The 137,229-nt window shown below is 44.7% G+C and overlaps 15 protein-coding genes and 5 long non-coding RNA genes across 37 annotated transcripts in view; 13 read left to right on the forward strand and 7 right to left on the reverse strand.

Annotated features, from left to right (window-relative positions):
- Positions 1 to 635: 635 nt before the first annotated feature.
- LOC103976903 (probable E3 ubiquitin-protein ligase XBOS32) lies at positions 636 to 8,004 on the reverse strand. Of its 2 annotated transcripts, XM_065142667.1 has the most exons (11): positions 7,666 to 8,004; positions 7,215 to 7,360; positions 7,056 to 7,115; positions 6,785 to 6,856; positions 6,500 to 6,675; positions 6,263 to 6,423; positions 4,134 to 4,192; positions 4,007 to 4,053; positions 3,051 to 3,191; positions 2,877 to 2,968; positions 636 to 1,383 (listed from the first exon to the last, which is right to left on the reverse strand). In XM_065142667.1, exons 1-11 carry the CDS (start codon positions 7,679 to 7,681, stop codon positions 896 to 898), a joined length of 1,458 nt encoding a protein of 485 aa, XP_064998739.1. In that variant the 5' UTR covers positions 7,682 to 8,004; the 3' UTR covers positions 636 to 895. The 2 variants fall into 2 exon arrangements, with proteins under 2 accessions (XP_064998739.1, XP_009390527.2); XM_009392252.3 differs by having other exon boundaries at positions 7,215 to 8,004.
- Positions 8,005 to 14,573: 6,569 nt separating this feature from the next.
- LOC103977339 (RING-H2 finger protein ATL13-like) lies at positions 14,574 to 16,483 on the forward strand. Of its 3 annotated transcripts, none has more exons than XM_065141292.1 (2): positions 14,574 to 14,821; positions 15,081 to 16,478. In XM_065141292.1, exon 2 carries the CDS (start codon positions 15,145 to 15,147, stop codon positions 16,228 to 16,230), a length of 1,086 nt encoding a protein of 361 aa, XP_064997364.1. In that variant the 5' UTR covers positions 14,574 to 14,821; positions 15,081 to 15,144; the 3' UTR covers positions 16,231 to 16,478. The 3 variants fall into 3 exon arrangements, with proteins under 3 accessions (XP_064997364.1, XP_064997363.1, XP_018678992.2); XM_065141291.1 differs by having other exon boundaries at positions 14,575 to 14,821; positions 15,026 to 16,477; XM_018823447.2 differs by lacking the exon at positions 14,574 to 14,821 and having other exon boundaries at positions 14,832 to 16,483.
- A 1,446-nt stretch (positions 16,484 to 17,929) lies between these two features.
- Positions 17,930 to 23,359, forward strand: LOC103976902 (eukaryotic translation initiation factor 3 subunit C). Of its 2 annotated transcripts, none has more exons than XM_009392247.3 (4): positions 17,930 to 18,044; positions 18,355 to 18,420; positions 18,504 to 20,339; positions 22,192 to 23,359. In XM_009392247.3, the coding sequence occupies exons 2-4, from the start codon at positions 18,397 to 18,399 to the stop codon at positions 23,146 to 23,148; spliced, it is 2,817 nt and encodes a 938-aa protein (XP_009390522.2). In that variant the 5' UTR covers positions 17,930 to 18,044; positions 18,355 to 18,396; the 3' UTR covers positions 23,149 to 23,359. The 2 variants fall into 2 exon arrangements, with proteins under 2 accessions (XP_009390522.2, XP_009390525.2); XM_009392250.3 differs by having other exon boundaries at positions 17,939 to 18,044; positions 18,333 to 18,420.
- A 256-nt stretch (positions 23,360 to 23,615) lies between these two features.
- On the reverse strand, positions 23,616 to 28,775 carry LOC135581918 (probable alpha,alpha-trehalose-phosphate synthase [UDP-forming] 9). Of its 4 annotated transcripts, none has more exons than XR_010494719.1 (4): positions 26,598 to 28,774; positions 25,680 to 25,953; positions 24,693 to 25,262; positions 23,616 to 24,579 (listed from the first exon to the last, which is right to left on the reverse strand). XR_010494719.1 is itself a non-coding variant. In XM_065141229.1 (4 exons), the coding sequence occupies exons 1-3, from the start codon at positions 28,562 to 28,564 to the stop codon at positions 24,942 to 24,944; spliced, it is 2,562 nt and encodes an 853-aa protein (XP_064997301.1). In that variant the 5' UTR covers positions 28,565 to 28,775; the 3' UTR covers positions 23,616 to 24,519; positions 24,911 to 24,941. The 4 variants fall into 4 exon arrangements, 2 of the variants coding, with proteins under 2 accessions (XP_064997301.1, XP_064997300.1); XR_010494718.1 differs by having other exon boundaries at positions 24,676 to 25,262; XM_065141229.1 differs by having other exon boundaries at positions 23,616 to 24,519; positions 24,911 to 25,262; positions 26,598 to 28,775.
- A 6,739-nt stretch (positions 28,776 to 35,514) lies between these two features.
- On the forward strand, positions 35,515 to 39,291 carry LOC103976900 (uncharacterized). The gene is made up of 7 exons (XM_009392244.3): positions 35,515 to 35,883; positions 36,518 to 36,580; positions 36,747 to 36,883; positions 37,506 to 37,543; positions 37,652 to 37,700; positions 38,076 to 38,240; positions 38,983 to 39,291. The coding sequence occupies exons 1-7, from the start codon at positions 35,549 to 35,551 to the stop codon at positions 39,177 to 39,179; spliced, it is 984 nt and encodes a 327-aa protein (XP_009390519.2). The 5' UTR covers positions 35,515 to 35,548; the 3' UTR covers positions 39,180 to 39,291.
- Positions 39,292 to 40,163: 872 nt separating this feature from the next.
- On the forward strand, positions 40,164 to 47,633 carry LOC103976899 (cyclic nucleotide-gated ion channel 17). The gene is made up of 7 exons (XM_009392242.3): positions 40,164 to 40,490; positions 40,929 to 41,436; positions 42,151 to 42,354; positions 42,495 to 42,805; positions 43,508 to 43,619; positions 45,165 to 45,401; positions 46,599 to 47,633. Exons 1-7 carry the CDS (start codon positions 40,432 to 40,434, stop codon positions 47,310 to 47,312), a joined length of 2,145 nt encoding a protein of 714 aa, XP_009390517.2. The 5' UTR covers positions 40,164 to 40,431; the 3' UTR covers positions 47,313 to 47,633.
- A 2,778-nt stretch (positions 47,634 to 50,411) lies between these two features.
- Positions 50,412 to 53,907, forward strand: LOC135632963 (protein SMAX1-like). The gene is made up of 3 exons (XM_065141890.1): positions 50,412 to 51,767; positions 51,852 to 52,125; positions 52,208 to 53,907. The coding sequence occupies exons 1-3, from the start codon at positions 50,557 to 50,559 to the stop codon at positions 53,771 to 53,773; spliced, it is 3,051 nt and encodes a 1,016-aa protein (XP_064997962.1). The 5' UTR covers positions 50,412 to 50,556; the 3' UTR covers positions 53,774 to 53,907.
- Positions 53,908 to 56,837: 2,930 nt separating this feature from the next.
- LOC108952301 (uncharacterized) lies at positions 56,838 to 65,944 on the forward strand. Of its 4 annotated transcripts, XR_010494944.1 has the most exons (5): positions 56,838 to 56,976; positions 58,540 to 58,646; positions 63,923 to 64,370; positions 64,574 to 64,656; positions 65,146 to 65,681. It is a non-coding gene; the product is annotated as an uncharacterized LOC108952301 (long non-coding RNA). The 4 variants fall into 4 exon arrangements; XR_010494942.1 differs by having other exon boundaries at positions 63,923 to 64,656; positions 65,626 to 65,944; XR_010494943.1 differs by having other exon boundaries at positions 63,923 to 64,656; positions 65,109 to 65,681.
- Positions 58,027 to 64,184, reverse strand: LOC103977338 (glutamate receptor 2.7-like). The gene is made up of 5 exons (XM_018823149.2): positions 64,052 to 64,184; positions 60,781 to 62,111; positions 59,876 to 60,188; positions 59,205 to 59,611; positions 58,027 to 58,614 (listed from the first exon to the last, which is right to left on the reverse strand). Exons 1-5 carry the CDS (start codon positions 64,173 to 64,175, stop codon positions 58,078 to 58,080), a joined length of 2,712 nt encoding a protein of 903 aa, XP_018678694.2. The 5' UTR covers positions 64,176 to 64,184; the 3' UTR covers positions 58,027 to 58,077.
- A 965-nt stretch (positions 65,945 to 66,909) lies between the features above and the next one.
- On the forward strand, positions 66,910 to 69,799 carry LOC135632815 (uncharacterized). 2 transcript variants are annotated; one of them, XR_010494796.1, is made up of 4 exons: positions 66,910 to 67,127; positions 67,333 to 67,470; positions 68,714 to 68,793; positions 68,883 to 69,799. It is a non-coding gene; the product is annotated as an uncharacterized LOC135632815 (long non-coding RNA). The 2 variants fall into 2 exon arrangements; XR_010494795.1 differs by having other exon boundaries at positions 68,714 to 69,799.
- Positions 69,800 to 70,060: 261 nt separating this feature from the next.
- On the reverse strand, positions 70,061 to 74,357 carry LOC135632814 (glutamate receptor 2.7-like). The gene is made up of 5 exons (XM_065141605.1): positions 73,904 to 74,357; positions 72,203 to 73,509; positions 71,805 to 72,117; positions 71,307 to 71,713; positions 70,061 to 71,233 (listed from the first exon to the last, which is right to left on the reverse strand). Exons 1-5 carry the CDS (start codon positions 74,211 to 74,213, stop codon positions 70,832 to 70,834), a joined length of 2,739 nt encoding a protein of 912 aa, XP_064997677.1. The 5' UTR covers positions 74,214 to 74,357; the 3' UTR covers positions 70,061 to 70,831.
- A 16,835-nt stretch (positions 74,358 to 91,192) lies between these two features.
- On the reverse strand, positions 91,193 to 95,402 carry LOC135632813 (glutamate receptor 2.7-like). The gene is made up of 5 exons (XM_065141604.1): positions 94,877 to 95,402; positions 93,175 to 94,481; positions 92,774 to 93,086; positions 92,276 to 92,682; positions 91,193 to 92,202 (listed from the first exon to the last, which is right to left on the reverse strand). Exons 1-5 carry the CDS (start codon positions 95,166 to 95,168, stop codon positions 91,663 to 91,665), a joined length of 2,859 nt encoding a protein of 952 aa, XP_064997676.1. The 5' UTR covers positions 95,169 to 95,402; the 3' UTR covers positions 91,193 to 91,662.
- A 5,204-nt stretch (positions 95,403 to 100,606) lies between these two features.
- LOC103976897 (protein GLUTAMINE DUMPER 3-like) lies at positions 100,607 to 101,255 on the forward strand. The gene has a single exon (XM_009392240.3). It carries the CDS (start codon positions 100,643 to 100,645, stop codon positions 101,120 to 101,122), a length of 480 nt encoding a protein of 159 aa, XP_009390515.2. The 5' UTR covers positions 100,607 to 100,642; the 3' UTR covers positions 101,123 to 101,255.
- An 830-nt stretch (positions 101,256 to 102,085) lies between these two features.
- Positions 102,086 to 118,618, forward strand: LOC135634347 (uncharacterized). 2 transcript variants are annotated; one of them, XR_010495306.1, is made up of 5 exons: positions 102,086 to 102,243; positions 102,346 to 102,490; positions 102,557 to 102,701; positions 116,314 to 116,450; positions 116,605 to 118,618. It is a non-coding gene; the product is annotated as an uncharacterized LOC135634347 (long non-coding RNA). The 2 variants fall into 2 exon arrangements; XR_010495305.1 differs by having other exon boundaries at positions 102,346 to 102,701.
- A 3,207-nt stretch (positions 118,619 to 121,825) lies between these two features.
- Positions 121,826 to 123,377, forward strand: LOC135634343 (mitogen-activated protein kinase kinase 5-like). Its single transcript, XM_065144755.1, has one exon. It carries the CDS (start codon positions 122,036 to 122,038, stop codon positions 123,080 to 123,082), a length of 1,047 nt encoding a protein of 348 aa, XP_065000827.1. The 5' UTR covers positions 121,826 to 122,035; the 3' UTR covers positions 123,083 to 123,377.
- Positions 123,378 to 125,708: 2,331 nt separating this feature from the next.
- On the forward strand, positions 125,709 to 126,529 carry LOC103976894 (pathogenesis-related protein PR-1). Its single transcript, XM_009392236.3, has one exon. It carries the CDS (start codon positions 125,878 to 125,880, stop codon positions 126,436 to 126,438), a length of 561 nt encoding a protein of 186 aa, XP_009390511.2. The 5' UTR covers positions 125,709 to 125,877; the 3' UTR covers positions 126,439 to 126,529.
- Positions 126,530 to 126,671: 142 nt separating this feature from the next.
- On the forward strand, positions 126,672 to 128,354 carry LOC135634342 (myricetin 3-O-rhamnosyltransferase UGT77B2-like). The gene is made up of 2 exons (XM_065144754.1): positions 126,672 to 127,298; positions 127,375 to 128,354. Exons 1-2 carry the CDS (start codon positions 126,809 to 126,811, stop codon positions 128,262 to 128,264), a joined length of 1,380 nt encoding a protein of 459 aa, XP_065000826.1. The 5' UTR covers positions 126,672 to 126,808; the 3' UTR covers positions 128,265 to 128,354.
- Positions 128,355 to 128,659: 305 nt separating this feature from the next.
- Positions 128,660 to 133,047, forward strand: LOC135634345 (uncharacterized). Of its 2 annotated transcripts, XR_010495299.1 has the most exons (5): positions 128,660 to 128,903; positions 128,979 to 129,303; positions 129,395 to 129,487; positions 129,590 to 129,747; positions 132,912 to 133,047. It is a non-coding gene; the product is annotated as an uncharacterized LOC135634345 (long non-coding RNA). The 2 variants fall into 2 exon arrangements; XR_010495298.1 differs by lacking the exon at positions 132,912 to 133,047 and having other exon boundaries at positions 129,590 to 129,953.
- A 119-nt stretch (positions 133,048 to 133,166) lies between these two features.
- On the reverse strand, positions 133,167 to 135,158 carry LOC135634346 (uncharacterized). Of its 5 annotated transcripts, none has more exons than XR_010495302.1 (5): positions 135,031 to 135,153; positions 134,408 to 134,501; positions 134,018 to 134,327; positions 133,365 to 133,926; positions 133,167 to 133,278 (listed from the first exon to the last, which is right to left on the reverse strand). It is a non-coding gene; the product is annotated as an uncharacterized LOC135634346 (long non-coding RNA). The 5 variants fall into 5 exon arrangements; XR_010495303.1 differs by having other exon boundaries at positions 133,194 to 133,396; positions 133,492 to 133,926; XR_010495304.1 differs by lacking the exon at positions 133,167 to 133,278 and having other exon boundaries at positions 133,282 to 133,926; positions 134,018 to 134,092; positions 134,230 to 134,327; positions 135,031 to 135,158.
- A 1,436-nt stretch (positions 135,159 to 136,594) lies between these two features.
- The window catches only part of LOC135634341 (AAA-ATPase At5g57480-like), a 2,637-nt gene continuing 2,002 nt past the window's right edge, over positions 136,595 to 137,229 (reverse strand). The window contains exon 1 of the mRNA XM_065144753.1: positions 136,595 to 137,229. This exon is cut by the window's right edge and continues 2,002 nt beyond it. Coding sequence (XP_065000825.1) covers positions 136,683 to 137,229 — 547 coding nt within the window. The 3' untranslated portion in view covers positions 136,595 to 136,682.

Here is a 137,229-nt window from a genome sequence, read left to right on the forward strand (position 1 = left end):
GAACATGAGATAATATTTCTGGCCGCTCTCTACTCCGTTTTAATTTACTTCGAATTTTTCTATTCTTGTGAATCCCTTCTTCTTTCGCCTTTCTTTCTATCCCTTCTGAGCTTTAGTTTCATGATATGCGAACTTTGCATTCAACTATTTGTGAGATGCTTCAGTCTTTTTCTCTTTTTTATGTCGTGATATTTTTGTTCTTTTTGATGTCTACTTGATTATAATTTTTTGTCCACTTTTGGATGGTTTTCTTTTTTCTGGATTTCTCTCCAACTGAAGCATGTTAGATCAGTAGTTGAATCTGCAGTGACAAGATTTACCAGCAGTAGAATGTGGAAGTGGTGAGTTAGCTGAGAGATGCAATTGCTGTACTTGTAATCTTAGGTGGGTTTTAGCTATAACCAGCCATTATCTTGCTTGTTGAGCTTCTATGACTACACTCACTCGAAGCACTATTTCAAGTTGCTTGCAATGAATTCCAAGGTTTGGATGCCACAGATACAATGTTGTGATCGTTCACTCACTTCCAAAGTAGCAAATGTTCATATAATTGTGTTCGGCCTCACTCCATACATCATCACGGTATAAAGATTGATGCATGTATGGCATCCCAAAACTTTGACGCCAAACATTGCTGATTCACAGCGGCAAGAATTGCATTTTGATGGATGCAGCAAAGTTGAGCTCAATGACGCAGCACAATAAGAACTGTGAACGAAGCAACTAGCAAAATGCCGTACATACACAGCACACCAAAAGCACAAGACAATCTATTCACAGATAATAAGAATATATCTATGTATATAGAGAAAGCTCCGAGTCCTTTGGCACTTCATCAAACCATTCACGCAATGCAGCAGCGGAAGAGGAAGACGTGACGCGGCCATGCACCAAGTCAACTGCTGTCGGCAATATGGCTGAAGGCAAAAAGACACGATCTTCCACTGCTCTCCCCTTGAGAGGCCGATCGCCTCAAAGACCTCGAGCATCTCATCAGGCACGAGCTCGTCTCAGGAACTCCCATGCAGAGCGAGGAGTATAGCTTGGTGGGGGGCAACCTTTGGCAGCTCAATGACCAGAACGAGGAGGAACCCAGAGGAGGGATCCGTGTGCAGTGGAAGTCTGGCTTGCAGAGCTGAGTGGCCATGGGAGTAGTAGAATCCGATACGTCCGCGGCTGGGCATGTGGCGCAGAGAGACAAGGAGAGGCTCGTTCTTGGCAGCTCCCTCGTTGGGCTCATCCCTGGGATCTTGGCAAACGATACGATAGCGTGCCGGCAGAGGGGGCAGGGTATTGATCCCGGCGGAGAAGATAGGATGGTGGATGTGCTGTTGGTGGAACACAGGTAGAGAGCACATCTGGTGCAGAACTCATGATTGCAACCTGCGATGTGAGAATAATTCTGCTATCAGTATGCTACAGTTTCTCTAAGCCAAAGCTTCTTTGTGCCTAACAGATGCGTTAGCCAAGTCTTAGCACCATTTCTATCCACGAATTGGACTACAGGTGGAGAGATATTGACTTGTAACGTCAGCTAATGTAATCTTGTTCGTAGTCAGCGAATACGACTAATATGTTAATCGACGACAGTTTGTTAACAAATACTTACCACTAACATATTTATCGACAACAGTTTGTCGCACATAGTATCATTAACAAATAATTGTGACTTACAAGTAATATGTCTATCGACAACAGTTTGTGACTAACATGTTTATCGACAACGGTTGTCGCTTATAGTATCATTAAACTTACGACTAACATATTTATCGACAACAGTTGCCAGCTTTAGGAATATTATTAACAGTTTATGGCTTTAGGAGCAAATAGTTGTGACTTACGACATGTTTATAGACAACAGTTGCCACTCATAGTATCATTAATAAATAGTTGCGACTTATGACTAATATGTTTATCGACAACAGTTTGTGGCTTTAGGAGTATCATTTACAAAGAGTTCGACTAATATGTTTATCGACAATAGTTTGCGGCTTCTCTTACGACTTACATACAACAACAGTTTGCGACTTTAGGAGTATTACTAACAAATAGTTACGACTTACGACTAATATGTTTATCGACAACAGTTTACGGTTTTAGGAGTATTATTAACAAATAGTTATGATTTACGACTATCATGTTTGTTTATCGACAATAGTTTACGGCTTTAGGAGTATTATTAACAAATAATTGTGACACTTATGACTAACATGTTTGTTTATCGACAATAGTTGTCGCTCAGAGTATCATTAATAAATAGTTGTGACTTACGACTAACATGTTTGTTTATTGACACAACAGTTGCCGCTCAGAGTATCATTAATAAATAGTTGTGATTTATGACTAACATGTTTGTCGACAACAGTTTGCGGCTTTAGGAGTATCATTAACAAAGTATCATTAATAAATAGTTGTGATTTATGACTAACATGTTTGTCGACAACAGTTTGCGGCTTTAGGAGTATCATTAACAAACAGTTGCAATTTACAGGTGCATTCATAAACAAATCATTCAGCACAAAAGAATTAGTTCGAGTAAAGTGTCATGATCAACCTAATGTGATAACTGATTCATTAACTTAGAAACAATAAACCCTTATGTTCAGTTAATAGATCAACTTAATCAGACTCCAAAATGCTTAACCTAAAGATAATAGTACACATCCTGTCCTATATATCAACTTAATCCTCTCTTGATCCATTAATTGTCATCATCTGACATCTGACCCAATGTGAAAATTGACTAATTAACTCCAAAAATCTGAAACTACATGATACACTTCAATCTATTGAAATCTTCATATCTGAGTGATCAGGTAGGTCATGACTGAAAGCATTATTAGTACATGGAATCTGAAAGTTTCAGAGATGTGTACCTTCAGCAGCAACTGTGCATCTTCTTTCCAAGCAAACAACACATGGATCAATGCATGCAGGCGACTGGATTGTGCTTCTCCAACCAAATTCTCTGCAGGAGATTAGATAATTAAAATAAAATACATGAAATTTAGCAAACAACCAAAACAAAAAAAAAAGTACAGAACACTTACCTAGCAATCCTCATGATGCTCATAAGGGGAAGAGATATATACGGGGAAGGAAGGATCTTTACGCGATGATCTGGTTGATTACTTAAGATGCCCTCAAGCCAATTTCTATGCCATGAACGGGCTACCATCAAAGGAGTCCAGCTGTTGAGCAAAGCAGCACTATATAAGATTATCCATGCATTCCAATTTGACAGAGAGATGGAAATAAGTTGAACATAAAATAGAAGTAAAACAGTAAAAATGGGTAAGAGAAGGCATCAAGTTGCAGTATATCTAGAGAGCCAGCATCAGCTTATGCCATCAATCGGCAATGATATGGTTGACACTAAAGGATCCCCAAGGAAATACATGGACAATTCTTCAGAGTGATTAAGAGAAGAAAAGAATATTGAATATGGTTGTTTGATGACTAAAAAAGGAGCTGGGATTAAACAAGCTAAATTTTCAGAAACAACTAAGAGCTCAAGCTTATTTATTACATTAGGTAGGCTACTTAACAAATGCAATGGATCAGTATATATTTTGTTATTGTTAACTATGTGCTATGTACTTCCCCTTACTATCTTTGAAGAATTAACAATCGGCTTGAGCCATAAAAGAGGATAATTGAAGTCCATATGGTCAAAAAAGGTGTCAACACAACAAAATTCTCCAATGTATAGTCAAGTTTGGCACTTCATTGGATAGGGTGCAACAGAAAATCAACTGATTCAATCCCCCTTTTAATTACATGGAAATGTATCATCTATTTGCACTTTCATCAGGATTTGATTAAAGTCCAGAGAGTCAGACAAGGTATCAATCCTGAAATGAATTTTGCCAAACTTGTTACTTAGATTAATTAAGAACAGAAATTGCAGTTGATAAAGCATCTAATTAGTCCTGCAGATTCTAGCTCTATCTAAAGTTTAAGTTCCATATCAACCTAGAAAGCTTTTAGCATATCAGATACATACCCATTCGAGTTTTCAGCATCCAAACTAGCTCCTCTGGCAATAAGAACCTGAATGCCCACATCTAATAAGTAACCACAGTAATTAGCATACCAACAGACAAAACCAAATAGACATGAAACCAACTTACTTCACAGCAAACTGCACTTCCACCACAAGCAGCATAGTGGAGGGGCGAGCTTCCAGCACCTGCAAAATGAGTTTATTATACTCGTTAAGCTAAACGTGACATCAATATGGTCACAATTTGATCATACATCACGCATTAGCTCTATAATTTGCAATATGGAATAAACTTGCATTGTTCTAAATTATCGATATCTTTGATTGCTAGATCAGGTTAAAAGATATGGTAATTGAAATCGGTAGTGAGAATTATCACTCTAATACGCTGAAGTACAATACAGTGTACAGAAACCTTTTATTGCAAAGCAAGAAAATTCAGAACTACTTCTTTCTCATGGTATTCAAAAGTGATGACTGGAATTTGAGAACCGAATGGAAGCAAAGAAGGAAAGACTGAAAGCAACAGGGAGCACTCCGTATAAATGAGTTTACCCATCAATCCATCAGCTAAGTGTAACATTTCTTTTCCACATCATTTGCAACTAGTTCCTACACATCTCCAAAACCTTATACAAAAACCAGTATTGTCTTCCTTTTAAGACATGCTAATAGTATGTCCCATCTTAGCACAATTAAAAAATGAACCTCCATCAAATCTCTCCTCCAAATTATGTGCTGGAAGTGCAACAATCACAAAGACATCTTTTGGCTGGTGCAGATTCTGGAATTAGTTTCCCACAGTACTAGCACTGCATTATGGGTAATGCTCAGTCTCATCTACAAGCATCAACATGTAGTTCCTCCATGATCAAGTAATTATGACTTGTCTTTCTTTAACCTTGTTTCTATCCAGTGACTAATGCTTCCTTTATGCAAAAAAAGTCATCAACACCATCAACTTATAAAATTTCTATGTATATCTCAGGTGAATTATTATTTTACTGCAACTTGTGAGACCTTAGATGCAATATCAGATTATACGCAATTGAAAGCATTATATGCTTCATGAAGTTCTTGATCTATTCTCATGAACCTAAACTCCCAGCCATATCTACTATGACTACTCTGTTCTGTGCACGAACTTTCAACACTTCCTCATATGCCAAGTATCTATCAACCTAGAATCTAACATATGCACCCATCCATAACCTAGATCAGGAAAATATGAAGTTCCTTTTGTATGGCAGAAACATTAAACATAAGCAATAGAAGAAAAAAGTTTAAAGATAAAAATAACCACATAAAAGCACGCAAGATAACCACAGAAATATTTTAAAAGGATTTTTGTTGTAGGAACTAAAATACAACAACAGTTTGTTATGACAGCACAAAGAAAGGTCCAAATGGAACATCTCATCTTATCATGAGCAGAGAACTATATTACATGAGCACATAAATAATGCCTAAGACAGACGGACAAATGAAAACAACCATTATCATTTACAAATTTTCCTGAACAGGTTAAAACTTAAGACTATTTGCAATAAAATAATGTGAAAAAGAAGAAATCATCCCTCCTAAGAATGTTAGCGGCCTTTGTGTGAATTAAAAAGATAGGAAGTGAATTAAGTAGTAGGCCCACTTAGGTTAATACTAGGGATGTAAGGATGGATCTCACAACCAAACAATACCAGTTCTCATTATTCCAAAACAATATGAACAAGCCCAAATTTTCTTGGTAGGCATGTGGTCACATATGTCGAGTACGTCTTCCTACCTAGCTATGGATCAGCTACATGGAAACTTCTTCTTTGCAATTGAACTGTTGAGTGCAACATAAATAATTAAAACTAAGAGCCAGCAAATCCTTTTTATTGTTTCCCAAATATTATGATTATATCTCCATCTTCCAAAGCTCTCTAAAATGGGACTAGCATGCATCATTCTAATAAAATCATGATTCTAGAACCATAACCAGTGGTATGCTTACGAGAATAATTTAAAACAACCAGAGTTACTAGAAACAAGAACTGACATGCAATTAGAGAACCTAGACACACCAGTGTTGTAGTAGGATTATAACTGAAACAATAAGTTTAACAATGTCCACATAGATACTGGCAATTCCAAGATATCTGCAACTAGTTTAAAAGCAGCAACCACATGACTGTACAAGAGACAACTAAAGGTATGAAGCTTTTGGGTGGAATCTTAAAGTGACCAAGAATGAGGATGACAACAAAAGAAACAAACCTATCAGATCAATTGTTGACCCGTCTTCCACCGTGACCTGGGAAACAGAAGCACCCAAGTCTAAGAGTAAGTGCATAGTCTCCGCATGCCCATTTAGTGCTGCCATATGAAGTGCTGTGATGCCTCCATCTGCCTTTTGGTTAACTAGTTTAGACAAGGAACTGCCAAATACCAGTAGAAGATATAATTTTTTTTCTAATAAAGATTTAGAGAATGTCCATAAGGATAAAAATGTACCTCTTGTCAAAGTCGGGAATAGAGGATTCATGGGTTGATTTTCCCCTCATCATATTCCAAAATTCAGGTATGCTTGGAACATAGTCGGTAAGGAGAAGACGGACGCAACAAGTGTGCCCATTCAGAGCTGCTAAGTGGAGAGCTGTTCCACCATTGAGATAATCTGTTCTGTGAATCTATCATACAATTTCCGAATACTACCTGAGAGTTATTATGAGACCACCATGGAACAAAGAAACAAAAAAACAAGCACCATGGGAGAAGAGAAAAAGAAAAGCAGCTTACATTAGCTTTGAAAAGCATAAGAGTCTGAACAACCTCCCAGTGACCATATTGACAAGCTTGCATTAATGCAGTCTGCAACAGAACACAATTGTTGATAGTAATAAATGTGAAATTTAAACTTTTTCTCCTTCCTGAAGACAAAGAATGTACACTAACTAATTTCAACATCCACTTTTCCAGAATAAAAGATCACCAGATATTTAACAAGTTTCCGGCCATGTAACACACAACAAAACAAGAACAATCAGAGGGATAAGGATCTAGGTTTCACCTGTCCGCTTATGTTCCTCAGGTTAATGTCAACTCCAGATTCGATCAAAAGAGAGACAATCTGAAGACCAAATGACCAAATGAGCTTCTACAGAAGCCATAGATTGACATAAATTCTGATAAAAGACATCAAATTGAACAGGAGCCCGTGAGAAATTACCTCATGGTGGCCCTGAGCTGCAGAATAATGAAGGGGTGAGTTCCTAACACCAAAGGTCGAGTACCGGGCAAGCCGGGGATTGTATTCCAGCAGCGCTTTGGCCTCCTGAAGGTCCCCATCTCTTGCCGCGGAGACCAGTCTCTCCCCTGATGCAGAGCACCCGAAGGAATTCCCCATAATACTTAGAAACCCCATAATCCCCAAAAGCTAGCAACCAAATCGGAGAACAATGGACAAAAAATCGCTACTTTTTTTGTGGCAAGAACACCTTTCTAAATCCACCAAGAGCAATCTAATAGAAAACTCTCAGGATGGGGAGATTACCACCCAAAACAATCTCCACCAAGATTCAAGAACTCAAAGAACAAGAAAAGAACAAAAGAATCCTTCTGATGACTAAAAAGACCCCTTTTTTACGAGGAAAATGAGAGCTCGAACGCGAATCCCCCACCATTGGCATGCATCATCGAGAAAACATGTCCCCAGTCGCCATCCTTTGTCGCCCGGGCCTGCTTCCAGATGGGATTCAACCCAAAGACGACGCCTTTTTCTTGGCTTGTTGCAAGGAAAGAACAATGGAATACCAAACGGCGCTTACAACAAGAGGAAGGAATAATTGTTTAGAACAACAAGGACATAGGAATGGTAGAAGATATTATATATATAGGATGAGAACACAAGAAAATAAAGAAAAAGGCGACAAGAGGAATGGAAAGGAGAAGAGAAGGGAAGGGAAGAGAAGGGAGAGAGAGGGGAAAAAAAAGGAAAACGGGGGAAGAAAATGGTACAGAGAGAGAGAGAGAGTTGATATTGCAAGCAAAATGATCCTGTAAAGGGAAGCACGTCTCCATGATCGGCGTGGACAGCACCAACTCAAGTCAAATTGCCTGGGTCAACTCCTGTTTTCTCCAGTGAAGATATAGGAAGGTTGACATATATCTGTAGATCCCTACAACAGTCAACTCCTATTGAATCACCCAAGAAACGGTTCAGGGTTGACGTGGTCTCTCGCTCACGAGGACTGTGCATGGTTTAACAACAACCATTGTACTTGTCAGCGGTGATTCAGGCTGCCTGTAGACTAACTTGTCTTTCCTAAGAATAAGTAGAGGATTTAATATACATTTATATAAGAAATCTTGGGCATTGATAAATAAAAAGAATATAGGATAAATGTTGATACATATATCATCAATAAAGATTTCGAGGGTTACATTTTTTATCATGGGAGTGGGGCATGATTGTGCCTGACCACATCACCCCTGAAAATTTTGAAGGGTATAAAAAATGCTTATATATATATATATATATATATATATATATATATATATATATATATATATATATATATATAATGTAGGTTAGTTTCTATACTTGAGTGAGGTACTTTGCCGTTGATGCATTAGTGTCTCATATTTCCCATTCACTTGGTTCATGATTAATTACATATTGTTGAATATCATCATATCCTAAACTTGAACTTCCTAGGTGAGCTAGGGCTATCAGAGAAGTGTCTCGTACTCAACTTCGTTATTAGATATTTTAAACTTGAATCGAAAAGCCTACTTATACACTTTAAGAACGAGTTCGATATCGCCTCCATCCGAGGTGACAGAGTCATCCACAAATAATGTCCTTGCAAGAGGGGCGTGCTTGTCAACCTCGGACGAAACGAAGGAGGAGTTAGTTCTAACATAAAGTCCATCAATACTTAGGCCTTTATGATAATCATTGAGACATCGGATATTAAACTCCCCTAGCTCTACTAATCACCTTAGCAGCCGACTTGAGATATCAAATTGAAAGAGAACCTATATAGCATGTGCCCGAAAATAGAGGTGAATATTCCTTACATTCAAGAATAGCACAAATGTGAGCTTTTAATATAGGGTACCACTTCTCGGATCTACTCATTTTGTAGATGAGCCTTTAAACTACTGTATCATTTTGTACCAACACCAAACTGATAGCTAAGTTGGTGGTAGCGAAATAAGAGGCTTAGAATATCACCTAAGTTAAAGGAAGTGAACTGTGTGGTAACTCGGCGATATGGTTCTTCAACTTCTCAAATGCATCTTGACACTTATTGATTCATAGGAAATCTTTCAAGTCCTTCAATTCCCAAAAGAATGACAAACACGTATCATCAAATTAGGATAAGAATTGATTGAGCAGTGTTAGCCGATATATTAATTATTGAACCTCTTTTACCGATTAAGGTGGATGCATATCTAATGTGGCTTATACCTTCTCGAGGTTTACATTTATTCCTCTCTGATGTATGATGAACTTGAGGAACTTTCTCGAGTTAACTTTGAAGACACATTTGGTTAGATCGAGGCACATGTTAAACTTTTTCGGAACTTCAAAATATCTCAATCATATCTGCCAGATATGAGGTGGTCGTCTTGCTCTTAACCATCATGTCATCCACATAAACTTTAACATTTCTCCCGATCTTATACTTAAATATTATATTTACTATCCTTTGATATATTAATCTTATATTTTTTAACCCAAATGACATGACTCGATATAATATATATCGTAGTTTGTGATAAAGGTAGTGTGTTCTCGATCCTCCAATACTATTCTAATTTAGTTATACCATGAGAATGCATTTATAAAGGTGAAGAGTTCATAACGTAAGGTAACATCAACCAATTGATTAATTAAAAAAATGGGGTAGTTATCCTTTGGGAATACTTTATTACGATCGGTACAATCAACACACATCTTTTAGTTTATATGAGATTTTTTTAATGAGTACAACATTGGAGTTATTTTGCTACTGCACTTGATAATAAACTCTACTCCTAACAACTTCTCCACCTCCTCACAAATTGCTTACTAGTAGTTAAGGGCAAATTTACGAGGCCTTTGCTTTATTAATCATGTCTCAGGGAAAATATTCAAATGGTGTTGAACGAAGTTAGGTTTGATTCTCGACATGTCTCTCGATGACCATGTGAATATCTTAGAATTTTTCTATAGAAAGTTAATAGGCTACACTTGATTCTTCTCAAGAAGGGTAGCTCCAACCTTGATAGTTCAAATAGGTCAGGCTTTGTCTATGGGAACCTTGATCAGTAGCTCTATTGGCTCAAGATGTAGGGCGGACCTAGTCAAGTCTCGGGGGTCCATAGGTGGTGTCTTGGGTCGGGATTTCTTCAACAAAGATATCACTGTTAGGTAGCACTAGCATAACTCTCTTGGCTTGCTTTTCAGCTCTCCGATGCTAGCTCTCAGTAGGAATTTCATCGTCATGTGGTAAGTCGACACCATCACCCTTAGTTTACTCAGTGTGGGTTGGCCAATGATCACATTGTATATCGAGGGGATATCTATCATAATGAATTTAATTAATATTTTATTAGAGCAGGGCTTACCTCCAAATGTGACATGTAGATTTATAGTCTCGAGAGGCAAAATAGAGTCATTAGTGAACCCCATCAGTGAAGAAGTTAGCGAGGTAAGATCGTTGGTTGACAACCCAAGTTTTAAGAAAATATCAAAGTAAAGGATATTAATAAAGCTATATATGTAGATAATGACTCTTTTCACCCAAGCGTTGATCATCCTTATAGATACTACTAAAGTATTATCATAATTTTGGTCAAGGTACTCTGCCTCTTCCTTTTTTAAAGTTATTTTCGAGTCACCCTCTATCCTCGAGTATTTTTCAGTGGTGGCTCGAGCATAAGCCTTATGGATCGAGGAGTTATCTCTTCCTAGGGTTGGTTCACTAATAATGATATCAATTTGCTTCTCTACTAGCCCCTAAGATCAGGATGAGGGTTCTCAATGCTTTCAGATGAACTACCCGAGGTGTCCTCGATGTTTGAGCTTTTAAATTTGCTCTTTCAAGTTGTAATAATCTTTAATGTCATAATTGTAATCTCGATAGAACCGATAGTACTTGGACTTATCTCTTTTCGTTAATAGGGTTTTCGTTGGGTGGGGTCCCATTAGAGCTTTTTTTTTTATATATAGAGGAAAACTTTAGTTCTAGTTATATTTAAACGGGTTAGCTTAAACCTCTAGCGAGATAGCTTTGGTCATTCATTTCTCTTCTATCAAGGTGACCTCGGGATTGGGGCTGATTGTGGCTACTCCTGTTTTGGCCTCTTGTGTGACTCTTCATGCTTGCTTAAGACCATTATCTCAGCAATAATTTACTGATTGTTCCTTTGAAATATTTTGGGTATAATTACTAGTAGTTTTTCTATCAATGACCAAAAGAGACGAGAGAGCCTAAGCCCCATCATAAAGGTCTATATAATAAATGAACATCTAATATACCTCATATCTTATTCGCGAACCGAGTGATAAAGTTTGTAAGCATTTCTTCTTCCTGCCACATAAGTCCAAGGAGTGTTGCCACTGAAGGCCAATGATGTACGTTCCTAAAGAAATGAAGTTCAAACTCCTTCACTAGCTGTGCGAAAAGAGCATATAGAAAGTAGCTTTGAGCGAGTATATTGTTCTTATGCTAGGCCTGGTCTGACAAGTATGATATATTAGGGTGTTTGAGGTGCCATATAGTGACATTTGGGTATAAAAAATTGTAATGTTCTCTATGAGATCACATCGATATTATCGTCAAATACCTTCAAGGACGGGAGATGGGATATGAAAGTTTTCTAAAATTAGTTCCTCCTAGATGTTTGAAGTGAACAGTGATTGACCCAAGGTGGGGTTAATAAGCGCTTCCCCTTTTGGTTGTTGGAGTGTTCATCGCATCTCATCCAAACGTTGATCCATCTATCTTTTGATTGGGCCTTGGATTCAAGTGGGACAGACCGAGAATGGTGTGGTCCGTTGAATTCTATGATCATAGACTATGGTGCCCCCTTAGCCGACGATTCGATAGACCTCAAACGCTCTTGGAATGTTGACATCACATTGGGTTGGGGAACCTTGATGGGTGTCGATGTAGCTAGGGAATGAGGTGAGCTAGTGGCACCACCCATTGGGCTTATATCAAGCCTGATAGCATATGCACTTGTTAAATGAGGTTTAAGAACATATTGATAGGGATGAATAGGTGGATCGAGGCCATTTTTAGAGGTGAGAGACCTGGGTCATTGAATAGGCATTAGTAACTCATCCATGTCTACATCGAAGTGGATGTACTAATGTACGAAAATGATAGCTACTGCTCCCCTTAGGTGAAAGTACTTTGGTTTGGGGGAAAAGCCTCTTTACTCAAGTGTTCATTGAGAGAATTGACGGACGGGTGTAATATCGGGCTATTCTTCTAGCATTGAAAATGTTATGAGAATGTGTTATTGACGTCTTGATCTGCTTGACATAATTTTGACTCGTATGCAAAGGTTGTCTGAAGTATGGTCGAGGTATCTCCGAAGTAGAAACGTCGAGTTCCAAAAGTGTCACTTGTACGAAGATCGAGGTTGAAAGAGGTTTTCTAACTCAGATCTCTTTCATATTCAAGTTAGTAACTCAGGTAGATGGGTATCATAACCTCCAATAATTATGTTAAAAAGTAAACTTTCTGATAATGAATGAATAAGATATTTTGTTAAATATTCTTTGAGAGAATAATCTTTAATAGTCACATTGTTATCATCTAAAACATTGTTTTCAGTGTAGGAGATCATTAGAAAGAAAAGACCACTGTGGAGTATTTCCAGATAAAAAATTGCAGTGTTTTCTATATGGAGTTGAACTTGAAGATGGCAGGGAGGAATCTGCTGCTCTTCTGAAGAAGGAATGAATGATACAACAGAAGATAGAATGTGTGATGTTGATGAACACATTGTTCCTGTTTGGTTCAAAGTTTCATATTGAGACTGCTCGATTCAAGGAAAGGAAAATACTTGATGGATTCAAATTAATTATATTTCAAGTTGCAAATAGGTTTGACTTCAGATAAATTTCTTCATCTTTATGAGGAAAAAAAAGAAGAAATCAAGTAAAAAATTTGAGTTTTTTTGCAGACACTACCAAGAAAGCAAGTAAATTTTCGAGTATCAAATTGCCTTCTTGAAAACCATCTAATATTTTGGTGACAATTAACTTCCTAAATTTCTCATCATAATATTAATGAGTCCATCTCACCATATCAATGAGTTTTTATTCTTACATCTGACAGAATAAGATATAGTAACCAATTGATGAGTATCCTTTGTGACAGAATATTATCATTATTGTTATTTCTGTGAACTACTTTTTGTTGCTCACATGATATCTGTAGTCATTGAAGGAGGTAGGGATCCTTTGTGATGCAGAAAATAGCTGAGGAACTCAGAGGCAAATCCATCTTTTCCTACTTGCAGAACCACATTGTTCATGCTTTAAAGGTCATGAATTGGTCCAACCATGCATGGTTTCTTGGGTGGGTCTGTGGATTCAGTAAACACCACACACTGTCTTGGAAGATCAAGAGAGACAGCCATATAAACAAAGATGAGGACAGGGTAGCCAATCCCTTGTACAGCTTTCGTTTTCTGTCCTTTGTTTCATCACATGATCATGAGTGTGACAAGTCTACTGGTCCATTAAATGGTTGTAAAGACAGGCTTACAAGATTCAAAGTTAAAGCTGAGTTCTGAATCTGAATTTGAAGTAAATGTTTGCATCTCATCTGCTGCATGAGACAGGTGTTCTTTTCTTTCTTCTCTTTCTAAGCTGAAAAATCTTGACTTCAAGAAATCAAGTCTAGTGAGATTGAAACTAAATGATAAAGATAAAGTGCACTTGGAAGAGAACAAGAACTTGGATCAGCACTGACAGAATAAGACTTGTTATTAACAAGAATACAAGTCTCCTTTTCAGAAACCATATAGATGGAAGCTTCAATAGCATTGGAGAAGGAACCACTGTGGCTATCAACTGACATCACTTGTTCTTCTTTACCTAAAACAATGCCACACTCATGGAATTACAAATTAACTATACTTCAAATCTAAATGATAATCTTGTTGTACCCTCTTAGGCTGACTGATACTGGAATTTAGCAAGAACTGTTTTCTTATTTGGAATTCAGATACTTTGTGGGTGAGTGAAGTAGATTCTTTACTGATCTTTCTCTTAAACAAATCAATGGCAATCACAAAATTCCATTTAAATGTCAGCTTTGTGTTGAAGACTCCATGATCCCATAGCACACAAGGCCTCCCATGAGACCCCAATCCACCTCCTTGCTCAAAAGCCATGAGCTTTCTCACCCCCAGTTATGTATGGATTACACAGTGGTGAAGAGGAAGATGAACTGCCATGATCTCCATCTCCAGTCTCATGATCATGTGTTGAACAAGTACCATTAGGCGAAGAACTTTACATGTATAAACACATTCAATTCTATTTGACCAGCTGGGGGCCTTTCTTGTGGTGGTCTTACCTTCCCTCCCTGTACAGTAATCAATTCTTGTTTATCAGGTCCCATCAGCTGTCACCTCTTCATTTTTTCCTCCCATTAAGGATCACATCTTCCTAAATTGACCTGCAAATTCTGCTTCTCTTTCCTTGCACCACCACAGAGATCAAGTTCTGTGAGCCTAAGTGCTCAATTCAGAAGAGAATGACAGGGGAATTTGGAGATAAAGATGATCCAATTGAGCTGCAGACAAGATAACAAAGGCCTGGTGAGTCTTATCTTTCTCTTTTCTTTCAATCTTTGTGCCTTTGCCAATACCAAAACATGGACTGGGTCTTGCATGAAAGCATCAAAGGAGGGGACTTTTCTTCCCCAATCCCACTCCCATTACCAGTCCCACCACCTCCTCCTCCTGTTATTAATTCTGATAGAAGGATTAATCTTAGTATCCTTATCATATTTCTCATACTAGCAATCATCATCTTCATCACTGGGCTCCTCCACCTCCTTGTGAGATACCTTCTCAGGCCTACCAGCAGGGAGCGAGAAGACCTGGACAATGCTACAGCACTGCAAGGACAGCTGCAGCGGATGTTCCATCTCCATGATGCAGGGGTGGACCAGTCCTTCATCGACACTCTCCCAGTCTTTCTCTACAAATCCATCATATACCTCGAGGACCCATTCGATTGTGCTGTCTGCCTCTGTCAGTTTGAGGCTGATGACAAGCTCAGGTTGCTCCCAAAGTGCAGCCATGCCTTCCATGTACAGTGCATAGATACTTGGCTCATGTCCCACTCCACCTGTCCTCTTTGCAGAAGAAGCCTTCTTCCCGACCTCTCTCTCACCGACAGTTTTGGTCCCGTAGTCCTTGTTCTTGAGCCTGGAAGTGAGAGCTCAAGAGAGACTGCTTCTGAGAGGGAGGGCTCTATGCCCAATGTTGACCTTGGTTCTAATGGAGACGAAGACACTGGGCCTTCCATCGTTCACACTTCCCAAAGGCCGGTGGAGATGGCAGAAAGGGAAGAAGTTGGTATGGCACTGCCAGTTTCAGAGGCTTCGGAGACAAAGGTAGTGCCCGTCAAACTTGGCAAGTTTAGGAGCGTGTATGTCGGTGAAGGAAGCAGCACTGCCAACGGTAACTTGGACCAGAGGAGGTGCTTCTCCATGGGTTCGTACGAGTATGTGATGGATGATAGGGCATTGCTTCAGGTTCCCATCAAACCACCAAAGATGAAGCCCGAGCACCGGTTTGCGGTGTCGAAGTTCGGTTGCCATTCGAGAAGGGGTGTGTTTAAAGGATCGGATGCACTGAGAGCTACAGAATTCAGAGGTGATGCTGGTAATGTCGGTATCAGCAGTCATCTGCACATGAAAGAGAGCTTCTCGGTTTCCAAGATATGGCTTCAGTCCAAGAAAGAGAAATCTATGGCCGGGGATTCTTCCCGGCGGGCCCTTTCTTTCAGGACTGGCGATGAATTGTATCTAATAAACGGTATCAGCCATGCTGCTACTGCATCTGAATTAGATCCCACAGCTGGGGAGAAGAGTGCAAGCGAAGTAGATTTAGATGTGGAGGTAGGAAGATGCAACGACGGCGTCGGATCTTGGTCTGATGGGGCATTCTCATTTGCCAGGAGAACATTGCTCCGGTTAGCAGGAAGGCAGAATTTATGATTGTCTGTGCCGAGCATTCTTGCATTTACGAGATGCAGGAGGTGATCAAGAAAGACAGAATAAAGATCATTGCACACACCCTTTGAGATTCCCTTTCTTTTTTTTTGTCTTTTGCTTGCAAATTCTTCAAGAAACTGATGGAATGTCATATACATGTTTCTCATCAAAATCTGAAACTGATGTGTTGCAGGAAGTGGAATTTGTTCATCAGTTTGACTGTAAGCAAAGTTGTCATGAATTGTGTTATGTCACTGAATGTGATTAGATCCACTTATTCTGACCAAAATGAAGTAAATAGCTGCAAGACAAACAGCAGAAAATTAATATGATATATGCAGCAACATTATTAGACTAAAATAACCAGACTTCTTCATGAAAAGAAAGACTCATTCATGAAAAGAAAAAAGATGCAGCAAATTCCACTCTCAAATTCAAATGTGCTTCTCTTCCTTGTCTAGTAAGTTGGTACTGTTTCAACTTAGAGCTAGCAGAAAGGAGCTCTCCATTCAACTTACAAGTTTCACCTCACTGTAAACATCAGTTATCACTGTACTCATGCAGATGAGACAGTTCCCCATGTAATTCTTTTTAGCTAGAAAGGTTGCTACACTTCAATGTATTCTCCTATATGGCAATTAGAAACTTGTGTACATTTGTCCTTCATAAAAATGTTCAGATGACTATGGTCAAGTGAAGTAAAGAAGGATCAACCAAACTCTTTTAGTGTAAGGCTGATCCTTCTCACTATATCATGTGTACCAGTGAGATCAAAACAACTTCATGTTCATATCTTGTCATATGGTTTAACCAGAATTGAAGGATCAAAAAACATGAATGCAGGTAAAACGCTGTGAGTTTAATGTTTGCTGAAGTAGTTTAAGGTTTTGAACTCTTTTCAACTCAAATAAAGAATGCAGCAATGAGTAAACAGAGGTACTTCATGTCACTTCTGGATTGTTTCAACAGCATTGCAGATTCTTACTGAGGAATAAAGACAAAGTAGATATCAACTCACAGTCTCATTTTACCAATGCCATTGGAACTCAGAATTAAAAGAGGGAAGCTGCTCCTGAAGCTATTGTGAATGAATTAAGTGAGGATTATTCATAAACTGGACTGATAGAATTGATTGCTTGAGTTATCAGTGCTAACAAAAACCTACTTCAGGAAATTAATTCTCTTTTCTTTCTTTTCCTTTCCTTCATTCTTAAATACCAAAATCTTTCAAATTATTTATATTCAAAGTATTTTATTCATATTACTGATTCAACATTCATTTTATTCATTTATTTTATGTTTTTAAAATACTTTTATAAGATTAAATTATATCATGTTATTTTATTTTTCTTTTATAAAAATTTTTATATCATTTTAGTTATAATTTACTTTATAAATAATGAATGATAAGCTTGAGGTCAGATTTTTTTCTTTTTGCTAGGTTGAATTTAATTGGTTGATTTGGGTTATTTTTTTTGCATGATAGGGAGAATTAGCATTTTTCTTAATTTTCTATTATTTCAATATATTTTATCGATTTATTATTCAAGTCCGGTCTGGCGCGGTCCGCTCCGGTTTATTTTTATAACGACAGACCGGACCATGTTCGTTCCGGTCCGAATATCCGAAACCCTAGAGCATACACACGTGAGAAGCACGTGATACCAGCGTCTCCGTTCCCTTCCTTCTCATATAATTCTTTTGGCCGACTCAACGCCGCCGCCTCTTCCTTCCATTTCTCCTCTGCCGTCAGTCGCCTCGTCCCCCGGTCGCTGCGGATCTGTAACGAGTGCGTCGTGGTTTGAGCACCCTAAAAGGTCGGAGTTCATGCCTTTCTCCGTTCGATTTGATTTCCGTGTTGTTTTCTGTCGTAGGTTCTTTCGAATTCCTTCGCCTTTGTCTCCGATCTGTTTTTCTCTAGATTCCGTGCCAAGGGTTTCTCAGAAATTCATCTCTCTTAGGTTATTTTGTTCTTTTTCGGCGCTATTTGGGGTTTCTTCCCCTTCCTTCTCGATCCTGTCTTTTTCTTGCTGATGATAGGGTTCATTTCGACGCAAAAATTACCGCTTACTAATTAATTTGGAGATTGGGTTTCTTATCGGCAGATCGTTTCCTGTGGAATTGTAGGGTTCTTTTCACGGTTCGAGGTAGAAGAAATCAGCAAGAGCGATGGCGTCTCGTTTCTGGACGCAGGTGCGATTGGGTTGCGAGATGCGAGTCCTAAGACATTCCTTTGGTTTGTTGTGCTTAAGAACCTTTTTTTTTTTTGGTCTCAGGGCGGTGACAGTGACACCGAGGAGGAGGAGGAGAACAGTGAATATGAGGACGGGAGTGAGACTGAGCAGCCGGCCGGCGATGGTGCCGGGGCCAACGCCAGAAGCCGTTACCTCCGAGATAATGCTAGCGATAGTGATGACTCGGACGGGCAGCACCGTGTGGTCAAGTCGGCCCGCGACAAGCGGTTCGATGAGATGGCTGCAACTATCGATCAGATGAGGAATGCTATGAAGATCAATGACTGGGTTAGTCTGCAGGAGAGTTTTGAAAAGATCAATAAGCAGCTTGAGAAGGTCATCCGGGTTACAGAGTCTGAGAAGGTCCCGAACCTTTACATTAAAGCTTTGGTGATGCTTGAGGACTTCTTGGCTCAGGCCTTGGCTAATAAGGATGCTAAGGACGCTAAAAAGAAGATGAGCAGTACCAATGCTAAGGCTCTCAATTCAATGAAGCAGAAGCTGAAGAAGAATAACAAGCAGTACGAGGAGCTGATAGCAAAGTACCGGGAAAAGCCAGAGAGTGAGGATGAAGCAGCTGAAGATAAGGATGATGAGGAGGACGATGAGTCAGGCTCGGAGGTTGAGGAGGATCTGTCAAAGATCACAATGTCTGATGAAGAGGATGAGGAAGAGGAAGATGACGATGAGCAGGCTGAGGGTGGTGGGACCTGGGAGAAGCAGATGAGCAGGAAGGATAAGCTCATGGACAAGCAGTTCATGAAAGACCCTAGCAAGATCACGTGGGATATTGTCGACAAGAAGCTTAAAGAGATTGTGGCAGCCAGGGGTAAAAAAGGAACAGGGAGGGTAGAGCAGGTTGAGCAGCTTACTTTCTTGACTCGTGTTGCCAAAACACCTGCTCAGAAGCTTGAAATTCTTTTCAGTGTGATATCGGCACAATTTGATGTCAACCCAAGCTTGCTTGGCCATATGCCTGTAGGTGTTTGGAAGAAGTGTGTTGGTAATATGCTTCTTGTGCTTGACATCCTTGAGCAGTATCCTAATATTGTAGTCGATGACACAGTTGAGCCTGAAGAAAATGAGACACAGAAAGGTGCAGATCATAAGGGAACAATCCGGGTCTGGGGAAATTTGGTTGCATTCCTTGAACGCCTTGATTCAGAATTTTTTAAAAGTTTGCAGTGTATTGATCCACACACTCGTGAGTATGTCGAGAGGCTTAGGGATGAGCCTTTATTTTTTGTCATTGCTCAAAATGTTCAAGAATACCTTGAAAGGATTGGAGATTTTAAGGCAGCTTCTAGGGTAGCACTTCGCCGACTTGAGGTTATATATTATAAACCTCAGGAGGTCTATGATGCAATGAGGAAATTGGCAGAGCAGACTGGGACAGAAGCTGGTGGGGAGACGGGAGATCCAGATGAAAGTGATGAGAGTCAGACAGTGGAGGAAAATAGGGGCCCACCAGATTTTGTCCCAATCCCTGAACTTGTGCCTAGGAGGTCTACATTTCCAGAAAGTAGTAGAACATTGGTGGATGCATTGGTGTCTCTTATCTATAAGTATGGTGATGAGAGAACCAAGGCCAGGGCTATGCTGTGTGATATATATCACCATGCTATATCTGACGAGTTTCCTGTAGCTCGTGATCTTCTGTTAATGAGTCATTTGCAGGATGGGATTCAGCTCATGGATATATCTTCGCAAATCCTGTTCAACAGAGTAATGGCACAACTTGGGCTATGTGCCTTTAGGGCAGGGTTGATCCAGGAAGCTCATGGCTGCCTCTTTGAACTATATCAAGGTGGTAGAGTAAAAGAGTTACTGGCTCAGGGCATGTCGCAAAATCGTTACCATGAAAAAACTCCTGAGCAGGTTTTTTTTCTCCGACTATCATTGATTTCTCTGTATTTTACATAATATGAGCATCTCATCTTGGAATGTTGTATGTATCACAAAGTGAATTCTGAACTCAAACTATTTATTTTGGTGTATGTGTGGATAAAATCTTCTAATGTGCTTGTAAATTTATGTTGTATGTACTGATCAACAAAGGCATGATCTAGCTTTTGATTCTGTCATCATAATGTATTATCATAATAGTTTAGAACATGTTAAGTACTATTAATAAACATGCCAGCTTATATGAACTAACTAATTGTACATAAAATATAGACGTTAGATTATAGAATGATTGCTATGCCAGAACACCAATCTGATCTGTTGATACATGCATCTAGTTGAACATTAACCTACCTATTTCTGATTGTTGTAATGTTTTTAAAAACCAATGAACATCAAAAACTGATGTGTACTACTCTGTGCTAACTACATTTTACAGCACAGTCTGTAGTCGTTTTTGAATTAATAGAAATTCTTTTCTTATTGGGAAATAAAAGTTAAACATTAACCTACTTCTGATTGTTGTAATGTTCTAAAAAACCATTGAACATTAAAAACTGATGTTTACTACTATGTGCTAACTACATTTGCCTGTCTTCTAAGCAAGTGTCATTTCAAAGTAGGTGTGGATATAGTAGAATTAATCTATAACATAATTATTTAGTGAATACCTTTAGCCATTGGATTCCAAGTGGTTTTTTTGAAAGTTACAAAGTATACAGTAAGTGTTCTCAGATACACATCCAGAATATATCCTGAAAGACTTCTGTCACAATCTGACTCAATGGGAAATTGACCCATTACTTGAGTTTGGACCATTGATTCAAATGCTTAAGCTCATGTTAGTAAGATTTGATTAATAGGAGGACAACCAACTAGTCTTAAAAATCAATTTGAATCTCCTCCTGCTTCCGATGTGACACTAAATAAGGGTCATGTAAGAGCTTAACTTATTCATTGAGAGCTTAACTTATTCATCGAGAATCAGTATCTTGGCATGGTGTATGTGAGGCCTAACCTAGCAAGGTGTCTCCACATCATTTCATACATTGTGCTTCTCTCATAGGGTTGATGTTTTCTATTTATCTCTATTGTCTTGGACTGCTGCCACTTTTCACTATTGACTTACCAATTTTCATCATCATTCTTTGTCCCTCCAGTTAGATTTCATGTATTTTCTTTATTAGCTCATTCAAGGATATCCAGGGAATCAAAATGATATGCTTCCCCAGTGGAGTAGCTTATGGGTGCATGTACCTATGTGGTAACTGCAAGATATTATGGGAACCAGAAAACCGTATGTTTCCTGCTGTGACAGTTATCAGCTTAAAGAACTTTGGTCATCCTGTTTTGAAGTTGAAGCAGCTGGTGAAATGTCAGTCATAATTGGCATTCCAAGTCTCCAACAAGATATATTTAATCTGTTGCATGTACTTATATGATATCTTTTATAAATCACTCATTGCAAAGGTTTTCTTTTGCTTTTCTCTCTCTTTTAGGCCAGAGTTGGAACATCTGCTAAAACATAATTTCTTGCAATAAAGCTTGCACCTCAACTTGCTTTTCTTTCTAGGATATCTTGTTTTGAATGTGCAGCATTATTTGATCGTTCAATAGCTATCTTTCCCTTTACTAAATCTCCATTAGCATTGTGGCATTCCTTATTCTTGTTGGCCTAATGATGATTGTGATAGCATTATATGCCTGCTTCAGATTTCATAGCACAATGATTTTAGTTCTCCTTTTGATGATTATGATAGCGTTATCAGCCTTGGTTGAACTCAACTTTTCTTGTATGTCGACTCATTTAGTTTTATTTCATCAGGAAAAGGCTGAGAGGAGAAGGCAGATGCCTTATCACATGCACATTAACCTTGAGCTCCTTGAAGCGACTCACCTGATATGTGCAATGCTTCTTGAGGTCCCCAACATGGCTGCTACCACATATGATCCAAAGCGCAAGCCTATTAGCAAGACATTCAGGAGGCTTCTTGAAGTGAGTCAGAGGCAGACATTTGTTGGTCCTCCTGAGAACGTAAGGGACCACGCCATGGCTGCCACAAGAGCCTTGACCAAGGGAGACTACCAGAAAGCATTCAATGTCATCAACTCTCTTGACGTCTGGAAGCTCCTTAGAAACCGAGAAAGTGTGCTAGAGATGGTGAAGTCCAAGATCAAGGAAGAGGCTTTGCGGACTTACCTCTTTGCATTCTCGTCCTGCTATGATTCATTGAGTTTGGGCCAGCTTACTTCAATGTTTGACCTCTCTGAGGTCCATGTCCATAGCATCGCTAGTAAGATGATGATTATGGATGAGCTGCATGCTAGCTGGGACCAACCAACAAAGTGCATCGTCTTCCACAATGTGGAGCAAACCAGGCTGCAGGGTCTACTCTTCCAGATGGCAGATAAGCTTGTAATTCTGGCTGAAAACAATGAGAGGGCATTTGAGGCGAGGACCGGCGGGGGCCTTGAAGGTCTTCCACCAAGACGTCGAGAGGGTCAGGACTATACCGGCTCAGCATCTGGCAGATGGCAAGACGGCTCTGGTTCTGCCTCGCAAGGTAGGCAAGGTGGTGGCTATGGAGGACGCGTTGGATACGGCGGCAGGACAGGGGGTTCTGCACAGGCAACTGGCGGAGGTTATCAGAGAGATCGCAGCGGACAGGGCTCACGGGGTGCTGGTGGCTACTACGGGAGTGCTGGGAGGGCAGCTGCGAGAGGTTCGCAGTTGGAAGCTTCTGCAGGCATGGTCAATCTCAGCAGAGGTGGTAGAATTTAGTGCCTGAGACAATAAAGTAGATCGATCCAAAAGAAAGTAAAGCAAGCCCCCCGGTTTTTTGTCATCATTTTGCTCCTATTGCTTGGAAGATACTCTCATTGACTGTTATATTACCCTACCCATTAGGTTTCCATCGAACTAATATCTCTTTTTTGATTCGATGTACTGTGGATCGTGAGAACTTATTATGACTTGCGTTTTCTTGGTGAAATTTGTTGTTCATGTCTGTTCTCAATATTCATAATTTCCTTTACTTTTTCTGAAATAAATCCTTGATGCCAACATTGAATCTAAGCCTGCTTTTACTTGTGCTGAGGTGGGTTAAGAAGATCTTCATTATGGATAATATTAAGAAGATCTTAAATCCTTGATGTCAGCATTGACTGTTCTTCATCATGCATCTTTTGATTCCTTAATTTGGTCGTCACCGGAGTAATTATTCCCAGAAAAAAAATATAGATAATTAATATGGGTTCAAAAGAGAAAAAAGTATTCATTTAATGGTGCAAAAAAGTGATTGATATAAAAAATCTCAGATGATTGGAACAACTTATCGTGTGTTATTGGTGACCACAAAAACTATATATTACCGCTAGAAGAGATCTGATGTCATGATTATGGTCAGCATGAGTACCATCAATCGAGTATTTGGAACTCTACAGAAGAAGAGTTGGTGGCAGGCAGCCATCGCAAGTCGAAAAAAAAATGTCACACAGTTTGTTCTTTCTTGCGGACTTAAATCTTCTACGGGATCTTTTTCCTCCATAATATTCTTCTTAGCAATCAATTCATCTTCAGGCAAAAGCAGCCTTCATTTTGAGATGTGGCACGGCGTGGACGCCGAGATGAGATCAGGAAGCACAATGGCATATTCCAACGCCACTATTGGCCTTTGCCATGATTTCTCACGACAAGGATATATCTATAGTTGACAGGTCTCCCACGACTCTGCCATCTCCAATATTCTCCGGTCTTCTCGCCAAAGATTCGGCCAAGGATCTAAGTGGATAAAAATAATAGAGTTGGATCTCCTCACGTTTATCCTGTCGCCCCATTGGACAAGACGGTAATGCCCAGTGGCCAGTGGTGAGGGATAAAGATTTGGACCTCACCATGGCAACAAACACTGCACTCGACAAGAACACATGATTCTTTTTCCTCGACCACAACAGCACTACACTGCACTCATCTGTTCAACTTGTTATCCTCCTCTGTGCAACTGGGGAGGAAGACCAGATGCAGAATCTGTGCAAGGGAAGAGAACCATCAGATGTGCATGCGTCCTGCTGCTAAATTCATGTTGGGTTTAGGGTTTCATCGACTTGGAGGAGGCTGCTGTTCGATGAAGTGGTCCTTGTCTCTGAAAAGTTCCTGGAAAATGATCCATGGGGATGAATTTGCATTCTAGGGTTCCAAATGCATGGGGTAAACCTAGAAAATGACATAATGTTAGAAGGAAAACATGAGCCGTGTCGGATTATGTATCTGTTATGGCCTACAAAGAAGAGAAAAGGAAGAAAGAAATACTTTTAGGGGATATTTACAATGGAAAGGATGAATTGATTTCTGCCTACCAACTCTGCTTAAGGTGTAAGTCGATTATTTAGACATCTGAACCATTATGATTATTTTTTTCCTCGTAAAAAAGTTCCTAAAGCTTTCCACAGCCGGTGGTGTCTCCACTTCTTCATGCAATAAATCCTCCTCCTCGATTACCAAAACCCAGTTCAGCCAATTTCCGATACTTCATGCGAGAACTTACTTGCTCGGCTCCTGCAGAAGAGATGTATCATTCAGAGAGCCCCTTCAAATGACACTCCAAGGTCTGTATGTTTGTGTGGCTCTGCTGATGCATGGACAAGGCCTTGAAGCAGTTTTATGACATCGACTATATCATCAAGATAGTACTTAGCCTTGCTCGGCTTCTTGCCAACGGTGCAGGCAAAGACTTCAGCTAATGCTGGAACCAATGCCTCATTTGTGGAACTAATGATGCTCTCAAACATGTCTTCATCAGACTGGTCATCACCAATGCACAATATGAAATCCGGTGGCTTTCCGGTTCTCAACATGGTCGACAAAAGGTTTTCAACCACCACGCCTTTGCTTATCCCCTGCAAATGATCCCCCATATGATCTAGTTGTTAGTTGCTGTTGTCCAAATCAATTTAACAGAAGAAACAAGAAGTCATGTTTAAAAAAGCTGCATCTAAATAAAAAAAGGAAGAAACAACTGAACCAATTCAACACATGGCTCCACAGAGGTCCTGATTTGTTTTAAAAAAATATGGCAACAAAAGGTGTGGGCACAATAAGACTGTCATATGCATTCAGATACATGTTTTGCCACACATGGTGATGGACAGAAATTGTCTGAAGTCAATCCTAATCCATACCCCTTTATTTGAAATTGTTACTTATTAGACCGTGAACATGTTATGGATGTGACATTGATGGTTATTCTTTTGGTTGGACTGGAAGCAAACAACTAAAGCAAGGTGGCAGAACCAAAAATCCATGTTACTCCATACCTGGGGGTTCACCTCCACTATATGCTGGCCCCTTTTCACAACGACGGGCTCGTTGGCAAGCACGTTTTCTAGGTGATCAAGGAGTTCTTTTGCCTGGCAAGATCCAAAATCTGGATCAGCATCTTGATGATGCCAAACTAAGCCGCTTTCTTTGAATTCAATGCTGGATCCATCCGTTGCCTCAGTGTACAGCCTCATTACAGGTTCCGCAATCTTCTTCCAATTAAAATCTGTAGCTAGCATGAATGATTCCCATGGAGAATCCCGATTCCACCTAATAGCAACGAAACATAGCCCAACAATAATCTGTTAGCCATTAAACAGTGACAACTCCATACAAATTTTATAGCCTGGAGATACTTAGCAATAGCATTATAGTGCCACCAATCAGTTCAGTATCCTCCATATATGGTTAAACACACAAGACAGTTCATAATGTCGTTGGTGCTTATGTGCATAGTTTAAAGGATTTTCAAGTATTTCTTATGTTCCACTTGAACTTCTAAATAGCAAACTATGACCATGTCATCTAATTTGATTACATGGAATGCCAAAACAATATTTGGTTCACGACAATCACAAGATTTTGCTACGATCATTCTATATGATTTACATCATCATGCAATCTTCCATGTACATATCAGAATGGAAATAAAGTGATAATTTAATGTGATTTTCAACAAGCACATTACTGGTCTAGTAGACTTATAACTCCCTATAGAGGAATATATGAGTTCCTGTAAGTCAAATCAGTTTGCATCTGAACTGTCTACCTGTGTGCAAGACACTGTATTTTCTTTTTTAATATCTGATTTTACTCGGTTTCAAAATTGAAGTGATAACCAACAAAAAGATCAGTATAGGACAAGGTACTAAGGGTACTAAAAATTATAATAAGAATTGAATATGAGTGATTACCTTGTAAAATAGCCATGTTCAGCAGAGATTCCTAACTTCTCACAAGGGGCAAACCACTTGCTCAGCTCATCCTTCCCTCTACCACTGACCACAAAGACTATGTTCTTCGGGTCGCTGCATAATTCATTCAAAACTGAAATCACCTCGTCACTTGGGCCTTTGTCGACGGAAGTCTGAGGCATCATCGTCCCATCATAATCAAGCAAAATGAGTCTACTATTTGTATTCCTGTATGCTGAGACTATGTGCTCGACTGATAGCTTTCTGAAATTGGGACCCAGTGCAACTACTCGGAAGCTCATCCCAAACCCAATGCCCCAACATCTCCTGAGGAAATGGTCCTTGCAAGCCCGCTGCAAATCCTGATCAAAAGACCTTGCCCAGTAAGAAACATCATGAGAGCTAACATACTTGTAGTGTTTCTCGTGCCGCAACTGCTTCTCAACCTCTGGCATTGTGATGGCCAAATACATTGCATCTGCCACAGCATCCACGTTCCATGGATTTACCCTAATAGCTCCGCTTAGGGACGGTGAGCACCCGATGAACTCTGAAACCACAATCACACTCTTCTTTGGAACACCTCCAGGAGCAGGGCTGCATTGTCGACACACTGTGTATTTGTAGGGTACCAAATTCATACCATCCCTCACCGGGTTCACCACACAGCACTCTGCCATGGCATAGAAGGCTGCCTTCTCATGTGTCTGCACAGTGCGATCGATCAGCACAATGGGCTCATATCCAGGCTTTCCAAACCTTTCGTTGATCCTCCTTGTGATGGAACGGGCCTCTTCCTGGACCTCCTGAACATCTCTTCCTTGGCTCCTGGGAGGGTTGGCGATCTGGACCAGCACAGCCCGTCCCCTTAATTCCCGATGCTCCTCCAACAGCTGCTCCATCGCCAAGAACTTCAAGCCTATACCTTTGAAGAGATCGACGTCATCAACCCCAAGTATCAAGATCTGATCTGAATACTTCTCCTTGAGTTCCTGAATCTTTGCGGTCGTCTCCGATGAAGATATCACCGATTCAAGCTGGCCCAAGTCAATCCCGACAGGAAGGATCTTGACGGTGACAGTCCGGCCATAGTACTCGATGCCGATATACCCTCTCTTGGACTGGTAGTCGAGGCCAAGCAGTCGGGAGCAAGAGGAGAGGAAGTGGCGGGCGTAATCGAAGGTGTGGAAACCGACAAGATCACTGTTGAGGAGGGCCCGCAGGAGCTCGTCGCGGACCGGGATGGTACGAAAGATCTCAGAGGAAGGGAAGGGAGAGTGGAGGAAAAATCCAAGCTTTACTCTAGGAGAGCGCCTGCGTAGGAAGGTGGGGAGGGCGAGGAGGTGGTAGTCGTGGATCCACACGAAATCATCGTCCGGGTTGAGGAGCTCGATGAGGCGCTCGGCGAAGAGCTTGTTGGCAGAGAGGTAGGAAAGCCAGAGGGTGCGGTCGAAGGCGAGGCCACCGGTGGAGGAGGGCGATAGGGGGAGAAGGTAGTGGAGGAGAGGCCAGAGGTAGTGCTTGCAGAAGCAATGGTAGAAGCGGTGGTGGAGGTCGGCAGGGAGGAAGACGGGGAGGCAGCGGAATCTGGCGTAAAGGAGTTGGGAGACGGCGGCGCGGTGGGCGGGGCCGACGGCGACAGGGAGGGTGCCGACGTGGAGGACTTCGGCGTCGGGCGGGAGGCCAGATCGGAGCTGGAGCCCGAGAGCGTCAGGGTCCCAGGCGAATGCCAGCCCGGAGGACTCCGCGGGATCAGCGGCGACGCGGAGGGGGAGGCGGTGGGCGACGACGATCCGCCGGTCGCGGGCCGGCGTGGGTGAGAAGGAGGAGAGCTGGTCGTCATCTCCAGGTGCGGCGTCGGCGTCGGCGTCGGACATGAGGAGAGCGGGGGGCAGTCGGGGAGGGCGGCGAGGGTCGGGCTCGTCGGCAGCGACGTCGAGGAGGTTGGAAGATGAGATGGAAGGCATGGCCGTAGTGCCCCGATTAGGGTTCGCTATCGGTGGGTGTTACAGAGGGGGAGGAGGAAGGAGAGAGGCGGAAGCATTTGATGCGACGAGGTTTACCACAAGGTCTCATCTCTGGGATCACCGTGATATATATATAGGAAAGGGGCGGATAGGCGGAATAAGGTATCCCTGCGAGGATATCTCCTGCATTGGAGTCATCTCTGAAGGATGGATAGAGGAGAGGCGATAGGAATACGGAGGTGGAATAAAGAGGGAAAGAGGATAAACTCGGAAGACGCTATCCATCCATCGATGCATCCATCCGATACAACTTCTCCATAAATTCGGTAAAATTGTGCCCTTGCATGGATCAGATTTGCCCTAATAAATCCAAAATCTACATAGCGGTAAGAATTGACTGTGGCTCATAATACGCACTGTTTGGTCCGGATTGGGTAGAGGGAATCGATGTGGGGGATTAAGAGTGTGGATGGAGCCGTGTGGGACAGGCGTTAGGAAGGACCCGTGCAATGTTGGGCTGGATGATTCATTAAAGTCACGTGTGTTCTCATTGTCCAGTTGTCTCTGTCGCATGCTTTGGGTTTCCCACCCGTCCATCGATTTATCATGCCATTTTTATCCTGCATCTACCACTCCATCTATCCACGTTTAATCTAAACAATTACAATTACAATGATTATGATATGAGTTCCAAACTCATTTCTTAATTTTTTGTTTTCTGTAAAATGCGTTGGATTAAGTCCTTAAAAGGACACAGAGTGAGAGGGGTGGTAGAAGAGTCGGGAGGGAGGCGCGCGGATAATTACGTGCACCTCCTCGAAGACTGCGCACCTTATCCGACACGTGTCGGTGGGGTAAGTGTGCAAAGGACGCGTTCGGTGAAAGTACGTACCTAATTCTCCGCGAGAGAGCCACGTAGGACGGGAAGGCTTTAGGGTCGTGGCAAGATAGGATCGGCCGGCCGAGCAATGGGACGATCCAAGTGGGCCCAGAGTGGTGGACCCTTTCCTCCAACATCGCGTGCCGGGATCGGATTGAACGGATAGACTTGCGCGTCCGTTCCGCGTCCCCGCATAGAGCTTCTATGCGGGAAGCATTGCTCGCCTGGATCGTCGAAGTCGTCGAGCAGGGAAGAGGCATCCTCCCATTCGCAGTCGACGGTGGGCTCACGAACCAGTAGATGCCATGTTCCCTGGCTCGGCAGTGCGCCAGGTAGCCGCCACACGCCATCATCCTCATCCTTACCCCCACACGGCACAACACGTCACCACCGATGAGGCCTACCCACGTTATCCATAACAAGGCTTCCATTTCCTCGAGGCAAAATAGAAAAAACACAACATATAGGTTTGAGATATTAAAAAAAATGATAGAGGAATTAAGTGAAGAATAAATTGTAATACTTAAACGATTAGTCAGATCATAGTCTATCATTTTCATACATGACTTTGTAAATCCTAAGGTAGTTATGGCAAATTCAGTGAAAAAAATTGCATCGGAAGTCCGATTAGGAAGCTGACGCTTGTCAATGTTCTTAATCGTCTCTAGAGGTCACACATTTGTTTGGCGATTTAGGTGGTATGTTTTACGAACTACATATCCTACCTAACACACCTACCTTTCTTATGTGTCGTATGAAAACGATGAATATCTTCGAAATTAATGGAAGAGGTAGAGGTGTGCATTGGATCAAATACCTTGTGCACCTTATTAGTCTCTGTCGTTTTCGACGACATCGAGGGTAAGATTAAAGAGGAGGCAAAGTTACATAGATATTATAAATTATAGAAACCCTACATGCTACGTTTCGTCGCCGGACAAGGGACACGAATCCCCAAACTGGTGCACTCCTCGTCCACTGAGTGCGCGACACGTCTCCCATTCATATCAAGAATAATGGCCGGCAGGATTAGGTCAAAATCATGTGTCACTCGATCACGGAGAATGCATGCACTTCTCAACTTCAACTACAAATTATGACTTTCATACGAGGTCATAACAACAATCCTTTTGATTTATCTCTTGAGAGAACACGCCGAGAAAAGAGACTCAAGATAAGGGGGCATGAATGATAGATAAGAGACGAGAAAGTAGGATGAGGGGGAGACGGTTTCGTCCACATGTCGAAGTAAAAGAAGTCTCAGAGATAAATATTGACCGCTTTCCAACCTCATCCAAGAAAAGATGGCCCTGCGAATCTTCCACCAGCAACAAGTCAACAACCATGTCGTGAACATAAAGACAAGTGCCGTTCTCTGTTCTTCCACCATTAAAAAGTGCTTTTCACTTGTGCACGTATCAACCACTGCTCCGTCGCTTTTTACGTTGTACCATTCATTAACTTGGGATGATTTTATTAACGTGCACACCTCCTTCGAACATTGACACCTATCGACTTTTAGGGTAGTTCCTATGTCCTCATTTTTAGGAGGGGGCATCGATATAGGTTTCCCAATATTCGATTCGTATCCAAGTAGTTTAATTAGGACGAATCTGCCACTTCCTATAAAAATTATTGGGTCAAACCTTCACATGTCAAAATATTGGGTCAAACCTTTCTTGCACTCGATATTTACTGATCTGATCAAGTACTGGTAAAGAAATCATAACTCCTATAGCACTTGAAATCTATAATTATCATTGGTACCAAGATTAGGAGTTGTTACTGGACAAGTATCAACAATTTTGGTGGACCATTTGGATCTATGAAGTCCAAGGACTACCCAACTTTACAAAGGACTACAGGCGTCATGTACTTAAATGTGATTTAAGATAATTTTCCTGATAAAACTTCTGCCTAATCCTCCTCAGCTCCATACCCCTCATCAAGAGATTAAAACAAAATAAAAAAGGGAGTGGCCATATCTGCAAATCACAAACAAATGTCATGAAAACCACCCGAAAATCATGGAAAGCGTGCAATGCCCACATACAAGATCCCCACACTCTACCCACCAGTTCCCTGGTCATTGGCTATCTAGCTTTTGTCAACAAATGATTCAACCTCCTTGCCGCTTTTCATTCTTGTTCAAATCGAAAGAAGATAAGACTGCCTACTTGTCCGGGAGATTCAACTCCCATGTGTTGGCATTAATGGTGGAGAAAAACGTGGACCTTTACACTGGCAGGGTGGGGCTCCTCTCTCTTCCCCCCCACCCCCCACCTCCCCTCCTCCACACATCTGATCCATGGAGGACTTGTACCGAAACCAGGAAATATCTGGAACGGAGCTCGCATTCGTGGCTTAACAGCAGCAAGTGAAAGGCAAAAAGGGACGGAAGAACAGAAACAGGTTGAAGTGCCTAACTTTTGGGTGTCACTTGGGGCATGGTCTTAACTTGTCATGAAAGATAAGAGCAAAGTGTAGAAGTCCAAAAGCCAGTAATGTATCGGAAGCTAAATGTTCAAGACAAGCACGATGGGAACATGGGCTTTAAGTCCAGACTAGATGGAAGTTAAATGTTGAAGCTAAACATCCGAAAATACTCCAGCTGAGTCAATAAATTGTGTTATAAGACTTAAGTTCATACTAGACCTTGGGAAGAATTTGCTACACCAGGAACAGATATAATTGAAATTTCTCATGAACTCCAAACCCAAAACCTTGAGAGCAAATAATTAGCATCAAATCAGCACAAAGAGGAATTTCAATAGGTGGCATGAAATTGACAGATATCAGAATTCCTAGAAGTCAATGTAAACAGAATCTAAGAAGTCAACGCCTAATTGATATACTGAACGAACTCACCTTCATTGCACTGGTCGAGCAGTCTCCAGAGAGTCGCTCACCACAAACTTGTAACAGTAGCAGCTCTTCGTGGTTGCTGTCCACGACTGCAGCTAGATGTCTCTCCTGTTTACCACTTTCAATCACCTGGATGCATAAAGAATCACAAAATCATCAAGCAGAAATTCAAGCTGCTTATAGAGGATGAGTGGAGACAAGTTAAAAAATAATGTAATCATATCAAAAGAAAAAGTCAGGAGGAATTCCAGTAAATGATGGAAAAAGACAGATAAAACAGAAATGCTTGCAACTGCCAGAAGTCTCAGCAGGAGTACGACCCACTGTTTCAAAAACAAACGGAAAAGAAAATTTATATTGCTTGCTTCTGCAGAGATCATTTGTCAATTTATTTGATAAATGGCATGACATATTATACATTATTTGTCAAATTTATCGTAGAGTGATGTACTATTGTTGACTAAAACGATATAAGTTGGTAGCTAACAGAACATAGATACACTTTGGTCTGTAGATTTTGCTTCTTCAGGACCCAGTACCGTGAGCCCTTACAAATACAATGTTCGATACGGATCTTCAATATCTTTCAATGTTTGCCTGGACAGCAACCAAATCTCCAGAGAACATTTACACAGGACCACATTGAATCTTTCTATTGTTTGCTTAGACATTAGCCAAATCTATGTGAAGCATTCACATAGGACCACATTCTCACTTGTCACTACCAAATATTGGTGAAGCTCCACAAACAACTTATAGTTTGTAATAATAACAAAAATTTATCTGCCACATCAGCAAGCAAACAGATACCCTCTTTTCTTCTGATGAGATAGATGAGCTTAAAGACACTAAAGGTGTTGATGATTTAGCTTCATGGTGAGACCTGATAAAGTCTTGGGACTTAAACTATGCATGAAATGTATATCCTAAAATATATTTTCCAAATTAACCACCAATCTCCGCTTCATCTTATCCTGAAGTGCATTTCCTCATGACATTCTTTAATCTGAGCTTTTCTCTTAGCTATGTCAACCAACAAATTTCTGATATCAGCAGTACCTTTCTAAAATCCACTTTATGAGCCTTTTACTTGTCTTAATTGCCGAAGATATTCTTGATACAGTGATCAGCTCAGACCCACTCCTACAACTATGAAACTGAAATATATAACTCATTCACAACGCAAATGAATTCCAGCACACCAACAAAACGTGGGCATTGAGTCCTTTTTATGCCAGTCATTAGGTGTCAGTTCAAGGAGATGAATTTATCACTTTCTTATTATAACACACTGACCAAAAAAATGTCTATGCAAGGATTGTCATGAAATCAAAGCTTATATTACTTATCAAACCATTTATGATGATCTAAATACTTTTGGTGGTTCCTCTGTCATCTGTAAGTTTGTAAATATTCTCAGAAATCCATTAGGTGAAGCAGAATACTCAAAAGGGTAACAACTTTTGAAATATTATACTCTCCAATACAACAATTATAGATTGATGTGGGCACCCAAATCATTGATGTCCAATGAACACTTCTAATCTCAAGCATAACTAAAAACAAGACTGTTTAAAATGACAAGAAGCAATTCTAGAAGTAATAAATGCTCAGATTTATATCAAACATTGATCTTACCATGTTCTAATAAAATATAGACAATTAGATCAATGAAGGCCAGAAATCATCTACCAAGTACGACCTTAAAGGGCCAATACCTAATAGTCAACCAACTTTATGAACCCAAACAAAAGACAGGGCAACATCATCTCAAGCAAAAAAATTCAAAAATGAAATGCAGATAGAAAGATTTTGGAGGTCTCATATCTCAACTTAAAAAGGGTAATAATAATGACAGTGTGCATCCTGTTTCATAGCCCGTAGTGTATGGGCTTCAAGTTAAGTTCTATTATGAGAACAAACCAATCTGTCACTTGACAACAGTAAATATCGGCTTAATCATTATGTCTGATTAGTGTTCTTTTATTTCTCCTTTCTTACTAAGAAAAGAAGTTTAAAATATGCTTGCAAATATCTCAGCCTTCTTTCTAAACTATGGAGCAACATACAAGAATGAAACATCAATCTGACTAAACTTCATACATATTTCTGCTTTGCATCAGCAGCTTTTTGTTCCATTGGATAAATTTTGGAGTGAAAGAAATACTGTAATCTAAGGAAATTCATGGAGACACACAGGGTTCAACGATGCTACAAGTGATCCACGCCTCGTGATGCAAACAAGGCACGAGAACGTGTTCGGAAATGAGATAGAAGCACTGGTTGAAAAGTTAAGTATCATGTGGCAGAATGAAACACCAACCCAAAGTCCTTTCGTGGAGGCGAACGCTGCAACACCGTAGGATGAACCCTCTTCAGTCCCTCACACCGCAACGCCATTGCCTATGTCATCCAACCCCCTCACTCTCGATGTCCGTCTGATGAACCCCGGTCGGGATTAGGGTTTCGACAGATTGGTGGACGGATACTTAACGATCTTGTTGTTCTCCACCTACTCCTTAATCTTCTTCAGCGTCTTCTTCATCCAGATCGGAGAGCTCCAAGCCCTCGCGATCGTGTACATGGCGCAACAGAGAGATTTGAATTCGAGAGGAGGAGAACGGCGAGCCGGGAGTTGGGCTAGTTTGGACCTTCGTCATAACAACTATCTTGACGGTTAAGCTCACTAGGTCGGTGCGTAGAACCTCAGAGGTCTTATTTAATGAGTTACTTTACGTCTCGACCAGTGGTTGCTTTGTCTGGCTTACCGATTTCAGGATACAGTTTGCGCCATACTTCTCCCAATAAAAATCTAGGTAACAAATTGGGTAACGTAAGTATGGGTGTCAAATATAGATTTGTTTTTATTCAACTCGCAAACAAGCGAGGCAGTGATGTTCTCACCTGTGGGGCTCGCATGGACCTCACGGTTTCATCCAATGACAAGGCAGGTAGATTGGACAAGTAACGTCTCAGTGGTCACTGAGAGCATTTTTCTAATCAGCGAAGTCGCTTCGCGTGACACCAGAAGCGTGGATAGGAATCCACACTTTAATTTTTTATGATCCAATGGTTGAAGGCATTATAATAGGTGGGGTCCAACTTAATGGACGGTTGGATATGAGATTGGACGATTCGTCAACAAGGTCTATTGGAGAAGATCCGCCCCAAGAAAGCATAAGAAACCCCACTGAGAGTTTTGGGGAACTCCGATTGAGCGCAAAATTGCGACGCATGAAATGGGTCACACCGTCCTCTCTCCTGCCACTCTCCCTCCCCGAATCCAACTGCAAGCCTTCAAATTAGGGTTAGGGGGTCGAGAACCGCCGGCTCGTCCTCTTCGTCTCGCTTCGCGCCCGAGATTTCTGCGCGGCTGGAAGCCTCTTCGCCTCAAGGCGGTTCCGCGGGCGGTGCGAGAGGAAGGCTTATCGCCGTGGGACGATAAGCCGTACGAGCTTCTTCCCGGTGGAAGGAGGTCGTACCTTGACGAGCAGGATGTCGTGAGCTTCCTTAACCCACCCAAGGAGTTTATTCCCATCGATCCCGCTTCCTACCACCCGGCCGCTTATTTGTGGTGAGATTCCGCTGGCAGCATCGTGCTTTCTTGTTATACTTTGCTTTCTTATATTTTTAGGGCTGTATATATGATTTTTTTGTACTTGTTTTATTGGGCACAATGTGTTGATGAAACTAATCATATGAAAATAATTAAGTGCCTCCGTTCTAGTCATGCTCCATATGCCTCAACAGCGAGAAAAGCTATAACTATTGAACCAACAAATGAAGAAAATAAGTAATTGTTGCTGAAGACAATAATCATACTTTATTTGTAAGAGTGTGTAAGGGTCTTGTGGTCTTTGCATATTGTCGAAGATTATGTAAACTTTATATAAGTGAGATTTTTGGCACCTTGGCGCCTTCTGTGTCTAGTGCCGTTGACTATACTGGTATAAAGAGACTATCGAGAGGTTAAATGTGTATTGAGTTTGCTAAGGACAATGAACTGCAGCACAGATGTAGTCAATGCTATGTTTTCTTTTTATGAAGCGCAATAAGTTGTATTGCCAGGATGGACTATATGTGAACGTCGGTGTTACTATATGTTAAACACTTTTGCATTGAGGTGGTACCATTGATAGGCTCCTTTGCAGCTGCAATCACATTTTTTAATAGTGTTTTCATTTAAGTTTTGTTTGACTTCATAACAGGAAGAAAATCGGAGATATTCCTGAAGAAAGGCGACATAGGTTGCTTTCTATTGTTAAAGGAAGGTATTCCACTTAAATTATAGTTGATTGCTGAAATCTATCCTTGTGCATAGAAATAATGATCACCTTGCTGTAGCTATCTATATTTTATTTCCATAGTGTGGTGTAATCTCATGTACTTTTAGACAAAAAATATAAGTAATTGATACAGATGCTTTTTATAGTGCAGACTAGTATCAAGATGTTGGGAACTAGCTGGAACACGTTATCAGGATGCTAAATTGGCAAAACAAAGTGCATCTGCATTGTTGACCTTTGAAAATAATTCAACGGCATTGGAATTTTGGAACTGTCGAACAAGTGGAGGTACTTTTCCTTGATAAAGTGTAAATCTTGATGTCAAAGATTACTTTTGAACTCAACTCCATAAAAATCCTTCTGTCATTATTTATTTATTTGTTCTAGTCACGGATATCAAGGATTTGTTGTGCCAGCTCAGCTGTCATGCCTGTTATGGGCCCGTTGGCCATTAAAATAGGTTAACATGATATGCAGATCACAAGACATATTGACAATTATCCAACTTGTGCTGTACTTGTGTCGCCTCAGATGTGAAATTATATGCTTAATATTGTATGTAGGCGTTTGCTCCACCTGGCCTTGTCCAGCCATGATAACCCACTTCTATGGGTTGGACAGTTAAAACAAAGTAGGTTATTACAAGGTTGCTTTTACTTGACACCAAAATTTGTCGTAGCCTACTTGAATTTATGGCATGGAACATTTCTTTTGTTAGCTATACATTCATCTTAAAGTTTTCAATTGTAATTGCACTTGCATTTGTATTTGTCATAACTAAGCTATTAATCTGATAAGTTATGTTTCTTTGATGTACTTTCTGTTACCTCGTCTTAACACCTGGTAGATGAGGAAGACCTCTTATCTGCCAAGTTTCACTTCCCTCACATTCTTGTTTACCTTGAACCAGGTCCTTTGCCTGTTGATTGGCTTAATGACTTCGGAAAGGTCTGTGCTTCCATCCAACATCTCAATTCTTTTCCTTGCTATAAATCTTGGTTCAATTTGTATCGGTTGTGTGCATAAGTTCTTATTGTTCTTTATCACTTAGTTCAGGTTATCTTCCATGGCAAGGATGGGGATACATATGGACGAATAATTATCGGTAATATTTCTGCTGGTGGATATGTTCCAATTTACACCACGTTCTGTATATCAATTGCATTTGTTCTTGTTATTTCCTTTGGATCCTTTTCGCTGAAGAGCAAGCAGCAAGATGACTGAGCCATCTCAGATCAACTATACAACTTGCATTTTGATTTACTGTTACTGACCTAAGTCCTGAAACTGTTATTAAAATTTTACTAATTTTAAAAGTTTCCAAGAATTGTTGTTCACCTATGAGATTCATTAACTAATATTTGTTTGGATGAGCTGAAAGTTTTTAGAATTTTGTATATCTCATCGAATATTGGTGCTCTGTACTTCTGTTAGTGGTCACTAAAACATAGTAATCAGTTTATGCTTTTTAACGCTTCAGGTGGATCAATACCATTCGGTTTGGGTAAATATTATAGTCCTCTGTACTTCAAGGTGACACCACTCATGGAAGTTATGTCAACGGAGCAGCCTTGTGATGTGGCTTATGAGTTTGGAAATGGGCTTTTGGATCCATGGAAAATTCCTGCAGGCTTCCCGAAACCAGGTAAAACTAACCAATTAGTGGATAACAAACTACTAAATAGCATCAGTTCTGGCATTTGATGATATGAACCACTGTGTTAGATAATTAGGTTTTACAAATTGCATCTTGTATAATGGCAATCACACTGTACTTGACTACAGGCTCTGTTTCGTGTTGTTTGTGGTGATGTTAGCTTTACAAAAGTTTGTTGGTTATTTCAACATTCAATCCATATGCTTACACCAGTAAACACCATACAAATTTTTAACAGATCTGATTAGACCAGAAGTGAGGTCTGGCAGCTACATACAACTGCACGTGTTTCTATTTGCAACATCATAAGACATAACTGTTTTTAATTTCTTTGTTGATGGTATTCTCAAAAGCTTCATTGCAATCTCGATCATATATGTTTGTCTTTGTTGCAGTACATTATATAGTTCCTCATAACTTATGTTAACGTCGGATTTTCATTGCAAAACTTACATGCCATCAGTGCTATTTCTGCAAGCTCATAAAGATTTTTAACTTGTACATCTGTAGATCATGCTTGTTTCTTTTTTTCAAAGCCATATTTAGTTCTTTGCTGCTCTCCTTGTAGTATATTTTATTTACTTCCATCCTTATAGGAAATTTGATGTGCTCCTATACAATGAATACTATGGTTGAAATGCCACTTCCCTCGGTACCTTATAAATGCATGTCTTATGACTGATATATGAGTAATACCACATGGTTCTCATTTTCTTCTTGTTGTTCACAGCCGAGCATCCGTGGCCATTCAACGATCATTTGGTTATTTATGTACGCCATGCTGGACCAGGAGTGATGGTAGGGCAAGCATGGCAAGAAGGGAAAGAGTTGGAACAAGTGCCAAAAAAATTATGTGGTGAGATATTGATGGTAAAATATTTTGCTGCCTGTGGTCAGTGGAATGAAGGTTGTGCTGAATCTGATTGATTAAATCCATTTTTCAATAGATATCAAATTGTGTAATAATTTGAGGACCTTCCATGAAATTCCAAGGTACCGGTCGATTCTCTTTTAATATAACAACTATTTTCATGCTTCATTCATTCTCCGTGACGTACACGTGAAGCCGCATCCATCCAAAGCTCTCTATTTTCTCGGTCTTTCTTTTCTTGATGGGGTTGATTTGTCCGTCCTTCTCTGTTTTGTGCACGGATCTCAAGACTGATCGGACGGTGCCGTAGAGGATAGCAATTCCTACTACCCGCACGCTCTGAGGCCCACGCTCGAGGTACCTGTCGGCACTGAGCTGTCTTTTGACGGTAGCTTTACTGGCGGAAGTGGGTGCTCGTCGGCATGTCGGTGGAATTCTGCCTCCAACCCTGACACAATTAATGGCCGTCACGACCACTTCCGCAAGCCATAAAAACTCTTCCGCACACTATCACTTGCCACGTCGCCTCTGCTTAGGTGGGTCCCAAAGCCGACGGTTCATTCCTCACGTTCTCCTTCCGTCACCGCGGCGGAAGAACACTAACACTTTTCTCACCTTTTTCCTTACCTGCTCTTTCTACCTTCTTACGAATAGAAGGAAGTTGGGACCCACTCATCACCGCGACCGAAGAAGGCCATGACTTATGCACCTTTGTTTCTTATCCATGTCATTTACCTTCTTGTGACCAGAGAAAATATGGGACCTACTCAGACGTCCCGAATCACAGGGCGATTGAAAACTGAGTATTTGACTTGACAGTAGGAAAGGCGACATAAAAGAAGGGAGAAGGTTTCGAGCTCGAGTCGTTTCCGTACATTTCCTTGTCTCTGCTGAGCTAAGTTTACAGTTCACGATAAAAAAAAAACAAATTTATTGCAATTAAAAATCCAAAAAAGCTTTTTCTCGGATTAATTAATCTTGCGTCGTTCTAAGTCTCCCCTCGGTCTTCCCCATCGGCCGTAGTCACCGTTGACGGGATCCCTCTCTCTCTCTCTCCCCGTCGGCGTCTGGATTAGAGTCGGCCTGAAACATTCTTTCTTCTGCTGTTCCTAAGACCCCGCCGAGAAAAAGATCCGGCCTTGGCGGTTTCGGAGGTCCAATTGAAGTGAAAAGCGAGTCTTCTGTGGTCTTGTACGTTTCGGTCGCTTTTGGTCGCGAGCTATGAGGAGGCATGTGATTTCTGAGATCGCCGGTTGATTGCCGATCGGATTTTGTGGTTCTCCAGTGGCCGAGACCGGATTTGGAGCCATGTTTGGGTCGAGGAGGGTTGACGACGAGATGGAAGTTAAGAAGGAGCGGGCCGTAAGGTCAGTTATCGTTTCTTGTTTCTCGTACTTTCGAGAAGATTGAGTGAAAAGATCTTATCTTGATGCGGTCCTCTGTCTAGGAACAGAGGTGTATCTGAACCAAGGATCCAGTTCTTAGCTAATAGATCATGAATGAACAAAATTTTAGTTTTATTCTGTTATAATTATGGATTTGCTTCGAAGTTTTGCTTGATGAAGCCTCGGGCCGAATCATGATACAGAAACCCTTGCCTCTGCTGTTCCTGATATTATGGGTTGTTCTCTATGATTCCCATCCAAAATTTCGTAGAGAGATGAAACTAATTCTTTAAATAATCCTATGAGCATATTCAACCTTTCTTGGTTTCTGGTAACATAGCAGAACATGACCACTTCTGTCATCTTCTTGATCTGTTAGTACTTTTGCCGAGGCTTTTAACTTGCTGTTTGTTTATGCAGGTTCTATCCTAATGACAAGCAAAACCCAGCTAAATCCACGTACCAAGGACTGAAGCCTGATGGTTACATATCCAGTAGAGTTGGTAATTTCAACACCGGGAAGTCCATAGTATTTGCCGAGGACCACGAGCCTTGGAGGAAGCGCATACTTGATCCAGGAAGTGACATTGCATTGAAATGGAATCGGATTTTCCTCATCTCAAGCTTGGTCACTCTGTTCATAGATCCATTGTATTTCTATTTGCCTAAAGTTGAACTCGAGACAAGCAACAATAGTACATGTATGAAGATGGATGAGAACGTAAGTGTAGCTGTGACCGTTTTCCGGACGCTTGCTGATCTATTTTACATACTACACATAGTGATAAAGTTTCGGACTGCATATGTGGCCCCAAGCTCAAGAGTGTTTGGACGAGGGGAGCTTGTTATGGACCCTAAAAGAATTGCTATGAGATATCTGAAATCAGACTTCATTATAGATCTAGCAGCTGCTCTTCCTCTGCCGCAGGTTTGTGCTCATGCTTCTTTCAAAGTCAATCTCATCAAGTGAGTGATGATTTATGATCTTTTTAGAGATTTTGCTGAAACCAACACTAATTTTCTTAACAGCTAAGATTTTTTTTAATTCAAAGAAAGGTAAATATTTCGACATTAGTTGGTTGCTTTATGTTGCTGGTAGATCAAATTAGGCATCCGGTGATATGTAAATTGAGATACAAACACATAATTCTCATCAGCAGGGGATAAGGCAAAGGTTAAATCCTAGAGATGACATTATTATAGTTGTTTTTTTAAATCCTATAGTCAATTCTTATGAACCGGGAAGGATGTTTTGTTCTTGTTTGAAGAATTAAACATGTTTAGTATTTGTTGCAATGAACCTACATGTTATCATTGCTGCAATGAACCTATCTGAGGATGGCAGAGCAAATAATGGTATCAGTCAGTGATCTGGGGTTTATAGTATTGTTAGTTGCGATGATGTAGTGCTTCTGAGGTGATGGTCTGGTGATGAAGGTCATCGGTGGTGGAAAGGTGTTGAAGCTGGATATGTTTTTGGTTTCTGCCAACCTTATAGATTTGACAGTTCGATGGTTTCAGAAAGTGAATAGTTCCTTTGCTATACTTATGTAAAGGTTGTTAAATTATTCATGTTTTTTTCTTACATCAAATTTTCTGTTATTTGAGATCACAACTTTTCTGACATCTTATTATCTTTCAGATTCTTATTTGGTCGGTTATTAGGAACTCAGGAGCTGATCACAACAATAACGCCCTTGCTTTGATTGTTCTTGTACAATACATACCAAGGCTTTATCTCATATTTCCTTTAAGTTGTCAAATAGTCAAAGCTGATGGTGTTGTCACGAAAACTGCTTGGGCTGGTGCTGCATATAATCTACTCCTTTACATGATTGCTAGTCATGTAAGTCCATATTTTCTTTTGTCAGTCAGTCACTTGTGCTATCCTTGAGAATCATCATACAATGTTCTATGAACACATGTTATAAGCATGTCCTTTTGTTTCCTTTAGGCTTATTACTGAATTGCTTTTCAATGTTGCAGGTTTTAGGAGCTTCATGGTACTTACTGTCAGTTGAACGTCAGACAACATGTTGGAAATCAGAATGCATGAAGGAAAATGGCACTGATGGGCCATCTTGTGTTCCTAGTTTTTTGGATTGTAGCTCCTTCAATGAATCAGTTAGTCACAATTGGGCTAACCTTACAAATGTGTTCCACAATTGTGATCCTAGCAATGATAATATCACTTTCAAGTATGGTATTTTTGAAAGTGCATTAACAAATGGAGTTCTCTCTACAGCTTTCATCAAAAAGTACTTCTATTGTCTTTGGTGGGGTTTGCAAAACCTGAGGTATAAACTTTGATACACTCCAAATTTATGAACTTGAATATGTTCCTAAAAAGACTTTAATAGAAATTATAAGTAAAGATTTAAGTACTCTGAATTTAACTAAATATATGACTTTTTATACATCTCAATGGCGGCAAAAAATCCATGTAACCGATCCCAAATAGTTAAAACTTACGGCTTTGTTATTGTTGTTGATATAGGAAACATGATCTGCATTATCTATCTCAATTACCATCATTGGACTGTATGTTTGACTTTGATTTAGAACTCTTTGTCTTGGGAAACACTATAAAGTCAAGCTGAAACTCCATCCTGACATGCTTGTATCAATCTGAATCGACCATTTGTGTATCTGGGTTGCATCCAGAGCACAGGCATCCACATACTGGTGCAATAATTAGTCTTGCTACTAACCTTGACCACAATCGATCCCTATGTATTGAACCATTGCCAGCCTTACAAAAACCCCATCAGTTTTAGATGTCATTTAGCAGGGACATCTCGTGCAGGGTTGTTTGATGTGTTAGTGGTATGGTATCTTCACTAATTAGTACTCATAGTTAATGTACTGTCTCATAATGCAAATATTAGTTTTATTATAAATCTCCACATTCTTAAATGCACATGTCTTGACAAAAAAGTAGATGGTTTAATGTTTCAGTTAATAGTTGTTCTCATGAGGCATTACCTTTGTTTTATCAGTTCCTATGGTCAGACTTTGACAACAAGCACTTTCATTGGGGAGACATTGTTTGCTATACTCATCGCTATTCTTGGACTAGTTCTATTTGCACACTTGATCGGAAATATGCAGGTACTGCATGAGGCTCTTTCTTATATTTTAATGTGTTATATAACCATCTAGTGCAATACCAAGTGATTTGGTCTGTCTTTTGACTTGGCATGAGAAAGACTCGGCTTGTACAAAAATAACTATTGTTATGAAAATGATTAGTTGATTCGTTATAGTTCTAGCATGACATCAAATGCTTTTTTTCCTAAAAAAAAAAAGCTTTTCTTCTTTTTATTTTCAAATTTGGCCTATTTAATTGGTCTTTTGGCATCCACATATTGCGTCATTATATACTTTACAGAGAAAATTTTAATTCGGTTTTTACTAGAGTGAAGGGTTTCTATATTTTATCTTATCTTTCTACATCCTGCATGCTTGGCATATCAACTCAAGTTTTATATTCTGATGACATGCTTCACTGCTGTCTGTCTCCTAAAAACATGAGACCTTTAGGGTCGGCTGCTGTTAAATTTATATTCACCTCGGTGGTAATTAAGATGTAGACATAGCTTCGTGATATCATGTGTGAAAACAGCCAGGGAAATATCATTTTTTATGTATATTTCCCTCTCGCTGCACTGATACCATGTTTGTCTCAGCTACCAAGATTTGTCTATAAAGTATGATAGATGTTTTGATGTGGATGCATCTGGTTTGTACATGAACTTCATGTCAGTAAATACTAAGTGGAGATTTTGGATGTTTCTGTCATTGTTATTAATTGCAAAAAGATAAAAACATGGATACTGACTGTGTAAAGACACAAATTTTGAAGTTAATAAAGGTCATATTTGAGTGCTTGTGTTAAGTGTCAATACAATACGAAGAAAGTTTATAGGTTCTGAACTTATAGCTGCCTATAAGCATATCCTTTTCGATCATGACAGCTAAGAGCCAGTCAAATTCTTAAACCAAATTAATGCTCCAGACATAAGAATCATTGATAAAGCTAAGAGTCAATCAAATAGTTAGCCTACACTCTGATTTTTCATGTTACTAAATGTTTGACTGTATTATGGTTTTCTACTTTTATCTTTAGAATGAATGTTTTGATGATTGTAAGTCGAAGCTGGCTGTTGGTACGTTGTAGCTGGTGGAGTAAAGAACAATGCTTCCCGGAGCAGAGAATCCTGGTTTAGAAGACTCGACTTTGGGAAGATAAGAGTTAATATAATTGTTCAAAACTATTTAGACTTTCTCATTTAACTCATTATTGATGACCTTTCTGGTTTAGGGTGTTAATAGAGTCAGAAAAAGAGATAGGAATATCTTGTCACGTAAAATAGAAAACAAGGATGATTACCAGATCAGATCTTCTGTTCTAAAAATTTCATCCAGATTCAACATAAGTATAATCTAAGCGCCATCAGTGAGCCATTTCATCCATGTAATTCTGAATTTATTTATGAACTGGCTAAATGATGCTCATCTTTTCTACTATTTCAGTTAGTAACTTACTTCATGAAGAGATTTGCCTTCTAGTACAATTTTTCTATGTAGTTCCTGGAAAATTGCATAGACATATCTGCAATCCATAACTGATTGTACCTTTTTTCTGTACCTTAGACATATCTGCAATCCATAACTGTAAGACTTGAAGAGTGGAGACTGAAGCGGAGAGATACAGAAGAGTGGATGAGGCATCGCCAACTTCCTCATGATCTGCGGGATAGGGTTAGACGATTTGTTCAATATAAATGGCTTGCTACACGTGGAGTGGATGAAGAATCTATATTGCAGGCTTTACCTGCAGATCTTCGTCGAGATATCCAACGTCATCTATGTTTGGATCTTGTTCGACGGGTATAAATCTGCTTCATTTTTTTCCTCTATTTTCCAACATTTATAAAGTGACATTTTGGATTATTGTGATTGTTACTCTAAACGAACCTCAAGTTAGCAATTTACCTTCTTTCTATGACAATAGCTGAAGTACACAAAATTCTTGTGGTTTCATGGTGAAACTCTTGTTTGTAATATCTTTCTTCATCCCTGTGGAAAGTAAGAAATGTAATCAGGTAACAGATAGTGAGCTGTCTCTTAAGCAAGAATAATTGGAGGAGATGGTAGGGGATAGATGCGACAGGATGTATTAAATTATCAATCATCATCTTCATCAGACTCTTCCTAGAAGAGGTTGAGCTTTAGAGTAGTAAAAGAAAGGTGGAATTCAAAAAATTCCTATAGGAGATTCAATAAACTTTGTGCCAAGTTCCTCATCAAGGCAAATTGGGTCAAGAGAATTGCCTGCTTGGAATATGGGGAGCAATCTCTGTATTTGCCTATGCCTAGGAATAATTAAGTAGAGGAATGATATTCTTTTGACCATGGAGCATGGTGTAAACAGAAATTAGCTAACCAAACACAACCACCAAAAAAAGCCAGTGTATTACACTTCAATTAAGTTAACCTAGATCCATTTTGTACATCCCTATTCTTTTATACATTCAAAAGAAAGAACCACCCATTTGTTTTACACTTCCCTCAAAACATTGTTCATTTTTGTATGACCTTTGATTTTGTGTAATTTCAAGTGTTTAATCAGACTGCAACCCTGACAGAGATAAGTGAATGCTATTGTTAAATTTTCAAAAAAGAAAAAAACTGCAAACTGATGGCTAAACAAAAATTTAAATGTATAGTGTATAACTAAGAGGTGTGTCATAATGTTCATTTTGAACATATCAATCATACCAAACACCAGGAATATTTTAACTTCTTTTCTACTGATCCCACGATGCAGCCGGTTGAGAACTGGTTTTTGTTGAACTGGTTTCTGGTTTCTATTCTTGTATTGGTTCTTTATTGATGTTTTTGTCCTTGGCAGACTCCTTCAAAACAATTGCATCCATAAAGGACACTTGGAGTTCATTTTATGGCTTTGCAATCTTACTTCTCTCTTGCAAATTATCCACATCTCGAACATTCCCACGATTCTGCAATCTTTAACGAAGTTCTAAGTTTTCGCTAATGCTTTCTTTTCACAATTCCAAATTGCAGGTCCCTTTTTTCTCACAGATGGATGATCAACTTCTAGATGCCATATGTGAGCGTCTCGTATCCTCTTTATGCACAGAAGGCACCTACATTGTTCGAGAAGGCGATCCTGTGACGGAAATGCTTTTCATTATCCGTGGCAGATTGGAGAGCTCTACTACTAATGGAGGCCGAACAGGTTTCTTCAATTCCATAGCACTCAGACCTGGTGATTTCTGCGGTGAGGAACTCCTTGCTTGGGCTCTTCTTCCAAAGGTCACGGTGAACTTGCCTTCCTCCACAAGAACTGTAAGAGCACTTGTCGAAGTCGAGGCCTTTGCTTTACGGGCAGAGGACCTCAAGTTTGTTGCAAATCAATTTCGGCGTCTCCACAGCAGAAAGCTGCAGCATACTTTCCGGTTACATTCTCATCACTGGAGAACATGGGCTGCCTGCTTCATTGAGGCAGCTTGGCGCCGCTACAAGAGGAGAAAGATGGCAAAGGATTTGAGCATGAGAGAGTCATTCAACTCCCAGACAGATGAGCAGACTGCTGAGGAGACAGTGCTGGAAGAAGATGAAGTAAACACATATTCCACAAGTACTTCTCAACCAAAACAAAATCTTGGGGCCACAATTCTAGCTTCTAAGTTTGCTGCAACCACTAGAAAGGGAGCTCAGAAGATCAAGTTACAGAAGCCAGAGGAGCCCGACTTCTCCACAGACCCTTATGATTAGTTATCGCTGAACCTGTTATGATGGCAACTGCTTTCTGCTCACTGCAATTACAATTACAACACAAACTGGTTTGAGTTAGGGTTTCTACCTTGTAAATTACGATGCTAGGGATGTAAATCTTCACAACAAACCAATCTATACACATGGCTAATAGGATGGTCCATCATCACCTTAACTGAATCAAAGAAAGTGTTTAATCGGCTTGGCATATCTTGTATTTTAGCATGGGTTTTTTTGGCTTGGTGTTGTATAATCATGTCTAGGATGCCAAGAACAGTCCATATTTGTTATATGATGACACCTATTCATTTCCTCCTTTTATCTTTGCCCACTTTTGATTTCTATCTATATCTTTGGATAAGAGTTAAGAGCAGCATAAATGAGGGTATTGCTTTGACAAATTGGTGAAACATGCAGCATACTGTTGACTGAGGTCTACAATTCAAATCTGATGATTCCAAATGAATCTGTCACTCCAATGTGTGCAAGAATTATGGGTGAGTGACAACTCCCATGAAACATGGCCATCACCTTTGTAAAATATCTGTGATGTTGTCTGCATTTGTCCAGGATCCTTGTTCATTGCATATGCTTGCTCCTCACCAAAGGAATCAGCCTTTTCTTGTGCAAGGTGGGTTCCTTGTGTTGTCAAGTTTTAAGGAATCCAATGGCACAAAAGCTATGGAGCTAATAGGGATGTGAATGAATGACTTCATAAAGAGAGAAAGCATAGCTTTTTCTGAGTGCATCCCCACTCAGAGATGGTCATGATGCAGACTTCCTTTTCCACTTTAACCTTTTGTGATGATGGTTCCTTGTTCTCCCAAAAGGAGTTCCATGTTCATCAACTGCCTAACCCTTGTAAAAGGCAGGACCTTTATTTGTCATGATCACAGATATTGGCACAAGGCCATCTCATAGCCTAGTCAAGTCCTTGCATTTTCCCCTCCATGGCAGATTTGTGAAAGAAGTTTTGATGTGAGGCATGACATGACCTTTTCCTGAGTGGGGGAAGTGATCATTAAAGTATGATGGTTTAGATTTGGTTTGGTAGAGATGGAATACCAACTCTCAAGGAAAGTTCAGACACCCTTCAAAGCAACATGCTCAGCTGCTAACTTTCATAAAAATAAAAACTGTTCTTTTTCTTCTTCCCAGGACATCATGCAGTATCATCTGAGCTCATGATGGTGTTCATGGACTGAGTCTATTCTTCTTTCCTTCAAAGTTTCCTTTTAATTATTTCATCTTACCTGTTCTTTTTGATGTTTGCCATTGTCTCATTCTATATGTAAAAGTGACAAAAGAAAAGCCAAATTTATGCCCCCACTTTTTTTTTTTTTTTGCTTTTTTTTGGGAAAAAAACAAAGAGGACATAATGTCTTTACTTGGAGAGTTATTTGGACAAAGACCTTATTTATGCAAATAAAGGGAATGTATTGTTTCCATTTCTACAATCCATTTCATTGACCAGCAAGAATAAAAAGCACAACCCCCTACTAATTAAATGGAAAGCAGGTGTTAGTTATCATGTCATAAAGACATAGGTAGGGCACAATTGTTGGGAACTTGACTTGATCATATCCATCTTAGTCTCTCTAATAGATTAGAAAGATTTCCTTTATTGTAGATAAATTAATGCTATTGGGCTTGGTCAAACATCCAATCCAAACAAATTAAATAGCAATAACAAAATGAAAGTTCCAATAGCTTTAGCATTATGTGATGAGATTGTTTCTTTTGTTGCTTTGCCAACTAGATGATCAAGTTTGAATTAACTTCTATTAACTGCATCAAACTGACCTTATTTCAGCCTGATTTAATCCATTTCTAGCTCTAGCTTTTTGGAATGGTATGTTTGGAATATAAGGCATTGGAAGCAAATTTATCTATTTTCTTTTTCTTGCAAATGATGAATTCTTGGATTCAAATTTAACATACTATCATATTGGGCACAAATTCAACTAAAACGCTTAAATGTTTAAGTTACGAGTCAATTCTAATATATATAACTTGATTTCTTCGATCCTTAGTGTAATCTATTTTTAATATATTTTTCTATCCATGTATAGGTTGTTTGTTTTTTCCTACTTAATCTATACATGTTTTAGGACGATTCACTCGTCAACAAATATTCATCATCGTTATTTGACTCATCGTCATCTAGATAAACCCTAGTTCAATCGATACCATGTTTTTAATTTATTCAATCAAACAATAGCTTAATTTTGACTAGAAAATCTATCTTAGTTCGATCATTCTTTTTTTTTTTATGATTAATTCAAATCAAATTTTATTCACTTGTGTCTAATGTCAGTCTAAGTCAAACTAGTCAACATGATCATCAAATCAAATATATGCGCATGTTATGTATATACAGGTAAATAATAAATATTGCTCATTCAAAGGGTGTTTCCAGTGAGAAAGAGATCTCAATTCATGTGGTGGTGTGGTAATAATTAAAAGCTAAAAGTGGAGCTTTGACAAAAGCTGCTCACCGACTAATAGAGAACTCAAAGCGAAGTGGTTTACCTCTTTACCATTTACCAACCCTACCGCTGCTCGAGAAGCGCGCAGCCAAAAAGCAATGGCAGAGGAAAGCCAGCGGGCGTGCGAGTCACGTCTCGGCGACGCTCATCATCATCTCTCGCACTACTTTCCCCTTGTAATCGAAGCCTTGGCTGCATCTCTCCATACAAGTACGAGATCGATGCATGGACTTGTTTGCATCTGAAGTCTGAGAGGAAGAGCTCGGTGCAGTTTGGGTAAGTAAAGGACTGATGGAGAAGGGCCGATGGGAAGATGTCAACAAGGCTCTACAGAGTGCTCATGATGGCTGAAAGCAGACTTGGATTGCAAGTTCACTCTCTCACTGTAGATTTTGTGCTCATACATAGTATAGTGGGGTTATCCTCAACACGAAACACAAGATTAACGTGTAATCTTAGGCAAAAAGGAAGAAGATTCTTGTTGGTCCTCTCTCTCTCTCTCTCTCTCTCTCTCTCTCTCTCTCTCTCAGTGAACTACACCCGCAGTTAATCACCTTGGAACGGGTACATCATCTCTCTTATTCAAAGCTGCCTTCTATACTATCTCGCGTGTAGGAGAGACTGTGTCGTACGTCCTTCTTCTATATTGTCGCACTGTATAGTTCGTATTGGTTGGGGCTGCAGAGAACGAGTGGTGTCCTCGTTTGTGGTTGTGTGTGTACATATTGGAGAAGGAGAAAACGGTGGGGGAATCGATGAGGACGGAGGTGGCGACGATACAGCAGATGCTGACGCCGGAGGCGGCAGCGGTTTTGATGCGGTCTGTCGAGGAAGCGCGCCGCCGACGCCACGGCCAGACGACGCCGCTCCACGTGGCAGCCAACCTCCTCGCAGCTCCCTCGGGGCTCCTCCGCCGAGCCTGCGCCGTCTCCCACCCGCTCCTGTCTTCCTCCTCCCACCCCCTTCATTGCCGGGCCCTCGAACTCTGCTTCTCCGTCGCGCTCGATCGCCTCCCGGCTAGTGCCAGTTCAAGCAGCGCCGACGCCGAGCAGCCGCCACTCTCCAACGCGCTGGTTGCGGCAGTCAAGCGCGCCCAGGCCCACCAGCGCCGTGGGTGCCCCGAGCAGCAGCAGCAGCAGCCCCCGCTGCTCGCCGTCAAGGTCGAGCTCGGCCACCTCGTCGTCTCTGTTCTTGATGATCCCTCCGTCAGCCGCGTCATGCGCGAGGCCGGCTTCTCGAGCCCCGCCGTGAAAGCTGCCATCGAGCACTCGCTCTTCTCCGATTCTGACGCTGCCGCCGCTTCGCCGAGCCTTCCGGGCACGAGGAACGTATACATCAGTCCTCGGTTGCAGCAGAAACAGGGGAGGAGCAGGCCGGACGCAAAGAAGAGGGAGGAGGTCAAGAAGGTGTTGGACATAATGACGAGGGTGAAGAAGAGGAACCCGGTTCTCGTCGGCGACTTCGAGGCAGCGTCGGTGATGGAGGAGGTGCTAACGATGATCGAAAAGGAGGAGCTCGGCATGGACAACCCAGCAACTTTACGTTTGGCTCAAGTCGTGTCCTTGGAGAAGGAATTCTCGTCTTCGGAACGAAGCTTGATACCCAGAAAGATCAACGAATTATATGGCACTTTGGAACACGTGATTCGTGCTCGCTCCACCAATGGTGGCATGGCAGGTCTAGTTCTCGATCTGGGGGACTTGAAATGGCTTGTGGAGAGCCCCGGCGGATCCGGTGCAAGCTCGGTTCAGCAGATGGCCCGCGCCGCACTGACGGAGATGGGGCGGCTACTGTCCAAGCTCCGAGAAGGCGACGGAAGCAGAGGCCGAGTTTGGGTGGTCGGGACTGCGACATGCGCGACGTATCTGAGATGCCAAGTCTACCACCCGACGATGGAGGGAGACTGGGACCTCCAGGCCGTGCCCATCCCGCCGAGGTCGCCACCGCTGGCCGGCTTGTTCCCAAGGCATGAAACCGAGATTACACTCTGTTCCACCTACTCTGTTGCTCTGCTCATTCTGATCTTGCGACGACTCTTGTATGATTCCAGGTCCGGAGGCAATGACAGCGCAAGCAGCTCGATCATGGCAGCTGGTACCGCTGCCATCGTCCTGACTCGACCATTGGAAAGCGGCAGTTGCTCGCAGCCGGCAGCTTTGTGCCAACTTTGCATGGCGGGCTATCAGCATGAGCTTGCCAAGCTCGTACCAAACGAATCAGAGGGCCGCTCTTCAAAGCCCGGACAGCAGTCAAAGGGAAGTCTACCCCGGTGGTTGCAGATCGCGGTTCCCAGCAGGACACCCGCATCCGATCACCACCTTCAGGTTTGAACTTTGAATCGATTGCGAGTCTCAAATTCATCTCCATGGATTCAAGATACGAGCTAAGGTTACATCGTTTGCACAGATCGAGGAGCAGGAGCTTCTTCAGAAGGAAAAGGCTGAAGAGTTGCTGAGGAAATGGTGTGGCAGATGCACTCGCCTCCACATGAATCTTCGTGCAAATGTTATCACCTCTGGAAGAACTCCGGCCCCAAGTCTTCCGATGCTAATCTCGAGAAGCTGCACCAATCTTCCACAGCAGCATCTTGAACCAACTCCAACTCGAAATGACGGTGATGGCAGTCTGAAGCCGAACTCACTGGAAGACCATATAAGCCCGGTGAAGACGGACCTTGTTCTCGGGCTCTCGCGGCCTCTCAGTGCCCCATTGCAGAAACCCCATGACGAGCGCACGGTGGCCTTGTCGAAGAGATCTTGGGATCAATTTAGTGACCAACAAAGCAAAACAATCACAGGTATTCCAGATGCTGATTCCCTGAAGAGGATCTCTAATGGCCTGACCAAGGCCGTCAGCTGGCAGCCGGAGGCCGCCTCTGCCATCGCCGCTGCAGTGGTGCGATTCAAGTCCGGGAATGGTAAGCGGCGCAGCGTTGGGACCAGGGCTGGTTCATGGCTGCTCTTCACTGGACCCGATAAGGTTGGGAAGAGGAAGATGGCTGCTGCCCTGTCGGAGCTCATGTTCAACGCTGCACCGGTCAGAATCAATCTCGGTAGCCCATCGTCCGCTGATGGTGATGATGGAGAAATGGATGTCAAGACTTTGCTGGACCAAATCGCTGAGGCCATCCAGCAGAATCCCTGCTCCATAATTGTGCTCGAAGACATCGATCATGCCGACGATCTCGTAAGGGGGACTATCAAGCGTGCCATCGAAAGCGGTCGACTCCTGGATTCTCGTGGCCGGGAGGTCAACCATGGCGGCATCATCTTCATCCTCATTTCAGATCGGTGGCCTGACAATCTCAGGAACTCAGAGGACTGCCATCTCCAATGCAGAGGGTGGCAACTGGAGCTCTCGTTCGGGGAAAAGAGCAGGAAGCGACATCCCGATCCGCCATCGAAGAATGAGCAGCCGCCGAAACAGAGAAAGCAGTCTTGCAGTCAGGGCCTTTCTCTCGATTTGAATTTGGCTGTCAGCGAAGATGATGATGATGGCGAAGAGGGTTCGTGGAATTCCAGCGACCTCACAGTGGAGCACGAGCACAAGTACGGGCAGCTCGCCGTCGACTGCCCAACATCATCGTCGAATGCCTCTGAGCTAATCGATATAGTGGATGAAGCCATCGTGTTCAACCCCGTAGACTTTAGCACATTGAAGAAGACACTCTCGGAGTCAATATCCTCAACATTCACAAGAATCATGGGCACCGGTCGACCATTACGGATCGATGAGGAGGCACTCGATCGAATAGTTGGCGGGGTTTGGCAAAGCGGAGCCACCACGGTGTTCGACGAATGGACCGACAGGGTACTGGTGCCAAGCATCAATCAACTGAGGAGCAATTCAGAGGTCAACAACCGATCTACGGTACGGCTATCATCGGTGAAGGCGAACAACGATACAAACAAGGGCGGCTGCGCCGGGAATTGGCTGCCGAGCTCCGTCAGCATCGCCATACATGGAGCTTGAAAGCTTAGGATATAATCGAAGGATAATTTCCTTTTTCTTTTTCTTGTTCATAGCGATTACATTGATTAGTATCTCTCTTCATGTACTAATTAATGACAATGGAGTACGTTTAATTCCACGTAAATTCTCATGCACCATTGCCAAACTTACCGGATAACTACGTAGTGCAGAGTGTGGAAGACGTCGAGCATCATGTTGTCGACACTCGGGAAAGAGCATGGAAGCAAGAAGCAGCAGTATCACTGTGGGTGCAGCAGCACGTCTTCCGAGAGAAGACAAGTGGGTGGAGTTGCTTCAGAGATGGCAGAGGCCATGGCGAGCACATGATCGATGAACACCGCTTAATCTTTTGACCCATGAGACGATTAAAGCGGAAGCACTCTCAGGATTAACCTTTGCCCAGCGAGACCAAAAGCTGCGCTGCCACATACAGTCGGTCCCCTTTCTGCACTCCAACAGTCTTTGCTTTTCCCTTTCATTCCTCGCCTTATCCTTACTTTCTCTTATCGAGTAAGAAAAGAAATATCAGAGTGACTGAACAGAACCTGTGGTTTTTAGTGGTCCAATTGATCTTTTCTTTTTGTTCTTCCTAAATCCTCATTCTCATTTCATCTTTTGGACTCGCTCTCATCGCTGTTCGATGGTGATCGTGTCTGCAATGGACCACCAGAACCGGTGTGCATGGATACCAATTCATGGGGAAAGAAACAAGGTCTCGATGGCTCCACAAAGGAACACCGGTCATCCACCTGCAGTAAATAAGAGATCGGCAATGGAATCTAGTTTTAACTCATTCAGCAATCAAACTTTCCTCTTCTTCTCTCTCCCCTCAATGAACACCCATGGATTCTGCTTCTGCAAAAGGCTTGTCAAAGCGAGAAGAGGAGAAGAGCAGCTTTTGGACGAACTTTACAAACAAAAGAAGGAAAAGGGAATGTGACAGTGTCAGTTAATTGTTCCCACTTTCGTTCCTGTTTGCAAAGCTACGGCTTCAGCCCTCAACGGTGGGTTGGCAATCGATGGTGGAAGAAACAGGACGTACTGGCAGTCCATGCGGCCACAAAAGAAGGGCACGCCCATCGAGACCGTGCTGCCGTCCCAGCTTTGTAAGCTTTCGACCTCCAATGGCGTGGTGATGGCTTCTCCTGGCAACTTCCGGTCCTCTCTTTACCTGCGTCCTCGTCGCTTTCTTCAGCTTTTCCTTGCCGTCAGACCTCTCTCTCAGATCATTAAAAGCGTAAAGGCAACATGTTCATCGCTTGGATGTGACCAACCTGACACTGATATATGTTTTCCGGCCCTCTCTGCCCATCACCACAAGCAGGATTTAGATGTAAAGATTCTCTCACTGTGGATGTTAGATCCAATCACATGAGATAAAATCTAAATTGTTGATCTAAAATCCACTAATATACTGTAGAATCAATGTTTAATTCAGTGATGACTTCTTATCATTTCTATCTATTGGAAATATAGGACTAAATCCAAAGCTACATTCATGATTCTGTCAGCATGTTTAACTGCAGAGAAGTAATATAAACAGGCATTAGATTGTGTGGGTGTTAAATAGAGTGAGTGGAATGGTGAGGCAAGAGAGAGAGAGAATAAGACAGATCATGGGATGCTGGAGAAAAGGTTGAAGGAATTGATTGCCCACAGCCACTTCCACCCAAAACAAGACAAGGTCTGCTTTATGACAAATCCAGTGGGTGCACACAGATGCTTCCAACACCCACCTCACCTTAAACTCCTCCACCTTCTTCCCCACACCCCAAATCTGCCTTTTTCCTGACGAAAACAACACCTCAACTGCTCTCCTCTCTTGCAATCAGTCTCCTTTGCTGTGTGGAGGATGATCATGATGACCACACATCTCAGAGGCCTTCTTGGCCCATGTGAGGGTGTCACCCACTCATTTCCTCTTTGGTTGTTTACTGCATGGAACCATGCATCTGTTGTTTCTCCTCTCCTCCCATTCACTTGCATGGATTCTTTCCAGTGGCCCTCCACTGTGAGTTCATATGCCTTATCTTTTTGTTTCACCAACAACAGGCACTTCTTCCCTGTTTCTTTTACTGTCATATTGGGTTCCCACTGAGTGGATCAAACCTTGCTAATATGCTTGCCTTGTATTGAAGCAACATGATAAATGAGCCTCAACTTTCATCCACTTATTTTGGGCCTAAAGATGGGTTTATATATGGGCTATCATGGATCAAGATCATGGACACACTTAGCTAATTACATATACCCTATAGTTATAGTTAGACCTCTTTAGCATCTCGATTTCTATACCTAAAAAATTTATATTGAAATCCTTATTAGACCTTTTTACCATTTCGATCCTTAGAGTTAAAACAGTTTACATTGAAATTCTTATCGTTATAAAAGTGAAACAGTTAATCTAATTAGGTAAAGCCAGATGACATTAGGATAAATATTTTAATTTTATAACTATAAAAAATTCAGTATAAATTTTATAAGTATAGAGATCGGGATGCTAAAGATGTTTAACTATAAGAATTTGAATATAAATTTTTTAAATATAGGGATCGGATACTAAATGTTTAACTATATGGGGTTTTAGATTGAATTATAATAATTTAATAAATATACTATTATCAATTTTAGTTTAAATATTTTGTTGAAGCTTAATAATCCCATAAAATCGGATCATGACAATTGATATGTCAAATAATATCATAGCAAAGTGGACATTGAGTCAACTAAGCCTCACATATACTATGAGTAGATTTGATTATAGACTAAGTTGGATCCTTTAGTGCAAAGACTATCATACATTCCATCACGTTGGATATTATGAGCCTAATGCTACACATCCAAATTAGTTAAAGCAAAAGATTATAGTGGAATATAGATTTTTTTTATATTTTGTTATCATTTTACGGAACACGAAAAAGTGTCCATCCAAATAGTTGAAATATTATGATTTATATTTATTATTATAATTAATTTCTTTGTTGTATGATTGAATTATTTTTCTTTAATAGTTATTTAATTTTGTTCACATTTTTCGTTAATGAGATATTGCCACGTGGATATTCGGAGGTGCGCGCGGTGAGTGCTCGCCTTCTCTTTTTCCCTTTGCTCGACGCAGCAGCGGCAGAGAAGGGAATGCGAGAGAGATTAGAAGGCTGGGAGGAACAGTAGGTCGAGGGGCGAAGAAGCAGCTCTCCTGCGAAGTAAGTTCTCTTCGTGTGTCGAGAGTTGTTCTTATTTTTAGGTCTATGACTTCTTTATGTTGTCATCAAGCTCCGGTTCCTCGACATGTCACCCGAGAACCTCGATAGGTTCCTTTGTCTTGAACCACTTAGCTTGATTCGTTCGACACGGATCTGATGTGGAAGAGAATTGGTATTAGGGTTTCTTGTGTTTTCTGATTCCTATGTCAAGTTGTTCCTAGAAACAAGATAGTAAGATAGATGTTCATCTTGTGCATTTAGCTTTAATCATACTGGATGCACATTATAACATTGTGGTCTTCCAGTGGATGTAGTCACAGACTCATCTGTGGTTGAACCTCTGAATTCTATAGTGATTTCCCGGCGTTGTTCAAAATTCTTCTTTTCACACCGTCTTTGCAAACTCCAGTTATAATGCACTATGGGTAAGAGAAATCAATGATCGTTGTGCCAGATCTTTTTATTTATGAAAAAATAGAAAGGCCAAGAAGTGAAATATATAGGAGCCCTTTGATCTTTCATCTTAGAGGATTATGGCAATTCATTCGTTTTCATTAGCGAAATTTCCATGCTATAACTTCTCATCAGCATACAACTTTTCTCCATTATATTAACTCCATATGCACAGTTATATATATAGAGCCATTATTGCAACCTTGAAGTAGGCTTCTTTTAGTTCAAAATGAGGGAGGTAAGAGAAAGAAAAAGGGGAATCACGGAAGCACTGACCCATGGCAAACAACACCAAATGCTGCTGTCAGGGACTCATATGTCACCATGCATTGCGTTAAGTTTAAAAGCGTCAACTTAAATCATAGAACTTTGTTAGGACTTCATACTTTGAGCTCTTGTCGCTTGAAATTTTTTGCCTATGGTTTTAGTTAGTGGTATATGATTCTGATGGGATCATCTTCGCCTCCTTCGGTTTACGGGATTTGGAGAAATGAAGATCTGATCACTGATACTTGAAACATCTTTGAGAAACTCTTGGAGGTTTTACCATGAGAATGAGAATGAATTAGAAAATGATATATGTAGTGAGCATAATGTTCATATGAAGCTCATATTTGTAACAATTACAACAACAGTACCTAGTTGACCTTATGCAGCTATCCTGGTAATCTCTCCAGAGGAGCTTTCTTCCACTAGGGGGTAATGGGTTGCATCCGAGTCAGTCATAAGAAAACCTTGTTGATTCGGTGAGTTCTCACAGGTTGTGGCTTCAGGGTCTGCCACATCTCCATACTTACTGTTGGTAGCAGGAGATGTATTATAAGGTCCATCAGCCCGAAATGTGTAAGAGTCCATGTCCTTGTTGTTGTAGTATCTTGCCCAAGATCCAATTCTTTGCCAGATTGGCTTATTGGAATCAATACCTTTTAGTTCATGCCAATTCTTATGGAGGAACATAAGTAAGAATATGAAGAGGGCACAAGTCGATACCACTCCAGTGATCATAAAGAGTCCCCAGAAGTTACGGAAACTAAGATTATCTGAGCTGATAATGCTACCTTGTTTTAGACAAGCATTCTGATCCCCAAACCATTTCCTCTCTATCTGTAGGATGCTGTCTCCATCAGTCAAATTCAGGATTGCCCTTGAAACATCAGGAACCAGAGGGGAACCTTTGGGAAATACCTGCAGGAGTAGCAGGTGCTATCAGAATTAAGGTAAGCATTTGCACAATCATCTAATAAGCATTGTAATATGGTTCAAGTAACAATTAGTTTCCTCATTACCATCACTAAGTTGCAAGTATTTCTTTACATTTGCATTTACAGTTGAATATATAGTTCTGAAACAATTCATTGTTATACATGGAACTGTTTGATATCAAAGTAAAGTTTATTGTTTTTATCTCACTTCATGATGTTCATTTGACACAATTTTACTTGGACCAAGTTTGGTTGTGGCGGAGACTAAGAATGTTGCAGACCAATATCAGAGTTCCATGTAGATCCAATTTTCTAACTTTATCAGACTAAGAATGTAGTAGATCTACCAATATCAGACAAATACAAACTAACTTTAATCCAATTTTCTAGGAGACAGCTCATATTCATTGCTTTGCTAATTTGCTGATAAATTCAAGCCTCTGAGAACTGTTGCATTTAATAAGTAGATCTACTTTCTGACTTCTCTTTATGATTTACTAGTTTTCTTTTGTTGTAAGTATTTCTACATGTGGAAGGCTCACAAAAGAGAACAAGAGAAATAACTGAACTCACAAATCCAAATCCTGCAGTCTTATAAATCGGTCCAATCATAGTAAATCCCGTGCAGTGCTCTGCAAGAAATAGCTTGATGTATGGAATTTCATGGACAATAGCTGAAACACCACCATTCTGACTTCCCTTTGAGAGGGCCTCAAAATATTCCCCAGTTGTCTCATAGGCCCTCAACTTTGACTCATCAAAGTTTAGTTGCTTCAAAAGACCTTCCACAAATGATCCTTTATGATATCCGACATAGTCCCCATGCTTAAGGAGCTCATGCACATCAGTCACTGTTGGTTGAAGCTGTTGCACTGTGAGCATTGACGTCAAGCTAGCAGTGTAGCTTGATGTGAGTACCAACACCACGAATACCCATACAATTACAACAAACTTAGATAAGATATTCTCTATCTTCTCTCCTGCAAGCAAGCAAGAAAGAAACATTTGACACGATTCCTTTTGTCCAAGAAAGGGAAATGGTTCAAGCACACAGAAGGAGTGTCTTTGAAGGAAAAAAGGGCGAAGCATATAGGTGGGTCAACAATATTATGAGGCTGAAAAGTTCATATTATCCAACAAAATAGAAGTTTCTGAATGCTCTTTAAATTCAAGTGACATTTTTGAGTAACTGGTGCTTGTGCTAAAATTTAATACTCGTAGGGCAGAGAAATCTCTTACGCAACTGTGCGAGAAGACTAGTGTCGAGAAAGAGAAGAAAAAGATGGTCCCAAGCTGCTGGGAGAAGGGTCCCCTGAAATCAGTGTTTATCCTGTGCTCCATGACCCAAATGACAAAGCCTGTGTAGATGACAAATGCCAAACTTCCCAGCCACATATCCAGAGTCAATGGCTTTAAGAAAACCCATGCATTCTTCTTTGTACCATCTGTAACGGGAACTATCATTGATACACCTGATTCGGTAAATGGCAATGTGAAATCCACGTACAAAGATCTATTGTGTCTGATTGTTACATCCCCCACCACAGCGTCATATTTCTGTTCTCGTCCCATAAAAGCACAGGAGAAACAAGTTATTGTAGTAAAATATTTTATGGCAAATTTAACGGACACTAAATTTGTGCCATTTAAGTGCAAGTGGAAAATTGAAAATGCTTGTTCCACAATTTGAAACTTATAATAGTCCAGAAAATGATCATCTGTTCTATTTAATAGTTCAGACAATTCTGAGAAAAGCTGATTAAGCAGTCCATTACTTGCAACGCAAAAACTTGTCCGTATCAGTTATTATATGAGGAAGATTATAGTGTAATCCTTCTAACCACGTTATGTAATTAAAGACTATATTAAGTGGATTGAAAATAAAAAAAACATTCAATATATGTAAGAATTTTTAGTTGTAACTCTGCTTCCTCAATTTGTCAGGTAAACCATGAGTGGAGATAAACCATTTACAAACCACAACCAATATCCACGATAATTTATTGAACAACTAGAAATGAATAAATCGATTGATGCCAAAGTATCAGATTCTTAAACAGCATGAAATCTGTTGTTTAATTATACTAGATGCACTACTTGTTATTATCATTAGTTAGCTACATCTTTCTTGCTCTTATTCATTTCTCACCTGAAGATAGACTTGGTAGGTGAGATCATTATATGAACCTCCTAGCTCCCCTTGTATAGTCTTAAATGGAATATACTCATAAGGAATAGAGTAGCGTAACTTCTTTATTACTGTTTCAAAAACATCGATGCAATATCCATTTCCCATGGTTGAATTTGTAACAGGATCTGTTTCTACATTCATGAGATGAGGAAATCCTTGGGTGACTGGAACTCCAATCCTTAGCTTCTTTCCACTTACCGGAATCTCCCATCCCTTTGGCACTGCATTGTAGTCCCCTGGCCAGATCACAGTATTCAGATCAGTAATCAAGGTTGAATACCCTTTAGTATTATTCAGCTGTTTTGAGATTCCATATTCTGGGGTCCAAAAGCCTATCCCTCTTTCTCCTTTACCAACCACATTAATTATTTGGAATATAGAGGATCGCAATTGTCTATCGATGAGATAAAACTCACCACTTAAACCTTTAAATCTACTCTCCAGTATTGCTTTCAAAAGCTTTGGACCATTCATCGAAGCTCCTAACGTTTCCAAGACTGTTGAGTTTGGGACAATTCTCGGCTTTCTAAAGCTAGCAACTTTGATACCGATCTTCTCAGCTGCCATTGCCACGGCCCAAACTGTATCATAAGCCCATAGTGCAAATATGCTCAATTCGGCTTGCTGATCATTGGGATGATCTTGCTGAAATCTCCGCTTCCATCTGGTAGTGAAATCATCAAGTTTTCTTGTCTTGGGTACATACAACTTCACCCCTAAGGTGCCCTGCATTGATTCAATGACAGAAGGGTCAAGTGAGTCTATGATGTTTGCGAGACCATCACTCATTATCCACACAAACCCTCCAGTCATCATCCCTGCCTCCTTAGCATTTAAAAAGAGACGGGAACCCATAAAAGATGACACGTGCACAATGAAGATCCTTGTTTGCATGGTCATCAGTTTGTAAAGTTCTTCCATGATTTGATCATCGGTTGCTGATACTGGTATGACACTGTGATAGGGTACACGTGTATCTATTCCTTGCAAGGCATTTACCAGGATAGGTATAACACCCCTACCATAGTCAGTGTCCTCATAAATCAATACCACCTCTCTCCATCCATAAGCCTTGATAATGGAGGAGATGCTGTTCACCTGAGATGAGTCATTCAATGTTGTTCTGACAAAGTATGGGATAAGGGAGGAGGTCAGTGTGGGGCTTGTTGCAGAAAAAGAGATAATTGGAACCTGACTTCTGTCACCAAGCTCCGCAACAAAAGCTGCTTGAGAGGATTTCTGGGGTCCTATGATGACTTCCACCTCAGAGTTCTCTATCAAATCCAGAGCTGGTACATATGAAATTAACAGGTTTCAGCTGGAAGAAAACTGTAGTGGAAGAGCTTAATAAAATTCTACTGGTTATAAAGCATTGAACAATATGTGAAGGGAAAAGGAACCAAAAATAAATAACCCTTTTTCCATTTGAGAAAATTTAAAAATAACTTATGGGAGTAAGATCCTTAAATCCCAATTTTGTGTCAAGACATTTTATAGAAGTTTCTAGCATTATGTGTGATGGGGAACATCTAGATTTATAAAGGATTTCAGAAGAATTTATACTAGGCAAAACAAAAAATATCATTAATTAGTTGGTCTAGAAATTCTAAAAATTGTGTGAAAATGTGAAGTGTCATTTGGTCTTTTCTAGGTGTAAACATTGGAACTCTGCTTTTGTAAAGTGTGCACTTATATTAAGTGCACTCTTTTTCTTCTCTGCTATAATAAGTTCTAAAACTATTTAGGTCTCTTAAAAGTCACATTTTTGGTTTCTAGGAGGTATAAAAGTTTCCTAGGAGGTTACTCTTGGTGATCACTGCTTACATTGATTGTCCTAAGGCTTCTAAACCCCTACAAATAGTAAGCTTGTCAATATTATGAAGAAACGAAAAAATCTTGCATCGTCTCTCTTCTCTAATCTCTAATCTTAATCTTCTCTTTCTGATTTCTTTCTCAGATTTGAAGAAACACTTCAGATTTCTTTCTCTCCTCTCTAATATCTAATCTCACTCTTCTCTTGTTCTATTTCTCTTGCTCTCTCTCTTTTTCTCTACCCTATTCTACATCAATATGTTTGTCATTTCTATATCATGTTAAAAATACTGGACTGCAGACCTGAATTTTATCCTCTTGTTAAAAATACTTCATATGAATGTAAATCCAAGCGACAGGTGGATCAAGCTGTCAGCAGCATAGTATTATGTGGTACAGCAAATCCCATTCAAAATTAATGATAAAAAAATAAATTATTCGAGATTAACCAGTATTCATCTTTTGTGAAAATTATACATATAACCTTAGTTAATGTGCTAGATTTTCATTAGTAATCAATGTGAACACCTTCATGGATAAGAAGAATGTGGAGGATCTGAACCATTATTAAGTGTTAATTTTTGGTGAATAACAAAAATTGAAACACTATTGCAATTTTTTGATTTTGCTCAAAACTTTGTTCAACTTATGGTTGACTGGAGAACTTGTCCAATTACAAAAGTTCAGAAGAAAGACTTTGAAGGTTCCAGAAATAAATTTCAACTTCTTAAACTGACCTAGATTGTTTCTGATTGATGAATAAAATACTCGTAGCTGTATAAGAGTTTACGTTTTCATGGTACTCTTCCATGTTTTGTTCTCTTTCTGTTTAGTGTTTGTTTTGTTCTTTTATTTTCCCACTTTTTGCTAAAAGGGAGCAGGAGAAACGTACTGTGACAGGGAAAAACTTGCATTTTAAGCAGTGGATACTTGCTGTATCACTCTGTTCAAAGTTTGTGGTATTTATTGTCTTGTCATAATGCCATCCATAATTTATGGTCTATCTTCACATATTAAAGGCTCTTTCTTATTCTCATGGTAAGAGTAGTAGGTGACCATTGACTTTCTTTGTATGGAAAATAATAAAGAAATTGTCAGCTTACTTTTTAGAACAAATCAAAAATGCCAAGTTGACTTTCTTTGTTATGAAACTGCTTGACACTTTCCTAGATTCTTGTGAATGGTTTTCACATTGATCAAGATAATAGCAACTATACATGAGTCAGGCAAACATTCCTATATTATTTCTCTTGATTAACCTGAATGGATTCGTATTCTACTAATTTAGGTACAAGAGAGTGGGATGCATAACTGCAGAATTAGAGTTACTGCTGTTTTGTTCATCTTTTTCTCCTTGTTGTGGAAAGAAGATGGGCTTGGACTACTCAAAATGAGATATGGAAGAACAAAAAGCTACCTGCTGATGCAGCTTGGATCACATCACTCTTGGAATCCTTGGTGTGGAAAACTATCCTGGAAGTGTAGTTCCCATGCATGGCATAGAAGTCCTCAACTGCCATGGAAATACTGGTAGAACCCATCTTCCCCACCAACGTGCCCAGGTCGAGGATGACTCCTACATGGAAAGCAGCAGTCGAGTTCCTGCTTCCATTCTGAGCTGCTGCTGCTGCTGCTAGAACAAAGCATGAATAAACAAAGAGGAAGAATCGAGTTGTTCTCTCCATGAGCTATGGTTGTCCAAAGCAAACCCAAAAAGGTCTCCTTTATAGATGCTGGTAAACTCTGAAGTCAACTACCAATTTTATACCTGAACAAATTAAGTTAGGCTTTGGAGGGCAAACTGGTGATTATGCATTTTGATATCATATCGGATGGTTGAAACGGTGATTGTTGTTGGGGAGTTTGATAGATTAGATAGTATCCCTCTTTTCAGCATAATATTACATGATTCTATTTTGTTTTCCCTTTCTTGCGAGAGTTTTCCTTGAGGAGCAGAAGATGGAAGCTCTTCGGGTGGTGATTGAAGAGGAGAAAGATGAGGTAGTGCACGACCCTTAACAGGTAGGGATCTTTTAGGTTTTTCTTTCTCTCTATATTGTTGTTTTCACTGCACAAATGATTTTGGTATGATCACATGAACATCCTCTCTTGCTATATATCTGGATAAAGAATGTGTTTTCTTTTATACTATGTATTATGCATGCGAAATATTCATCCAAGAAACCTGATAGCATTCTGAATTCCTAGAGTTTCCTCCCACCATCATTGGGGTGGGAAAGGAATGTTGTTATGGCTGCGTGCAGCCATACAGCAACCCTATGAATAGGTGAAATTCTATGCATATACCTTTATATGATATCTTAGATTGTTACACATGGATGAATGCCTATCATGATGTATATGCATGTTATTGTGAAATACTTGATGTTGTTACATGAAGAGTTCCTGATGCTTGTGATATGATTATGTACGATATTGTGATGATGATTATGGACACTTGATTTTCTATCAAGGGTAGTAGGCCAATACTAATAAGGCGATTCCCTTCAGATGCTTATGAGACCTTAAGGGATTAGCGAGTCGTCAAACGTGATGATTGTTCGGTCTCCTGCTCGGGATGGAGGAGTTGTGTCGTCACCATAGCGGGTGAGACATCACTCCATCAGTTGTCGAGAGTGTGACATGATTCCTTTCTACCGGCTATCGAGAGAGTCGAGTCATCTCGATGAGTAAGACGTCTCCATCTATTATTGAGAGAGTGCATCTCGAGCGTCCAAATGCCATTGATGATATATGTGCGCAATGATGCATGATTGCATAAGTTTGATGATGTTATTTGTTATTATCTATAGAAGAATTCTTTTCTACTCTTTTTTTTTATTGACCCTATCGATTCATGCATAATATATGATTAGCTTTTACATATGATATTTATGTATATAGCATATTGTTGTTAGCTTACCCTTGACTTATTTCTTTTCTCTACTGCACATTTGTGCTTATTTTATTGTTTACCGGATTGCAACAAAGATTGAAAGGAGGATTCTTTCAGAGCTTGGGTGGAGAGTTACATGAAATGAACGAAAGACCAGACGACTTGATTGTCAGCTTGATGATATTTATTTTATAATATACATTCCTTGAAGATTATATATTATAAATGATTTGTAACTTTATAAGATGAATTTTGGGGTGATGGTTTACTCACAGTGCAATTTACTAGCTTGACAAAGTCTATTACACGTTGGTTTGGCACATGTAATATATTACACTATCTGGATGTATTTTATTGAGCTACATGATGTCTGACTAAGACAGTAATCCCACATATTATTATTACATGTTCTAAGATCTTTGGCACCGTGCTTCGACTGCGTATATGCAAGACCTGATGCTTATTAAGCCACTGGAATGTGATATCGTCATCATTAGGAGTCGACTCATTTTTTAATGGGAGTTAAGGAGTGATGACGGATTCTTTGTTGGTATCTCAATTGGGATCTCTTTTGCAGACTGCGACACACCATTTCCAGGCGTTTACTTTGTACATGAAAGATCCAAGAAAACAGATTGTCAAAGCGTTGACTAATTATTTTTCAGTTCCCGAGGTAAGAGGCTAACTATGATATAAGATCTATTTTTTCCCTTAAAATATTAATTTATTTTATAGATTTTTTTTAAAAAAAATATATTTTGGATATTTTTCAATCAATTTGCTCATTTTATTTTTTTTTCAAATAGCGCTTCTAATTTGAAAATTACTCAAAGTGTTCCTGAAATTTTTTTTCGTTTGCTACAATATTTTTAGCATGTTACAATGTTTTGGCCATCATAACAAAAATACCATAAAACTTAATTAAAAATATTATAAATGATATAAATAGAATCTTAACATTAACCAAACTAACTATAAACCTAAAAATATAATATTATAATGATCTATAAGCTATGATAACCAGAGAGACACGATATAATATTACTTATAATATTTTTTAATATCATTTATAATATTTTTAGTATATAAAAATACTATAAATGTTATTAAAAATACCATAAAGGACCCAAATAAAAATATTATAATAATTAAAAATGATATATATATATATATATATATATATATATATATATATATATAATTTCTAAGGAAATTGCCCGTGAAATACATATCGTTATAATCGTGGATATTTTAGTCAGAGAACATATCGTTATAATCGTGTCCGAGAGATTATAACGCTTCGTTACGTGGACCCTTTACAACGAATACATAAAAACCGAGGCGCCGAATTCTGTTCGCCTCAAACTCTCCCGCTTCAGTTCGCGGCCAAAATACGCCATCTCCTCTTCCGTCCGCTGTCCCGTAGGGTTTTCCTCATAGATCACTCCTATCGTTTCGGATTCCTCGTCAGGGATCACATCGGAGCAGTGGATCTCCGATTTCGTTCCTTTGAGGTTCTTTTTGTTCCTCTGTTATGCACTTCCTCTTCGTCGACGAATTCGGAGCGGGTTTTGTGCGAATCCCGATCGCTCTTCAGGTTCTTGGATTAGCAATCTCATCCTTTCCCGTTTCTTGGATGCACTTTGATTAGAATTTTGAGAAGGATAATTGTGGTACCAAATTTCTTTATGCTAATTTTGCGAACTGATTTGGAAATTGGGTTTTCCTTGAAGATCGAGGGTAGTATTCTCATTGTACTTTTGATCTAATTTACTGCTTTGTTAACTGATTGTATTTCTCAGATAAGCCACAAGCGATGAAAAAACCCGAGTCGGCGCTCTACTGTTTAGAGCGCTGCTCTGTGAGGATGCGAAAGCGAAGGTCTGTATACAATGCACAAATGGATCTAAAGCTTAAACAAAGATTTGAAGACCTAGGCAGTGAGTTTCATAGATTTATTTAGATAAAGCATTTGTTTGATAGATCAAAGATGCCTATCTCAAACACTTGCTAGATCAGCCTTTGAAGTTAAGTCATATGGAAAAGTAGTCTTTAAAGGGTTGATTTCATACAAAGTAGGGTCCTGAAGATTCAAAGAGAAGAACAGACTGAAATGCAAACTGCCAAAGTTCAAGTGGAAATTATTTAAGGAACTGGGTTTTGAAGACACCTGTGGAAATCTAATTTATACAACCCAATCAGAAAGTTCTTGAGCTTTTATAATTTACATCAATGAGGCTTAGAAACATAATAGGAACTCAAAAGTGTAAATTGCTGAGCACTTCAAGTGATAACTAACATAGATTATGTGGAAGTTTGCCCTATCTGAAAGATATATTAAAAATGTCCAGAAATTATGTAATATAATCACAAGTAAATGACTTGGCATGAATTGAGTTCATTAGAAGCTAAAGCAAATGTCAAATTCTCTTTCACAAGGAATGCAAATAATTTGGAAGAGTTTTGGATTTTCCTAACCAACTAGAATGGAAAAGAGAACCTATTGAAACTTTTCTTTTGCTTTATGTTTGAAAGTTCAAGAAACAGATTATTTTTTTCCCCTTTCGAATGATCTCTTTTTTTGCCAACTATCGTTTCTGCCCCCAATATTTTGGAATTTCATTAGATGGAACTATAGTTTGAGATTGTTGTTATTTTCTGTTGCGCAGAAAGACATGCATGCATGCACAAGCAGAGATGTAAATGCATATTCGATTTTGCATATTAATATTAGGAAAGGCTTATAGCAGAAAACTTAGATGGATAGGTTGATGTATTCAGATGATTTTGTTAGCTCATAGGCTAAAATGTGACTGAGTTTGTGGTTACCACAAATGATGGAAGGCTCCAATCAGCCCCAGCTTGAAATCGATTGTGAAAAACCATGCTCTTGACAACTGTACATGCTTACCAGGTTTGATTATCTAGTTTGAAACTGGAACAACAAAAGTTTGGAATTCCTTCTTTTCTTAACTATTATGGTCTTTGAAGTTATGTTTAAAATTTATCTTCTAATTAAACTAGTATGCCTTTGAAGTCTTCCTGGAGAATTTTTTTTTGCATTATAAAATCATTTGAGGATCTTGATATGCTTTATTTATTTCTTTGGATTAATTTTAAATTTCTTTTGTTGGAATTAGTTTTGGATATTACCTTTATTTTCTTTCCTTTTGCTTTTGCTAGTTTGATGATGAGGCATGGCAATGGCAAATTTAGCGAGAGCTGTGTTCTTTTGGATCTTGCTTTGATGAATGAGCCTACTGGTACGAGTCCCTAACTTGTGTTAAATTAATGCACATCGAGTTATAATATATATATTTTTTAGCTCAACAGAAAATTAATTTTTATTCAGCAAGAAAGCGAATATGCCCATCTCCTTTCTTATTAGAAGAGATCAAAACCTCCAAGTCCCAAGGAAACACATCATACCAGAATTCATTATAATGGTTTACCCTTTCAAACTTTGCTAACCAATGCGCAACACAGTAAGCTTCTCTAAAAATGTGCGTTATCCTATATATATTCACTGAAATGTTGAAGCAATCTAACAATATCTCGAAGTATGTTAGTGATCATCCAAGGAGGAGTTATCTTGGTATTCAACATCGTGATTAGGCTTTCCGCATCACATTCGATGTGGATTCTTTGTATGCCCTTATTTCTTGCTGCCAATAGCCCTTCTTTAATTGTGACAATTTCATTATGTAAGGCAGATCTATCCATGGTATCCCTGCATCTTGTAAAAACAGCAAACCCCTCATCAGTTCTCAAAATAAAACTTATATCATCATCCTGCTGTATTGAGCTTGTGCCAACCCTTCTCTAGTTTGCTAAGAGTCACATACACACTACTCTCAGATCCATTGGAACATGTGGTGCGATTACAATCTATAATGAAATTAACTAAAATTATGTAAAGGTTAGGTCTCACCCGTTGAGTTTAGCATCATTTTGGACCTTTCATATTATCCACAAAATATTTACAATAGTGACTTTCAAGATCAAGCTATTATCATGGGCCGTATCATTACCTTCCACGAGCCAACAGCCTTGCTTTCAAATATTTAAGTGCTAAAATTGTATGGCAAGCTTCTATCGATATAGTTGACACACTTCGAAAGTGACAACACATTCAAAAATAAATAAATGAAGAGGAATCTGCAGCCTGATTACACGAGGGACTGTTATAATATGCAGTTATTGTTTGATAGTCATTAATTGCAAATTGATTGCCTCTATCGTGATTGATATCAATCGATTTTGTCTTCACCATCAGTTCCCCTTGTTAAATCCTTTACAGGATAATGCGTCTGAAATTGTCCTTGTTTGCTTTAATTGTTTTTTGCTTTCCTAATATTTCCTATGGCTCTCTTGCTGAAACTTTTTTCTAGCTTATGACGTATTTTACAGTCACGTAACACAATTTCACTCGTTATATAAACTTTCTGCATAAGATATCTGATGCCTTCTATAACCATACCAAATGAATCGTTGAGGAAAATAGGTTTTGTAATGTTTCCTTATGCATTTCTTCATTGTGGTGTTGGCACCACGATGAAGTCTTATTATAGGTTTTGGTCTCCTTTCTCCACGAATAATATTGAACCTTAAGACTCATGATGCGTTTATAGAAATAAAATTTGATTCTTTAAAGAGTATTCTTCTTATTTAGATCCCTAATCTAAATTTAAATATTAATCTATCAAAGAATTTAAATTTAATTAGGACCCTCCTAAATAGTTAAAATCTGATTAGGATTCTTAAATTATTTAAGAATCTTAACGAATATAGCATGTGAGTCAACAAAATTGAGGGCTTTAAGAAGGGTAGCAACTTGTGTCAACACGGGGCTCCAGACGTTCCGAAGGCGGCATCCGGCAGCAACAATGCGGTTGTCTTCAGTCTTCAAAATGAAACCACTTGTAGTCGAGTCATCCGCAAAACTGAAGGTAGCATCACATTCCATTCCAAGCGGTGTAGGAGGTGGACAGCAAAATGTTAAGGTTATGAACAGAAGGCCCCATTAGACTTTTAAGTAGGTTTACAATTTGAGTGGCACCAATGGAGTCGAGGTTAGATGCCCAGTGACAATGCATGAGGTTATGAGACAAACGGGAGCAGGACATGAACAAGATCATCACGCTTCCTGGACCCAAGTCATTTCTACGGGCTATTGGATTCCGTGGAGGAGATTCCTTCTTCCGGCGAAGTAAAACTGAGCCGTGAATGATTGGATATGCTCACAGGGCTCAAGGAACCCACCAGATGAGGCAGCGCTGCACCAACTCCGGGTTGCGTATGTTAATTCATTTCCCCAATGTCTATAGCAGCAAACTCATCCCTCTTCAGGGTAGGACAAGGCAGAGGCTCGTTGACATCATGATAGTACTTGAGCAGTACAACCATTTTCTTCCAAAGTGAACTCTGCCGCCCAGCTGCAGCTTGTAGCTCATCCCATTCCGTGTAGATGAATCTTGCTAGGAAGATCAACAATGCGAGCACCGAGACAACTCCTGTGATGAGAAAGAGGCCCCCGAAGCTCCTGAAGGCTAGACTCGAAGATGCCAAGTTGTTGCTCTGGTTTGGACAACTTGTCGGATCCCCAAACCATGCCTTTTCGATCTCTGTCATCCTTTCCCCTTCCGTTATGTTTAGGATAGCCCTGGAAATGTCAGGCACCAGCGGCGACCCTCTAGGGAAAACCTACAGGACACAAAGATACAGATGCATGTTGAATTCATCTGCAACAAAGGAGAAAGGAGGTATAGAAACTTACGAAGCCGAAACCGTCGGTCTTGTAGGTCGGACCGACCATGGCGAAGTCATCGCAATACTGCGATAGGACGAGCCTGAGATAAGGTATCTCATCAAAGAATGCATCGACCCCTCCGTTTGCGCTCCCGTTGGACAAAGCTTCAGCGTACTGCTCAATCGTGCTGTAGTTTTTAAGCTTTTGCTCTTGAAATCTCATCCTTTTGAGCATACCAGCCACGAATGATCCGTCTTGGTACCCAATGGAGGCCCCTGATTTCAAAAGCTGGTTCGCGTCGGTCACCGTCGGCTGAAGCTGCTGCACGGTGAGCATCGATGTCAGGCTCGCTGTGTAGCTCGACGTCAGTATCAGCACCACAAACACCCAGATGATCACCACGAACCGTGTGAGGTTGCTCTGCAGCTTCTCCTCTGGAAAAACACAGAGCAAGACCGAGTGAGTTGAATTGGTTGTCATCATCCACTCGGAGTCACGATAGGGGTCATCACGATGAGGACATACTATGCGAAAAGACGAGAATGGAGAAGGCGAAGTAGAAGATGATCCCAAACTGGTCCAGTGGTTTCCCTGCAAACTCCTCGTTCTCCCGGTGCTCGATCACCCAGACCACGAACCCAGTAAACACAAAGAAGGCTAAGCTCCCAAGCCAGAGGTCGATGGTCAGCGGCTCCAAGAAGATCCACATGTTCTTGCTCTTGTCCCCCTCCACCGGCACGATCATCGACACTCCTGATTCAGTGAATGGCATTGTGAACTCCACGAATTGAGATCGGTTGGCAAGGATCGTGGTGTCGCCCACCACTGCATCAAAGTTCTGTTCCCATCCAAATTAGTTGGAAGACACACGATGGTAATCTCATTTACTATCGCTATTCAAGCGGTGTGGCACGTGAACCAACCTTCAGTTTAACTTGGTAGACGAAGTTGTCGTAAGATTCGGACGAATTGGGGAAGGGGATGTACTCGAAGGGGACGGCATATGGCAGCGAATCCATGACGGCCTGGAAGACGTCGATGCAGAAGCCGGTGACGGTGGTTCTGTCGGTTGCCGGATCCGTAGTCACCTTCACGAACTGGTCGAATCCTTGCTTGACGGGAACGGCAATCCGGAGCTTCTTTCCGTTGGTGGGCATCTCCCAACCTTTGGGCACGTCCTTCGGCTCGCCCGGCCAGATGACGGACCTCAGGCCCGTATCGTTTATGGACTCGAGATCCCTCGAGATCCCGTTTCCCTGAGTCCAGAACCCGATCGTCCTCCCGCTTTTTCCGTTGACATTGACGATCTCGAAGGCCGACGACTGGAGCTGGCCGTCGACGAGCTGGAACTCTCCTGCCAACCCCCGGAATCGAGTGCCCATAATGGCTTCCAGTAGCGCCGGCCCGGTCTGGCTCACGCCAAGCCGCCCCAAGTCGGTGGAGTTATTCCCGGAATGTAGGCTTTGGAAGGCTGTGCGGGCTGATACCGCCTTTTCGACAGCCATCGCGACGGCGCGGGCCGTGTCGTACGCCCACAACTGGAACACCGTGGGGTCGGTGGGTTCGAGTGTGGGGTTGTCCTGCCGAAATTTCCGCTTGAACCGGGCCGTGAAGTCGTCGATCTCCTCGGATCGGTTCACGTAGGGCCGCACGCCGATCACGCCCTGCATTGCCTCGGCAACCGTCCGCTGATCGAGCAGGTCGAGGACGTCGGTGATCCCATCGGTGGTGATCCACACGTAGCCGTCGTCCATCATGCCCAGCTGGTGTGCCCTCCGGAAGAGGCGGGCGCCGAGGTCGGGGAGCATGTGGACGACGAAGACGCGCGTCTGCATGGTCATGAGCTTGTACAGCTCCTTGTCGAGTTCGTCACTGGTGGCTTCGGTGGGGATGACGCTGCGGTAGGGGACGCGGGCATCGACAGCTTGGAGGGCGTCGATGAGGAAGGGGACGATGCCGGCGCCGTATTCGGAGTCCTCGTAGACGGGGACCGCCTGGCGCCAGCCGAAGTACTGCGTCACCGCGGCGATGGCGCCGACCTGGGAGGAATCGTTGGTGGTGGTGCGGACGAAGAAGGGGGTGTGGGCTGGGGAGAGGGACGGGCTGGACGCCGAGAAGGAGAGGACGGGGACCTGCGTCTTGTTGCCGATTTGGATGACGAAGTCGGCCTCGGTGGATGTCATAGGCCCGATGATGGCCTTCACTTGGACGTCCTTCAGCATCGCCACCGCTACCGCAAAGCGCATAGAGTGAAAGAGTTAGACGTCACGCCAAAAATGGACAAAACGCACCTTTCATTCCGCAATTTGGCCCTCGTTACACGGTGGATCAGAGCCCAAGTGGCCACATCCAGAAGGTACGATTTGCTTATTTGTATTTTATTATTTTTAGTAATTCGAACGACGACTTTGACAAGTCCAAGTCAAACATGGTAAATTTGACTTGCAAGCATAGACAACTACGTGACTGGAGTCATTTTTTGCTGATTGCTTGTCATTCCGAATGCAAGTTTCTTTATGGAATCGAAATCTCAATCACAGCCCCCAGTCCGTCTTGGGTTTTCCTAAGTATCTGTTATATGCCGTGAGATCAGTGGTGCCATACTGGGGAAGGGGATTGATTACCTGCTGCCGCTGCCCCGATGGCTTCGTTCTCCGAGTCCTTGACATGTAGAACCACCCTCGTGGTGTAGTTTCTATGGACGGCATAGAAGTCTTCTATCGCCATCGAAATGCTCGTCCGGCTCATCTTCCCCGGAAAAGACCGAAGGTAGAGAATCACGCCGACGTCCACCGGCACGGTCGAATTCTGCGCCGAAACCAGTACTCCGAAGTCATAGCGGCCGGCGAAGAAAGAGAAGCAGCAGAAGAACACAAAGGAAGAGGCCAGGAAGGGAAGATGGAGGGATCTTTCCATTAACTCCAACCGCAGCATCCCCCGAGCCAACCGAGTAGTACTCCCGTCCTTTTAACGGCGGAGGTTGGCTAGAAGAAGAAGGAACAAGTCAAAGTAGGACTTCGAAGGATTCCGGCCACCGCCTTTGAAACTTGAGGAGGGGGCTAACTACATGTTGCCTCTACTTAGCTGTTTTCGATCTTTATGTTTTAAAAAATTATATTGGTATCTTTATAGTTAAAAAATAAAATAATAAGATCCATTTACTCTAATGATATCAGGTTTTATTAACAAAAATATAAAAATAAAAAGATAAAAAAAATAATTTTAAGTCTAGTAATTGATGGCGTCGATGGCATTTGATAACACCACTAGTGTCAATGTTGGCAGATGATAACACTGATGGCGTCGGTGGTGGCGGACCCCTCCCCCTCCCCCTTTTTCCCGATGTCGAGCGATCGTCGCCCTTTGCCTCCTCGACCACTTCCTTGTCGCTACCACTCCACCTCCCCCCTCATCCTCCCTTTCTCCTTCTCCACCCTCGCCCCCAGCATCGAGCACATTCGCCACCTTTGTCATGGCAAATATGTCATTGTTTTCATGTTGGGAAATTTATGATGATATCACATACGCATCGAAAGAATATAAACAAAAATTATAAATTTTTCATATGAAACAAGTTTTTTATTATTGTACAAAGATTGATGTGCAAAAACCTGTGAAATCGAAAACTACGCGTAAAATAACCACGTAATCAAGAAGGGGCTGACCTTTTTTGTTGTCCACACGCCCTAAATATGGGTGCTAACTGAGGAGGAGAGGTGGAGAGGAGAATAGGAGGTGGCAGTAAAAAATCTTAGCCCTTTTGGTTCTTTCCTATTTATAAAGGTCCATTATCACTTAACCCTAATAGATCTTGTCATATTGGATATTAGATTTTTATCTAATTACTCAAGCCTATCAGATTAGTGGGTCTCTATATAATAATATCTTATTAGCTTTTATTTGATTTCATCTATGAGATTCAATAATTTAGGGGTTTAATGGATATCCAATAAGATAGGGGCTCTAGCGGATATCTCATATTCAAACCTCTATTTGTCGCAACACCTATCATATGTGTGTGACCCTTTGAGCTCAATATCAAGCTGGTCGTGAGTCATACATGTCAAAACTCCTTCTGGCTCAATAAATTATTATCTCAATAATAATTCACTCGACTCATCGACTACGGATGCACTAGGCTATTATGCCATAATCCCTACACGATATGGGGGAATTCAATCATTTGGATATATCTGTCTTGATTTACCGTATATCTATAGTCTTTCATCCATCTAATATCTCAAAAATTTTATACTGATCATGGTATTATCAGGTCTATATAGTTTCTCCTCGAGTCTTGTTCTAATCGGATTCTTCCGGAGAACTCTTTCTCTCTCACTCCGAATTACCTTGGCCAAGGATTTGTTTAAGCAAGAACATATGAAATATTCCTCTCATGATACCACAAGCGGATGATCCTCTATCGACACTCAATAGCCCTCATAAGGTTGATTGTCACTCTCGATGACCAAATGTGTTATATCTGAAACTTCTAAACCTATAAGTCAAGTATCAAAAAGTAGAGTACTCATACAGGACATCCTTGGTATCTGAAGTCTAAGGACCAAATACACCATTGGGACGATGAAATCATTGTTCGACAATAATGTATCATCAATCATTCAGTATTCCATGAGCATATCAATCAGTGAACTCATTCTCTAATGAGCACTTACATTGTAGTCCTATTGTCCCCACATGAGCAGCTATGAGATCAGCCGCCTCCATCATATGGATAAATATACAACATACCGGTTTCTTTAGTTATCTCGAAGTCCCTCTCGAGTAATATATGACCAAGATTATTTATGGTTTATGTTTAAAAATAAATCGGTCTCATTATCGTGATCTTATCATGATCTGATTCTCTTTGTACAGATCTATTGATATCACAATATATTTTATATAATAAACAATATAAAATGAGAAATTATTATAATAATAATAAATAACAAGAGTGGATGTGATATCTCATATGTTATCATGATTGGCTTGCAAAGCACCAATGACTAACATCTCATCGACGCTCTCTCCTTCGTCTGCCTGTCATCGTCTCCTAGTCCTGTTCACTCACCTGCCCTCCTCTTCAACTTCTTCATTGGCTGATGTTATAATTTGATGGAAAACTTAGAGCGCGAAGTCTTGGATGATGGTTATGTTATAATTCACGATAACGAAAGCCACTAAGTGTTTGATTCTTTTACACGATGGTAATAGATATTGCGATTGGGAAAACAAAAAACAGAAACGGGTGACATGTAGAAGATGCGAGGGCCACATCTTCCTCATCTCGATAATGTATCGGAAAGCGAGGCAAATACTATCCACTCAAGTCTCTATTGAGACATCTAAGTTGGTTAATATATTATTACACAAGTAATAAATCCTATATTCAAGTTAAAAAAAAAAATACTACTTGCTCAACATGACCCAAGACTTTGATGGAAAACTTGGAGCGCAAAGTCTAGGATGATGGTTATAATTCAAGTTGAAGAAAGCGACCAAGTGTTTGATTCTTTTAAACGAAGGTTATACCAACCAAATCTTGAAAATGATGGTAATAAATATATATTACGATTGGAAGAGAAAAACAGGGACGGATTGCTTTCTTGTAATGTTTGCAGCGTTGGCATTATCAAATCCATCAATTATGTTACCGTCGGATGCACTCGAAAGACTTGGGAAGAATGTAGAGAACTTTCTTATGCAGAAGAAGCACAATAATCTTCGTTAGTTATGTGACATGTAGAAGATGCGAGGGCCACATCTTCCTCATCTCGGAAAGCGAGGCAAAGACTATCCACTCAAGTCTCTGTTGAGACATCCAAGTTGGTTAATATATTATTGCACAAGTAGTAAATGCTACCTGCTCAACACGATCGATCCATGACTTTGATGGAAAACTTTGGAGCACGAAGTCTAGGATGATGGTTATAATTCAAGTTAAAGAAAGCGACCAAGTGTTTGATTCTTTTACTCGAAGGTTATACCAACCAAGTATTGACATCGATGGTCAAAGATATATATTATGATTGGAAGAGAAAAACAGAGACAGATTGCTTTCTTTCATGGGATGTTTGCAGCGTTGGCAGTATCAAATTCATCAATTATGTTGCTGTCGGATTCATTTGAAAGACTTGGGAAGAATGCAGAAGAAGCACAATAATCTCCGTTAGTTATGTGACATGCAATTAATATGGTTGGAAAATTCTAAACCTTGATTTGACTCAACTCATGGAGAGAAAGAAAGGGACGAGCATGCAACAAAATACTTTGGAGTTTGGTCATGGAGAATATAGCCTCTATTCTACGCTGTTTGTGTCTGTGAAGGAATCAACACGGCTCGGTTCGATCCCGGATATGTAAGGTTGCTCATGTGGAGACTCGGACAGCGGAAGTGAGTGTTAGGCGGGTTGAGCTATGAGTCTTGTTGTATATTTCTGCATCGCCAATCCCTGCAGGTCGAGATCAGGAGAGGGATTTTCCGACTTTCTGAAACTTAAGATAGTGTTGAATGGTAAGAGTGAGTTGAATATGTGAAAAGTCCTCCTCCATCTGATTAAGGAGGGTTAGCTTTTATACATACGAGAATGAGTCGGTCGTACGGGGTCAATTAATTATAGTCGGCTTAAGTTTCTGTGCGATCGTCGATCGACTTGCATGGATCGACATCGAGCGGTGCCGCCTCGAGTTTTCTGGGATGATTGTACCGTGATGATATCGTTTCGTATGGAGGGGATGGCGAGCGACTATCTACCACGTGTGTGTTGTGCGTCACATCAGACTTGAATTTTCACGTCCGTATCGTTATGTCAGCTTGTTTTGATCAACGTGGGCGATACCAAAATGTGCCCTATCAGCTTGTAACTCCAATCTATCGTGAATTAGGATGCTATCAGCATTGACTATTATCCGATCACTTCATGTTTTTTATTTGGATTAGAAAAGTCAACGATTATTTTTTTTATGACAAGTCCAAATGAATGGAGTTGACCTCATTCATGCGTTCTTAGTGTTGAAAGAATAATGTTGTGGTGACGCGGATTGCTTTTCTGTAGCTTCAAAAGTGTCATCAAACAAATTTGTTTGTCTTGTTTACTTGGGTATCTTTGGGGACAGAGACGATCCTTGTTCTTGTCGGGCACAGTGTGATGAAGCTTCACGGTGGTTTCTGCGTCTATTCATGTGTCATCATATTGTACTTCTATAGATTATCTTGTCGTGGGAATGTGTGTCCATCAGATGCTGTTCCATAGTGATGAGGGCAATAATGGCGACAGGATGTAAATGACGCCAGTGACCCTGAACCAACGCCTCACGCCCCGGTCAACGAAACCCCGGGACGCCGACCCAGGCGCATTAACGCCTCGACTGGACCTCGGCCGTCACAACAACGCCACCACCCCTCAGCCAACGAGCCCTGCTCTTCGCCCTCTGGGCTCGGCCAAGGCTAGGGAACACGTCAACCGAGATGCGCCATACCCTGCTGCAGCTCAGCCTCCCACGCAGCCCCAATGGCCGTGTCAGACGCCACGTGAAGTATTCACCTGCCCCTACAAACAATAACGTCAGGTAACACCCAGGCCCACCTATAAATACCCCCGAGTTCCAAACAAGAAAGGGGGAAAAAACAGACTAAAAGACTAGAGAACACTGCTGCTTCTCTTCTTCCAAAATTCTCTCCACATTGTTGCTAACTTGATCATCGGAGAGATCGGGCCGAACCACCGACCCGACCTTCGTGCAGGTACCAAGACGACCCCCCCCCCGAGCGCCAACGTCTCCGAGGCCACCCGACGGCGCCTTCCCCGAGGGCTCCCGATCGCAGCAGGACACACCACCGAGAGATCCCCCGACAACGTGATTAGGACCAAGCCGTGTCGGCCCCGAGGCCACGGCTCAAGGGTGTTTGCACTAACATTTTGGCGCTAGAAGGAGGGCCCCAGCATGTCGAGGGATCATCGGGACGGTCGTGTCGGACTCACGATTGGAGGGCCTTACGCGACCGAGGCAACGGGGGAACTCCCCCCGCTTCAAGAACCTCGGGATGAACGTCCCGCTACGGCTTCGGAGCGCTACTGGTGGATCTTCAACGACCCGGGCCTGTTGCCCCCCGACAGGGGCCCCGGCAATCCGTCGCCCGTTTCGTCCGAAGCCTTCCACGACCTCACTCACCAGGTCCAGCTACTCACCGACATGGTGCAAACCATTGTCCCCCTTGTATCTCGCCAATCGCGGCCCCCGGTTCCCCAACCATCGTATCAATACGGGGCGCCTAGCCGAGCTCCCACCCCGCCCCGAGAACCCCCCACGTCACCTTGGATGCCCCTATCTCAACCCGGGGAACAGGCGATGGTCTTCCTAGGTCGTTCAGAGCCGGAGGCGCTATCCTCAAGCTCCGCGGATTCCCTGCGCGCTCAGTTGCGCCTCGTCAACCAACGGCTTGACGATGTGCAAAAGGAGATCCGTGCCGGGTCACCAGGGGGGCCCACGGAAGCCAAGCATCAGGGATCGCCATTCGTTCCGAAGATACTAGAGCACGCCATTCCCCCAGGCTACCGACTTCCCCCCCTGGACACTTATGACGGCTCCGCCGACCCGTCCGACCACACGGCGGCCTTCCGGGCCCAGATGGCGTTATACGGAACTTCATACGCCCTAATGAGCAGGGCATTCCCCACCACGTTAAGAGGACCGACCCTCGCATGGTACGGAGGTCTGAAGACTGCGACGATCGCCTCATTCGACCAGCTCGCCAAGGACTTCGAGCTCCACTTCATAGCTTGCGCATGCCCGAAGCCTTCCATGGCGTTCCTCCTCGGACTCAGCCAGAAAGAGGATGAGCCCCTCTCCCTTTATGTAAATCGCTTTGCGGCAAGGGTCCGGGAACTCCCGGACGCTCACCCTTCACTGTCAATGCAGGCGTTTGTAACGGGCTTGCGTCCCTCCCGACTCTTCTAGTCTCTCGTCGAGCGACCCCCTACCTCGGTCCCCGAAATGCTCCAGCGCGCGAACCAGTTCGTTGAAGTCGAAGCCTGGACGGGGGAAAAACGACAGGAACTCAAGAGGGAAAGACCAGAGCCGGCTCAAGGACAGCTCCCTCCCAGACGCAAGCTCCACCAGCCTGATCCTCCCCCGCTACGACCCCGCCCGCTCCCGACGGGTGCATCGCGGACAGAGATCTTTCTCCAGATCAGGGAAAGGGGACTGCTCAAAACCCCCTACCCGATGAACAATCCGCGAGAGCTGGCCGACCGGGCGTAGGCTTCCACCGCCAAAACGGACATGACACTGAGGAATGCCGCGAGCTCTCACGGCAAATCTATGAGCTCTGCCGCGAGGGCCGTCTCGACCCGCGCGTACAGACAGGCAGTAACCCCCCGCCCTGCTCGGCCGACCCCCCCGAGCGCCTGATCAGCGTCATCACAGGGGGCCCAGCATCCGGGGGGGACAGCATGTCCGGAAGGAAAGCCTACGCCCGCTGGGCCAGGAACGAGGGCCCCCGTGGAACCCCCGACCCCCGGGTCGCATTCCCCCCGGAAGGCGCCGAACGACGAGAGCACGATGACGCACTCGTGATAACGGCCAGAGTCGCCAATGCCCAGGTGAGAAGGATTATGATTGACACTGGAAGCTCGGCGGATATATTGTTCCTCGACGCCTTCCAGAGGCTGGGGCTTACGAAAGAAGCTTTGGAACCTGTCCGCTCGGAGCTCACCGGGTTCACTGGCAACTCGGTCACACCATTGGGATCGGTCACACTACCTCTGACTCTGGGAACCCCGCCCAAGGCCAAAACAGTGATGTCCACCTTCCTGATAGTGGACCTGCCCACAGCATACAACGCCATCCTCGGCCGCCCCTCCCTCAACAAAAGCAGAGCCCTGGTCTCCACCTACCATCAGATTGTGAAATTCCCGACCCACGCAGGGACGAGAGAGGTTTGGGGAAGTCCCCGGGAATCCAGACAATGCTACCTAACGGCGGTTTCTCTACACAAGAGGGCGAAGGCCGAAGCACCCCTGGACGATCTTAGAGAAATGAAACGGCCAAGTCTGCACCCCGAGCCGTCAGCCCCAACCTACGACGTACCATTGAAAAGGGACCGCCCGGACCAAACCATCAAGGTCGGTTCGGATCTACCCCAGGGCGAGCGGGAACAACTAATCGGCCTCTTACAAGAGAATGCCGATATTTTCGCCTGGTCGCCATCCGACGCAACAGGCGTGGACCCAAAGGCAGCCCAACATCGCCTCAACATATCGCCTGAAGCCCGCCCGGTGAAACAAAAGCCGCGACCCCAGGCCCCGGAAAGGCAACGAGCCATCCACGAAGAGGTAGAACGGCTCCTTGCCGCTGGCTTTATAGAGGAGGTCAAGTACCCGCAATGGCTGTCCAATGTAGTTCTGGTAAAAAAAGCATAATGGGAGCTGGCGAATGTGTGTTGACTACACCGGCCTCAATCGGGCGTGCCCTAAAGATTGCTACCCCCTCCCGAGGATCGATTAGCTCGTGAATGCAACCGCAGGGCACGCCCGCCTCTCATTCATGGACGCCTTCTCCGGATATAATCAGATCCGAATGGCACCCGAGGACCAGAAACACACGGCCTTCATCACCAGCCTAGGAGCATATTTTTACAAAGTAATGCCATTCGGGCTGAAGAACGCAGGCGCAACTTACCAGAGGACCATCAACAAGATATTCGCCCAACAGATAGGGCGAAACATAGAGGTCTACGTGGACGATATGATTGTGAAAAGCCGCGTCTCGGGAGATCACCTAACAGACTTGGCAGAAACATTCGCCACCCTCCGAAACTATGGTCTACGACTCAACCCCGCAAAGTGCGCCTTCAGCGTCAAGTCAGGAAAGTTCCTTGGATTCATCATACACGAAAGAGGAATCGACGTCAACCCAGAAAAGGTCCAGGCAATCCTCGACATGCAGGCCCCCCGAACGCTTAAAGACCTACAGCGACTGAATGGACGGCTGGCAGCCCTATCCCGAATCCTGTCCCGGTCAGGCGATCGCTGCCTCGCCTTCTTTCGTGCAATAAGAAACCCAAAGAATTTCCAATGGACGTCCCAGTGTGAGGAAGCTTTCCGACAAGTCCAGCTACACCTAGCCAACCTTCCCCGCCTCGCGTCAGTCACCACCGGGGAGGAACTCGGCATCTACTTGGCGGCCTCACAACATGCGGTTAGCTTCGTCCTCATCAAGGAAGCTGGCGAACAGCTCCCCGTCTACTACACCAGCCATGTCCTGAACGGGCCCGAGGAGCGATACCCCCCAATCGAGAAGCTCGCCCTCGCACTCGTGTTGGCGGCCCGAAAGTTATGCCCCTACTTCCAAGCTCATCCGATCAAGGTAATCACCGACCAACCCCTCAGTCAAGTATTGTCAAAATTCGATGTCGCAGGTCGACTCCTCAAGTGGTCGGTCGAGCTCGGGGAGTTCGACATCCGCTACGCACCCAGGACCGCCATTAAAGCACAGGTGCTAGCCGACTTCATCGCTGAGCTCGTCCACGCTGAAGGGCGGCCTCCCAGTGAATTAGGCGGAACCTGGGTCCTACACGTGGACGGCTCGTCCAGTTCAACGGGGGCCGGCGCAGGACTCGTGCTATCGGCCCCCGATGGGCAGACGTTCGAGCGTTCCCTCCGCTTCGGGTTCCATGCTACCAACAACGAAGCAGAGTACGAGGCACTCCTGGCGGGGCTCAGACTATCCCGCGAGATGCAGGTCAATGCCATCAAAGTCCTCACCGATTCGCAGCTGGTGACCGAGCAACTTAACGACGGATACGAGGCCAGAGAACCCACCATGGCAAAATACTTAGCGGAGGTAAAAAACCTAGCCTCCTATTTCGCACACTTCACGGTATCCAGGGTGCCAAGACATCAGAACGACCGAGCCGATGAGCTGGCCAAGCTAGCCTCGAAGCGACCCCCGGGCACCGCCCCCGGGATCGAGGAGCTCCCCTCCCGCTCTATCCCGGTCTCGTGTGTGTCCGCGGCCGACACCCGAGCCACCTGGGTAGGGGACATGCTAAGCTACAAATGCGAAGGGACCCTCCCCACCGACGAAGCCGCAGCTCGATGTATTCACCGAAAGCAGGCATGGTACTCCGAAATGAACGGACGACTGTACAAGCGGTCTTTCTCCCACCCTCTTCTGCGGTGCCTCGAGCCAGAAGAGGCGGCGACAGTCTTGGCCGAGGTCCACGAAGGGATTTGCGGAGAGCACATCGCCAGCCGAACCCTGGCCTGCAAAATTCTCCGCCAAGGCTATTACTAGCCCACCATGGTCCAGGACGCGAAAGCCTACGTACAGAAATGCGACCCGTGCCAAAGGCACGCCCGGACCCCCCAACTGCCGGCGGTGCCGCTCTCCCCCATCAACTGCGCGTGGTCGTTCGCGCAATGGGGGCTGGATCTCCTCGGCCCCTTCCCCCCAGCCTCGGGGCAGAGAAGATACATTGTGGTCGCGATAGACTACTTCACCAGATGGCCGGAAGCTGAACCGCTGGCGACGATCATCGAGCAGCAGATCAAGAAGTTCATATGGAGAAACATCGTGACCCGGTTCGGCCTGCCTAGGACCATCGTCACGGACAACGGGACCCAATTCGTCGGCAAAAGGATTCAAGAATTCTGCGCTAACTATGGAATCCGGTTAAAACATAGCTTCGTAGCCTACCCCCAGACGAATGGACTGACCGAGGTAACAAACCGATCTATCCTGGACGGACTCAAAAAAAGGGTATCAGCTTCCCGAACGGCTTGGGTCGAGGAGTTACCCAGCATCTTGTGGTCCTTACGGACCACCCCCAAAACAGCCACCGGGGAATCACCCTACAGTCTCTCGTATGGGACCGAGGCTGTCCTACCCCCCGAGGTGGTATTTCCTACTCCTCGAGTAGAAGAGTACCACGAGACCACATCGGCCCAGGGACTGCGCGCCGGCTTGGACCTGATCGAAGAGCGGCGCGCCGACGCACACTTGAGGGATCTTTCTTACAAGAGAGTCGTTGCCCGGGTGTACAACCGCAGGGTGCGACCTCGACCTATTAAAATGAACGACTTAGTTCTACGAAGGGCCGAAGTCAGCGACCCAACCAGGGCTAGGGGAAAGCTGGCCCCCAACTGGGAAGGACCTTATCGGGTCATCGAGGTAGTCCGACCAGGCACATACAGGCTCGCGACAATGGACGGGTCCCGCTTGCCAAGAACATGGAACATCCGGAACCTTAAGAAATTTTTTGTTTAGAACAAGGGAAGTTCGCTCCGCCAATCAAAAGGCCTCTTTGGCCGGACAGTACACGAATGGTAGAAAAGCTTCCTCTATTTCAAAAAATGAAAAAATACAAGACTCGGCACCCAGAGGAAATACAAAGACTTAGCGCACAGGAGTCCGCATGCGACAGTACAAGAAGCCCATCCTTACTGGCGGGGGACCTCCAGGCGGTCGTCGAAGGGAACCTCCTCGGGCATGTCCACACCTCGGTCCTCGGGGTGACAGGTGAAGGGGTCCTCGTCTACCTCGAGACCAGGATGGCGAGCACGGAAGCGCGACGTAGCGATTCGATACCCGTATTCGAAGGATACCCGCCCCGTCCGCGTCAGCCCGAGTTCGAACCCTTCCGACTTCTTGTACGCCTCGATGAGCGCCTTGTCCTTCAGGGGTCGAAGCAGGGTTTCCTCCGCCAACGCCTCCGAGGCCCTTTTTACCTCGGCATTCGCGCCCTCCAGCTTCTTGCTAAGGGCACTCGCCTCTGCCTTCACCAGACGGAGCTCGATCCGTTCTATCCGCATCATTCTTTGGAGCTCCTCGTTGGCTTCCTTCGAGGCGTCGTTGGCCTCTTTGGAGGCCTCAAGCTCCGACTGGAGACGGACCACTTCCGCCTCAAAACCCGAGGCACGCTCCTCGGCAGCCGCCACGACCTCCGGACCGTTTTTCGCCTGAATCTCCGCCATCTGGTGGCAGAGCTCGGTGTTACGACTAACGAGGCCCCCGACAGTACGGCCGGCATCCCGCACCCTGTCCATCAGGGCCGTCGCATAATGAAGACCCTGCAGGAAGAGAAAGTGTCAAGGAAGTCGGTACCAAGCAGCCAAACCCTAAGAGAAAGATATACTTACCCAGACCAGCGACTGAGCAGACTTGCTGAGGAGCATCTCCGAGGGCAGGGTGTACAAATCCCGAGCCAGGTCGGGATGGAGCGCCCCTCGGAGGAACGCCGCAGAGGGATCCCCTCCGGCCCACACCCTATCCCCCTGGAAAAGACCTTCCCAGCGGGCAACCAGGGGCTGGCGGGGCTCACCACGCGGGATCTCACTGACCAACCGCGTCAGGAACGGCTCCCCATCCCCAGCCGGGAGTCGGCACGGAAACGGGGTGGGGCCCCTTCCCCGCCGTACGCCGACCAGGCCCGACCCCGCCCTGACGAGAGCTCGCTCCCGGCCCCTTCAACACGCGTGTCTTCGGCTTCTTTGAAGGGCGCCCGTCCCCGACCTCCAAGGGGGCACCCTCCGTACCTGGCCGCGGTTCAGTCACCGGCGCCGGGGGAGGGGGTGTCGATTCGGCTGCCGAAGCCGGCTGTGGAGGTTGTGATTCGGTCTTCGGAGCTGGGGGAGGGGGCCACAAGGCGGTCTCCGGAGTCGGGGAAGGAGGCTGCGACGCCGGATTCCCCAGGAGCGACCAAAGGTTCACCATCTCTACAGGAAATGGAAAACGTTAGCGTCCAAAAATCAGCCACACGAACGCCCGACACAAATGTCACTGACATACCCTGAGGCACCGGGCTAAGGCCCACCGCGACCAACCACTGCTCGGTCATGGTCCGGATGGCCTGCGACTTTGGGAGAATCTCTCTGAGCCTCTCCCGAGCTTGGCGATCCACTTCGCCCAAACAGGGGAGGGTGTTGTCAATCACCCTCGCAGACCACCGAACCCCAAAGCCCCAATCCTGTGTACGGCTGACATAAAAAAACCTCCCCTTCCATCCCTTGTTATTGGAAGGGGCACCCCCAACGCGAAATCCAGTTCGAGCCGTTAAGAAGTAACCCCCCGAGCCCTTGCAAAAGCGGTAACAGGAAAGAAAGAGGCTGATGGTGGGGGTGATATGAGCATGATGGCACTCCCCCAGGAATACCACTAGGTAACGCTAGGAGTTCGGCGTCACCTGAGACGGAGAAACCCGCCAGAAAGACAAACAAGACACAATGAAGGGATGAAGGGGGAAACGCAAACCCGCCTCCAGAGCATCAAGGGACAAAGCGAAACCCTTCGGGAACGGGTCATACGCCCGCTGCCCGGGCTCAGGCGCACCGAGGGCATGATCTCCCGGGATGCAATAACGTTCGCGGAGTCCCTCCAGCGAAGATTCACTCACAGTTGAGTCGATATCGTGCGGCCACATCAAAGCCTCAAGCGACCGCGCTGTCTCCTCGTCGAAGGTCAAAGGGGGACCGCCCCCTCCAGCCCCAAGCGCGGGAGAAGAAGAGGGAGAGGAAGACGGGGAGGAAAGTAAAGAAGGAGAGGACGACATCTCGACTGACCTCGAGAAGAAGACAAAAACCGCGCGGAAGGTCGGGAAGAAGCTTGGGGACACAATGGCGGGGCTCGAAGGTGGAAGCGCAGCAGCAAGGGTTGGAGGAGAGGACAAGCGCCTAAACGTTTAAAGGAGATATCCCGCCGGAGTCAATGCCTCATCGCTTCCCGAGAATGGGCGGCAGCACACTCGCGCAGGTGCGCGCCCGTTACGTCACATCGAAGAATGCCCAAAGGCGCTCCGAATTAAAGGAAAGGCCTGACGTGGCGAACCCGGAGGACGTGGTGCCGCCCAAGGACCTCCTCAACCTCAACGCCCACAAACGTGCAATAAAAGTAACCCCCATCCACGAGGCAACAATTAACACGGCAGCTTTTAAGAGCCTCGATGCACGTGCTCGATCGCTCCTCGGCCCTTCGGCTTTACGCCACCCAAGACACGCTCGGCCGCTCCCTGGCCCTTCGGCTTTACGCCACCCAAGACATGCTCGGCCGCTCCCTGGCCCTTCGGCTTTACGCCACCCAAGACACGCTCGGCCGCTCCCCGGCCCTTCGGCTTTACGCCACCCAAGACATGCTCGGCCGCTCCCCGGCCCTTCGGCTTTACGCCACCCAAGACATGCTCGACCGCTCCTCGGCCCTTCGGCTTTACGCCACTCAAGACATGCTCGGCCGCTCCCCGGCCCTTCGGCTTTACGCCACCCAAGACACGCTCGGCCGCTCCCCGGCCCTTCGGCTTTACGCCACCCGAGACACGCTCGGCCGCTCCCCGGCCCTTCGGCTTTACGCCACCCGAGACACGCTCGGCCGCTCCCCGGCCCTTCGGCTTTACGCCACCCGAGACACGCTCGGCCGCTCCCCGGCCCTTCGGCTTTACGTCACCCAAGACACGCTCGGCCGCTCCCCGACCCTTCGGCTTTACGCCACCCAAGACATGCTCGGCCGCTCCTCGGTCCTTCAGCTTTACGCCACCCAAGACATGCTCGGCCGCTCCCCGGCCCTTCAGCTTTACGCCACCCAAGACATGCTCGGCCGCTCCCCGGCCCTTCGGCTTTATGCCACCCAAGACATGCTCGGCCGCTCCCAGGCCCTTCGGCTTTACGCCACCCAAGATATGCTCGGCCCTTCTACTTTACGCCACCCAAGACATGCTCGGCCGCTCCCCGGCCCTTCGGCGTTACGCCGCCTAAGACATGCCCGGCCGCTCCTCGGCCTTTCGGCTTTTTGCCCCCCGAGACACACTTGGCCCCTTCTCGGTTCCTTAGCCTTGCGCCACTCGGGACGACACCCCCTTCCGCACCCCCAGGGTCCGTGTCTCTGTAAACGACCTACTCTAAAACAAAAGTCATGCCTCGGACTCTCGCTACGACTACCGACGCATAGCTTCTTTCCGGGGGGGAATATGATGAGGGCAATAATGGCGACAGGATGTAAATGACGCCAGCCACCCTAAACCAACGCCTCACGCCCCGGTCAACGAAACCCCGGGACGCCGACCCAGGCGCATTAACGCCTCGACTGGACCCCGGCCGTCACAACAACGCCACCACCCCTCAGCCAACGAGCCCGGCTCTTCGCCCTCTGGGCTCGGCCAAGGCTAGGGAACACGTCAACCGAGACGCGCCATACCCTGCTGCAGCTTGGCCTCCCACGCAGCCCCAATGGCCGTGTCAGACGCCACGTGAAGTATTCACCTGCCCCTATAAACAGTAACGTCAGGTAACACCCAGGCCCACCTATAAATACCCCCGAGTTCCAAACAAGAAAGGGGGGAAAAACAGACTAAAAGACTAGAGAACACTGCTGCTTCTCTTCTTCCAAAATCCTCTCCACATTGTTGCTAACTTGATCATCGGAGAGGTCGGGCCGAACCACCGACCCGACCTTCGTGCAGGTACCAAGACAACCCCCCCCGAGCGCCAACGTCTCCGAGGCCACCCGACGGCGCCTTCCCCGAGGGCTCCCAATCGCAGCAGGACACACCACCGAGAGATCCCTCGACAACGTGATTAGGACCAAGCCGTGTCGGCCCCGAGGCCACGGCTCAAGGGTGTTTGCACTAACACATAGTATTGTAATCAGTCGATAAGGAGAGAGAGGATGTCAAGTGGATTCAACGTCGTCATTGCACCGAGACGGGAGGATAGAACGACCGGTTCGTCTCTTTGAGTCCTCCTGCGAGGGTAACTTGTTCCTATAAAGAAGTTGCCAAATGCAGAAGGTCAATGGCTGGCAAGATCTCGACATTGTCATGCGGGAATAGAAGGATTTGGACTCGAAAGACAAGCAATATATTAGACGATATAAGAATGCAGCGGATGCATAGTTGTTGTGGGAAGGAATTTTCATGTCAATCGTGAGATCATCGGCGACAGGCGTAGTCTTATTGTGAGGACGCCCTCTTGTGTCAAGGAATGGCCGCCGCCCCAAGAGAGGAAGGATGCAGAGGTGGCTGCACGAGTTGTGTTATAAGATAATATAGATCGGATCATTAAGATTCATTATTGCTCGATCAAAATTTTTGGATGTAATTAATTGGAGATACCGACCAATAGTTGTTGGCGAAATATAGAAACTAAATTCTACAAAATCTATAATCTGAAGATAATTTTTAAAAAAAAATATTTTAATTCAAGAAAGCAATCATGTGAATTTTGGATGATGAAAGCCAAATATGAGTGAGGACATAAAAGTTACGTGGCCAAATATAGTGGAGCTTCTGTAGTTTATAGGGCTGTAAACAGATTCGGATCCAAAGAGAAGAGGAACGCATGATTCAATTTATTTTATTTCATTTATATATATATATATATATATATATATGACACCACATATCAAATAAATAGATATTTGATAATATCCTTATTAGGGATGAACTTTGTGGATGTTATAGGGCTTAATGTGGAAGGAGGGTCACTCCTTATTAGGGACACTCCAATGAGGAGGTGCTACACACGGCCCTAGGCCCCTCTGAGCAGCGAGGGTGTGTGTTCCCCTTCCAACAAGCTGAATGTCGAAGGAGGGTCGAATGTCGCATGAATATCCTTCCAGTACTCCTTCCAATGAGCGCTCCAATGAGGAGGCACGACCCATGGCCCTCGGCCCCTTTGAGCAGGGAGGTCGAATCAAGACCCCCCCCCCCCCCCTTTCCAGTAGGCTGATGCTAAGGTATATCTACTTTCGTACTCTCGTCCACAGCGATCAAATTAAGACCCACTACAGTGGACTAATATTAGCACTCCCACCCACGATAGTCGAATCAAGACCCGCTACAACAGAAGTCGCTATGGCAAACTGATGTTGATACTTCAGCCCATGATGATCAAATCAAGACTTACTATGGTGGACTAATATTGATCCTCTTGCTCATGCGGTTGAGCCAACACCTGCTACTATGGACCTACACTCCTACCCAGGCGGTTGAGTACCTACCTTTATAAGTAAAAGAAGGGGTAAGCCCAAAAGAAGACCCAACCTCCCAAGCAGAAGGGAGAGGCAAAAACGGAGAAGGAAACCTCTCGAAGCAGAAGGGGGAGGTCAAAAATTAAGAGAGAATGAACTCTCGTGCGGAAGGGGGAGAACGAAGATAGAGAGGGAGGAAAAAAAGAGAGAGGTCTCTTAAGTTAACACTCATCTAAATAAAAATCGCCCCGATAAGAAAGTACACCTCACCCCAAATGGGCCTCGAACCAACCACAATAGTGCTAGTAACAAACCCAAAGCTAAACAACGATCATATCACCATGTAGGAATGCAGGAAAGATGACATCCTTTGATACCTCAATTCAAAGCGTTAAAGAACATCTTTTTCGGGGGTGGGGAGGGGGACAAATGATATGGATAATCCTAGACATTGCCAACTTCCTCTGCCACGTGGGCTAAAAGACAACACCCAGAACAACAAAGCACAAGGACCAAGGGTTGCACCGCTTACCTTGGCTTCTAGAAATGGGCCCACAGGACCTACTCCTGATTGATACATCAGCAGAAGCTATGCCTCTACATAATGATTGACGGCATGATCCGGCTTCACAAGCCTTCCCTTCCGAACGATCGGTAGAGGGACCATGCCCTACTTGACCCAAAAATGTAAAGGGGTCAACCGGAGGAGCCCTCCCAAAGGTCCACCCTATGCACCAGAGGACACACGCCAGCAAGTCGCTCTTATTAATACCTCCATCGTACAAGGTAAAGGGGGCTTTGTCGAATGCACATCCAAGCCACTTAGCACCCCAAGTATAAAAGTTCCTCAGGCCAAGCATGGGCAAGCGAGCAAGAGCTCTTCACTCTCTCATTTACATCTCTCTCACTTACATTGTTAACCTCTGTCTCTCTCTCTCTCTTTTTGACTTCAGCATCGGAGGGGTCAAGCCGAGATGCTCCCGATGCAAATCTATTGTGCAGGACCCTCGACGCCATCCGGTGGTGACATAACCAAAAAATGACCCAGTAATAAGAACGACCTAGCTCTCCAACCCAACTCCACCATATTACGGGTTGGACTGCGTTGGACTGCCCCCAACAAGCTCCCTGCACAAGATCACAATGCAATGCTAACCCTTTGTGTCAACAAGAGGGAGTCATTGCGAAGAATCTATACTTTTTGCATAGCATCAATCGGGCCAACTCACCCGTCGATGATTTTCGTATTTATTAAATGTTAAGTTTATGAACAGAGTGCCCCCTTGGACTTCCAAGTATGTTTACAATTGAGTGGCACCAACGGAGTAATGGTTAGATGCCAAGTGACAATAAAAGCATGAGGTTACGAGACAAACGGGAGCAGGACATGAACAAGATCATCATGCTTCCTGGACCTCAGTCATTTCTACGGGCTACTGGGTTCCGTGGAGGACATTTCTTCTTCCGGCGAAGTAAAACTGAGCCGTGAATGATTGGATATGCTCACAGGGCTCAAGGAACCCACCAGATGAGGCAGCGCTGCGCCAACTCCGGGTTGCGTATGTTGATTCATTTCCCCAATGTCTATAGCAGCAAAGTCATCCCTCTTCAGGGTAGGACAAGGCAGAGGCTCGTTGACATCATGATAGTACTTGAGCAGTACAACCATTTTCTTCCAAAGTGAACTCTGCCGCCCAGCTGCAGCTTGTAGCTCATCCCATTCCGTGTAGATGAATCTTGCTAAGAAGATCAGCAATGCGAGCACCGAGACAACTCCTGTGATGAGAAAGAGGCCCCCGAAGCTCCTGAAGGCTAGACTCGAAGATGCCAAGTTGTTGCTCTGGTTTGGACAACTTGCCGGATCCCCAAACCATGCCTTTTCGATCTCTGTCATCCTTTCCCCTTCCGTTATGTTTAGGATAGCCCTGGAAATGTCAGACACCAGCGGCGACCCTCTAGGGAAAACCTACAGGACACAAAGATACAGATGCATGTTGAATTCATCTGCAACAAATGAGAAAGGAGGTATAGAAACTTACGAAGCCGAAACCGTCGGTCTTGTAGGTCGGACCGACCATGGCGAAGTCATCGCAATACTGCGATAGGACGAGCCTGAGATAAGGTATCTCATCAAAGAATGCATCGACCCCTCCGTTTGCGCTCCCGTTGGACAAAGCTTCAGCGTACTGCTCAATCGTGCTGTAGTTTTTGAGCTTTTGTTCTTGAAATCCCATCCTTTTGAGCATACCAGCCACGAATGATCCGTCTTGGTACCCAATGGAGGCCCCTGATTTCAAAAGCTGGTTCACGTCGGTCACCGTCGGCTGAAGCTGCTGCACGGTGAGCATCGATGTCAGGCTCGCTGTGTAGCTCGACGTCAGTATCAGCACCACAAACACCCAGATGATCACCACGAACCGTGTGAGGTTGCTCTGCAGCTTCTCCTCTGGAAAAACACAGAGCAAGACCAAATGAGTTGAATTGGTTGTCATCATCCACTCGGAGTAACGATAGGGGTCATCATGATGAGGACATACTATGCGAAAAGACGAGAATGGAGAAGGCGAAGTAGAAGATGATTCCAAACTGGTCCAGTGGTTTCCCAGCAAACTCCTCGTTCTCCCGGTGCTCGATCACCCAGACCACGAACCCAGTAAACACAAAGAAGGCTAAGCTCCCGAGCCAGAGGTCGATGGTCAGCGGCTCCAAGAAGATCCACATGTTCTTGCTCTTGTCCCCCTTCACTGGCACAATCATCGACACTCCTGATTCAGTGAATGGCATTGTGAACTCCACGAATTGAGATCGGTTGGCAAGGATAGTGGTGTCGCCCACCACTGCATCGAAGTTCTGTTCACCAACCCAATTAGTTGGAAGACACACACGATGGTAATCTCATTTATTATCGTTATTCAAGCGGTGTGGCAAGTGAACCAACCTTCAGTTTAACTTGGTAGACGAAGTTGTCGTAAGATTCGGACGAATTGGGGAAGGGGATGTACTCGAAGGGGACAGCATATGGCAGCGAATCCATGACGGCCTGGAAGACGTCGATGCAGAAGCCGGTGACGGTGGTTCTGTCGGTTGCCGGATCCGTAGTCACCTTCACGAACTGGTCGAATCCGTGCTTGACGGGAACGGCGATCCGGAGCTTCTTTCCGTTGGTGGGCATCTCCCAACCTTTGGGCACGTCCTTCGGCTCGCCCGGCCAGATGACGGACCTCAGGCCCGTATCGTTTGTGGACTCGAGATCCCTCGAGATCCCGTTTCCCTGAATCCAGAACCCGATCGTCCTCCCGCTTTTTCCGTTGACATTGACGATCTCGAAGGCCGACGACTGGAGCTGGCCGTCGACGAGCTGGAACTCTCCTGCCAACCCCCGGAATCGGGTGCCCATAATGGCTTCCAGTAGCGCCGGCCCGGTCTGGCTCTCGCCAAGCCGCCCCAAGTCGGTGGAGTTATTCCCGGAATGTAGGCTTTGGAAGGCTGTGCGGGCTGATACCGCCTTTTCGACGGCCATCGCGACGGCGCGGGCCGTGTCGTACGCCCACAACTGGAACACCGTGGGGTCGGTGGGTTCGAGTGTGGGGTTGTCCTGCCGAAATTTCCGCTTGAACCGGGCCGTGAAGTCGTCGATCTCCTCGGATCGGTTCACGTAGGGCCGCACGCCGATCACGCCCTGCATTGCCTCGGCAACCGTCCGCTGATCGAGCAGGTCGAGGACGTCGGTGATCCCATCGGTGGTGATCCACACGTAGCCGTCGTCCATCATGCCCAGCTGGTGTGCCCTCCGGAAGAGGCGGGCGCCGAGGGCGGGGAGCATGTGGACGACGAAGACGCGCGTCTGCATGGTCATGAGCTTGTACAGCTCCTTGTCGAGTTCGTCACTGGTGGCTTCGGTGGGGATGACGCTGCGGTAGGGGACGCGGGCATCGACAGCTTGGAGGGCGTCGATGAGGAAGGGGACGATGCCGGCGCCGTATTCGGAGTCCTCGTAGACGGGGACCGCCTGGCGCCAGCCGAAGTACTGCGTCACCGCGGCGATGGCGCCGACCTGGGAGGAATCGTTGGTGGTGGTGCGGACGAAGAAGGGGGTGTGGGCTGGGGAGAGGGACGGGCTGGACGCCGAGAAGGAGAGGACGGGGACCTGCGTCTTGTTGCCGATTTGGATGACGAAGTCGGCCTCCGTGGATGTCATGGGCCCGATGATGGCCTTCACTTGGACGTCCTTCAGCATCGCCACCGCTGCCGCAAAGCGCAAAGAGTTTAAGGAGTTAGACGTCACTCCAAATATGGACAAAACGCACCTTTCATTCCGCAATTTGGCCCTCGTTACACGGTGGATCAGAGCCCAAGTGGCCACTTCCAGAAGGTACGATTTGCTTATTTGTATTTTATTATTTTTAGTAATTCGAACGACGACTTTGACAAGTCCAAGTCAAACATGGTAAATTTGACTTGCAAGCATAGACAACTACGTGACTGGAGTCATTTTTTGCTGATTGCTTGTCATTCCGAATGCAAGTTTCTTTATGGAATCGAAATCTCAATCACAGCCCCCAGTCCGTCTTGGGTTTTCCTAAGTATCTGCTCTATGCCGTGAGATCAGTGGTGCCATATTGGGGAAGGGGATTGATTACCTGCTGCCGCTGCCCCGATGGCTTCGTTCTCCGAGTCCTTGACATGTAGAATCACCCTCGTGGTGTAGTTGCTATGGACGGCATAGAAGTCTTCTATCGCCATCGAAATGCTCGTCCGGCTCCTCTTCCCCGGCAAAGACCGAAGGTGGAGAATCACGCCGACGTCCACCGGCACGGTCGAATTCTGCGCCGAAACTAGTACTCCGAAGTCATAGTGGCCGGCGAAGAAAGAGAAGCAGCAGAAGAACACGAAGGAAGTGGCCAAGAAGGGAAGACGGAGGAATCTTTCCATCTACTCCAACCGCAGCATCCCCCGAGCCAACCGAGTAGTACTCCCGTCCCTTTAACGGAGGAGGTTGGCTAGAAGAAGAAGAAGAAGGAACAAGTCAAAGTTGGACAAGAATCTAGCGTGTTTGTTTTAGAAATCGGTACAGTAGCTTTGACATATATGGTTTCAAGTGTAAGAAAGCCAGTCCATAAAACCTTGGACTTTGAAGGATTCCGGCCACCGCCTTTGAAACTTGAGGAGAACAAGTGTTGTTCCAGCTTAGAACGGTAAGTGCAGTGCACGAGTCTTTATTGAGACATCCAAGGTCTTAGGTTCAAGTTCATGTGTGAACGTCACGTATATAATAATAATATCTTTTAAAAAATACTTCCTGGTAAACGCGATCGATCCATGACTTTGATGGAAAACTTGGAGTGGGAAGTCTAGAATGATGGTTATAATTCAAGTTAAAGAAAGCGACCAAGTGTTTGATTCTTTTACGCGAAGGTTATGCCAACCAAGTATTGACATCGATGGTCAAAGATATATATTATGATTGGAATAGAAAAACAGAGACGGATTGCTTTCTTTCTTGGGATGTTTGCAGCGTTGGCAGTATCAAATTCATCAATTATGTTGCTGTTGGATTCATTTGAAAGACTTGGGAAGAATGCAGAAGAAGCACAATAATCTCCGTTAGTTATGTGGCATGCAATTAATATGATTGGAAAATTCTAGACCTTGATTTGACTCAGCTCATGGAGAGAAAGAAAGGGACGAGCATGCAACAAAATATTTGGAGTTTGGTCATGGAGAATATAGCCACTAGTCTATGTTGCTTGGAACCCCAATCTATCGTGAATTAGGATGCGTTCAGCATGACTTCCCTATTATTCGATCGCTTCATGTTTTTTATTCTGTATTCGCAAAGTCAACGATTATTTTTTTGATGACAAGTCCAAATGAATGGAGTTGACCTCATTCATGCGTTCTTAGTGTTGAAAGAATAATGTTGTGGTGACGCGGATTGCTTTTCTGTAGCTTCAAAAGTGTCATCAAACAAATTTGTTTGTCTTGTTTACTTGGGTATCTTTGGGGACAGAGACGATCCTTGTTCTTGTCGGGCACAGTGTGATGAAGCTTCACGGTGGTTTCTGCGTCTATTCATGTGTCATCATATTGTATTTCTATAGATTATCTTGTCGGGGGAATGTGTGTCCATCAGATGCTGTTTCATAGTATTGTAATCAGTCGATGAGGAGAGAGAGGATGTCAAGTGGATTCAACGTCGTCATTGCACTGAGACGGGAGGATAGAACGACCGGTTCGTCTCTTTGAGTCCTCCTGCGAGTGCCAACTTGTTCCTATAAAGAAGTTGCCAAATGCAGAAGGTCAATGGCTGGCAAGAACTCGACATTGTCATGCGGGAATAGAAGGATTTGGACTCGAAAGACAAGCAATAGATTAGACGATATAAGAATGCAGCGGATGCATAGTTGTTGTGGGAAGGAATTTTCATGTAAATCGTGAGATCATCGGCGACAGTCGTAGTCTTATTGTGAGGACGCCCTCTTGTGTCGAGGAATGGCCGCCGCCCCAAGAGAGGAAGGATGTAGAGGTGGCTGCACGAGTTGTGTTAGAAGTTAATATAGATCGGATCATTAAGATTCATTATTTCTCCATCAAAATTTTTGGATGTAATTAATTGGAGATACCGACCAATAGTTGTTGGCGAAATAAAGAAACTAAATTCTACAAAATCTATAATCTGAAGATAAATTTTTTTAAAATATTTTAATTCAAGAAAGCAATCATGTTAATTTTGGATGATGAAAGCCAAATATGAGTGAGGACATAAAAGTAAGTTACTTGGCCAAATATAGTGGAGCTTCTTGAGTTTATAGGGCTGTAAACAGATTGGGATCCAAAGAGAAGAGGAAGGCATGATTCAATTTATTTTATTTCATTCTTCATCCATCAATAGATTAGATAGAAATTTTCTTTTATTCAGCTACCTCTTGATCTTATCACACTGATCATTTTCTACATTCTATAGTAGACAAACATACACAGAGGACACCACATATCAAATAAATAGATATTTGATGAGATCTTCATCGAGAAGGCTTAGGGATGCACTTGGGAACGAGGAAGAGGAGAAGAAGATGAGACTATCGTCGTTAATGCAAGAACAGATACTAAGAATTTAATTCTTCCCATACAAGTTAAGGCAACAAAACTCAACCCATTCGATAGCAATCATCCTGCTAATTGGCTTACCAATTTTTCTAGGAATTTATTGGTTCACAGTGATGCGAACAAACAACAATAAATGACTCCTAAGAATGCATTGCAGTCTTTAAGCAAGAGACATGTTAGTGGAAACCCTAGAGATAAATTGCATTGTAAGTGAAGTAGCAGCAGTGAAATGAGCAAAACTTGATGGTTAAAAGTAATGGCTAAACAGGTTGAATCATCAGTTCATCATCCTGTCAAGCATGAAAGAAAGACTTAAAGAGGATAAGTAGGTTCATGGTCTCATTCTTTCAGGAACAACATTCTTATATGCATGCTGCTTTCCCATGTGAATTTTATTTCAACTCTCTTAGGTCTTATCTCTGTAGAGCTGTGATCAATAAAATCTTTTGAAATTAACTATAATATAAATGATTGAAGTATCATATGAAAAAGCTGCTAGATTTGGTTTTGGATGCCCCATCATATCATATACTCCTCACTTGGCTACCTAAAGGTCCTCTTAAATGAACTCCAATGTAAGCTAACCATTTACTTTGCTAGATTCCATGTCTTGATGTGACATCATATTTAGTTCCAAACATATTCTGCCTTATCTGAATTGTCATTCAACATCAGGTTCTCAGTATGGACAGGTCACAGTGGTCAGTGACAATAACTCAGAATCACAACTTGATGATGCTTCCTACTCTTTCATGCTCTATTATTCTGGAAGATCTTATTCATGCATGGATGTGTCTGTTTAGCCTAAATGAAATGTGGCACCAGCAAATCGAAAACACGGTGTAGTGATCAGCTAACATAAATCAGAGAGTCGAAAGCATGAATGGGAAGAAAGGAAGGAACTCATTGCAGTAACCCTAGTGAGTGGGAGAAGTCACAACAGTAACCTACTTCACCCACTACGTGGTGCGGTGGAGAATGATGTAACATACAGGAGGTGGAGGACAAAGCTTCTTCCCCTGGCGGCCACCACCACCACCACCACTCTCTTGTGTGCAACACGTTCTTATCCGGGTCCGTCCCGTGGAGGCAGCTCGATGCCTTCTCCTGGCCGCTCCGCCAATCCGTGTGCGACGTTGGCAACGGCAACTGCCGCTGCAGCGGCGCAGATATAGAGCCAACGTCGTCGACCCACTCGGGCACCGATGTGTGCGGCGATGGCGACCGCAGCTTCTGCGTTGGTGGCCGACTGACTGGCTGTGGGCGTCACCCACCTGTACACCCAGCGCATACAGCGTCGCCATCCACCACAGCCGCGATGCAACGATGCCCCCAAGCCTAGTGTCTACCTAATGGCTTCGACTAATTCAAGCCTAATATAAATGCTGCGGGAAGATATGCATGATAGGTCGATGTCGTTCTTCTGGATAAACTAGAACAAAGGGAAGGCAAGCAAATAATTCATTTCACAGGATCACCAATAGCGTGTAGGTCCCAAAATGATTTGATCCGGTTGGATTTAGGAGGGTTAATTATAAATTATATTATATAATTAGTTAACTTTAGTATTTCGATTCTTATGTTTTTAAAATTTACATTATCAAAGTAAAATATTTAACCTCGTTTCTTAGTTGATGAAAATATTATAGGGCTTACCACTAAGCACATACGATATTTTCATCGATAAAATCAACGATATAAGAAGAAATAAAATTAAATATTTTATAGAGTTCTTAATGTAACTTTTGAAAAATGTAGGGATCGAAATACTAAAAATAATTAATTATAGAAGATTATTTATAATTAGCCCGATTTAAAGCACATTCATATGTTAAGATTTAGTTTCATCCAAAACATATAAAATAAGCTAAATTAATCAACAATTTGAGTTATTATTATATCTTCAACATAGCCTTTTCTATCATAAAAAATTATTAAATTCTCATGTTGACATCCTTTTAATTTAAATTAATAATAAGATATAAAATATTAATTTAACATTGAATCTAAGAAGAGATTAATTAGATCATAGATTAGATATTTTAATTATGAAAGAATATTGATCATAGGAAAACTAAAATATACAATTTGTAAAGCTATCTCCGAGTAGCACAAGCCACAAGGAAACTCTCTAATGGGGAAATAGCGATAGGAATCAAAATGCAAGCAACGAGCACAAATTCTAAACTTCAAACATTATTCTCCATGCATCATGCATCATGATCACGACAAGTCCTATCTTCGTGGAGAAATGGAGTCATTGTGTGGTCGATTCCTTAGCACAGTGGCCGATTCCCCTCCCACGGAAAAGCCTCTCTGCATTGGGATCCCTATTTCTCGAGGTGGTGAAGGGTTCCCTCCGTTATTCCCCACAGGATGTGACGGCCATGTCGACGCCGAATCATCTTCCGTTCGAGTGAGATAGATCACTGCCACGTTGACTTACCGTGACATCATAAGGCCTACAGTGCTATGTATTGGGGCAATTGGGTGTTGGTGAGAGCAGCGTAGATGCCGAATGCGACGACCACGATGGATCCGATCCACTCCACTCCACTCCACTCCACACCTTTTTGAGTGGGGGGGATCATACGTTACGTTGTTGGATCTTAGTTAAGCGTCCGTCCGTCCGTCTTGTGTGCAAGAGGAGTGGCCAAGTAGCCGAGACTCGTGCTTGGTGTTTCATGGGATGAGTCGTCGTCAGGTGACAACCTGGACCTCATGATCGTTGTCTGGTTCTGTTTGATGACACCCTGCAACATGCCCTATCGCTGATGCCGTCCTCCTCCAGAAGAATGCTTAAAAGAAGGAGAGCTCCGTTCGAGTTGATGCCGAATGCTGATGTCATAAACCGAGAATATTCATCACATCAATATGTATACGATTAGATCTCAAATGTATGCTTTAAGTAATCTTATAATATTGAGATCATACATTTTATTTTTTCTTCTTATGCATGAAGTAATCTTATAATGTATGACTCGCCAACATCTTGCAGTCCCCTTCGCTTTGGTCCCTCCAATTGTTGATGTCGTCACCTTCCGAATATGATGCCCACTTCCCATCATTCATCCCCCCCCCACCAAACCAAACCACAAGTAATCGGAGACATGGAGGCAAAAGCGTCCCTCACACTCCTCTCTCTCTCTCTCTCATTATGATTAACGTAAGTGTTTGCTATGTAATGACAACTTTAATGATAACATAGTCCTCCGCTTTTCCTGTTATAAATATTCCTCCCCTCTTCCCACCTCCCGTCAACTTCTCTCTTCTGTGGACAACGGAGGGATACGTCCAGGATGAGGGCAGGGGCGGGTTTCAATGCGACGGCGGTGGCGGCGGCGGCCGCGCCGGTGGTGACGGGGGGAGGCGACCACTTGACCTGGCACTCACCGGTGCCGTACCTCTTCGGCGGCCTGGCGGCGATGCTGGGTCTCATTGCCTTGGCGCTCCTTATCCTTGCTTGTTCGTACTGGAAGCTCTCCGGGTACCTCGAGGGTGGCGAAGACACGGGCAGCGGCGTCGAGCTGTACGTCAAGCCCGTCGCGGCGCCCACGGTCTACGAGGAGAAGGTCGTGGTGATCATGGCCGGCGATGCGAAGCCGACGTTCCTCGCCACGCCCATGTCGACCCGGGCGTCCTCTTATGGTGATCGAAGCTCTCAGAACGACGATGATGATGATGATCACGATGCGAAGAAGAAGGAGGAGACTGGAAATGAGACGAAGACGAAGGACCAAACCCAAAGCCACCGTGAGAACCAGGACGCACAAGTCTGAGGCTCCTTTTCCCTTTGTCTTCTCCTTTTATTCTTCTTCGAGCCATCAAGGCTGTAAAATTTTCAGGTGAAGATGAAACAAAGAACTGACCTTTTAGCGAAAACAAATCAAAATGATCTCTTTTTAATTGAAACTATTCCGTCCGAATGTCGGATTCGATGAGGAACCGAGAAGAAGATTGAAGCTTCGCTGACTTGTCCTCTTGCATGTGTGAATGTCACTTTTCTGGTGGACTTCTTTTAGTGGGACGGAAAAAGTTGCACGTCATGAGTTGGTGCAGCTCGTGACTCGTCTTCAGTTGTCGCAGCCATTGCTGGCGAACCGCACAGCGGTGGCGGTGATGGCGTTCGGACAACTCGTCGGAGGACACCGGATCTTTGGTTTTGATTTGGGTTCGAGTTCGAGGGAGAGGTTGGACTATCACTTGATGTTTAGGGTGAAAGAAGAAGATAAAGATTATTTATTCTCAGCCCATTTAACAAGGGTCTAAAACAAGTTATTACAGGCTATCTTCTCGTAGAATATTTCATGAAATATTTTACTCGATTATGATCAGATATAAAAGTTTATCTTTAACACAATAAGAGAGGGATTATTTGTTTAACCATTTATGTTTACACTCATATACATTGGTTACGAGTATCAAAGGGACCAAGTCGAAAAATCTATTTCGACCTTAGTCTTCATACAGATAATACTTCGAGAGTTTAACGTTTTTATCTTAGAGACAACTCGGATAACTCTACACGTACGAATTCGAATCACGTGATCAAAACATCAATAATTTCTCAACTATATATATATATATATATCTCATTTTGAATTCGAATTTGAATTCAAATCCGTGCCAAAATCGTACCTTCTTCGAAAGCAGTGGGAGATGGACGGTCGAGATGAGACATCGACGGGTGATCACTCGAGTAGCAGAGGTAACAGCAAATCGGCGGTGGTTATGTTGCTGCCCTTTCTTGAACGCTTTCCCGCTAAGGTCTGCTCCGATTTCAATCTCGGATTAGGGCTTCCGATCCTCTGGTGACGGGTCTTTGAGGCCTCTAGTTGGTCTCGAGAAGACGCCTGCCGCATCCTCGAGCGATTCGCGAAGCGAAGCCCTCCACGATCTGGTAATCCATTCGAGGGCGTTTCCCCCACTCCACAACATCATTGTAGTTTCCGGATAGCTCTTGCAGCGCTAACTAGTCCGTAATCTTCTGATCTATTTGTAGGATAGATGCTTGATTAGCAGGAAAGTGCTACGGATGCTTTGGATTTGTGTCGGAGTTGTTACTCGACCAGAAGATTTGGATTTTCTGATGCTCTTTTTTTTGTTGGATCTGTTTTTTCCCATGATCCTTAGAAAATTTTGTCATGGTGATTACCTTAATCTTTTTCCAGACATGAAATTTTGAGAACTAAATGACCGTGTGTATCTTGAAGACTTGTACAGGAACCGGAGGAACAGGTGATGGGAACATCTGGTACCAGGCTGCGATTCTTTGCTCCGGGAAGATTCACGTGTGGGTTTTCTTGCCGACCTCCAAGCATTAGTCTCACAGTCTGCACTAGCGGTAGTGCGAAAAGGGTATGTGCTGGGACTCCAATACCATCTGGATTATAGTAGTTAGGCGGGAATGATAATGTTCGGCGTGCTAGTTGGTCAGTCCTATACGATGATGCTTTTGCTGTAGAGAGGAGAATGTAGAATTATACATTCACTGGATCTGGGTCAAATGAAATCTTGTGTCCTAGAAAGTGACTAGCTTCTTTGAACGCCTTGATTCTAAGCTGTTTCTACAGAAAAATCTGATGCCAAAAGCAAGTGCTTGGTAACTTGAAGGGGCACTAGTAATGAATAGATAAAATCCATCACATGTTGCAACTACATGCACAGGATTTGCAGGGGCCAGCAAATGGTTGTCTGCTTATAGAATTAGCAGCAAGACCTTCGGTCGGATGCATTGTAAGTGTGATACAGCCCCTGAGATTTACTTCTAGCGGTGGCTAATGGCCTCGCTAAAAGTTTATTCTCCAGTGGTTGTTGATGTAAGGAGCCTGCTGTACAAGCCTACTGTCTCGTATTTACTACAAGATAGTGTGGCTTAAGTCTTAGAAATAGCTACTGAAGGTCATATTTGCCTTGCAAGCTCTGTTGTGTAAACACTAATAGCTCCATTCAAAGTTTTGACCGAATTAATCTATTCCGTACATGATATTCACACCAGGAGTCTAAGATTTTCCAATCATATGAAAATTTTATTGTGCATTATTTCCTATTAAGAGCTTCCCCATTCATAAAAAAAATTGTGCAAGTGCCTGCTATAGTATAACTGTAGATCTTATTTTGAATCAAGGCTTATAATCTTCATTTGATACGAGTTTCAATACTTTGTCAAACTGATATGGTATCAGCATATCAGATAGTATACAAATCTGTACAGGTTTTAGTACTGAAAACATAATAGTAAAATGACTACCAATTGATTCTGAGCTGTGTACTGGTCCTCCGGATCGATAAAGGCCTCTTAGTGCATATCAGGCCAATCGGGTATTTGAAACCTTGCTTTCAATCTTTTTTTCATGACATCCCCATACTTATCTCATATGAGGTGGCTCTCTCGTGAATCTTATTTCTGCTGACCTCACCTTTGGGCTCCCACAAGTCAGGTTTAAAAGAGAACCACTTCATATGAGAAACTCTAGAAATGGAACTTTGGTGTGTGGATTTTGATCTCTTTTCTAACAAGTCCAGTGGCCCCTGTGTTAATTTTTATTGTTCTATAGATCAGGTTTAAAAGGGATCAGTTAATTGTCTTTTTAGTGCTTATATGATGGCTTGTTTCAGGAATATGTATTATGAAGGTTTTCATGGTTTTGAATAGGTGATCTCTTGTCTATGAAACTTGAAAGGCTTTCACATTGTTTTTAGATTTGGTATATGCAGGAGATGCTACCGGTGAAGAGCCAAAATGTGAATCTGAAGCATTTGCTTTTACTTGATGTTATTTTTCTGAAATATCCTTTAGAATATCACGCTACAAAACACAATGACAAAAAAGATCCTTGTAGCTGACCACAAATAGTTGGACATTATGTCTAATGGGTTATACAAAAGAAATGGGGGATGCTATAAGTGTTGAGGTGGTTCTTGCACAATTTCCCACTGTTGTCTTACAGCAAAAGCGAATTGAAATTACATCTTTATTATTTTTATTTTTAGCTTCTTGTCACTATCTCCATTTGAGTAGTAGAGAGGCATGAAGCTTGCATAAGGATCCTGCATGAAGCTTCTTGTCACTATCTCTCATCTTTGTTCTGCCTTTGTGGCCAAGAACAATAATGGCTGATTGTTTCGAGTAATTAATTGCTGCCACCATGGCAAATCTATCAGATGCATTTCTCTTATGTTTTCTCATTTACTATTTTAGTGGCTAAAATTGATTTGAGTTCGAGACTCTAGTCATCTGATGACTGCGGCGGATGGTCATGCAAAATAAGACCTTTGAGCAATGAAAACCTAGATGCTCTAATGATGTACCTGCTTGAAGACTGAAAAGTCTGGAAACACTTGGCACATGAAGCGTTGGATTTCCTATAGCACATATGTAAGGCTGCACAAAGCTGCTCTGTGACCAGATTGTATTGTCACCATCTGGAACAATGCAAGTCACCAGTAGTGAAGAGGTTATTTTTTTAAAAAAATTGAGAAGATCTGTCTAATTGATTGATAATTTTTGCTTTCCCCTATATACTACTTCATACTCAACACAAGCATCATGATGTTTCGGCTTAAAGGTGCTTATAATCCTTGTAGGATTGAAGATATTTATCATCATTCCATAGGTCAGATTAAGAAAACAACAGTTATTTATAGATCGCTTTGTTCTTTTTACCATTGAAAATATTTAATATGGTCACACATGGCTGATAGCTCCAGATTGTCTTTTTTCTTGTCTGTAAATTTATTTTTCTTCCAATTGTTTCTTTTGTATATGGAGGGGGCCCTACTGTTGAATTCCAATCATATCTTTGGAACATTGTTTTACAGTTTATGTTGTCTTCTTCTGAATAATTGATTTGGAGTGGCAAATCTGTATCCATATTCATCAGTGTTAGGTAAACACCTTTTTCTTAGCCGTGACCCGGGGGGTCGTCTCGGCTCGTTCGGGGGTCCGAATGGCGGGGATCTCCCTGGGGCGTTGCTCGTTTCTGCCAAGGCAGTCGGGTGCGGCCTCGGACTCGGGGCGACGCTGCGACTTCCTCCGGGCGGGGATTCTGCGTGTCCGGACGGGGGCCTTGGCTCGGTACCCCTGCACAAAGGTCGGGTCGGGATGCTCCACCCGACCCCTCCGACGATCAAGTTAGAGAGTGACGTGGAGGTCGTTTTCCTTCTAGGAGGTCGAGTCCCCTTCTCCTTCTGGCTTGGGGGTGTTTATAGGGGGACTCGGCATTACCGGGCGCGCCATCCCGTCAGTCGGGGCCGTACCTCTGATAGCGTCCGACATCGCCGAGGATGTTGCGTAGGGGACCGGGGAATCGTAGGGTATGGGCGAGCTTCAACCGCTACCTACTTCTGTCTCGTCCTACTGTGCTGGGTCAACTGAGGGGGCTGTGGGCTCAGCGAGGCTGACGTCCGGACGCAGACTGTCACCCTCATTGCTATTCCTGGGGCGCCATGCCTGTCCACGTGCGGGGGACGTTGCCAGGAGTGGGGTCCGCCATTTTTTGCCATATCATATCCCCCCCTAGAAAGGAAGCCATGGCTCGGCATCGGACGGCGGGGATTCGAGGCGTGGCTTTGATCGGTAAGCGACGGTTCTCTTCGCGGTTCACGATTGAGGCACATGTCCGGGGCAAATAGGCCACGCTGCGTAGGTGCTTTCGGCGACATGCGGCCGAGGAGCACGTCTCGGGCGGGCTGGCCGCGCCGATGATGTGGTCTCGGGGACATGCAGCCGAGGAGCACATCTCGGGCGGGCTGGCCGCGCCGAGGAGCATATCTCGGGCGGGCTGGCCGCGCCGAGGAGGTGGTCTCGGGAACATGCGGCCGAGGAGCACATCTCGGGCGGGTTGGCCGCGCCGATGAGGTGGTCTCGGGGACATGCGGCCGAGGAGCACGTCTCGGGTGGGCTGGCCGCACCGAGGACGTGGTCTCGGGAACATGCGACCGAGGAGCATGTCTCGGGCGGGCTGGCCGCGCCGAGGAGGTGGTCTCGGGAACATGCGGCCGAGGAGCACATCTCGGGCGGGCTGGCCGCGCCGAGGAGGTGGTCTCGGGGACATGCGACCGAGGAGCACGTCTCGGGCGGGCTGGCCGCGCCGAGGAGGTGGTCTCGGGAACATGCGGCCGAGGAGCACATCTCGGGCGGGCTGGCCGTGCTGAGGAGGTGGTCTCGGGAACATGCGGCCGAGGAGCACATCTCGGGCGGGCTGGCCGCGCCGAGGACGTGGTCTCGGGAACGTGCGAAAAGATCGTCGTTCCTCTTTGGCGTCGAGGAGTCGCAGTGGCCGTTCTCCATGCCCTTCCCTGCAGCGACCTTGGGTCCGCATTTATGATGGGGTGTTCGTTGACCTTCCCTGATACGACGAGTGAGTGTGTGGATGAGCTGTTGGCCGCTATGGGGAGACGAAGGGACGTCTCTCCTGGCGGGATTTTTCCTATATAAACGACGCACTCGGCCCGTTTCACGATTCTTGTTGCTGAGTCTTGGACCTCGTTGTCCTTTCTGTCATCGCGCCTTCTCCTTTCCTACGCCGTCACTCCCTAGTCGCTCTCTTACCGTCCCTTTTGTTCGTTCCAAAGCCGGTAAGGATGCCCCTCTCGCCTGTCTCTCCACCTTTGTCCCTCGATAGAGCCCGGGAGCGCACGCCTCCGCCCTCCCCAAACGAGGAGGCGGCGCGAGCCCTTGAGGCTCTAATGTGGCCGCACGACCTCGACTCGGTGGTGAGCGGGTCGTTGCTGGAAAAGCTCCGGGAGCGTTATCACATCCCGGAGGAGTTTGTTCTGGTCGCACCTGATCCGGGGCAGCGATCGTACGACCCGGTCCCTCGAGGTTTCGCGCTGACTCAAGATGCCTTAGAGGCTGGGTTGCGCCTTCCCCTTCACCCTATCATTGTCTCCTGTCTTTCTCTATGGCGGATTTCGCCTTCCCAGGTGGCGCCTAACTCATGGCGTTACCTAGTAGCGTTCATAGGGGAATGTTATTATGCTAACATCACCCCTACCCGAAACCTCTTTCTCTCTTGTTTCCGCCTTCTCAAGGGGCCGGGGGGCTATTTCATGTCAGCCCGGGTCGGCTTTCGCGTCGGGGGAGCCCCTTCGAACAACAAAGGGTGGAAGGGGCGGTTTTTTTACGTTAGCTGGTCGAAGGATTGGGGCTTCGGAGTTCGGTGGGCAGTGAGGGTAATAGATAACACAATCCCGGACTTGAACGACGAGGAGCGTCGGGACCTGTAGAGGCTTCGGGCAATCCTTCCCGGTTCTCAGGCCATCCGAGCTATGACCGAGGAGTGGCTGGCCGAGGCGGGTCTTAGCCCGGCTTTCGGGGGTACGTTTATAGCGGGTGTTCTTCGTGTCTTTCCTGTTCCCACAGTTTGTGATAGTTTGCTTGTTTCCTTTGTAGGAATGAAGCTTTTGTCACTCCGCGGTGGCCGCTCGTCGTCGGCTTCTTCCCCACGCCCGTCTGCTGCTCTCTCTCCGCGCCCCTCAGCCGACCCGTGGCCCGGCTCGGCGGACGCTCCGTTAGAGATCCTGGAGGGGCGCCCGTCAAAGAAGGCGAAAACAGCCGGTCCCGGGAAAGCCAAGGCGGGGGCCACCCCTTTGACAATCGTTGGCGCAAAGCGGGCCGTTCGGGATGAAGGGCCTTCCCGAGTGGACGGGTCTAGCCATGTTGGGCTGATGGCCCATATTCAGCCCATGTGGGCTTTATCAGCCCACAGCCCACACCCTCTCTTAACCTAACCCTAATTAAGATTAGGGGGGTGTGGTGGCTGCGTTTTAGAGGCAGATTAAGGCTATAAAAAGGCAGCAACAAGGCAGATCTTTGAGGCCACGGGATTCCAAAGAGAAGAAGGAGATCAAGGCAGAAAAGGAAGAGAAAGAAAAGGAAGAAGACAAGGACAACGCAGAGAGACTGTTCACAATCATCTAGTAGTGTTCTCATCTCAGGTTAGATCAAATCTACAGTAGACTCTTGCTGTGATTACTTGGGGAGGTTTTAGATATTGTGGGCAGTGACGTGATCCTTGTATCCCAGTTATTCTCTTGTGGTTGTTGCTTGGGTTTTGGGCAAGAGATTGAGATTTGTATATTCTTTATTCTCATAGTGGATTATCTCTAGTTTGCCCCGTGGTTTTTACCCTTCACATTGAAGGGGTTTTCCACGTATATCTTGGTGTTCTATTTGATTGTGTTTCCATTTTATTCCGCTGCGTATTTTGGTCTTCTAGTATTCGTTCCTATACAAAGGTTATTCCTCTTTTTATCCCCATCAAGCCAAGGGGCGGTCGGGAAGAGGTCGAGCCTGCCTACGGTGGACGACCTGTGCGGGCTACGCACGGGGGCCGACGAGCCTCTATGGTCGTTGGTTATGGGCGAGCTTCCATCGGGGGAGGCTTCCGACCCGTTAGTCGCCCGCTGGAAAGGGCTATCCCGGGGGGACAAGGTATGGGCTGAGGGAGATCCCTCGGCTGCTTTTCTTCGAGGCGTGCTCCACCCCGACTTGGCTCGGGACCTATACACCCTGCCCTTGGAGGCCATGCTTAACAAGGCGGGGAGGTTTCTGACACTGGTAAGTGTTTTGTTAACTCCGAGTGTCTTTGTGACCGTGTGCTGACCCTCTTTTTTCTGTGGCAGGGCCTCCATTACTCGACGGCGCTGATGGACCGAGTGCGTGACGCTGGCCAGGTAATCTGGAACCTTAGCGAACGCAACTTCGAGCTGTGCCGTTAGCTAGAGGAAGTTCGGGCCGGGTCGGGGCCAGAGGCGGTGGCGGCCGCGGAAAAACGCGCGACTGACTCCGAGGAGGAGGTGGCGCGCCTGAAGGTGGAGCTCGAGCAATCGGGCAGTTCGGTCAAGGAACTCGAAGAGTTTCTCCGTTTGGATCGGGCGGAGCTGCGCCTACTGAGGTCGGAGGCGCTTGGCCTTACCAAAAGGGCGGAAAAGGCCGAGGCTGAAGCCCGCGCAGCTTCGGACGCGCTAGCCGAGGAGGTTCGCCTTCGCCCGTCGAAAGATAAAGAGGCGATCGAAGCTTACAAGAAGTCCGAGAACTTCGAGCTCGGATTGACTCGAATGGGGCGAGTATCCTTCGAGTATGGGTACAGAATCGCCCTAGGTCGCTTCGGCTCATGCCCTCCTGGCTCCGAGGTGGAAAGGGACCCCTTCGCCTCCCATCCCGTGGATCTAGAGGTGGACATGCTGGAGGACGTGCCATTCGACGACCGCCCGAAGACTCCAGGAGAGTGATGAGTGTTGTTTTTTGTATGTCGGAGTCGAGGTCGAGGGTATGAGGGGTTTTCTGTATGAGTTTTGGTTTCTGTTCCTCATGGTTATGGTTATGTATCCCCTCCTTTTTAATAAGAGGGACGTGCCATTCTTCTGGTTATGGTTATGTATCCCCTCATGGTTATGGTTATGTATCCCCTCCTTTCTGTATGAGGTGGACATGCTGGAGGACGTGCCATTCTTCTGCTTTCTGTGTTTGCGTAGTGCCTACGTCTTCAGATGAAGTATTTTCTAAGGTTCTGTATGTTCCAAGTCCGGGGCACGGGGTCGCCATCCATTGTTGCGAGTCGGAACGACCCCGGTTGGGATACTCCGATGACCCGATAGGGTCCTTCCCACTTCGGGGCCAGTTTCCCCCTTACTTGGGTTGGGTGGCTGACCTCGATTTTGCGCAGGACCAGATCCTCCATCTTTATCGACCGGGGTCGCACCCTCTGGTTGTAGACCCTTGCTACGGCTCTTTTGTAAGAAAGAGCTTTCTGGTGTGCGCTGGCCCGTCTTTCCTCGAGCAGATCCAGGTTGGATCGGAGTCCTTCACCCGAGGCCTCTTCGCTGTAGCCTGCTGTCCGCGGAGTTGGGACGGCTACTTCGGATGGTAATACGGCCTCGGTCCCGAACGTGAGGCTGTAGGGAGACTCCCCGGTCGGGGTCTTGGGGGTAGTGCGCAGCGCCCACAAGACGCTCGGGAGCTCGTCGATCCAAGCCGATTGGGCAGCGGACACCCTCCTCTTGAGACCGTCGACGATAGATCGGTAGGTTACTTCAGCTAGCCCGTTTGCCTAGGGGTAAGCCACCGAGCTGAATCTCAGCTGAATTTTGTGCTCGGCGCAAAACTCTTGGAACCTCCTGCCGGCGAATTGAGGTCCTTTATCGGTGACGATGGACTGGGGCAGGCCAAACCGAGTTATGAGGTTTCTCCACACGAACCTTTCCACTTGTGACTCCGTAATGGTGGCTAGGGGCTCGGTTTCGACCCACCTGGTAAAGTAGTCCACTCCTACGATGATGTACTTCCGCTGGCCGGAGGCGGGTGGGAGAGGCCCGAGTATGTCCAGCCCCCACTGCGCGAATGGCCAAGCACAGTCGACGGGGGTGAACAGGACCGCCGGCCGTTGGGCGGTGCGGGCGTGCTCCTGGCATGAGCGGCATCGCCGAACGAAAGCTTTCGCGTCCTGGCGCATGGTCGGCCAGTAGTATCCTTGTCGGAGCATCTTGTGCGCCAGGGCTCGTTTGCCTATGTGTTCCCCGCAGGCCCCTTCATGCATGTCGGACAGAACTGTCCGAGCTTCGTTCGGCTCTAGGCAGCGTAACAAGGGGCGCGAGAAAGATCGCTTGTACAGCCGTCCTCCTTCTTCAGAGTACAATGCCTGCGTCCGACGCAAGCGTCGAGCCGCGGTTTCGTTGTCGGGTAGGGTTCCGTCCCGCTTGAAGCGTAGCATCTCCTGTACCCAAGTGGCCGGCGCGCCATCCGTGACTGTGGTGACGACCTCTATGGCTCGGTGGGGGAGCTCTACGGTCTCGGGTCGAGCCCTGGGGGCCGAGTCGGACGCCAGTTTTGCCAGGGTGTCGGCTCGCTGGTTCTCGCTCCTGGGAACATTCGACAATTCAAAATGGACGAACTTGGTGGCAAGGTTTTTTACCTGTGCCAAGTATTTCGCGATGGTCGGGTCTCGGGCTTCGTATTCGCCGTCGAGCTGCCTAGCCACCAGTTGTGAGTCGGTGATTACGCGTATGTCGGTCACCCGCATCTCCAGTGCCAATCGGAGCCCCGCCAGGAGAGCCTCGTATTCTGCTTCGTTGTTGGTGGTCCTGAACCCGAAGCGGAAGTAGCGCTCAATCGAGCGGCCGTCAGGTGTCACCAGCACCAGCCCTGCGCCGGCGCCCTTTGCGTTGAGAGTCCACGTGTCACGCGGTGGCTCGAGTTCTTCGCCTGTACTCGGGGTCAGCTCCGCGATAAAGTCTGCCACGGACTGGGCTTTAATGGCGGTCCGAGGCGTGTACTGTATGTCGTGCTCGCCGAGCTCCACTGCCCATTTGAGGAGGCGCCCTGCAACGTCGAATTTAGACAGAACGAGTCGAAGCGGCCGGTCAGTTATTACCTCTATCGGGTGGGTCTGGAAGTAAGGGCGGAGCTTTCGTGCCGACAGGACGAGCGCCAGCGCCAGCTTTTCGATTGGCGGGTAGTGTCCCTCTGGCCCGCTCAGCATGTGGTTGACATAGTAGACCGGCAGTTGGTCGCCGGAGTTTTCTTTGACTAGAACCGAACCGACCGCGTGCTGGGAGGCGGCGAGGTAGAGACTCAATTTCTCCTCTGGGGAGACTGATGCGAGTCGGGGGAGGTTGGTCAGGTGTTGCTTCATCTGCTCGAAGGCCCTCTCACATTCCGTTGTCCATCGGAAGTTCTTCGGATCCTTCAGGGCCTTGAAGAAGGGGAGGCAGCGATCTCCCGATCGGGAAAGGAAACGTGATAGGGCGACTAGCCTCCCGTTAAGGCGCTGCAGGTCTCTGATCGTCCGAGGGGGCTACATGTCTATGATAGATTGGACCTTTTCCGGGTTGGCGTCAATCCCTCTCTCGTGTATGATGAATCCGAGGAATTTTCCCGAGGTTACGCCAAAGGCGCACTTTGCAGGGTTGAGGCGCAGGCCGAACCTTCGCAGGGTGTCGAATGTTTCAGCCAGGTCGGAAGAATGAGCTTCGGCTGTTCGGCTCTTCACGATCATGTCGTCGACATATATCTCCATGTTTCGTCCAATCTGGTGGGCGAACATCCTGTTCACCGTCCTCTGGTAGGTGGCCCCGGCATTTTTCAACCCGAACGGCATGACTTTGTAAAAATATATCCCCTGCTCGGTGAGGAAAGTTGTGTGTTCTTGGTCTTCGGGTGCCATCCTGATTTGGTTGTACCCGGAGAAGGCATTCATAAACGAGAGACGGGCGTGGTCGGCTGTGGCGTCGACTAGCTGGTCGATCTTCGGTAGGGGGTAGCAATCTTTTGGGCAAGCATTGTTGAGACTGGTGTAGTCAATGCACATCCGCCAGCTTCCATTAGGCTTTTTGACAAGGACTACATTGGAGAGCCATTGTGGGTACCTGGCCTCTTCTATGAAACCGGCCGCCAGAAGTCGGCTTACCTCTTCTCGGATGGCAAGTTGCCGATCTGGGGCCTGCCGCCTGGGCCTTTGTTTCATCGGACGGGCATCGGACGAGATGTTTAGGTGGTGTTGCGTGACTTCCGGGTGGACTCCCACCAGGTCAGATGGCGTCCAAGCGAAGATGTCGGCGTTGGCTTGCAAAAGGCCGATGAGCTGCTGTTGCTCCTGGTCGGGCAGTCCTGACCCGATTTTGACTGTTTGGTCGGGCCTGCCTTTGATCAGCGGCAAGTCGATGGTGGATTCCTTCGGCTCGGGGCAGGGGGTCGGTTTTTTTCCCTCCCGGGGGTCCTCCATCGGGGATTGGACCCTCGCTCTCTTGTTTAGCGACACGGCGGTTAAGTAGCAACGCCTGGACTCCCAGGAGTTCCCCGCTACTTCTCCGACCCCATCGTGGGTCGGGAACTTGATGGTTTGGTAGTAAGTTGAGATGACGGCTCGGATCTTGTTGAGGGTTGGCCGTCCGAGGATGGCGTTGTATGCCGTGGGGAGGTCGACCACTAGAAAGGAGGTCATCATTGTTTTTGTCCTCGGGAAAACTCCCAAAGTTAGGGGCAGGGTTATAACCCCTAGTGACGAGATTGAGGCGCCGGTGAACCCCGTGAGCGTTGAGCATACCGGCTTCATGTTCTCCTTTACCAGGCCGAGCTTTTGGAAGGCGTCCCAATAAAGTATATCGGCCGAGCTTCCAGTGTCGACCATGATCCTTCTTACTTGCGCGTTGGCGATTCTGGCTGATATCACCAACGCGTCATCATGTTCGGCTGGCTCGGGTCCCCCGGTCGGGAAGGTGACTTCGGGGCCTTTTTCATGTTTGGAAGCTTCGGCTCGGGAGGCCCTGGCGTATGCCTTTCCGCCCGCCATGGAGTTCCCTCCGGACGCTGGCCCGCCGGTTATGACATCTATGTGCCGCTCGATGGGTCCCTCCGGGCATGGCGAGAGCTCCTTATCTGGCCGGAGGTATGAGCCGAGGTGCCCTCGGCGGATGAGCTCCTCAATTTGCCTTTTTAATTCTCGACACTCCTCGGTGTCGTGACCGGGCTATCGGTGGAAACGACAGTATTTAGAGCGGTCCGCGAGTTCGCGCGGGCTCCTCATCGGGTGGGGGTCTTTGAGAAGGCCTTTCTCCTTAATGTGGAGAAATATTTCGGTCCGAGAGGAGTTCAGGCCCGGGGGAGGGGACCTAGGCACCGCCTCGTTGAGGCCGCCGGCCCTACGCCGGGAGGTAGCGGGCTGTTGTTGCTGGGACTGCTCTAGCTTGACCCTCTTGCGCTCGTCGCGCCTCCCGACCATTCATGCTTCAACAGCGATGAACTGGTTCGCGCGCTGCAACATTTCGGGTACCGAAGTGGGGGGTCGCTCCACCAGAGACCAAAAGAATCGGGTAGGGCGCAGGCCCATCATGAATGCCTGCATCATCAAAGAAGGGTGAGCATCAGACAGCCCGCGAATTTGTGTGGTGAAGCGGTTCACAAAGTGAGAAAGGGGCTCGTCCTCCCTCTGGTTGAGCCCGAGGAGCATTGCCACCGACGGCTTCGGCTTGGCGTGAGCCAGGAAGTTAAGCTCGAAGTCCCTGGCCAACTGGTCGAAAGAGGCGATGGTCGCGGTCTTCAGATTGCTGTACCACGCTCGGGCTGGGCCTCGCAGGGTTGTCGGGAACGCCCTGCACATCAAGGCATCAGACGTCCCGTATAGCGCCATTTGGGCGCGGAAAGTGGCTACGTGGTCCGCCGGGTCGGTGGCGCCGTCGTAGGGATCCAATGAAGGGAGCCGAAAATGCGGCGGGATTGCTTGCTCTTGAATCTCGGGGGTGAAAGGGGACCTGGTGTTGCTTGGCCCCCGGGTCTCCCCTGGTCCGGCGAACCTCACGCTGCACCTCGTCCAGTCGACGGCCTACGAGGCGTAGCTGGGCCCACAGGCCCTCCGCCGAGTCTGAAAGCGGGGCCACGGGCGTCGGGTGCGCCGCTGGATCATCCGCTCCTCGGCTCCCGGGTTGGGTCGATTCTCCCGGAGGCGAAGCGGGAGACTCGGGAAGCGGCGCGGGGTTCTGGGCGGCGGACCGTTGCCGTGGTGGAGGTAGGGTTGAGTGTGAAGACGTCGGAGGAGAGACCAGCGGGATGATGGTCTGCATCACTCCCGTAAGAGCCCGGACCTGGTGTGTGAGGTCGTAGAAGGCTTCAGGCGGCACGGGGGACGGGCCACCGGGATTGGCGATGGGCGGCGACAGACCAGGGTCGTTGAACAATCGCCAATAGCGCTCCGAGATCGCAGCGGGGCGCTCGTCCCGAACCCCCTCCTGTTGGGGATGTTCTTCCGTTCCGTCGGTCGTGTGCGACCTGACGGCTGGGGGTTCGTCGGAGTGAGCCTGTTGATCGCTTGACATTCGGACCGGCCCTCCTTCTAGCGCCATTATGTTAGGGTAAACACCTTTTTCTTAGCCGTGACCCGGGGGGTCGTCTCGGCTCGTTCGGGGGTCCGAATGGCGGGGATCTCCCTGGGGCGTTGGTCGTTTCTGCCAAGGCGGTCGGGTGCGGCCTCGGACTCGGGGCGACGCTGCAACTTCCTCCGGGCGGGGATTCTGCATGTCCGGACGGGGGCCTTGGCTCGGTACCTGCACAAAGGTCGGGTCGGGATGCTCCACCCGACCCCTCCGACGATCAAGTTAGAGAGTGACGTGGAGGTCGTTTTCCTTCCAGGAGGTTGAGTCCCCTTCTCCTTCTGGCTCGGGGGTGTTTATAGGGGGACTCGGCATTACCGGGCGCGCCATCCCGTCAGTCGGGGCCGTACCTCTGATAGCGTCCGACATCGCCGAGGATGTTGCGTAGGGGACCGGGGAATCGCAGGGTATGGGCGAGCTTCAACCGCTACCTACTTCTATCTCGTCCTACTGTACTGGGGTTGTGGGCTCAGCGAGGCTGACGTCCGGACGCAGACTGTCACCCTCATTGCTCTTCTTGGGGCGCTGCGCCTGTCCACGTGCGGGGGACGTTGCCAGGAGTGAGGTCCGCCATTTTTTGCCATATCAATCAGAGCGGCAAAACCTTTTCCATAGTGGATAATGAAATTTTTAAGTTAGAACCACTGACAAGATCTTTAGCGGCCAAAGAAACCGTTTGACACCATATCGGTACACATCATATATTTGAGATTTTATTTGTTTAGGCTGTATTGAAATATTGAAAATGACTGCTGCCTCAAACTTCGGGTAATTGTTCTTGATCAGTCAGACTTTTCCTTGAGATGATTAGTTTGCTTGCTAAAGCAATATGCTGATGCTTCTTTTTGTCAACTTAAGTTTTGCACATCAATCAATTTGTTTCAAAGTTCAGCTTGATGTGTTGATATACATACTATCTTATGATATCAGACCTATAAATTTTGTTTTGTTTGTAACACAAAATTCCCATGTTTAGTACTTAAAAAATGTAAGTTGGTGATGCTGACATAGTTTTAGGTTGAAATGCCCTTAAAAATCTTATGTAGCAACCTTTTGCAGTTCATATTATGTCACTGTTTGATCGGTGTTTCCTATTAAACATCAGGTTTTCAATACTGTGTTGGCCATCCACCTACAACCTAACAGCTGATGCCGAACATTTCCGAAACTCCCAAGCACAACGGTCCTCCTGTCTCAGAATGGCTATGGGATGCCATTTGTGGTTGTGCCGCAACCATCAAGGTAATGCCTTCTAGATGTTTACAACAGCTGTTTACCTCACTATCACTTGATCTTAAGGTTTGCCAAATAGCTTTATGCCGACTTTGCAAAGCCATGGAAAAAGTGACGATGTCGTGATGCTCAGGAAACTCATCAAGTACCAAATCTTTTGCAGAGGGGACCGGTGATGCATATCTCCACGGTAGCTGTTGATGATGATGTTAATCCATGCACTCCATCATCCGTCGCCATCCTGGAATGGCACTGGAGGAGGCCCCCGCGGTACGTGGAAATGAAGTGTATCAGCAGTAGTTGTCGTTTTCATTCATATGCTTGTTGTGAGCTGGATTGAGATGAGGCTGATGATTTAAGTAAAAAGGCCTCGCGTCGGGGCACTTGGAAGAATCTGATCCACTCCCACCAATCCGATTCTCTCGTAGCCTAGGAGCTACAACACCAGGCAAGCGCCTATGAGTTGGTGGAATCTGAACCGTACGTCTTGAAAGGTACACATGATGGACGGTCGGGATCCACCCCAATTTGATGGAACTAGGATTCTTGCATCTTTTTCTTTATGCGCATCGCCTTCCCCTGGTAGTATGAGGTGCCAGCTATCGGGTTTCTAGGCTGTGAGAAGGTAGTGGGCTCAACACAACTTGGTTCATTTTGCCGACATATCTATCAAGGATTTTGGTTACGTGAAGTAATGCGATGCACACCTCAGATCAATGGGCAAAGTGATGAATCATCATCTTTCTTTATTTTATTGCGTCTTCTGTCACTTGTAATTACGCAAATTTGTAGAAAAACTATAATATTAAAATTAGTGCAATTTCATATGCAAGCTTCAAAATATATAAATATTTCATTTCCACTAGATGCAATTATATATCCTTGATTATTCGTGCGAATTATCTAACTCTATGTATTCTTTTAATCAGGGCTGATGACTGCTTTAAGATTTTACATTGCGTGAACTGCAAAATGATTGTCCTGTTTCTGATATGGACATTCCTCTGCTCGCGATGTCTCGTCATCCGTCATGGTTTCGTTTGAACAGGCTTCGATTGGGTATATTATATTCATAACTCAGAGAACAAAACAGGTCAGTACTTTTTGTTTCCTTAATGTTCTACCCTATTCAAAGTGGAGTATTTATTTACTTGTTTTGGCTAGAATTGCACTATTTAGATTAATTAAATGATACCAGAAGCTTTTTTTTAATGACTTAAATAACCTAATATCATTTTTCCTTGCGTGCTAGTTGCATATGTTTATTAGCTTTATATGGTTATTATTATGTCTATTGTGTATGTTTACATGCTTTCTTCTTATTTGTAGTGGCACACTTGTTCGAATAATCATGAAACAAAATCACGCAAATCCTTGCCTGCTGATTAATCTAAAATTTTTGGGTTTATACTCTTCATCCCGATGCATTCAAGTCTTTAGTAGTACAGAGTGATCTATATATTGATATCAGACGGGGCTTTCTGTTCATTGCTACTGTCTCAAAGATTTGATCTATTAATCTTCGTAAATTTCACATGAAGTTGAAGATCATATGCGTCTTCGTCTATGTCCACATCCAACATCAGGCAACTTCTACTTGAACACCTTAACTTGTCCTGTCTTGATACTAGGAAGCCTCTACACTTGTCGTCCTTGACACTAAGCGTGGACTTTGTTAGGTTGAGGAACTAAATTAAACCTCCAACACCGAAGAAAAGTTTAGAGGCCTCATTCATTTGCCTAAACGTTGACACTTAGAAGTCCAATAGTGCGTCTTGAGATACTGTGACTGGTGTGTGTGTATAATTTTTTTGAAACGGACAAGGCAACAACCTCAGCTTTCGAGGTACGAACCGTGGAAACATTAAACAAATTAGAAGAAGGATGTAGCGGTTTGTGTGTCTCATGGCGAATGAGGTGAAACTTGGACAGGCGTTTCTTTGGGATTAGCCTGACACTGTGTACTTGGCTTTCACATGGGATTGTGAGAGGATTCAGACTTTTATGCTTATTATCATGTCATTCCATTTCCAGTATTCATCGACTTAATTTATCCGTGAACTCTAAGGACAGTGGAAAATTAGTATTTATTTTAGATCCAACGACATGATTTAGGGTTAGGGTTTAGAGTTTACCATTTAGCTATAAATATAATTTTGTTGATCAATATATAGCAAAGGGACGCGGTTGTAGATCTTAAAAGTGTTTTTACATATTCTGTTTTTGTATTTCTTAAAAATTTGATTGGGTGACTAATAATCAAATCCTTAATGTAGCATAAGTGTAGATCATGAGTTTGAATGTTGTAGTTATTTTTTTCAGTGTTCAATTAAAAATTTTCATAAAGTACTTTTTTTTTCATGACATAGACTTAGTTTTTGTTTACACATCAGACCTAACCAACTTAGTTGTGAGAGGAGATATTAAAACATATATTGAGTCATATCCTCATAGCTCTCAAACCATTTTAAAGATTTAATTATGCGATCGTAAAGCTCATATGCTTAGGTTGGAAAATACCCACCCCAATATATACTTCTAACAGTATTGATCTACACAAACCCTTGTAAGCCAAGTTACTCAATAGAGTCCAAATGCAGTGGTAAAACCTGTGAATATAAGCTATGTTCCAACCAGTGACACGGGTTGATAAGTTGTTATGCAAACTTAACGTCAACTTCATGTATACCTTCAAAGCAAGAAAGGAGTTGTGTATCATTAATGGAATCTCTAGTACATCAGAAGTGGGTATCAGCCACTTCTCTAAGTATCATTCATGGAATCTTTAACTTAGTACAACGAGGGTGGGTACCAGCTACTTGTAGCTTGAGATGCATGCGCGCACACCACCTGAACAAAGATAAAGGAGAGAGTGAGAGGAAGGAAGGCAAATCCCTCTGCCCAACCTCTCGCTTTTGTATGGGATTCTCCGCTTCCTTCAGCTTTCCGCAGCCCACCACGTCGCGTCCACCTCTCATCCTCTCTCTCCTCTCTCGTGGAGGAATCATCCCGTCCCCACTCCTTTTGTTTCTTCTCTTTTCCTTTTTCACATTGCATGCAGAGTTCAATGATATCCTATCACTTTATCCTGCCTGCTACTGCTGCAACCTTTGCTGCCATGAATGAAACGTTGGGATTAGATTTGGGATTGCGCGAGCATTTGCTATATCGGGCACCGTCTGATCCTCGCTGAGGAGGATCAGATGAACCAGGTTTTCATCAGGCGGTGCTGGTGATTTCTACCACCCCCAACTTTTTCAGGTTTTGGGTCCACTCGCTTCAGCTGTTTGCCAGGTATCATAAGAGTCGTGCTACCTCGACAATCCATCGAACAGTTGCTACTCAACATCTTTTAACTTATACATGGTGTAGTTGTTGGTGGTAGGTGATAGGAAAGGTTCCCGTAGCTGTCATAGAGCGACTACTGATGGCCATGAGCCGACGTGGAATGACCTGACACGTGACTAGTGGAGAGAAGCTGACTTGGTAAAGTGCATCAATGACTCTGTGTCGCTCGGAACCATACGGGTTGACATTGTGCAACAGAGCTTTGGATGTATTGAGTCATGTCGTCGGAAACATACAGGTCGATCGCGAACGATCACACTGAACAAGATAACGGTGGACATTAACAACACTTATACCCTTGATATTACAAGATCACCTGCTAACTTAAACATCATAGGGATCGAATCGAAAATTCTTTTTCCCGATATCAACTTATTGTACAGGAACCTGATGCAAGCAAGATAATTTGAATCCCACGAAATGTGCAACGAAAGCTCAAGAGCTAACCCTCTAACCCGACCTCCCTTGCCCTGAGGACCGTGCATGATCGAATCGTACTGATTCGTGGGATACGGCATAAAGGTGTGCAACAGTAGGTACTACTTAGATTTGTCCTCGGTTATATTTCGACTGCTCCTACTTCATAGTTCAGCTGACGATGGTCAAAAGTCAATTGGATCCAGTGTTGAATCTAAATAAGACTCTAGCACATGCATAAGCTTAAGCTTTATGCCAACAGACATGCATTTAGTAATACTTTGTTTTCTTTCGTTAAAATATTGTTCTAAGTTATCTTCTCTGTTAAAATTTCTATATAATTGATCATACTTATTTGGGAGTACTAGTAAATATTTTTAGATGAACTGTTGTTGGAATGATTGGTCAGACTGATAGGTAATAACAACTAATAACATCGTTGACACGACCAGATGATTAATATTATACTGATCCGATTGGGTGATTTGGATACATGATGTCTACATGGGATATGACCCAAAAATCCCATATCTATGAAGACAAAAACACAATGTGCACCTTCTACCACACAAGGCCCTCTAGCTGTGCCATCTCCATTGACTTTTTTCTTGTGCCGTTTGGCCCAATTCTTTTAAGATGCATGTGATGCACAGCACATGTATGGTTGGATAATCAAGCATCAAGTTGGATACGTTTTCCTTTTGGATCAATTCACACCGACTATTTTCTCTCCCATGTCTTCTTTACAAAAAGAAGCTGAATTCCTGCATCGACTTTCTTAAAGCAATATTAGGCATATGAGGATTAGATTACGGATGACAACTTGAGCTTTATTTCCCAGGCTATTTTTTATTTCTCATAATTTTTATCTCTCAAATAAATAAAATTAAGATCATTGGAAATTTAAGAAAGAAAGGTGCCAGCAGGCTTACTTTGGCTGAACCTGTCGTATTAGCATTTTCTTCATTATATATATGTATATTGATCTATTTATTACTACGCCAAAGGAGGTCGGAGGCCGTTTGGCATTATCTCTTTTACTCTTATAGATAGACAAAAAAAATTAGTCTATTTCCAAGTTATGTGTAATGTGAGATTGTAATTTATTGAAAGATTGGAAGATAACTAAACTCCATCGGATGGCTAAGACAAGGACAATTGGACATTAATTAGAATGAAATGAAAAGTTTCTCGTAACTTGTTGTCCTGTTTATTTGTTACTTTCCGATAGTGTAAGTGATAGATTGATTAGTCAATTGAAAAAAAAAATATAATTATTTGAATGTATCAATTAACTTAGTTGATAACAGATTATCTTTAATTTTTTTAAAAAATATTTAAGCTTATTCTAATGGCAAGATAAAACTATCAGAAATTTAGAAAAAATAGAAGGTTGACAATTGTTTATATCGATTTTTGAGTTGTAGAAAAATGGAAAAAAAAATAATAGAATAATGTGACGGCAAGATGACCTCTAACTTCCATCGTTCCTTTTGGCACCTCACTCCCCCATTTCTTCTCTCCTTTCCAATTACCGCCACACCCATCTAATTTCTGAAATCTCTCCTCCTCCCCTTTCTCTCATTGCTTCACACCCAACTCAATCTAATAAGAAAATGACAGCCTCCGCTTCTATTCTCTCTAGCCGCCTCCTTGCAATACAATACAGAACAAAGAAATCACAAATCTAAACCCACCCTCTCTCAATCATTCAATCCTTTCCTCTCTTCCTCCTTACCCACCGCCCACCACGCTCTCTTTCTCTCTCTCTCTCCGATTCTATCGTTATAAAGTGTGTGCTCTTCTCCTCTTCTTGATTATAAGCGGCCATGAGACCCGGGCCGGCACCCGTCCGGCCGGGTCATCCCGGCATCCCGAGCAGGCCACGCCGCCGGCCAGACCTAACCCTCCCCCTCCCCCAGCGTGACCCCTCTCTAGCCGTGCCCCTCCCCCTCCCGCCGCCCTCCAACCCGTCCACTGTCGGCGCCCCGTCGGCGGAGCCCACTCTCGGCCCCCCTTCCTCCTCCTCCTCCTCCCAGCCGCCGAGCTTGTCCGACCTCGAGCGGCTACGACGAATGGGCAGCGGGAGCGGCGGCACCGTGTGGATGGTCCGCCACCGCCTCACCGGGCGTCACTACGCCCTCAAGGTCATCTACGGCAACCACGAGGACGCCGTCCGCCGCCAGATCCTGCGCGAGATCGAGATCCTCCGCACCGCTGACAACCCCTTCGTGGTCCGGTGCCACGCCATGTATGACCACGGCGGCGAGATCCAGATCCTGCTCGAGTTTATGGACGGCGGCTCCCTCGAAGGCCGCCGCATCACATCCGAGTCCTTCCTCGCCGACGTCGCTCGCCAGGTCCTCGCTGGGCTCGCCTATCTCCACCGGAGGAGGATCGTCCACCGCGACATCAAGCCCTCCAACCTTCTCATCGACTCTGGCCGCCGCGTCAAGATCGCCGACTTCGGCGTCAGCCGAATCCTGGCGCAGACCATGGACCCCTGCAACTCCTCCGTCGGCACCATCGCGTACATGAGCCCGGAACGGATCAACACCGACCTCAACCACGGTATCTACGACGGCTACGCCGGCGACATCTGGAGCTTCGGCCTCAGCATCCTCGAGTTTTACCTCGGCCGCTTCCCCTTCGGCGAGAACCTCGGCCGGCAGGGGGATTGGGCGTCTCTCATGTGCGCCATCTGCTACGCTGATCCGCCGGAGGCGCCATCCACCGCCTCCCGCGAGTTCCGGAGCTTCATCTCTTACTGCCTCCAGAAGGAACCGGCGCGTCGCCTCACCGCGGTGCAGCTCCTCCAGCACCCGTTCATCGTCAACAACCAGCCCTCCCCCTTGACATCCTCCGCCCACCCCTAATCCCAGTTCGGATACATCGAACGATGAATGCCGAAAGGAGAGAGCTCAATGGGCGTGGGCAACCGAACCGGTGCCAGTCTTTCCCGACCTTCCTCGCTGTTTGATCGGACTGGATATGAGAAGCGCGAGCTCGCCGGTGCGGGAAATGGGATAGGTGTGTCTTTTATCCTGTTTTCGATTTGAAGCTAGCTTTTCGTTACCTTTTCTTCTTTGATCTCGAGTTCATAAGACATGGATTCCTCCAAACGTGTTGGCGACTTTGTTTAGATCAAGATGGATGGTTCTGTTTTCTTCATCGTTCCATTCTGTTCTTGTTCTTCCTGATGTGGTGGTGGTGGTGGTGGTGGGAGCGAGTTGATGTGGAAATTAATCCACCATTTCTGTCCATCTTCTTTTTCTTCCATGTGTTAAGATTTGAGCTCTGCCGCCCATTTCCTCCTCCCCCCTCTGTATCTGGGCGTATGGATTTGGTCGTTGGAGTTATAGATTTCCTTGTCGTCGAGAATGAATAAATGAGTGGCGCATTGAAGGACGGAACGGAGGTCGGGGGGAGCAGCGAGAGCTCTCCATTACGGGAGACATATGCCGTGGCCGGAAAGCGAGATTGTGCTGATGAGGAAAAGGAACACCATTAATGGGATGCATGTGAGGAGGAGTACAATGCTTGGCACTCCCAATGGGATGCATGTGATAGAGAGCTCATGTCAGCAGCAGCAGCAGCTCTGCACCGGTCTCTATTCACATCAAGTGAGTTGGAAGGAAGGAAGGAAGGGGACGATGCAGCACAAGCCTTCCTTTCCTTTCCATGTTAAACCTCTTTGGTAACCAGTGAAAAGGACAGAGTGATGGCTGGCTTCTAGCTATATTATCGATGAATCTAATCTTAGGGCCGCCAAACACATCTCCTGAGATTGAATTCGGAGCACTTGTGGTGGATATTCGACATAGGAAATTAGTTTGAGGTCAAAGATGTTAAACTATTTTGTTCAGGTGATCAGCAATTTAATTCCCGAATCCAATGTTGGTAGCAGTTTCTACCTTAGTCTCTAGTTGAACACCTTTCTCCTCCTTCTTTGCACTATCCTCTTCTTCATCGGCCCAGTAATGTTCTCTTGCTGGCTTCCGGTTGCCATGGTGGACTTGGGCTGAAATCGGATCTGCATGGATTGTGATAGGGGTAAAAAACTGATATGACATAACGCCCCGGATTTGGCGTAATACACCCTTACGTCAGACACCCTGTGCGGCACACTGCCCCAGAACGAGCATTAACGACGACACGACACGCACCCATACCCACCGTACCCAAACAACCCCCTCGGCTCCCATACCCACCGTACCCAAACAACCCCCTCGGCTGACCCCCCATGGTCGGCCGAGGCAGGGGAAGGCGCTGACTGACATCCCCCATGCCCTGCGACAGTTCGGCCTTCCACGCGACGACCACGACGACGACAGACGCCATCAGAGGTACGACCCTGCTCCGGTAGGATGACACATCAGGTAACATCAAACCCACTTATAAATAACCCTTGGCTCCCAACGGGCAAAAAGGGGGGGGACAATCTCACTCAAAAACTCCTCTCCGCATCACTGACTTGATCGTCGGAGGGGTCGGGCCGAGCAACTGACCCGACCTGTGTGCAAGAACTCGATCGCATTTTCCAGCCAGACCCCCTACATCAGCCATCACAACATCCCACGTCTGATCCTAGCCATTTGGAGCCCTGAACCGGTCACGTCGATCCCGAGGTCACGACCGAAAAAGTTACTTACCATATTGCAATGTGACAGATTAATGTTCGCGATCGACTTAAAAGCTCCATAAATAACACACAAAATTTGATGTCAGAACAGCAATCAAGCTATAGGTTTTGTCTACTAGCAGTATAAATATGCAGCGCAACAGGGCATATGGATATGTACTCTGAAAACAGATTGGAGGAACAGTACTAAAGGTGGTAATTAATGGCTATGTACGATCTCTTCCTACCAGTGATACTTCCAGTCGCTCACATGGGACCATGTGAAGTCCAGTGGCGTCATGTGTACATTCTCTTCGGCTTATATAACACGAAATAAATAGGCTCGTTATCGTATTGTCATGCTATGGTTTCATCAACGCCTGACTTCGCAATTACTGGGGGGGGGGGTGTCGTGTCGGCCCAACTACGTCCATCGCATTCACTAACTCCATTCATGTGGTTCTACACGACTACGACTCGTGCCAAGCAGCCTGCGTTACACCCAGTTGGTGTGGAGGCGGAGCACCCATCTCGGCTGCGCCCTGGTGACGTGCAGCACCGGCGACACCTTCTTCACATGCAACTACATTCCCCATGGCAATGTCTTGGGTCAGAAACCCTTTTACTGCATTCATCGTCTCGACCCATACTGTTCGATTCTGAGTCCACAATGTCAACTATATGCATACTTCCCTCGTGATGCCACCTCAATCAGGAGATGGTCACATGACCCGTCCAGGGGAACAAAGCACATAGCAATCACGGGAGGGATCCGAGGAATGCTTTTGTTACTCCCCTCTCAATTTGTCGGGTCCCAGCAACGAAACGATATGACTGGAGGGAAACTGGGACCCATTGTGGGGACGACGCCATTGTCCAATCGAATGGCTTCCTCAGTCAGGATTGCGAGTGAAAAATGGGGCAGCAAAAGGTAATTTTGCTTTGCTCATTCCCAAAGTCACGAGAGCAACAGTCGCACGGCCGCACTTTATAGCCGTCCTCGCTATCTCCATTATAGCCGTCTCTCCTCGTCCTCCTCTTTCCCTCGCCATGAGCAGTCTTACGCTTCTCCTCCTCTTCCTCCACGTTTCGACGAGCCCCTCGTACGCCTCCTCGCCATTGCTGGCTTCCCCCATCAACGAAACCATCTACAACATAACGAAGACGCTGTGCTGGGGATGCTGGGCGGAGGCCGTCCAATTCCTCTACGCCCACAACATGGTTCGGGCTACCCACTGGGAGCTTCCCCTGGCCTGGGACCCAACCCTCGAGTCCTACGCCCGGTGGTGGGCCACCCAACGGAAGGGCGACTGCCGGCTGCAGCACTCGTTCCCCGACGGCGGCTTCCAGCTCGGCGAGAACATCTTCTGGGGTTCCGGCTCGGGGTGGGGGCCTTTGGACGCGGTCCGGAATTGGGCCGGGGAGGAGCGGGACTACTCGTACGCCGCCAACGCCTGCGCCCCGGGCCGGATCTGCGGCCACTACACCCAAATGGTTTGGAAGGACACACGTCGCCTCGGATGCTCCCGCGTCGTCTGCGACGGTGGGGGTGTGTTCATGACGTGCAATTATTATCCACCTGGAAATTACATCGGAGAGAGGCCGTATTAGTGATGTAAAAAAGCACTTGGAATCGTAATGTTGATGTATGCGCCTAATAAATATGGACATGTGTCCGTGACTGGTTGACTTGTTCCGACAATGACAGCGTGACCCCTTGATGGTTGTCCGCCACCTAACCGTCCAATTATTGTCGTGATTCGAATAATAAATCTAATCATCTTCGTAAGAACATTTTGTCATAAGATGATGACACGTCGCCTCTGTAGCCGTGGAATTAGGTGAGACCGGGCACCGGCGAGAGCTCACTTATGGACCTTTTATGACGGCCGCTCAACAACACGTCTTCCTCTACCACCTGCACTTCCCTCTATAAACATCCGTACCTCGCCCTCCTCCTCGACCAGCCGCAGTGCCCCCCATGGGATCCCCTGCATCCAAGCAGCACGTAGCCTTCGTTGCATTCCCATTCGGTTCCCACCCGGGAGCCATCTTCCCCGTCGCACGCGCCGTCGCCGCCGCTGCCCCCTCCGCCGTCGTCTCCTTCCTCGCCACCGCTCGGGCCCTCGCTTCCCTCCCCGCTGCCGACGATACCCCGAACCTCCGTTTCGTCCCCGTCGCCGACGGCGTCCCTGACGGATCTCCGCCGCCGCGGGAAGTCCTCGAGCTGATCGGCCTGTTCCTGGAGGCGACGCCGGGGAACCTGAAGGAGGGGATGGCGGCGGCGGTGGCGGGCGCAGGCGGCGCGCCGGTGATTTGCGTCGTGAGCGACTCGTTCGTGTGGATGTCCGAGGAGGTGGCCGAGGAGATGAGGGTGCCGTGGGTCCCGCTGTGCCCGGGCGGCACCGCGGCGATGTCCGCCCATCTCCACACCGATTTGCTCCGCCGAAAGCTCGGGGTTGGCGACCAAGGTTGGCAGGCACATCTCCTCCGTTACTATACGTGCTGTGTTTATGTATGTGGTACGATGGTTCTGTTCGTGTGCAGCTTTAGCTGGCCGCGAGGAGGATCTCCTCGACTTCATCCCCGGCCTCTCCGTGCATCGAGTCCGCGATCTCCCCGAAGGTGTCGTCACCGGCCCACTCGACTCCCCCTTCTCCGTCCTCCTCCACCGCATGGCCGACAGGCTCCCCAAAGCCGCGGCCATCGCCTTCAACACCATTCCAGGCCTTGAACCCGCCATCGAGGAGAGCTTGGCCACGGTATTTTCCAAGCCCTTCATCATCGGCCCCTTCCACATCCTGGCCCCGCCCTCCGCGCCCGCACCCGATCCGAACCGCTGCCTCCCTTGGCTCGACCGACACCGCCCCGATGCGGTGGCATACGTCAGCTTCGGCTCCATCATGACCCCGCCGCCCGCCGAGCTGGCCCAGCTGGCGGAGGGCTTAGAGGCGAGCGGCGTCCCCTTCATCTGGTCACTGAAGGAGACGGCTCGGGAGTGCCTGCCGCCGGGGTTCTTGGAGCGGACCAAGGAGAGGGGGATGGTGGTGGGCTGGGCGCCGCAGCTGGCGGTGCTGGATCACCCGGCGGTCGGAGCGTTCCTGACGCACTGCGGGTGGAACTCGGTGCTGGAGGGGATCGTCGCCGGTGTGCCGATGGCCTGCCGGCCGCTCTTCGGGGACCACCGGATGATCGCCAGGTCGATGATGCTCGCGTGGGGGAACGGCATCGGGTTCGAAGGCGAGGCGATGACGAAGGACGGGGTGTTCAAGGCTTTGGACGCGTTGCTGAGAGGAGAAGAGGGGAAGAGGTTGAGGGCGCGAGCGGCGGAGCTGAAGCAGATGGCCAACAAAGCGGTGGCGCCCGGCGGGACCTCCACCAAAAACTTCGCTTCGCTACTGGATTTCCTTCTGCCTGAAATTAAATTAAACTCTTAATTGTGTGTTTACAGTATGAATAATGTGTGATTATTGAATTCCAAGATCATTACCTCACCAATTAATTGATCCAATAAAACAACAGAGTGACGAACGACTCTTCGAATTCCAATCATAATCAAGTCCAGGTCGACACGTGTCGTATCGTTTGATGTGGCAATGGCTCCGTGTCAACATGTGCAGTGCACATCATATATATATATATATATATATATATATATATATATATATATATATATATATATATATATATATATATATATATATATATATATATATATATGCTTGCATACGTACATACATACGTGCAAATACACGGGGAGAACATAATCCCTCGGGCGCCAAGCCTATTTATTGCTTCCAGTGCATCGCTTCGGCGTTGAACTTCCATCTCCTCTCAAGAAGCCACCGTTTTCCCTCTTCGCCGCACCTCGTCCTCCTCCTCCTTAGCGAACTCGAGGACCGTTCTCCGATGCCTCACGTGTCGGATCGTCGAGCCCTGACGACGGTGGTGGCCATGGAGGTCGCAAGAAACGGTATGGTTGGCTGAACACCTCCCGACACTCGAATCCCTAGCCTCCGATGGCTCCCGTTGCTGATCGTAGATATCTATATCTCGCTGCGCGGTTGCTCGATCAGGTGAGCTTTTTCGTCCCGTTTCTTGATGGGGGTTTAGTCGGGTTCTTTGCGGTTTTGAGATGTTCTTGGGAGCAGGTCTTCCACGAAGTGGAGGTGATCGTGAAACGGTACGAGATTCGTCGCCTTCTAAAGGCCTGGTTGAAACCCTCGTGGCCCGAACCGCAGATGGGCCCAAGTGTTTGGATCATCGAGCCGTAGGGGTGGTGGCTACTTGATCAGGTGCATTGTCTCTCCCAATCTAGATGTGGATCTGTTGTTGTTTTCTTGGGTGCTTTATGGTTCTGCGATGTTATTGGGGCTGTTCTTTAAGTATTGCGTTCGACGCATTCTAAAGGCCCCCAACCTCAGATGGCCCACGTTTTGGATCATCGAGCTGTAGGGATAGCGGCTACTTGATCAGGTGCTTTCTCTCTTCCCCAATCTTGATGTGGATCTGTTGTGTTTTCTTGGGTTCTTTCTGGTTCTGAGATGTTATTGGTGGTGTTCTTTAGTTCTTGTGTTTTCGCCGCCTTCTAGAGGCCTCCAACCGCAGATGGCATACGTTTTGGATCATTGAGCTGTAGCGATGGCGACTGCTTGATCAGGTGCGTCCTCTCTTCCCAATCTTGCTGTGGTTCTGATCTGGTTGTATATTCTCGAGCTCTTTATGGTTCTGATATGTTATTGGGGGATATTCTTCGAGGAAGTGGAGGTCGCCAAGAAACGCCATGGCAAACCAAACACTGCTGTTCTTCACGGAGGCCTGCATCTGTTGCTGGGACGTGAATTCTGCACGCCAGGTGTTTGAAGAGATGCCCAAATCGGATGGCTGTGCTGGTGAGTCTCCTACGGGATTTTGTTGAAGGTAATTGTAGCTTTGTAGTTTTATCGCTTGGTAATCTATTATTATGATGCTATTATGGAGTCATGTTTTATAAAGAAGACTTCCCAATCATGAATAGGAAAGGTCTAATGTGCTCCATAGAATTGGAAGACTTAACGATTAGGATAGTTGTAATAAGTTCTTTATGTTCACGAAATCAATATTAGAGAGACGTGTTTCTTCCTTGCTATCATTAGCGCAACATATGAACAACCTATCGATCATATATACTTTTCATATATATATATATATATATCTGATACACCTCTTGAGTACTATTAATAGTTGATCAGCTTGACTAAGAAAAATCTTACCAAGGCTAGTGACCATCCAATTGTATGATGTTGTTATTCTTCTGTTTTGATGATTGAGGTGCCTTGTTTCATATGTTATCTTGACTGGTATCATATAATTTGCTTCAAGACTTGCTAGATTTGATAAATAAGCAGAATGTTGATGTAATGTTACTTGTGGATTGTGGACACAGCATATTACAAATAAATTTGCATTCCCTCAATTTTGTATATATAGGTCATTAGTTGTCGAGCTGGCATATGCTAACACTGTTTGCACATACACTTTAATGGAATCAAATGATTTGACCGACAACATTAACCTGAATCAAATGGAGTTTTTTTAGCTGGTTTCTTCAATGTGTTTTTTAAATAGGTTCTTCTTAGCATGTAATATGAATTTAAAGGGATATGGTACATGGTATATAGCTATTTCCCGTCTCTTTTCTGCAGTTCAGTTTTTGCCAATAACTTGTTTTTTTTTTTACAGTGTTTGGTTTTGACGTTGTGTATGAATTTCAAAGGATATTTCAATATCAATTTAATCAAAATAGGGATCTCAATGCTAGAAACTGTTGTTGAGTTATATATAAGAAAAAAAAAGGAAAATAATTACATAAGAAAAATAAAAATAAGAAAAAAAAATATGTAGTTCTTATTCTGTTCTATTAAGAGACCAACCAAAGCAGCAACTGTAAATATAGAAAAAGGGATGAAGATGTGTATCATTTTTGGCTTAGCCCTAAGAAATGCATATTATATAGTTCCTGGGGATTTAGTCTGTTAATATTAGAAAAAAGAATATATATTCAATAAAGAACTCTTATAAGACAGTTCTTACTCTGTTCTATTAAGAGACCAACCAAAGAAGCAACTTATGTAAAAGAATTTTTTTGTAAATTAGTTGTAAGGCTATTTATGTTTTATGGATCTGAAATTTTAAGTATCTAGAAATTCGTCTGTGACATTAACATAAAATGAGATGGAGATGAAGATGTTGAGATTGTTGTCTAATATTGTTATAAAAGATCGATATAAATAATAACTTCATTCGTGAATAATCATTGGAGGCAGCATCAATGAGAATAATGAGGGGAAAAAAAAACTTTACTAGTGGTTGCACATGTCGAAAGGATAACTGACTTAATGAAGAGCAACGCATATCAATTGAAAAGGGTATGATGGCACTTAGATTATCCAGTGAATGACTCAAATTGCTCATGTCTTTTCCTTGAAAAATAGTGGCATTTTCTTAAATAGTGGCTTTGATGGTCAAAGTATAAATGATGATGATCTTAAATAATAAATGATGTTGTTTCTTAAGTCATTAAGTTTAAAAGACATCTTGGTTACACGAATTTTGCCTCCCTACGTTCTTGAATATCTGTAATGTTGTACCGAAAAGATTCGTTTAGTTGTTCTCAGTGACAATTTGTATATACGTCATTGTGCCGTTACTCGTTTTCATCATTGTACGATTTGACACCTCGTATGATATTTAAGCCAAAGGTTGCATTTATATGTTTTATGACATAATTTTCATCCTTTTCACTGTTTTGCTTCTCTTAATCAATTTTTGAGATCTATGACCTTTGTAGTTCTCTTCAAGTGTCAAAGACGTGAAATCTTGGAGGAGTGAGAGGAAAGGATTGATCAGTTATTTGCGTACGCCAATTCATCATTTACACGAGCGAGAGCTCTCTTGGTGTGATTCGCGTTTTATACGAGGTCCCGTCACTGGCTGCTTTGATGCTGCAGCATTCGATCCATAGGAAATATTAAAAAATTATTGAAAATAAAATTTCAATTCCTTCTACCTTTAAATTTCATAATTATAATATTTAATATATTTCTTAATAAGAAATTTTTTATTTTTATAATTTTTTAATGAAGTTAATGTCTTTTTTTTTCGTTTTTTCTTTTTTCGTTTCTTTTTATTTAGTTTTAAATTTCATTGAAATAATAATTTTCAAATTCATTGGAAATTTATTTTAATGAGTTCAACAAATTCTAAATTAAAAAATTATCAGGATTTTTGTTCAACGATTTTAAAGTCCAAACTGATGATTAGATTTTTTACATTTTGTTTGGAAAAAAGAATGATGTCAAACAATCAAAGCTGATAGAAAGAGAAACTCCAAAACCAAATATTTTCTTGCATCACCAAAATCTAAAAATATTCAAGTTATACATACACCAAAGAACCCATCCCAACCGGGTGGGTTTGGGTTGAAACCAAACTCAAACTCTGACCGATGACAGGATCACTTATTTACAATTTTCATAGTCCAGCTACCTTAAAAGCTAGAAAAGGGGCGAAAGTGATAAGAATAGATTCCCCGTTCAAGAAGGGAAAGGTGGGAAATTAGCAAACCATTTCTCCACTTGTTCATAGGCAGTTTATAACCCCGTTCAAATGTTGAATAGCCCATGATCTTTATAGTCCAGCAAGGACAGAGCAATGGGGAATGTCAAGACACACAACTAAAACTGCCACATTTAACCCACATAAGAAGGGAATGGAAATATTCCTAGGAAACTAGAAAAATGTTTCTTTAATTCATTAAACCAGACCCAAGCACTCATAAGTTCAACTCTTAACAAGTGAAAGGAAGTTAATAGGTGTTGTGTGTTTTTTAGGTGAGGTTTTCTGAATCACAAATGCTAATGGTTATCTGTTACCCAATATGGTTCGACCAAAAATAGTTTAATCATCTTTCCATCATGTACCTCAATTTGCTACAGAGAGTATTATATTCGAAATGCTGGAAGAATAGTCATCTCATTTGTCAGTTATAAGCAGATTATTTGCTAATCGAAGTATATAGACTGACAAAGATCATTTGCCTGCAGTACTGCAGGGATCAAATTAAGCATCCACCATTCCAACAATTCCAACAACTTGGTTGCCAGACTGCGTTGGATGGGCATCCTACCTAAGATGAGCATTTATGGTGTTGATCATAAATTCAATTGTATATTATGTAAACAACCAGCCATGATAGCCTTTAATTAAAAGAATGAAGATTTAATTTCAAAGATAAACTCTAGTTTGCTAGCAATAAGATCAGCGTTTATATCTTTCATTTACTTTGTAATGCTGATCACTGTGGAATAAACTTCAGTTATCATTTTACATTAATAAATAATATATATTCATAAATGAATATAGTATCTTCTTCCAAATTCCAACATTACTCCAAAGCTCTCATTTGTTTCTCTGCAGCAAATATCAAACAACTAAATCGTAAATGTTGTCATGATCATTTGCAAGGTTTGGCATGCCTTGAGCAATCATGATTCTACCTAGTAGCAGTCTATATTTTGTTGCACGGACTCTGTAAAGATGCATACACAAGACATGATAAGCTGGCATAAATCCACATAATATACCAATATCTTGGTGACAGTCGAGGCATAATTTGGTACTCACCGGCATGGCGTAGTAGGTTACACTCGCTTTGGCTGATGTAAACAAGAGCAAATGATCATTAATTATGCATTTCATGGCAACCGCCACTTCCTTAGATAACAGCCTCAATAACATCTCAGCACCATAAAGAACCTAAGAAAACACAACCAGATCCACACAAGATTGGGAAGAGAGAATGCACCTGATCAAGTAGCCGCCATCGCTACATATGGTTGGGATCCGGTTGGGGGCCCTTAGAGGGCGGCGAAAACACAAGAACTCAAGAACAGCCCCAACAACCATAAAGAACTCGAGAAAACACAACCAGATCCACATCAAGATTGGGAAGAGAGGACGCACCTCACCTGATTAAGTAGTCGCCATCGCTACAGCTTGATGATCCAAAACGTGGACCATCTACCGTTGGGGGCCTTAAGAAGGCGGCGAAAAAGACAACTGAAGAACACCCCCGATAACATCTCAGAACCATAAAGAACCCAAGAAAACACAACAGATCCACATCAAGATTGGGAAAGAGAGAATGCACCTGATCAAGTTGCCGCCATCCCTACAGCTCGATGATCCAAAACGTGGGCCATCGGCGGTTGGGGTCCGGTTAGGGCTACGAGGGTTTCGACGAGGCAGGCGACGAGTATCATTATTGTGGTCGTGAAATCATGCATCAAATTTAAAGATGCGAAATAATGATTTATCAAATCAATTTTCATTCATCAAATTAATTTTCATGTCGAAACTCACCCGTGGAGCTTAATCAACCCGCTTGTCGGTGTTATCGATGTTATGCCGACGTGACCAAATGACCTTATTACGCGCATACATCAACGGGGTATGGCCACCTAAACCAAGATTCCAAGTGCTTTTTTACATCACTAATACGGCCTCTCTACGATGTAATTTCCAGGTGGATAATAATTACATGTCATGAACACATCCCCACCGTCGCAGACGACGCGGGCACATCCGATCCGATCGTTCCCCATGATTCCACCCCGCGATTTTAGCCTACGCCACTAGAGAAGCATCGCAAATCAAGAAACAGAAAGAGACACAAAGAAGGAAAGAAGGCGATCGCCAGAAGAAAGAACAAGAAAGATGGGGGTTAAGATTTTGATCCACGCCATCAAAATGACTTCCGAAATCAAGAACGAGGAGAAGGGGGAGAAATCACGACAACTGCTAAAGTTCGAAGATTAGGATAGAGACAATCGACCTACAAGAGAATGGATTCTATACAATTGGTGCTGGGAAGGGGATCGGCCCGGGCGGTAGCCTCCGTTTCAACCTCATCCTCCTCCATCCCGCAACCGGATCTGGTCTCGCCTAAAGGTGATGGCGAAGCCGCTTCTTGAAAGACACACATCAAATCAAAGAAGGGAAGAAGAAGATCACGAGTGGAGAGAACAACTGAGAAGGGGGTTAGGGCTCCGATCGACGCTATCAAAATGACATCACAAACGAAGAAGGGAAGATATCACGAGAACCGCTAAAGATCGAGGATTAAGGTTGAGATCAATCGACCTCGAAGAGAGTGAAGCTTACCCTACTGGCGCCAGCAAGGGAATCGGCCCGGGGCGGGGCGGACCGACAGCCTCCATTTCACCCTCTTCCTCCTTCGTCCCATCCCAGATCTGATCTCTTCCGAAGGGTATGCCGAAACCGCTTCTTGAAAGGAGAGGGCGAGACTGAGATGGGATTCAAACCACACCGTATATATATATATCAACAGAATCCACCAAAGCCCGAATCCGATAAGCTTGTGGATGCAAACGTTAGTATTAACTCGTTATCGGGTGTGGCTCCGAGATCCATACTGATACGCTTGTTGGATCTATGACAATGAGCTGCAGGCCCCCATAAATTGCAGGCCCATCAAAATGTAGTCCATCACGAGCCTTGGGGAACCCACTTGATTTCGGCTGGCAATTATTGAGATGCATACTCACAAACGAAAAGATAATATAATATTTAAGATCAATTTTGTGTATCATGCGACTAACTCTAGTATTAGTCACGTCAGACTTATTTCTAGTACTAGTTTAAGTTGTCATGTGAATCACTTCTAAAAGTGGTTCCAGTTAGTATGGAAGAGTCCGTCTAAATGCAGAGGAACGTATCTAATGAATCCCCAGAGAGAGGGTTAACCAACTTTGGATCCTCTTGGGGGGCAATCCATTTAGATCTTGAAAAGGTTGACAAAGTGGGAATCCAGTTGGAATGATGAGATGGGTTCATAAGGGGCGGTGGGGTCAAAAGGACCTAAAGGTTGATGATTGGCATCCAATATATATCTTGCATGCTTCCAGCTGATCACCTCCTTTGTGGTCATCAAACATGGGTCCACTGCCATCAGCTGTAGCAGGACCATGGTTGATGCCTGTTCCATTCAACTCCTCATCCCATGTCTTTCAACCGGTGATCGTGTCCAAGCAGCACATCATAGTCTCCATTGCATGTTCTTAAGCTTGTGATCGCACATATAAGAATATAGGCATCTCCCTTTCAAGCAATGTGTGTGTGTGTGTGAGAGAGAGAGAGAGAGAGAGAGAGAGAGAGAGAGAGAGAGAGAGCTGTTGCAGAGAAATGATTTGACTGCAGGAAGTCCCAACTAATTCTGGGGCATCGTTTTAGGTGGTGGGAGGAAGAGGATGAGTCCCACTAGGGGGGAGAAGAATCTCCTCCTCAGGCTCTGAAAGAGTTGCAAGGACTTCTTTGTCCGCATTCAGCAGAGGGATTCGATCGACACTGTTTCTCACACAAAGATATGCATTATCCATCACGTATCTCTCGGTAATCCATCGTTGCTGGCTGGCAGCTTTCCCTTACCAATTCTCTTTTGTGGCATTTTTATCCTTCAGTCGCTCGCGCTGTCTCTTATAAGACAAACCATTAGGTTTCGACCATCGTACCGCAAGATATGATGCTGCCTTCCATACGCGACTTGTCATCATCCTCCATTTTGCAGTAGTTGGAAGCTCAATGAGAGAGCTCAGTCATGTAAAATGGGAATACAGGCTACAAAGCGTGTAGTTGAATGTGGACATCGACAAACAATGCTTGCTTGCTCATGCAAGTTGATCCAAACAATAGGAACCTACATGTTCAAGAAGAGTACAGTTTACATGCTCAGTTGACACTGATAACTTCAAAGAAAGAGAAAGATAAAAGCAATGATGGAAGGCTAATACACGTTCCTACTCTTCGTTCTCCCCATTGCACCGATTTGCTGCTTCCTTACCTTCCTTTGGGCTCCCTAATGCCCGCTTCTCCTGCTCTTCCTCCTCGTTCTCCTTCTCGAAGGCCTTCAGAGATCCTCCTCCTCTTCCCTTGTTCTTTGCTCTGTTCTTGAGTACCTCCAACACCTCCGCCATGGCCTCAAGCTTCTTTCGTCGCCGGTTCTTTATTAGAATCTCGCTGACATCTGCTGGGGTTATGTCGACACCATTAATCACCTCTTCCAGTTCCTTCAGTAGCTCTGCATTCTTCCCCTCGTGTTCCAGCTCGACATCCTCCGGTGACAGATAATTCTGCATCAGCGTCTTTAACGCTTCGTAGGAGCAATAGCTCATGCAGATATGCATGTCCATCCTCCCCGACCTGAGGAGCGCCGGGTCAAGCTTTTCGATATGGTTCGTGGTGAACACGAAGATCCTCTCGTTCCCGCAGCACGACCACAACCCGTCGGTAAAATTCAGCAGCCCGGACAAAGTTATCGTCTTCGCAGCATTGGCGTCATCCGAG

This window comes from Musa acuminata, chromosome BXJ3-3 (assembly GCF_036884655.1).
Source record: "Musa acuminata AAA Group cultivar baxijiao chromosome BXJ3-3, Cavendish_Baxijiao_AAA, whole genome shotgun sequence".
In the NCBI taxonomy this organism is placed as follows: Eukaryota; Viridiplantae; Streptophyta; class Magnoliopsida; order Zingiberales; family Musaceae; genus Musa; species Musa acuminata.

Bases quoted from the DNA above. Each gene is read 5' to 3' on its own strand.
- LOC103976897 (XM_009392240.3), top strand. From the start codon at position 100,643: ATGAGGGCAGGGGCGGGTTTCAATGCGACGGCGGTGGCGGCGGCGGCC.
- LOC135634342 (XM_065144754.1), top strand. From the start codon at position 126,809: ATGGGATCCCCTGCATCCAAGCAGCACGTAGCCTTCGTTGCATTCCCA. The intron at 127,299-127,374 runs GTTGGCAGGCAC...GTTCGTGTGCAG, and splicing joins GCTCGGGGTTGGCGACCAAG to CTTTAGCTGGCCGCGAGGAG.
- LOC103977339 (XM_018823447.2), top strand. From the start codon at position 14,878: ATGGACTGGGTCTTGCATGAAAGCATCAAAGGAGGGGACTTTTCTTCC.
- LOC103976903 (XM_009392252.3), bottom strand. From the start codon at position 7,409: ATGGGGTTTCTAAGTATTATGGGGAATTCCTTCGGGTGCTCTGCATCA. The intron at 6,676-6,784 runs GTAAGCTGCTTT...ATTGTATGATAG, and splicing joins TTATGCTTTTCAAAGCTAAT to ATTCACAGAACAGATTATCT. The intron at 4,054-4,133 runs GTAAGTTGGTTT...GTGGGCATTCAG, and splicing joins GAAGTGCAGTTTGCTGTGAA to GTTCTTATTGCCAGAGGAGC.
- LOC135632813 (XM_065141604.1), bottom strand. From the start codon at position 95,168: ATGGAAAGATTCCTCCGTCTTCCCTTCTTGGCCACTTCCTTCGTGTTC. The intron at 94,482-94,876 runs GTAATCAATCCC...GCTTTGCGGCAG, and splicing joins CATCGGGGCAGCGGCAGCAG to CGGTGGCGATGCTGAAGGAC. The intron at 92,683-92,773 runs GTATGTCCTCAT...GTGTTTTTCCAG, and splicing joins CATTCTCGTCTTTTCGCATA to AGGAGAAGCTGCAGAGCAAC.
- LOC103977338 (XM_018823149.2), bottom strand. From the start codon at position 64,175: ATGGGTTCTACCAGTATTTCCATGGCAGTTGAGGACTTCTATGCCATG. The intron at 62,112-64,051 runs GTAGCTTTTTGT...CATATGTACCAG, and splicing joins GATCCAAGCTGCATCAGCAG to CTCTGGATTTGATAGAGAAC. The intron at 58,615-59,204 runs GTGAGTTCAGTT...CTACTCCTGCAG, and splicing joins AGACTGCAGGATTTGGATTT to GTATTTCCCAAAGGTTCCCC.
- LOC103976899 (XM_009392242.3), top strand. From the start codon at position 40,432: ATGTTTGGGTCGAGGAGGGTTGACGACGAGATGGAAGTTAAGAAGGAG. The intron at 40,491-40,928 runs GTCAGTTATCGT...TTGTTTATGCAG, and splicing joins AAGAAGGAGCGGGCCGTAAG to GTTCTATCCTAATGACAAGC. The intron at 41,437-42,150 runs GTTTGTGCTCAT...ATTATCTTTCAG, and splicing joins CTGCTCTTCCTCTGCCGCAG to ATTCTTATTTGGTCGGTTAT.
- LOC103976900 (XM_009392244.3), top strand. From the start codon at position 35,549: ATGGGTCACACCGTCCTCTCTCCTGCCACTCTCCCTCCCCGAATCCAA. The intron at 36,581-36,746 runs GTATTCCACTTA...TTTATAGTGCAG, and splicing joins CTTTCTATTGTTAAAGGAAG to ACTAGTATCAAGATGTTGGG. The intron at 37,544-37,651 runs GTCTGTGCTTCC...CACTTAGTTCAG, and splicing joins GGCTTAATGACTTCGGAAAG to GTTATCTTCCATGGCAAGGA.
- LOC135632814 (XM_065141605.1), bottom strand. From the start codon at position 74,213: ATGCTGCGGTTGGAGTTAATGGAAAGATCCCTCCATCTTCCCTTCCTG. The intron at 73,510-73,903 runs GTAATCAATCCC...GCTTTGCGGTAG, and splicing joins CATCGGGGCAGCGGCAGCAG to CGGTGGCGATGCTGAAGGAC. The intron at 72,118-72,202 runs GTTGGTTCACGT...GGATGGGAACAG, and splicing joins TCTACCAAGTTAAACTGAAG to AACTTTGATGCAGTGGTGGG.
- LOC103976894 (XM_009392236.3), top strand. From the start codon at position 125,878: ATGAGCAGTCTTACGCTTCTCCTCCTCTTCCTCCACGTTTCGACGAGC.
- LOC135634343 (XM_065144755.1), top strand. From the start codon at position 122,036: ATGAGACCCGGGCCGGCACCCGTCCGGCCGGGTCATCCCGGCATCCCG.
- LOC135581918 (XM_065141229.1), bottom strand. From the start codon at position 28,564: ATGCCTTCCATCTCATCTTCCAACCTCCTCGACGTCGCTGCCGACGAG. The intron at 25,954-26,597 runs GTAATCACTCAT...CGTTGCTATTAG, and splicing joins GAACATGGCTATTTTACAAG to GTGGAATCGGGATTCTCCAT. The intron at 25,263-25,679 runs GTATGGAGTAAC...GATCATTTGCAG, and splicing joins TAGTGGAGGTGAACCCCCAG to GGGATAAGCAAAGGCGTGGT.
- LOC135632963 (XM_065141890.1), top strand. From the start codon at position 50,557: ATGAGGACGGAGGTGGCGACGATACAGCAGATGCTGACGCCGGAGGCG. The intron at 51,768-51,851 runs GCATGAAACCGA...GTATGATTCCAG, and splicing joins CTGGCCGGCTTGTTCCCAAG to GTCCGGAGGCAATGACAGCG. The intron at 52,126-52,207 runs GTTTGAACTTTG...TCGTTTGCACAG, and splicing joins CATCCGATCACCACCTTCAG to ATCGAGGAGCAGGAGCTTCT.
- LOC103976902 (XM_009392247.3), top strand. From the start codon at position 18,397: ATGGCGTCTCGTTTCTGGACGCAG. The intron at 18,421-18,503 runs GTGCGATTGGGT...TTTTGGTCTCAG, and splicing joins CGTCTCGTTTCTGGACGCAG to GGCGGTGACAGTGACACCGA. The intron at 20,340-22,191 runs GTTTTTTTTCTC...TTATTTCATCAG, and splicing joins ATGAAAAAACTCCTGAGCAG to GAAAAGGCTGAGAGGAGAAG.